Source organism: Phocoena sinus, chromosome 18 (genome assembly GCF_008692025.1).
Source record: "Phocoena sinus isolate mPhoSin1 chromosome 18, mPhoSin1.pri, whole genome shotgun sequence".
Classification (NCBI taxonomy): Eukaryota; Metazoa; Chordata; class Mammalia; order Artiodactyla; family Phocoenidae; genus Phocoena; species Phocoena sinus.
In genome coordinates, this window is record NC_045780.1 from 21,843,790 (window position 1) to 21,987,968 (window position 144,179).

Sequence of the window (144,179 nt, forward strand, 5' to 3'; positions counted from 1 at the left end):
GACTGTTATTAGTGAGGATTCATACAGGTTTTCAGAGCAAGGCCCTAAGGTATGAATTCAGATATGTTTAGGAAATTCTGCAAGGCCAGTAAGGTAGATCTTTGATGTTAGGATGCATCAGGCCAACTCCTGTGCGATGTTTATGACTTGACCAAGAGCCACTCTCCTCTGGGAGGCTCCTTTTACCTTCTAAAACTGGGTTAATTGCAGTTACATGGGCTTCCTAGTATCTGCTGGCACAGGGACCAACCCTACGCGTATTTCTCACTGTACACCGCCGACACTGGTGCGATTCTTCAAACACCAAAGAACGAATGCTTCAGGGTTTTTGCATACGTGGTCTGCAAGCACCTTTTGGCAGGAAAGGGCTGGTTGCAGGAAAGGGGTCTCTGCAGGAGGCCCCTTTTGTCTTATCACTTACCTTAAACCCAGCAGCCCCGTGCTCTACTCAACTCGGGTCCCAGCACACCTTTCAATTTTTTGATCACACGATACCTTGCCTAACCTGTTCTTTCCATGGATCAAAGTAGAAATGAAGAAAACATAATTAACAGATGATCAGATCTCTTCCCTAGCTTCCCCTTCAGTAATCTCACGAACAAACCGTGTGAAGCCAACTGTGTGAACAAGACAGCACATATAAGCCTGCACAACGAGCCTGCACAGAGCGGGATGGGGACGACTCTGACCCCCCATCTCAATGATTGAGGTTACTTCCCTTTCTCCGTTTAAAAACTTTCCTGACTGAGCAGAATCTTTGGAGGCGGTTTCAGGGGGACACTGAGTCCACAATCTCGCCAGATCGCCAGCGTTCTGATTAAAAGAGCAGCTTTCCTTTCTCGCGACATTTGCCTCTCTCTCGAGTTATTGACTGAGCAGCGAGCAGCCAGACCTGATTTGCTAACAAGTCATTTTTCAAACTGCTAGCTTGTCACTTTTTTAGGTTTCAGCTTAAATAACATCTCTTCAGATAGATTTTCCTTATCACCTTACTCAGGTAGGATTTCCATCCTCAATTACCTGTTGGATTGTCCCATTACCCTGTTTTCTTTATAACACTAACCACAGTTTGTGGCGTCCCCCCCAGTTTTATGGAGAATTGACATATATCACTGTATGAGTTTACGGTGGACAGCACAACGGTTTGATTTACATATTGTTAAATGATACAACAGGTTGAGCTAACATCCATCTTTTTTTTTTTTTTCCATCTTCTCATATAGACACAATAAAAAGAAAAAAAAAAATTTCTCCTTGTGATGCGCATTCTTAGGATTTACTCTCTTAACTTCCCTATACACCATACAGCAGTATTAGCTATAGTCATCATGATATACACTTACTTGGTCTTTTTTACTGAGATCTTCTGCTCTCCCACGTCTCACGAGGCAGGGAATCTGCGTTACTTACCTGTGAACACTCTGTAGTGACTAGCACAGAACCTCCTCTCATGGACGAGGACTACGAATGTCTGGTTCACCACTGTGTTCTTAGCACCTAGGACACACCCGGGTATTTAACAAATGTTTACTGAATGAACAAACACATTATCTCCTTAAGAAATACTTATTATAGGGAACTGATCTGAAAACTCAAGGGCTTTCTTTCCTTGGATCCTGTATGTCCAGATTCCTATCATTTAATGCTCAGCTTTTGTATTGCAAAGTATCTCTTTGGTCACTTCCCCAGTTAAGGAAGAGAGAAATATTCTGTAATAACCTAAATGGGAAAAGAATTTGAAAAAGAACAGATATATGTATATGTATAACTGAATCACTTTGCTGTACACCTGAAACTAACACATTGTTACTCAACTATACTCTAATATAAAATAAAAATTTTTAAAAAATAGAAATCCCAAGTCCTGTCTCCTTAGTAATTCGGTTTCTAACTCTGATCCTATATAACACAAAATTGGGACTTAAAAAAAAAAAAGAGGTTCATTTTCCCTGGAATTATAAAAGAATACATGCTTCCTGAAAGAATTCGAGAAGTAGAAAAACGGAAAAAAAAAAAACAAACCCAAAACAAAAAAACGTAAAATCTCATAATCAACCAATCCAGAAAAAACCCACCAACTGTCAAATAAAAATGGAATATTGGTTACAAATCCAGTGCCAGCCCCTCTTGTGCCATGGTCCTCTTAAGAGCATTTCCAATTTGTCTGTCTTGTGTTTCTAAATAGTTTATATTTGTAGTTATACTGGGGTAATGAAAATCTGGCAAGTGAGTTGGAGTGAAAGACTTTTTTTTAACCCACAACAGCCCACAATGATCTGGTTGGTTAGAATAATAAATCTTTACAGGATATTCTCTTTATGCACATTGCCTGCTTCAGATAAGCTAATAATATTAAAAGAAACAAAACAAAAATAAAAGACGACAACTTCTCAGATACAGATGCAACTTTATTCATACATAGAAAAAAATCACACCTCAGGAATTCTTTTCTAAAAACAGTCTTTTAATTATAAAGTTCAAAATGAAAAGATTGAAAGGGGCAGTGTATAGCTTTTTAATTTTGTACATACTCTAGTCACGGTTAAATATTTAAGCTGCAAAAAAATATACCTCTCCTATAATAGGAAATGCACGACCTTTTGTAACTGCAGACTAAAATGACATGATGGTGTCAAAAGCCAAAGTAAAAAAATTTAACAGTCTGAAGTAGAAGCCTTGGTACTGATGTTACATGGGTACTATCCTAGCTACTTCCCCCATGTTGGCTATTCCTCTTAGGTACACAACTCAACAGACTTTTTTGTGAACAATACTTGTCATTGCCATGGAAAAAGTGAAGAGAAGTGATAAGGGCTCCTGTAAATAGTCTAAAAACTATCTCCCACGGTCATACGTTTCTAAGTAATATATAATGTTAACATTATCCACCCTATATAAGAAACAAAAAGTGCCAAGATGTTTCAGGATCAAATAATTTATATGATAACTGTTAATCTGTTCTGGAGCAGGTAGGCCTCAGTACCATCTAAAGCCCAACCTTACTTCTAAAAAAAATCATTAATTCAAAGAACCATAAAATGTTCAAGTGATAAATGTCAAGTAGCTGCTACATCTGAACAAGATAAAAAATTCTTAGAAAACTGTAGCTTTTCTTTTCTTTCTCTTTTTTGGCATAGGGCTTAGTTTATGATATTTTTCCCAATACAAAAAAATTTATTGGATGAGACAGCCTTATTATGGGTGTAGCTACCACCTCTCACCTTTTGTCTCCCCTCCCAATTCCCCCACTTGCTAAAGCCATTTATTTACCAGTAATGATGTTATTGTTTGAAGCATCAAAATCTACCTGAGATGACAATTTAGACAGCTGAACACAATAATTTCAGGGACAATGAACTTAAATGTCACCTTCACCAAACAGTAAAGAATGTTAAAATGTCTGCTCCCTTCTTTGAACTTAGTGTTGTTCTTTTTTCTTCTTCATTTTTAAGTTTCAAAAGAGGTCACAGCTCTACAAAATTTGGCCAAGAAGTACAGAAAATTAAAAAGTTCTTAGCAGAAAATGTCAACAATCCCAATTTTCTGCCAAACGGAGAGGAGAATTGATTTACCAGGCCTTTTGCGGCTTTGGAAGAGGGAAGGGAATAAAATGAAGACCACCTGTCCATCCTGTTCAGCTAGCTACTTTCTTCTTTTATTGTCAATGTTGTTATATTGGGTTTGGTCTCTCCATGGGGCAAAAACCTCTGGCTCGGCCTCACATTTCGTTAAAACTGTCCTCAGGGTGGCATGAGAGAGCATTAGACCTGAGGTACCATGTGAGGTGGTCACTCATGGAAAGTATTAATATTTTCTCCCTTTTGTTAAGGTCACAGACATTCCAAGGGTGATGGAAGAAATAGTAAATACATACTAGAGAAATATCCCTATCTACCTTCAGGTAAGGAAAGCAAAGCAAAAATAAGTATCCAAAGGTGACACTTTTACATTAAAGATACCAAAACTTCTCAAAAATATATATTAGGAATTTACATAAGGATGAGGAATTAGAAAACATTTATTCCTTTCGTCAGGGAAAAAAATCATAACAAAATTAATGAAAGTAATAGATGCTCCTGTACAAAGTTTTGTGTTCAGAAAATATCCACTAAAAATGACATCTTTGGTCAAAAGGTAGCTCTGTTCAATCTGCTTAGACTAGACTTTTTCAATTTGCTTAGGAGAAAAATTCATCTTACAAATAGTAACACTCTGAGTAGGTTACAGTTATGGAAGATCATTGTACTTCTATGATCAGGAGAAAAATCTGTCACATAATTTGATTGAACAGTTTATTCAGTTTTCATGAAGCCTAGATGAGCTAGGACTCAGAATCTTTTTTCATTAAAACCGTGTGCTTCATCAAAACTAGAGCACAGAACTAGCAGAACAATTGGGATTAATCTATAAGAAAATATAACTTCCAGAATTTGAATTTAAGCTTTAACTATTAAGAGTTTTGTTTAATATCTTAAGGGGCAGTGCTTAAAGCATCACAAACTTACAATACTACAATACTCCATCAGTGTTTTGTTTTTTTTTAACATCTTTATTGGAGTATAATTGCTTTACAGTGTTGTGTCAGTTTCTGCTGTATAACAAAGTGAATCAGCTATACATATACATATATCCCCATATCTCCTCCCTCTTGCATCTCCCTCCCACCCCCCCATCCCACCCCTCTGGGTGGTCACAAAGCATCGAGCTGATCTCCCTGTGCTATGCAGCTGCTTCCCACTAGCCATCTATTTTACATTTGGTAGTGTATATATGTCAATGCTACTCTCTCACTTCGTCCCAGCTTACATCAGGGTGGTTTTGATTAGTTTCCATTTCCATTTTTGTATTCAGGGATTATGAGTTTGATTTTTTTAAAAGTTACTTATGAGTGATATAAAAGATCTGTCCCCAGTAAATTAGCTAAAGCATGTTAAATATAAATGAATCAAGTCAGATCATCCCAAAGCAGGTTAAAGACTTAGAAAGCTTTGGTGGAGATCACAGAGACCAGGTCTCAGACTTCACACTGGGAACGGCTAATGGTGTTCTCTTGTCCCTCAGATTGCCTTCCCTAGAAATACTTACTGAAGTTGGAAAAATCAAAACAGTTTTTCCTTCGCACATGAAATAATGCAGAGGTCCCTCTTTCTGACTTAGAAACGAACAAACCAAAAAATCCAAACCACAAATAAAAAGCCCTGATTGCCGCAACAAGCAAATTGATAACAAAATGGACAAAACCTCCATACCCTCTATTTTCAAGTAAATGTTGTGTATTCACTGGCTGCAGTTTAGAGGGAAACCCAAACAATTTCAAATTCAGGGATTCACTGTGAGGACCTGACACACTCACTCAGGGCAAGTTCATAATATCTGATGAGGGGGTCTGAGCTGTGGGAGAGACTCAGTGGATGGTCCTGACCAGATCTTAACTGGGCACTTGTGAGACAGCACAAAAATTAGGGAGTGGCGGGGAGGGGGGGAATCCTCAAAAAAGTTATTTGAAGAAAAGCTCACATTTCCTCAGAAGCCAAAGACACATAAAATTCTACTCTACGTAAGACACACTGATTTCATATTTCTACGTGACTTTAAAGGACGTGTGGTTTGTAAGACTAAAGCAATCCTCTAATCTTAAGAAACTCAAAATAAAGGAAGAAAGATGGACAGACAGAAAAAAAGAGTATTCTTCAACTCTTCTTCATTGCACAGGGAAATCCCCCTGAAGTAAGAATAAGAAAATTCAGTAAGTTGGAAAATATTTCTCACTTTAACCGTATTTTCCCTGAAAGTCACATTTTAATATTGATGTAGGTTTCATACAATTAAAAATCACAAAGATTTTAAGAAGCAACCTTAGCTTTTATGTAATCACCATTATGAACCCTTGTCAGTTCGGGCTATGTATGAATGATGTAACGGTTTTGAACCTTAACTTACAGAGAACATTTCAAAAGCAATGAACATCTTTTGTGATCTTGTTTAACATAAAAAGACTGCTAGCAAACCTCATTCTTTAATAAAGCATGCATATTTACCCAAGCTTCACACCACACTTTCCTTTGCCATGTCTCACAAATGAGAAGCTTTTATTTCAGCATTTTGAATAGTAATGCCCTGTTAGGTTATTATGAGGACAAGTCTACTTTCCCAGTATACAACATTTTTTATTCCACAAGGCTGAATTTTCAAACCTCACAGTTTACTTAGAAAATTAAGATCTGCAGGTTTATAATCTACTTTATTATAAAAGGAAATAAATTTTTACACAGTTATATATAACAGTATTTAGAAAAGTTCAAATTTATCAGTACGAAAATATACCTCACTGAAATATACTTACTTATAAAAACATATTGCCTTTGCCATGTGAAAACCTGGTGTTTAGTTCCCTAGATTTCTTTATCAGGGCTTTTTTCTGAGCTTCATCAAACCGATGAACTTTGAGATCCGTATCACGGTTAAATGGTATTCTTTCTTGGGGCTTATTTTTATCTTCAGCAGCCTTATTCTTTAGTTTTTTCTGATGAATGTCCATAAGAGATTCTGGCCTTTTTGATTCCTGGGGAGAGCAAGACAGTAGAAAGAAAAATCTTATATAGATCATTGACAGAATATAATCATGAAACAAAAGAATGAAGTAGTAATGGTAAACATGAAGGAGGGCTATTTACAAACCCAATAGGTTTTTCCAAATCTAAGACAGCATCTCTGAAGAAAATGTGTTATCAGAGGCAAATTCAATTAGACCAAAATGACGGTATCTACCAACTATATGCCACAATAAAAAAAGAGCAAGACGGAGAGTAAACTGATGTTTAAATAACCATCATGAAAATCATTGTGTGATTAGTCAACATGAGTCTGAACCAAGAACACAGGTGAGAAAGAAGAGCAATTACTTTCTCACTTGGGAGCCCGGTTAAAGCTTCATGGACGGGCTGGTCCGTGAACCCTGAACGGGTGGAACTGAAGAGACGGGCACTGCCAGGCTGAAGCTAAAGCAAGTGCAAAGCAGAACAACCACGGCGCAGAGATGACAAGATCCAAGGCCGGTGCAGGAAAAGCTGGCATAGTCTGTGTGCCAAGAGAATTTTTGTCCTTTCAGCTTTATCTCCTTCATTTTCTTTCTTTTTAGCTGGGGTACGTGCTCACATTTTCTTTTTCTTTTCCTTTTTCTTAAATTGAAGTATAGCTGATTTACAACATATTAGTTTCACATTTTCAAATATATCTAGTAGGATGAGGCCTGAACAAAGTCAACTGGTTTCGTAAATTGGAGATTCTTTACAGACCTTTCGGTATTGGTTAAACTAAAAGACAGAACAGCCCTGGATTGGAGAAGCAGGGAGTGGGATGCAGGAGTAGATGCAGGTAGTACAGACCAGCAGCCATCAAACTGTGATATATGTATCCCTGGGGGCCACACGGAGTGGATTCCATGGGGTATGAAGGCATGGAGAATTTCAACGTTACCTACTCATGATTCTCAACTTCTTAGCCTCACTTAAAGCTGACTTGCCTGGTAATGCATCTCGTGAGGATGTCTCCCCTTTCATTATAGCCCTTTCCCATTTAACAAAGGAGAGGCCTTTCAGAATCTTATTACGGAATGTTGTCTTGGACAGCAAGTCTCCAGAGCAACAAATAAAAAACCTGAAATACTGTATGAATGAAACCTCTTCTAATCAAGGAACTGTAAACCCAGGAGGCTTTGTGTCCTTTTGTGTCTCAAACATATTTCTCTTAAGAGCGTAATGTCCTTTCGGAATGGGTAGTTGGGCTCTTGTTGGAATGTTCTGAATTCAGATATACTGCAGAATGGGGCAATGAAAGAAAAGACAATTTTTGCTTAACAACCACATCTCTTCCAGGCCCTGCCTCCTGTCAGAGAATATATTTGAGAGCAAAGACATGAGGAGAGCTCAGTAAAAGCAAAATAACTGGTAAGAAACGATGAAGGTGGCAGTTTCTTATTTTATCAGAAGACAAACTCATGGCACCTACCCACCTACGTTACAATTCAGAAGTGTCATAGGAATGATCATAATCACATCTATTTGAACAGAGAAATGGAGTCAGACTTTCTCACAGAAAGTCAGTCTCAATCACCTGTCTGATTTGACAATGAGATCTGACTTTATCAGTTAAGTTATGTGGTTGCTATTTCCTATACATTGAGCTCTATCTGGATGCTGAATTAGTAAATATTTATTTGAATTAGCACTATTTCCATGTTTTCAATCCCTCTCATTTCATAAATTGGTCATTTCATAAATCTTGGTGAAGTCTTTAGGAAACAAATTGATTTGCAAGTTAAGTGCTTTCGAATTTTTTATTTTTAATGAAAACTGGAGGTGAAAAAAAATCAAATGTTGCTAAGAAAAAATAACCTATCAATACACATAGCAGGGAGAAACAGTTTAGAACTAAATTTCTGCATTTGGAAGAATCTGGTTAGCAATGATGGTGCTGACATTTTCAACACTGGTGACATTAGGCAAGTTATTTAAGCCTCAATTTCTCAGCTGTAAGATAATAAATCATAATAGTAATAATGTCTAAATATTTGGATGAGGTAGGAGTTAAGTAATCTAATGAATACAAAGGATTTAGTAGTGTGGCGGGGTTCATAAGAACCAGTCAAGGGACTTCCCTGGTGGAGCAGTGGTTAAGAATCCGCCTGCCAATGCAGGGGACATGGGTTCGAGCCCTGGTCTGGGAAGATCCCACATGCCGTGGAGCAACTAAACACGTGAGCCACAACTATTGAGCCTGCGCTCCAGAGCCCGCGAGCCACAACTACTAAGCCTGTGCACCTAGAGCCCGTGCTCCGCAACAAGAGAAGCCACCTCAACGAGAAGCCTGCGCACCGCTTTGAAGAGTAGCCCCCGCTCACTGCAACTAGAGAAAGCCTGCGCGCAGCAACAAAGACCCAACGCAGCCAAAAAAAAAAAAAAAAAAAAAAAGAATCAGTCAAGACATGTTAAGTATTCAATTTACTCAGCACATACTATATTGTAATCTCCACAACATCTCTATAAATTAAATGTTATTATTCCCATTATACAGATTTGGAAAGTGAGAATGAGAAAATAAGCCCTGTTCAGGAGGGCTGGAGAGTCAGGGCACTATAGCCCCTCCTCACTCTCTTTACCCTGTCCCTCAGTATCCAGTAGGGTGGCAATGCTGCCAGCTTGTGACCTTTGGAGAAAAGATGGAAAACGGTCCTCAGCTGAGGAGTTATTAAATGTCTAGCCGTTCTGAATGCAAAAAAAAAAGACCAATGTGAAAAAAAATCAAAGTTGAGAGAGAGTTGACAGTTGAGAGATCATTAATAATAATTTTTTGTTAATAGATCATTATAAGGTTTAAGTAAGTAACAAAAATCACACCAAAAGCCAATTCATGTAGAGATCAATTTGCTAAATGACTGGTTTGCTGATTTACCAAATTTAATCATTTAACAAAAATGTGTAGGTTTTATATTAATTTGCAAAAAGCCAGGGCAATTTATTTTGAATGGGCGAGTTTTTCAGCAGTTTTTGAAAATTCATGCTAAGATTCTAGTTGTTTGCTTTTTATTTTGCCTTCATGGTAATATTTTAAAGAGTTCAATTTAGCAATACTAAGAGTTATACGGTGGTTTAGTCTTAAGACTATATTAATATTTTGAAAACTATATCTCATAAGTAACCAAAATTCCAGCATAAGATTAGAATGCTAAGTTTTTGGATGTGTTTTGAAATAAATTACAGACACTGTTACACGTATCCCTAGTATTTCAGCATGATTTCACTAACCAGAGTTCAATATTTGTTTACAATTTTTTCTTTTAAAGTAAATTTACATACAATGAAATGCACAAATCTTAATACTACATTCACTGAGTTTTACAATTCAAACTCCTAGCAATTTCTGGAACGTATTTCTATCACCTCAGAAAGCTCTGTATGCCCCTTCCTAGTCCGTCTCCACAATCCCACTCCAACAACAACTATTCTGTTTTTTTTCCAACCATAGATTCATTTTGCTTATTGTAGCGCTTCATATAAATGGAATCATACAGTAGTACTTGGGTAGGAAGTCTTGTGTAAGACTCCCTTCGCTCAGCATAATGACTTTGAGATTAATCCACGTTGTTGCATTTATTTGTAATTTGTTCCTTTTTATTGCCGAGTAGTATTTTACTATGAACACAGTTTGGCTTTTTCTTTCTCTTACTGATGGACAGCTGGGTTGCTTGAAGTATTTAGCTATTATGAATAAAGCTTCTATGAACATTCCTGTATAAGTCTTTTTGAAGCTATTATGAGTGAAGCATGCTCGAGTCTGCGAAAACATGTTTTCATCTGTCTTACATAAACACCCAGGGGTGGAGTTGCAGGGTCATAGGGTAGGTGTTCGTTTAGTTTTATAAGAAATGCCTGTTTGGAAAAAGGCCCAGCTCATTAATTTTCAGCTATTCTTCCTTTCTAACATAACTCATTACAGCTATAAATTTTGCCTCTAAGTGCCACTTTATATTACATCTCACACATTTTGATATGTTGTACTGAATATTTTTTTATCATTCAGGTTTAGGTATTCCATCATCATGTCTTCTTTGATGTAAAGTTTAAATTTTGAATTTTCTAATTTCCAGTTGTGTAGGGCTTTTAAGTTATTCTGAAGTTTAATTTAAATTCTTTGTGGTGCCTGAATGATGGTGATTCTTTCAATTTTGTTGAGACTTGACTTTGGGCTGGTCAGTTTTCAAAGATGTTCCATTTGGGTTGGATTTCTGGTCAGTTTCCAACTATGTTTCATGTATGCTTCACTGTTTGTGGTACTGGTCTATATACGCCCAATGAATCATGCTAACTATATTTTTAATGCTTATGGAAATTTTCATGAACTAATACGCTAGGAACAGAAGGTAATTTTCCTGAATACCTTTCAGGGACCAAAGGGTTCAATGGTTTACATTTATTCTTTGAGCTGGAACACTAGTGGTTTTTTTGTTTTTGTTTTTTTTATGAGTAAGAGACTATTACAAAATAATAATATGCCCAATGAATACTGACTGTTTAGTTTACAAATTTAAATTGAACCATATTTTAATTTTTATATTTATATAGATTTATATTTTTCTCCCATATTTAAATCATTACATCAAACATTCCAAATCAGCTTACAATTTAAAATGTATGAATTGGGCTCTCTAGGAGTTAGTAGGGCTCTTACTTTATAATCATGTGCTACCCATCTCTAGGAATTGAATTTCTGATATATGACTTAAGTAAAAAGTGAACTGAAAATGTTATGAGATGCATTAAAAAAACCTAAAGGACTACACACACACACACATATACACATACACACAAGAGTATTTTTCAGAACAGATGTATAGAAAAAGACTGAGATGAAAAGGAAGACTAAGAAAGAGAAACAAGAAAAAGAGAAAAAATGAGAAGAGCATTAAAAGATGGGAAAAAATGAAAGGCCATATATTTTATCCCGACTTACATTGTATGCGGATACCTGCTCGGCCAATCTCTTTTCCATTCCTGTCAATATATGTTCTTCATCCTTGTTATTGAATGACTTTCTTGCTTCTGGTGTCTCCTGAGGAACGAACACAGAAGACACATTACTAAACCATATAATTAAGAGAAAATAAAAAAGAAATACTATTATTTTAACTCAGATTGAATAATAGGAGACTAAACGAAGCCAGGACCGTTGAATCTCTTCCCACTAGAAATGTCAATATACTTGATAAGGGATCTGTTAGTGTCCTACTCTAACATTTGCCTGAAAACAAGAAAAAGCCCCAAAAAACCTCTAACCAATCAACTAAATGGATTTTATCAAACTCAGAGATGAGAATGACAAACAATAATGAAATGTTGAAGAGAAAATAAGGCTTAAAAAGAAATCTTATATTATCTGTTTTCAAAGCTAGAAAAAGCACTCTTGAGGGAAAAAAAATAAAAAGAAATAAATGGGGTACAGAAAAAATAAAACTATCTTTATTCACAGAGGACATGACTGGCAATGTAGAAAATGCCAAAGAATCTATTAAAAAACTCTTGGCATTAGTAAGCATAAATGTAGCAAAGCTGCAGGATGCTAGGTCAACATACAAAATATACCAGCAATGAACAATTGGAATTTGAAATTTAAAAAGAAATACCATTTGCTGGGAAAACTGGACAGGTACATGTAAAAGTATGAGATTAGATCACTCCCTAACACCATACACAAAAATAAGCTCAAAATGGATTAAAGACCTAAATGTAAGGCCAGAAACTATCAAACTCTTAGAAGAAAACATAGGAAGAACACTCTATGACATAAATCACAGCAAGATCCTTTCTGACCCACCTCCTAGAGTAATGGAAATAAAAACAAAAATAAACAAATGGGACCTAATGAAACTTCAAAGCTTTTGCACAGCAAAGGAAACCATAACCAAGACCAAAAGACAACCCTCAGAATGGGAGAAAACATTTGCAAATGAAGCAACTGACAAAGGATTAATCTCCAAAATTTACAAGCAGCTCATGCAGCTCAATAACAAAAAAACAAACAACCCCATCCAAAAATGGGCAGAAGACCTAAATAGACATTTCTCCAAAGAAGATATACAGAATGCCAACAAACACATGAAAGAATGCTCAACATCATTAATCATTAGAGAAATGCAAATCAAAACTACAATGAGATATCATCTCACACCAGTCAGAATGGCCATCATCAAAAAATCTAGAAACAATAAATGCTGGAGAGGGTGTGGAGAAAAGGGGACACTCTTGCACTGCTGGTGGGAATGTGAATTGGTTCAGCCACTGTGGAGAACAGTATGGAGGTTCCTTAAAAAACTACAAATAGAATTACCATATGACCCAGCAATCCCACTACTTGGCATATACCCTGAGAAAACCAAAATTCAAAAAGAGTCATGTGGGCTTCCCTGGTGGCGCGGTGGTTGAGAGTCCGCCTGCCGATGCAGGGGACACGGGTTCGTGCCCTGGTCTGGGAGGATCCCACGTGCCGCGGAGCGGCTGGGCCCGTGAGCCATGGCCGCTGAGCCTGCGCGTCTGGAGCCTGTGCTCTGCAACGGGAGAGGCCACAGCAGTGAGAGGCCCGCGCACCGCAAAAAAAAAAAAAAAAAAAAAAAAAAAAAAAGAGTCATGTACCAAAATGTTCATTGCAGCTCTATTTACAATAGCCAGGACATGGAAACAACCTAAGCGCCCATCATCGGATGAATGGATAAAGAAGATGTGGCACATATACACAATGGAATATTACTCAGCCTTAAAAAGAAATGAAATTGAGCTATTTGTAATGAGATGGATAGACCTAGAGTCTGTCATACAGAGTGAAGTAAGTCAGAAAGAAAAAGACAAATACCGTATGCTAACACATATATATGGAATTTAAGGGAAAAAAATGTCATGAAGAACCTAGGGGTAAGATAGGAATAAAGACGCAGACCTACTGGAGAACGGACTTGAGGGTATGGGGAGGGGGAGGGGTGAGTTTTGACAGGGCGAGAGAGAGTCATGGACATATACACACTAACAAACGTAGTAAGGTAGATAGCTGGGGGGAAGCAGCCGCAAGGCACAGGGATATTAGCTCGGTGCTTTGTGACAGCCTGGAAGGGTGGGATGGGGAGAGTGGGAGGGAGGGAGACGCAAGAGGGAAGACATATGGGAACATATGTATATGTATAGCTGATTCACTTTGTTATAAAGCAGAAACTAACACACCATTGTAAAGCAATTATACCCCAATAAAGATGTTTAAAAAAATAAATAAATAAAATAAAAAAAGAAATACCATTTACCATAGCACACACACACACAAATGAAATACTTAGGTAAATTTCTAATAAATTTTAGTTAGGAAAAAAAAAGTATTCTGGAGAATATAGTCCCAGCCAGGAAAGAAGACGGCCCATATAAAATCAACTGAAAACCACTTTCCACAAAGCATGTTTTTATACTGTTGCTGTTTGCTTAAGAAAGCCAAGGAGGTCCCCACACTATTTTTACCTTAATGATGGACTAAAACAACATTGTACTTAATAAATAAAGTATGTTAAAAAACATACGAGTAGCTCATTTCTTTTTTCATAAAAATTTCCCCAGAAAGATTCTTTTACTTGTAAATATTAAGAGAAAAAATGATGTTCTGGTAAGATGGAGGTGAAAACCTGACCAGTTAAAGAGTTAGTAAATCTAGTCAAGACTGGGAAAAGAGAACATAACAGATCTTATTCAATTAATTTATGCATAACACTGCCATTTCTTTCTAAAAAGCAATCTTACTTCATTTGGGCATGTTGGTTAAGTGAATGTGTAAACATTAGTGGTATGAGAGATGAAAGCTGGGTAATCAAATATAAAAAAGTAAGATGAAGTGGTGGAGAAAATCTACAAAAAGGTAATTTGGAGAGAGATAAAAAAGGAAACTTGACTAAGATCTGTTACAAAAATCAAAAATTAGTCATGACCTTTATATAGGACAGCTCTGTGACACTATATAATTTGTACCACAAATATAAGTCTGTGGTATTATATGCTGTAATACAGTGTCACATAAAATTTAAGGGGTATTAGTCATCCCTTTGGGAGCCTGTTGTAAACACAGAACAAAACACTTTCAGCCCTGAAAAGAATGACTAGATCTAAAGAACTCAGTCATAGGGTCTAAAATCACCTGAGTTCAAACTGGCTAGTTTCTGTTCTGTTTTTCTGTGGTATTTTTCTTTGAGGAAGACTCCCTGCATATCTGGCTGTAGGCTAGACATCTACTCACATACAATGAGGAACACAAGGACTGAAAAAAGCACAAATAAAAAGTCCATGTAAGCAAGGGGATTAAATGTCTTTTTGGAGACAATCTTAAAGGCTAAATTATAAAAGACGTCAGTATGTTATTTTTATAGAAGACCAGTTAAGAAAGAGCAGACAGGCGTTCCAACACTAGTCATTCACGGTGTGTGGCTCGCTTCTATACCGTATCTTCTGTTGTCTCTTCTGCCCTCAGGTGTGTTGGTTCACCTCACCTTTCTGTTACAACTCTCAGATTTCCTTGAATCCTCTGGGCAAAGGAGAACTTATGATTTTGCCACATATTCTGCTAAAATGTGGAGATTGCCACATATCATCCACATGTTAAGAATGACACTATTTCACAACCAATTCTCCACTAAAATGAAAGTGCCATAAGGAGCTTTTTCTATTACCTGTGACCAAACAGAATACCTGGCAGAGGAGATATTCAATTTACAGTTATAGAATGAAGACGGAAATCCTCATAATTCTAGGTACTGATGAACAAGATAAACAGAGTTAGGGGCGTGAATTTAAGTCAGAACTGATAAAGCTATAATCATAAGGTGCCAATTAGTGAAGCATTTAAGATTGGAATGGGACATCTCAAGGAAACTGAAACTTTGGGATGGAGTGAATTTAAGGAGTTAGTGCTGAGGACACTGGTCAGACCCCTAACTTACAATGGAATATTTCATAATAAATGGAGAGATCCAAGAAAAGAAAATCTGACAATAATATTTTATGCATACTTTTGTGGGTATTTTTAAATTAAATTATTCAATATATTAATGAAAGGGCTTTTTGCCTATCTTTACAGTAATATGAAGTTTACTGCACTTGAGCTACTGTTATTTTCAGAGGTAGTCCCTGTATATCACTTAACTTGCTAGGTTAATCTGTGCCTTGGCTTGTTCAAGACATTTTAAAAGAAATTTTCATGGATAGTATGATGTATAAAGACCAGGGGATTTGGAGTCAGAAAGGTCTAGAAGGGAATTACTGTTCATGACTTACCAGCATTTAATTCCAGAAAAGCTGACCTCATAGAGGATAGTGTCTCCCTTCATAAAATGAGGTCAGTAAACCTATGTCTCCAGGTTCTCTTGAGATTTAGATGAGACAATTTATCGGGAAATAGTAAGTAAATACACAGGAAGCAACTGGCCTCACTTTCTTTTCACTTTCCTTCAGGGGAAATCTTTTCCCTTTGGAATCATAATTTTAAAAACAGTACTCTTAAATAATTCTGCCTATTTTTTCAAAATAGAGTCAACAAGGACAAAAATACAGGAACAAACAAACCCTCTCACCTTAGCTTTCCTTTCCCTGTCAGCTGGCATATCTGTCCAGGCTGATCGATCTCCAGATTTGTCATCAGCTCTTCTCTTGAAAGTTCTAGGCCCAAGACCAAAGTTTTTCAGCTCCGGAGGAAGCTCAGTCATCCAAGAGTCTCTTGTAATTGTTTTAGATGAATCCTTTAAGAGAAATAAAAAGTAAAATAAAAAAAAGTAGCCTTGGAAAATGTGTATATGTGTGCGTGTGTGCACACGTATGTGTGTATATGTGTAGAATACTGTATAAGTGACTATGCTTCTCAACTGAGGCTTGAAAGTTATTTAACAGACTTTAAGAGAAAGGATTTAATAGACTATTTTTTTTGGTCATATATGTTATGAATACTTTTATCTAATTTATTGTTCCTTTGACTTAATGTTATCTTTTGTCATACAGAAATTTTTAAGTAGGCAAAATTTCTACTCTTTTCCTTTTATAGCTTCTGAATTACCTAGAGCCTAAATTTTTATACACTTACATATGTACATATACATTTTTTTAATGTCCATTTTTAAAATTGAGATTTTTTAATATATTTGGTCAATTTCTCAGAGAAAAGTGTACTATGTATTTAAAACTTACATCGTCTCCTTTAGTCAGTTTTTCTTTCATTCTCTGGGCCCTTTTTTCAAACTCTGTCGTAACACTAGAGTTAACTGGTCCTTTGGCAGGCATTGGCCCAATAATGTCCTCCTCTTCACTGCTACCTGTTTCCTTCTGAAATAAGAAAATGATCCTAAATTACTTAAAATTTAACTGTGACTGATAACCTAGAAACAGAACAAAAAGCAAACACTGTGTTGCTGGCTAATCACTGAGCACCTTTCCTGTGCCTTCCTCAAGTGCACCATACAAAAATGACAAATCCAGGGGCTGTGGACTGTCTCACCTCTTCCCTATGTCCACGGCAGAGCTCATTAACTCATCTCAGTCCTCTTCCTGATGGACATAGATGTGGCCTCACAATTTCTCTGTAATATTCCAGAGAATTATTAATGATTCATCAGAGATGACACAAGTTGAAACCATTTTCTTTCCTGGTACAGAAAGAGCTCTTTGGAATAAGATGCACACAAATAAGACATTCTTGGAAGCTGTATCAGCCTTCATGATTTAGTACAGTCCACTGAAACAGAAATGCTCTGCAAAGCCTTACAAAATACTGGCCCGAATGAGTGAATTTGGTTCCCAAAGAATTTCTCCCATTACCCCAAAGACACAATAGTAATCCAATAATTGAATTCAAGTAGTTCTTAGTAAATCATTTTTTTAAGTTAATTTTTTTAAAGAACAGTGATTTTAATTTTTTTTTTTGGCTGTGTTGGGTCTTCAATGCTGTGTGTGGGCTTTCTCTAGTTGTAGCTAGTGGGGGCTACTCCTCGTTGGGGTGCGTGGGCTTCTCATGGAGGTGGATTCTCCTGTTGCGGAGCACGGGCTCTAGGCGTGTGGGCTTCAGTAGTTGCAGCACATGGGCTCAGTAGTTGCGGTGCACACGGGTTCTAGAATGCAGGCGCAGTAGTTGTGGCATATGGGCTTAGCTGCTCTGTGGCATGTGGGATCTTCCTGGACCAGGGCTCGAACCCATGTCCCCTGCATTGGCAGGCGGATTCTTAACCACTGAGCCACCAGGGAAGTCCCATTAGTAAATCATTTTATTAAAGGGTTTTCATGTAAGACTGTGTTAGATGCTATATGCACTTGGGTTTAAAACAGGCCTTGTCAGACACAAAAGACCCCTAATAGCCAAAGCAGTCTTGAGGGAAAAAAACGGAGCTGGAGGAATCAGACTCCCTGACTTCAGACTATACTACAAAGCTACAGTAATCAAAACAATATAGTACTGGCACAAAAACAGAAACATAGAACAAGATAGAAAGCCCAGAGATAAACCCACACACCTATGGTCAACTAATCTATGACAAAGGAGGCAAGGATATACAATGGAGAAAAGACAGCCTCTTCAATAAGTGGTGCTGGGAACACTGGACAGCTACATGTAAAAGAATGAAATTAGAACACTCTCTAACACCATACACAAAAATAAACTCAAAATGGATTAGAGACCTAAATGAAAGACTGGACACTATAAAACTCATAGAGGAAAACACAGGAAGAACACTCTTTGACATAAATCACAGCAAGATCTTTTTTGAGCCACCTCCTAGAGTCATGGAAATAAAAACAAAAATAAACAAATGGGACCTAATGAAACTTAAAAGCTTTTGCGCAGCAAAGGAAACCATAAACAAGACAAAAAGGCAACCCTCAGAATGGGGGAAAATATTTGCAAATGAATCAACGGACAAAGGATTAATCTCCAAAATATATAAACAGCTCATGCAGCTCATATTTAAAAAACAAACAACCCAATCCAAAAATGGGGAGAAGACCTAAATAGAAGAAGACCTAAATAGCCCCTTCTTTCTCCAAAGAAGACATACAGATGGCCAAGAAGCACACGAAAAGCTGCTCAGCATCACTAATTATTAGAGAAATGCAAATCAAAACTACAATGACGGATCACCTCACACCAGTTAGAATGGGCATCATCAGAAAATCTACAAACAACAAATGCTGGAGAGGGTGTGGAGAAAAAGGAACCCTCTTGCACTGTTGGTGGGAATGTATATTGATACAGCCATTATGGAGAACAGTATGGAGGTTCCTTAAAAAACTAAAAATAGAATTACCATATGACCCAGCAATCCCACTACCAGGCATATACCCAGAGACGACCATAATTCAAAAAGACACATGCATCCCAATGTTCATTGCAGCTCTATTTACAATAGCCAGGTCATGGAAGCAACCTAAATGCCCATTGACAGACGAATGGATAAAGAAGATGTGGTACATATATACAGTGGAATATTACTCAGCCATAAAAAGGAACGAAATTGGGTCATTTGTAGAGACGTGGCTGGATCTAAAGACTGTCATACAGAGTGAAGTAAGTCAGAAAGAGAAAAACAAATACCGTATGCTAAAACATATATATGGAATCTTAAAAAAAAAAAAAAAAGGTTCTGAAGAACCTAGGGGCAGGACAGGAATAAAGACGGAGACGGAAAGAATGGACTTGAGGACACAGGGACGGGGAAGGGTAAGCTGGGATGAAGTGAGAGAGTGGCATGGACATATATACACTACCAACTGTAAAACAGATGGTGGGAAGCAGCCGCATAGCACAGGGAGACAAGCTCGGTGCTTTGTGACCACCTAGAGGGGTGGGATAGGGAGGGTGGGAGGGAGACACAAGACAGAGGAGATATGGGGATATATGTATATGTACAGCTGATTCACTTTGTTATAAAGCAGAAACTAACACACCATTGTAAAGCAATTATACTCCAATAAAGATGTTAAAAATACAAATAACTCAATTTCATTTCCTCACTACAAATAACTCAATTTCATTTCTTTTTATGGCTGAGTAATATTCCATTGTATATATGTGCCACACTCACTACAAATAACTCACTACACCTCACTACAAATAACTCAAATTCATTTCTTTTTATGGCTGAGTAATATTCCATTGTATATATGTGCCACATCTTCTTTATCCATTCATCTGTCGATGGACACGTAGGTTGCTTCCATATCCTGGCTATTGTAAATAGAGCTGCAATGAACATTGTGGTACGCGACTCTTTCTGAATTATGGTTTTCTCAGGGTATGTGCCCAGTAGTGGGATTGCTGGGTCATATGGTAATTCTATTTTTAGTTTTTTAAGGAACCTCCATACTGTTCTCCATAATGGCTGTATCAATTTACATTCCCACCAGCAGTGCAAGAAGGTTCCCTTTTCTCCACACCCTCTCCAGCGTTTATTGTTTCTAGATTTTTTGATGATGGCCATTCTGACTGTTGTGAGGTAATACCTCTTAGCAGTTTTGATTTGCATTTCTCAAATGATTAGTGATGTTGAACATTCTTTCATGTTTGCTGGCAATCTGTATATCTTCTTTGGAGAAATGTCTATTTAGGTCTCCTGCTCATTTTTGGATTGGGTTGTTTGTTTTTTTTGATACTGAGCTGCATGCATGAGCTGCTTGTAAATTTTGGAGATTAATCCTTTGTCAGTTGCTTCGTTTGCAAATATTTTCTCCCATTCTGAGGGTTGTCTTTTTGTCTTCTTTATGGTTTCCTTTGCTGTGCGAAAGCTTTGAAGTTTCATTAGGTCCCATTTGTTTATTTTTGTCTTCATTTCCATTTCTCTAAGAGGTGGGTCAAAAAGGATCTTGCTGTGATTTATATCATAGAGTGTTCTGCCTATGTTTTCCTCTAAGAATTTTATACTGTCTGGCCTTACATTTAGGTCTTTAACCCATTTTGAGTTTGTTTTTGTGTATGGTGTTAGGGAGTGTTCTAATTTCATTCTTTTATATGTAGCTGTCCAGTTTTCCCAACAGCACTTATTGAAGAGGATGTCTTTTCTCCACTGTATATCCTTGCCTCCTGTATCAGAAATAAGGTGACCATATGTGTGTGGGTTTATCTCTGGGTTTTCTCTCCTGTTCCATTGATCTATATTTCTGTTTTTGTGCCAGTACCATACTGTCTTGATTACTGTAGCTTTGTAGTATAGTCTGAAGTCTGGAGCCTGATTCCTCCAGCTCTGTTTTTCTTTCTCAAGATTGTCAAGCATATTATTTAATCTTTCTAGGCCTTGGTTTGTCTTTCAGATAGGGATTGTAACAGCTCCAACCAATAACTACTCTATTGCTAAGAGAAGCCTGTGTTTTATTTGTTTTGTTCATTTTCTTTGGAACCATGTGCTTCTCAGGAAACTGGAACCTTCTCTAATTCCTGGGTAAAAATGCTGATAATTCTAAGCCAATCACTTTGGTCTCATTCCTCTTGGCCAACTGATTGGCTTGAGCATGGCATATGATTCAACTTTGGCCAAAGAAATGTGAGGAGAGGTCTACAGGACACCTGGAAAGGTTTTCCTCTCTCTAAAAAGGGGACACTGGATAGGGACCCTATGTCTGGACACTGCCATCTGCATGTTAATCTCAGCACTTGGTCAGCCTAAGAGGAATTAACATACTGTAAATGATAGAGAAGACATAAAAAACTGGGCCCTGGATGATCTCATTAGTCTGTTGAATTTACCAACCCTGGAATGACCCTTCCTCTAGACCTCTTCTTAGGTATGAAACACATTTTTCTTATTTGGGGAATACAGATTACAGACCACCCAGGAAATTATATAAACAACCAATTTGTTAACTAACAAGGTTAAGACTACGTTTCATTGTGAGTTGGATTTTTTGTTATTAGCAGCTAAAAGCACTCTAGCTGATGGTAAGCAAGCCAACTTAAGTATCTAGGGGAAAACCATTTTGGAGAAACTTGGATAGCAAGTATCAAGGCTCAGGAGTAGGAGCCTGTCTGTCATATTTAAGGAGCAAGGAGCTCAGTGTGGTCAGATCAAAATTAGAGAGAAAATCAGGGAGCTAATGGAGGCCAGATTATAGAGGGCCTTAAGGCTCTATAAGGCCTATAAGGGCCTTAAGGACTTTGGCTTGAATGCAGACAGAGGAGGAGCAAATTGATGGTTTTGAGCGTCAATGACATGATCTGACTTTGTTTTATCTGGGCCACTCCAGCTGCTGTGTTGAGAAGAGGTAGTGGAGGAACAAAGGCTAAGATACGAAGACCAATGAAAGAGGTGAAATATGATGCTGACTGGGATCAGGGTAGCAGCAGAAGTGGCTGGATTCTGGACATTTTTGAAGGTGGGAACAACAGAATTTGTTGTCAGACTGATTTCTCTAAGGGCCTGACACACTGTAGGTGTTTTATAAACATCTGCTGAAAGAATGAGTAAATGACTCTGGAGTTCATGAGCTTAACCACTGCATTATATATTTCCTTTAGTAACAACTTCAGTGGAATTGCTGAATTCTCAGTGGAGATGCACAGGAGTATTTGAATTTATTACCACCTGCTCAGTCTGCTAATCTTCAGCATGAATTAATCACTGTAGATTAGCAGACTGAACAGGTGATATAAAATCCTAAGAACTGGGTTTGAGCTTTGACTTTTGATAAGTAGAAATTGTGATTTGGAGTTAAGTTACCCAGTTTCTCTGGCTTTTATCATCTCTAAGATACAGATCATGATTATTTCATAAGGCTTTGGAGAAGCTGCAAATGCATATATGGGAAAAATGCATTACAAATTATAAAGTATTCTGCAAATCTCAGATTTTGTTAAGGACTGGCCCTCTGTAAGAATATAGGCTTCCTCCTTGACTCCAAAATTACTTGCTCTTTCTTTTCAAAACATCATGTATCCACTAGTGCCCTTGTTATACAATGGTATGAGAGCTGGGTAGGAGAAAGTTAATTTCAATATTTTATAATAATTATTTCACTATTAAAAATTTTCTTAGCTTGTTCTCTTCTGGATCAAATCACAGTGATTCTTTAAACTTTGCATCATGTTCTAGTTTCTAGTACTTTAAAGCTTCCCTTCAAGGATGAGAAGCATGAATAGGTAACACCCTGTCACATGTAATTTGCCTTGCTATTTTTCTAACAGAATCTCAGGTCTATGACAGCTTTTGATTTCATCTACCTAGCTACAATCCTAAATTAGTTTGAATATGACTGAGTCAAATGATTGTAGTTATTCCTATGTAAAGTCTTGAGTTTCTTACATCTTATTCTTTAATAGAAAAAGTTCCAAACCTCAGAGTTGAAATACGATGATACTTGTCTCGGATCATCTCTGCCTTTGTCACTTTTCTGTGCAGATTTAAGAAAACCAGGTGGTAATGCAGGACCTATTATAGGTCTGAAAAATAAAATATACCTTTATCATTCTCCCTGACTTTAAAAAGTAGCTTTCAGAATAAAAGCTCACACAAATAATAAAAAGCCAGATAATAACAAATGTTGAAAATGAGAATCTTATTCAACATATTATTTTTACTCTATAACCTAGTATTTTTTCACCGAGCATCATAAAAATAAAAATCTAATTTTTGGTATTTTAACTTTCTATTTGTTAGTCAACGATTAGATGCTAAACCAGTAATTCTCAATCTTTGTGGCAATGGTGTATACCCACTTCCTAAAAGAACTATGTTAAATAAAAATAATAACTTAAAAAAAAAGTCCTTATTATGTGGACTTTTATGTGGACTAAAGCCTGTGAAGATCTTTTTCATTTTGTGCCCTGGCTTTCAGTTTTGATATTCACCGTCCACTGAAAAATACCTTAGTGGCATTATATTTATAGTCAGAACTACTTAAGTATAAATTGGGTTCTAAGGACATACGTAGCAAATGCATACAACAGATGTTAGTAATTTATGGTTATGTGTGCCAAGGCAGTATAAAAACCTAAACACCATTCTAACAATCCAATAATGATGTGGAAGCATATAAGAAGGAAAATAGTTCATTTAAGACCTGTATATAAAGGAAAAGGTAGTATGCTAACCACATTTCAACCAGTACTTTTCTGTTTCCTTCAAAAAACCCTGGTTGGTATAAGTCACTCCATTTTCTATCTGAGCAAAATAACACCCAAGGACAACATGAACTAGTAGGTGGCAGAGCTGGAGTTTGAACCCTGGTCTATCTGATGCCAAAGTTCATTTTCTTTCTAGCTGCCCTACTGCCACATTCTGAGGGAACAGACATCCATTCAAAAGAGAAAACTGCCTAAATTCTAGGCCTTAAAAAGAAAAAGTCCTACTTTATGTATGGAAAAAACAAAAGAAGAACGATATTTTCTACTCTCTTTCATACTGTTAATTTACTCCATTCTTTGTTTTTTTCCAGAGATGTCCCTGTGCAAATGTTACCAACCAAGATGGCACTGATGCCCTAAGCTGAATTTTCCAGATTGCACTATGTTCAATTAGAGTCTTACAGACAGGTTTCCCGGTAGGACAAAAATAGTACTAGAGTCACAAGGTCTGGGGTCTGATCCTGGCCACTTAATTACCTCTTGCCTTGGTTCATAAAACTGCTATGAACCAAAACAATTTTGCAAATGAAAAATGCGGAAGTGTGGCATTGTTAGATCAAATTAGTTATCATTTATAAAGTATAAGGAAGTGCTGTATGGGTTTTTTTCTGAGTACAGTTTTTAGCAGATCTACAAATGCAATTACAGCTCAATTCTCTGGCTTCAGGGAATTTGTGAGGATAAAACCACTAACACATAAAATCTTAAAGTATAGTAAAGGAACATAACCACGGCACATGCTGTGGATGTGTATGAGGTTTTGCCTCCAATATATGCTTCCACCTGTTTATTTCAAACATATATTTTACTATTGTCAAAATAGAAAGAAATTGCTATGTATCTAAAAATCTATTTTCTAGAAAGGAATGTTATTTCCCAGCAGTCAGCAAATTTCCCATAAAAACCCAGACAGGAAATTTTAGGCTCTGAGGGCCACATTTGGTCTTTGTTGCATATTCATCTTTGTATTTTAATGACCCCTTAAAGATCATTCTTAGCTCGGGGCCATACAAAAACAGGCAGTGGACTGCCTATTCCTCTTCTTTCTTTTCTTCAATGAGCATCCCTTTACTTGCTGACGCCATTACAGAAACTGACTACATTCGCAACAAAAAGTGTTTTTTGAGTTGAAGTCAGAGGCAGTTACTCCCCAAAAGTTATATAAAACTTAGAAGCTGACAAGTGTGATTATAACTTCTGAATATAAAATGTACAACAGCCTTTTCTACTTGTTCTTGCATACTGGGATACAATGTTATGAATTATAAACAATATGGTGTGCAATTTCATATTCAGCAGTTAAATATTTTATAATTCCGAGAAGACAGGAATCAGTATTTACTATCTGTTTATTCTGTGCCAGGCACTATATAAGAATCACACATGTATATATATATATATATATAAATATGAAATCTCAATCACCACGACAATTCTGTAAGGTACGTGTTGCTATCTTATTCCACAGATGACAAATTTGAGGTTCAGTGAAGTTAACTGTGTAACTTGGTACTTAGGGATTTGTCTATTCTTTCAATAAATAATTAAGAAGACGTCTGAATTAGAAGTCAAACACCAGGATTCCAGCCCCAGGTGTACCACTGTGTGTGCAACCTTACTTGTTTAGAAAAAAATAGGGAAGAAGGGTCATGTTTCACCCAGCCTGCCACAGAACGCTCTTGTGAGTATCAAATAAGAGATGTGGAATTTTTTTATGAATTATAAAATATAGTGTCATAAACGTGTAAATAATTATTTTCCTTATATAAATTTTAAAATTAGTTATTTTTACTTCAAATTTATTTCAAATGTTATATAAACACATTAAGTTAAAAAACAATTTCAGACAACTCTTTAATGAATTAATGGACACTAGAAAAGACTGGCAGGAAGTAGTACACATTACCACCTTGGAGGAGAATCATCCTGCTTTTTAAATCCAGGAGGAAGGGCTGGTCCAAAAAACCCTTCATCATCATCATCGTCATCCTGATTTCTCCTCTGTTTTCTGAAAACACAGTAGTGTAATTTTATGCATGTATGTCAAAATTTTCTTCATAGAGAAATTTCCATTTTTAAAAGAACATTAACTTCAACTAGTTGTACAAACACTGAAACAATAAAATAATCTTGCCAAATAAGAAAAAAAATCTACCACAGATCTTATACTAATCTTTTCTTGAAATTCACTTATGGTCTAAAAATAGAGATTGGTTACTTCTTTACAGCAGTAATATATCAATTTTCTATATCTTCTGTGTTAAGAGTCCATTCAATGAAGTTTCAAATACTCTACTTGCTAGATATTTTTGAGCAAAAAGTTTATGGCACTGGTTTTCAAATTCACTTAAGTAAAGGCTTCAAGTTGCTACTTCTGTCTCTTACTCATTAAAATGCTTTAAAAAAGACCTTGCTATCCAATAATAAACAAAGATTTGACTTCTTATTTACATCGACCTGTGGTGAGTAAGGCTAGGTCAGAGGGAATCATTCATTTACTTAAACAAAAAGCACATACTGCATACATAATTTTTTTTTAAAGCATATTCTTTTTTTTGGTTGTGCGGCTTGTGGGATCTTAGTTGCCCAACCAGGGATCGAACCTGTGCCCCCTGCATTGGAAGCACGGAGTCCTAAGCACTGGACCACCAGGGAGTTCCCTGCATACATAATTTTAAAAAGAAGATGTATGGTTTATTTAGAATATTTAATCACTTCAATAATACCTTAAGGAAAATTCCTTTATATAAGACTTTTATTGAAATTCTAGATATCTCCAGAGCTATATACTACTAAAATAAATCTCTTTCTGAAAGGTAGTTCATGAGGAAATGCCATATGAAGTAATTTCTTCCTGTGCTATATAAATGCAGGTTATGATATCCCCTTACTAGCTCTCTGTTCTAGCCAGTGTACACCAGATTGGAAGATTGGTTTACCATTTAATGTAATAAGTGACTCACCTTGCAGTTGGACCAGTGTCATCTTCTTCAGATTCCTGATTTCCTTCTTCAGACAAAGAACTACTGTCCTCGTCGCTGTCTGATGATTTTGAACTACTGCTTTTATAATTAGGGGGCAGAGCTGGTCCTGCAACTAAAGAAGATGTCTTGTGTATGTCATAAGTAGCCACAACTGTTTCAATGAACTCCCTAGCTGACATTTCACACTTTCTTTTCTGAAATTCTTAGCACTGGCTGGCTATCATTTATTACGGACTTTAATCTCATTTGTTCCTGTTGTGTACAGTGGGCTTGTCTTTCCAACTCCAGGAAGGCAGAAATCATGTCTTACACAGTGTTAACTACGAGATTCACAAAAGCTTTAACACCCAAACTTATAAATATAGCAATAGAACATAATTTGCCTGACATCTTGCAATTTTTGCATTGGTTGCAATTTTGGTTGGTGCAACTGCCAAAATGGTTTCATAATTTTGTTTTTTCCTTATGGACAGCGTATGGTAGACAATATTTATATCACGGAGCTAACCAAACAACAAATTTGCCATTCCATGGTCTAACATGGTAAAAATCAAAATTATCCATTCTGGTTTCTGACTAAGAATCACCACTTAAAAATACCTTTATTGGTATTACCATACTTCTCAGTTAGCTTTCTGTTTGAGATGATTTTCCAAGCAGAAACAAAAGTAGAGGCACTCTAAATTCTCCTGCTTACGAGTAGAGATTCAGAGAAGAGAATGAGGTCACATTGGGATGCAGATGCCAAGGAAGAGGTAAGGGTGTTCTGTGCCCACTCACCATAGTGAACTGCTTTCACTTCATGACTTAGCAAAATTATAAATTATTGCATGATGTCATTGTATGATGTCACACAGACACAACTGTCTATGTCGATCCTCAGCAGTGATGCTAAAACTCTACTGACATACTTCCCAAGCCTGGGTGTTTATCAGACTTGCCAAAATATTTTTAAAAAAGAGATTCCTGGGCCCTTGCCCCAGAGTTTCTGACTTAGTTGGCCTGGAGTAGGGCCTGGAAATATGATTTTCCAAAGAGCTTCCCAGGTATGCTATTCCTTCAGTATTAATAACAACAAAAACTTAAAAGAGATTTACACACATTTCCCTATTTAATTCTGACAACAACGTTATTAGGAAAGCAGTATTACTTCTAGCTTACAGATGAGGAAACTGAGACAGAGAGACAGTAACTTGCCCAATTTTACACAACTAAATAGTGGAGCTAGGATATGAACCTCTTAACCGTTATATTAAACAACATTCAACAAAGTCAACATCCATCCATTCAACAAATATTTATTGAGTAAGTACTTCTAGAGAAACAACTTAAAAAAGAAACAAATAAAAAAAGGTGACTGTGAATACGTGGGAGGGTAATTTTAAAGACAGAGGTCAGGGAAGGTTCCCCTGAGAAGACATTTGTCGGGAGACTTAAATGATGACAGTGGTCAGGCAACAATCTGAGGGAAGAACATTCTAGATAGAGGAATCACTAGTGTGAAAGTCCTATGGAGAGAACAAGCTTGATGTGCTTGAGGGACAAAAAGGCCTGTGTGGCTAGAGCAAAGTAAGCAAAGTGACAAGACAAAACTGGATGGTTCAAAGGGGCCACACCATATGCTTTGGGGCCAGACTCCAGCTGTGAATTCCAGCTCAGCCACTTCCTAGCTGTGTGATCTGGATATTATTTAACCTTCCTGTGTTAATCTCTTAATCTGTAAAGTGAGGTTAACAGTAGTTCCAATCTCATAGGGCTGTTGTGAAGAATACACATTATACCTGAAAAGCATATAACACTATATCTGGCATACAGCAGGCACTCCATAAATGTGAGCATAGGCTGTGGTAATTGAGTTTGGATTTTAGTTATAACAGGCAGTCACTGCAAGGTTTTGAGTCTGGAGAGATATAATCTGAATTAGCTTTTTTATTAAAACAAAAACGAAAACAAAAAACTCAGCTTGTGGTCAACAGGGAATCAGGAGTAGGGGAGATGAGTTAGAAAGCTGATATGAAATGGTTTGATTTGCAACTGCTTTGAAGAAGCAGGATTTGCTAATGGTGTGGATGTGAGAAGTGAGAGCCAAAAAGGAATTGAGGATGTCGTAGGTTTCTGGCCTGATTAGCTAGCCAGGAGGATGGTAATGCTATTCTCTAATATGGAGAAGACTAGGAGGGAAGCATGTTTGGGGGAAGAGCTAAGAGCTTGTTTTTCACACCTTCAGTTTAACATGCCCATTAGAAATTTCAGTGGTATGATCAGTGGTACTTGGGTATATTAATATAAAACTCAGGGGAGAAAGCAGGCTCAGTGTTGGAACCACTGGTCTATTTCTGAAATTCTTTTCCTATTGCTCCTTGTTGTATTACCATAGAACAAGTACTCAATACACAACAAATTGACTTCAAAAATCCAAACTTTTACCTTAAAAAACTGGATGCATTTTTCTACATTCTCCCATGTATCATTAAATAAAGGAAGGAATTATAGAAAATAAATGCTAAACTGGGGCTTCCCTGGTGGCACAGTGGTTAAGAATCTGCCTGCCAATGTAGGGGACACGGGTTTGAGTCCTGGACTGGGAAGATCCCACATGCCGCGGAGCAACTAAGCCCATGTGCCACAACTACTGAACCTGCGCTCTAGAGCCCGTGCGTCACAACTGCTGAGCCTGTGCTCTGGAGCCCACATGCCTAGAGCCCGTGCTCCTCAACAAGAGAGGCCACAGCAATGAGAGGCCTGCGCACCGCAACGAAGAGCAGCCCCCGCTCGCTGCACTAGAGAAAGCCCACACCCAGCGACAAAGACCCGAAGCAGACAAAAATAAATAAATTTATATATTTTAAAAAAAGCTAAACTGGTAATACGGCATGCCTAGAAAAGAACAATCAATGAGCAAAAAGAGGAAAACAATAAGAATTAAAAGATAAAATTCATATCTCCAACTGCTGTTTAAGACTGAAGAACAGTTATGTCTTCGTTTGTAAAGGTTCCCCAACTATAAGTGGAGATTATACCTGACTTCTGACCGTAATGAATAATGCCTTTACTGATTTCTGGTTTATCTTTGTATGTACTACTAATTCCTAGAGAAAGCACCTTTTAGAATATAGCAAGGGAGCATACAACCTTCCATAAATATCCCTTTCTTCAAAATTCTAGGCGGTTATAGTTTAACATGAAAGAGCCTAGGGGATTACATTTCACTCTTGGCTCTCTCCATCTTCCTCTTGCTCCTAAGTATTAAAGAGAGAAGTATTTTTTCCTTTTTAGCTCCTTTCCTTTCTTTTTTTTTTTGCTGCGTTGGTGTCTTTGTTGCTGCGCGTGGGCTTTTCTCTAGTTGTGGCGAGCGGGGGCTACTCCTCGTTGCAGTGGCTTCTCTTGTTGCGGAGTACGGGCTCTAGGCATGCGGGCTTAAGCAGTTGTGGCACGTGGGCTCAGCAGTTGTGGCTCACGGGCTCTAGAGCGCAGGCTCAGTCATTGTGGCACACGGGCTTAGTTGCTCCGCGGCACGTGGGATCTTCCCGGACCAGGGCTTGAACCCGTGTCCCCTGCATTGGCAGGCGGACCCTCAACCACTGCACCAACACGGAAGCCCCCTAGCTTCACTTTTTTTTTTATAGGTATCACTCTTCAGAACTATATAAAATGTCTCAAAAAATTGTTTTAGGCATTTATAATGAACTATTCCATCTCTTTCCTAAAGCAGTGATGCGCATCATTAAGGTAGCTCTTCTACTGCAATGGTAATTTTACAAGTAGATTACAACTTCCATGAAAATAGAGATTATGTCATATATTCCATTATATTTCCCTTGTAATATCTATCACACAGAATTATGCATACAAAAAGAAGTACTAAGTAAAAAGCACATTAAATCTCATTATAGATCAGCAATTGATTATAATAGGAAACACTGACTCTGAACCCCAATTAAACAAAACGTTATTCCCTCCAAAGCAGTTCCATTCTTCTCATTAGTAGACTTAAACTGCAAAAAAATTATACTGTTATATTATATTTTGAATTTCAACAATAAAGATTTGTGGAAATTTGTTTTGCTCTCTTGTTATATACATATTTTTATAATAATCTTGATTTTGCCTGTTGACTGGCAAAGTCTAAAATATTTACTATCTGGTTCAGGAAAAGCTAGCTGATCCTGTGACAGGATTAAGTCATGGAAATGTCAATAAGGAGCATCCAACTGTCTTTTTTTGTGTGTGTGTGTGGTATATGGGCCTCTCACTGTTGTGGACTCTCCTGTTGCGGAGCACAGGCTCCAGACGCGCAGGCTCAGCGGCCATGGCTCACGGGCCCAGCTGCTCCATGGCATGTGGGATCTTCCCGGACCGGGGCACGAACCCGTGTTCCCTGCATCGGTAGGCGGACTCTCAACCACTGCGCCACCAGGGAAGCCCCAACCGTCTTTTGATGGGAGTAGGTAGTGACGTCAGTGGCGCAGTGGTTAAGAATCTGCCTGCCGATGCAGGGGACAAGGGTTTGAGCCTTGGTCCTGGAAGATCCCACATGCCGTGGAGCAACTAAGCCTGTGCGCCACAACTACTGAGTCTGTGCTCTAGAGCCTGTGCGCCACAACTACTGAGCCTGTGCTCTAGAGCCCGTGTGCCGCAAATACTAAACCCGTGTGCCACAACTACTGAAACCTGTGCGCCTAGAGACCATGCTCCGCAACAAGAGAAGTCACTGCAATGAGAAGCCCGCTCACCGCAACGAAGAGTAGCCCCGCCCCCCCGGCTCAGCAATGAAGACCCAACACAGCCAAAAATAAATAAATAAATAAATTAAAAACAAACAAACATGATGGTTGGGCTGAGGCTAAAAGATGAGATTGAGTTAGCTGGGCAAAGGGAGTGTGGATTGGAGGAAGAGTGGTCCAGGCAGAGGGAAAAGCATCTGCAAAGAATTGAAAGCCTAAGGGCCTGGCACATCTAGAAATGTGTTCAGAGTGGCTGGAACCAAGAGAAGAGAGAAGGAGGGATCACCAGGGGGAAATGTGGCTGTGAGGTCAAACGAGGTCAGGACTGAAAAGGGTGCCTTGAATTTAGCAAAAAGGTGCTGAGACGATTGGTGGGTGGTCTTCATTTATTTCCACAGTGAAATTGGTGAGAGTGGTCTCCGTGGATTGGCAAGAACAGAAGCCAGAATGCAGTGGGTTAAGGAGAAAATGGGGAGGATCCAGAGTTGGTCAGAGAGAAAGAAGAGTAGCTACTGGGGGATGTGGAGTAGTCTTCACGAAGATGGGAACGATTTGAATGTTCTGGTTAAATGCTAAGGGCAAGGAGCGCCCAGGACTAGTGAGGGAAGGGGTTCTGAGTAAAAATGGAAGGATTAGCCTTGGAAGGTGGTAGTTCCCCTCTTGCATTATAATCAAAGGGAAGACGAAAGAGTTGGGCAGAAGTTTGGAAAAGTTTCCAGGTACTGTGCCAGAAAAGTGAGGAAGTTCTCTTAAGATGGCATCTACTTTTTCTGTGAAGTAGATGGAGAGAGAGTGTAAAGAAGAAAGAGAAGGTTTTAAAAAGCCATGGTTGATCATGGGGGAGGAGACCTGCGTGGGGAAACGTCTGAGGATGGCTGGGCAGAACTGTGGACCCAGCCAGGGAGGAGACTATAGTTTTTAGCAGCATTAGCCTGTGGAGGGGTGAGGTTTCTTCTAGCAGCACTTGGAAGCCTGGGTGTGGGCTCATCAGGGGTGAACGACTGGACTGATCCAGGGCTGAGTTTTTGCTAGATGGGTTTAACAGAATGCCAAATGGGATAAGGCAGCTGAAAACACTGGCAAGAGAAGGCATGAATGGACGGACCATGGAGGCTAAGTTGAGCAGGGACAGAAGTAATTAAAGGAAATTTAAGGCCAAAACAGACTGAGGCAGAGATCACATGGCTCAATGAGACTAAAAACAAAAATAAAAAATAAAAAAAATGTAATGAGAGTAACTGAGTAAGAATGATGGATGAATAAGGGGTTCTGGCTGAGAATAAGATCTGAATTTAAATTTTCAGAGATGGGGGAATTCTCTGGCGGTCCAGTGGTTAGGACTCCATGATCTCACTGCCAAGGGCCCGGGTTCAATCCCTGGTCAGGGGACTAAGATCCTATAAGCTGCACAGTACGCCCCCCCCCCACCACAAAAAAAAAAGTTTTCAGAGGTGGAATAGGATCCAGTGTGTGACTGCAAATGTGGCTGGGATGAGTGGTGTGAAGGTTGCCGCAGATGAGGAGAATAAAGTCAGAGTCAAAAGAGCCCAGGCTCCACTCAGCTTACACAAAGCAGTGTCTGGAGTATGTAGACTGGTCTTGAGAAAACATCTGCACCCCCGAGTTTTTAACATGATCTCAGGGGACATTTCCCAGCACTCAGTTTTCCAGAGTATTCAAATAAAATTAATTTGGTCCATCTCAGACCTGTGTGCTAAATAAAAAGTTTGGTTAACCCCACTTTTCTTCAACCTTAGTTGAATGGAACCTTCCTTGCTAAAATAAAAGCCTAACTTTTTAACAGCTATAGCAGAAACAAGACCTGGAAAGAAACCTCTAGGTGGAAACACGGCCTCTGGGCAGTCAAAGAATGCAAATTAGATTCAGAAATGGAAGAGTTATTCTTCCAGCTTTGCTCTTTTCCAACTTCAGTCAGTCCCAGGCTACAAATTAGTACAAACGTGAAAGGAGATGGATACTCATCACGGAGGAGTCTGAGAAGAGAAGCATTTATTTGGCAAATACGAGGTGCCTGCTATGTGTTAAGGCTAGAAGACTATAGTGCAATGGTGGAGACAGATATGTCAGCAAGTTATTTGAAAACAGTGTATTAAATATGTGACGTTAAGTAAGTAGGCAAAAAACCCCTGGGTAAAGAGGAGGGCGTGACAATGCTTGGGAGAGTGTGGAAAGCCTTCCACACTGAGGTGACACTGAAGTTAGGGCTTGAAGGATGAGGTGGGAGTTTGTCAGGTACGTCAAGAAGAGCAGGGCGAGGGCCGAAGAAGCCTAGAGAATTGAAGAACTGCGCAGAAACTCGGATTGGTTTGAGCTCTGAGCCGTGTGTGTCAGGACAGGGCGAGAGGCTAGGAAGGCAGCTCGGGGGCTAGGGCGCAGAGCATCTTCTGCAAGAGCCAAGGGCATTCGTTGCACGTTAGAAGGCAAGAAGGCACAGAGGTTCGGAGTACGGGCTTCGCTCTAAGTCGGGCTCCACCACTTAACTAACTGTGTGGTATGCGCAACAGCCTGGGCCTCAGTGTCCCCATTTGCAACACGAAATAATAATCTTTACCTTATACAGTGGCCAAGAGTATTAAATCACTGAATGTGCATCGATTGTTTAGCACAGCGTCCAGCCCATCGAGAACTAAATGCGAATACTTCTTGGTGATAATGATTACCAGGCCAAAGCTCGTTTCTACAGCCCCCACGGCCACGCTTGGGAAGGAAAGTTAGCTCGGGTGGGGCCGCGCCCACTCGTCACTCCTCCGCCCTCCCGGGCCTCGGGACCAGTACTCTGAGAACTGGGCCGGGCCAGAGACGGGGTGGGAAGGCCTGGCGGGCAGGGGACATGCCGCCGCTTACCGGGGCTGGGGTCCCGCTCCTCGTCCTCCGCTGACCCGCTGGCCTTGAAGCCGGGAGGCAATGCCGGCCCGATAAGATCCCTCGCCATCCGCGGTGGCAGACACTGGTCCCGCACACAGGTGTATCCACGCCGAGTCAAATCCCCGTGAGGTAGCCCGCCATACGCAGAAAATGAGGGAAGCTTTTCCGGCCCCTACCAATGACGTAGCAGCCTGTGATTGGCTGACCTGTCTCATTAGCGATAACGGAAGTGACGCCTAAGGCTTGCTCCACATTCGCACGCTGGCTTCCCTGCTAGGCGGATGGCATGGGTGAACAGGCAAGGGGTTGCGTTCCTCGCACGGGGTGGTTTTCAGCTCCCGAGGTGACCCCCTCTTTGGAGCCTCTGAGGGACGGTGCCTCGCTGCCGGACAACTGGATGTTCTGGGCGATGCTGCCGGCGCCGCCACCACCGCCTTCGTCGCTTCCCGCAGGAGGGTCCGAACCTTCCTCAGACGCGCAGCCCCCCGCGGAGGCCCAGAGACTCCCCGAGGCGCCTCCCCCCTTTGACGCCCAGATTCTTCCCGGGGCACAGCCCCCTTTCGACGCTCAGTCCCCCCTTGATTCTCAGCGTCAACTCAATGGCCAGCCTTCCTGGAATTTCCAGGCTTCAACATCATGGTACTGGACACAGTCTCCTGGTGTTTTTCCTTGGCATCGGCAGTCCCACAACACTCCGGGTAGGTTGTTACTCCTCTCTGTACCACCCCTTACCTTTCCTTTTCCCTTCTTCCCTCTCCTTTTCCACCCTTGTTGCTCTCTCCCCTTCTGATACTGCCTTGCACTCTTGGAGTCTGGTCATTAATGTCTCAGTTCGTTCCAGTTATGTTTTTCCTGCCTGTTCATTCAGTTTAATTATTTATTGAATTCCAACTATGAATCAGGAAGGGAAGATATAGCAGTGAACAAAACATACAAATATCCTTATTTTGAGCTTAAATCTCCTGGTGTAGGAAGACAGACAATAAACAAAAGAAAGCAGGGTGTATTAGAAGGCAGTGAGTGCTATGGAGAGAGAGCAGAGTGACAGGCAGTGCAGTTTTAAATGTCAGTGTCAGTCGTACGTAAGGTGACATGGGAGCAAAGACTTCAGGGAGGTGAGGGATCAGAGCAGAGCATGTATCTGGGGGATAGCGGTACAGGCAGAGGGACCTGCAAGTGCAAAGACCTGGAGGCAGAAGCTATAGATCAGAATGGAACCCAGTGAGGCAAGAAAGGACTGAGCCTGGGGTGGAGTCGTAGGCAATAGAGGAAGAGGGCATTGTAGATCGTGGGACTTCTACTGTTATGATATGTTTAGTTCAGGAGAGTGGCATGCTTTGATTTATGTTTTCAAAGGGTTAATATGGCTACTGATTGGAAATGACGGAAAGGGAGATGAGTTAAGAAGGTATTGCAGTTAACCTGGTGAGAGATACTGGGGACTTGGACCAAGGTGGAGCTCAGGAGGTGATGAGAAGTAGTTGGATTCTAGATATATCTTGAAGGTAGGGTAGAGTCAGCATAATTTGTTGAGGAATTGGATGTGGGGTGGGATGTAAAGAGGAGACGAGAATAACTTAAAGTTTTTTGCCAAGCAAGTGGAAGGATGAGGGAGTAGATATAGAAAGGAGACCAGGAGTTGAGTTTGGAATATGATTTGTGTCAAGTAGAGATACTGAACTGGCTGTTAGCTATTAGTTTGTACTTTCAGGGGAGGTTTGTGGCTAGAGCTGTAAATCGGGGTGTCATTAGCAGAGATCATATTTAAAGCCATGCAATTGTTCGCTTAGAACAATTCAATTTACATTAAGTTGAATCCAAATCAGTGTTTACTCTATGCCTAATGCTGGGGATATGAATGTGCCTAAGACAGTCCCAAGCGAGGTGAGATGCGTTCATAAATATAAATCACAATGCAGTGTGACTGGTGATAGAGGCATATAAAAGGAGATTTCAGAGTATGGAGAAAGTTGGGGAAAACTTTTGGAAGAAGTGTATTGGGAGATGTTTAATATTCTGGAAGAGATACTTTTTAGGTGGAAGCAAAGAGGTGTCAGTGTAAGGTGAGTTCTGAAGGTTGCAGTGTTCTGGTGTGACTGAAGCAATAGTATGTGGAAGGTACAGGGAAGAGCAGGGTGAAAAAATAAAGTGGGATCTCATCGAAGGACTCTTCGATGAGTCCTGAGTAGCTACTTGCTTCCAGGGTCTTGAGCAGGGTTGTGATGACTGGAGGATTATTTTTGTGGTGTCAGTGTGCAGGGTCTGTTGGAAGAGAGGACTTAGGAACTGGAAGCCAGTCTGGAAGGCTGTCACAGTGATCTGGGTGAAAGATCGAGGTTTCAGAGTTGGGTCATGGCAATAAGAAAGGAAAAATATTTGAGAAGAAATGTATTTCACAAGGGTCTGTTTTCCTGATGTAAAATTGATGCTGAAAGAGCTCCATTTGGCTCCAGCACCGTTTACATTTCTTTTTTCTTTTTAAAAATATTTTTATTTATTTATTTATTTGGCTGCGCTGGGCCTTAGTTGCGGCACATGGGATCTTCATTGCGGCCTGTGGGATCTTTAGTTGCAGCATGTGGGCTCTTAGTTGCGGCACATGGGATCTAGTTCCTTGACCAGGGATTGAACCCAGGCCCCCTGCATTGGGAGCACAGAGTCAACTATTAGACCATCAGGGAAGTCCCTGGTTTACATTTCTAATGTTTGAAATAACTACAAGGAATTTTACCAGGTTAGCTTGTCCATTCCGTTACTTAGAGGAAAAAGCACCTATGGACATGTAATCTTACCAATATGTATTAATTTGAAAAATGTTTATTTGGTAAACTAGTCTTAATCTTTGTTAATTTGTTTGGATTACTTTTCTGCCTAGAAGTAGTTTACCACTGTTTTTCTCAAGTATTTATGACATTCTGTAGCAAAATTTTAAATAATTGTATAGTTGCAAACATTTCTGGGTCTCATTTTGTTTTTCAGTTAAACATTCTTATCTTCCACGAAAACATGATGCAAAGGTCAATGACTTCAACATGTCTCCCAGGAGAAAACAGAAAAAAAGGGTATTTTTTAAGATGTTCTTGAATGTGACACTTTGGTCCCTATGTCACTGTTTCATATCTTGTGTTTCAATCATAACTGTCTCAGTGTTTTGCATTCATTATTGACACAGCAGAGCCTTGCATACAAGGATCTTTAAGGGTCTTGGCTGTAAGTAAAAACTTCAAGCAAAATCTTTTTGAGAAATAAATGGAGAAATTGTAGAAAAAGAAAACATTTAATCCATTTCACTATAGTATCAGGAGTAAATATAATGGGGAATTATGATTACAGATAAATGTAAATGTTATTAAACTTCAATGAAGTAAACAAAAGTATAATATATATGTTATACATAATATATATTATATATTTAATTTATTTATTTTACTAGCATATTGGGAGGAGAAGGATGAAATTAAAAGTTTTTGTTTTTTTAATGAGGAACAACCCTTCATTATGTTCAGAAACTGAGTCTTAAAATAGGCTTTTTTTATTGTGATGTAGCTTATAATCTGGTTTTTCAACTTTTAAGATGTGTAAATAATTTTATTAGTTTAGAATAAATTGAGTAAATCTACAGCATGAGATTAGTACCCTTCATTTTGGCATCAAAACTATGTAACTAATATTAACAAAATATTGTGAAAGTATGTTTATTAACATAATCTCAACATTGAACAATTGGGGCCCTATATAGCCTATCATTGTAATAATCATTTTAATTTTATGTTTAAACATAAAAATAGTAAATTGGGAATTTAAAAAAACTAATATTTACCTAAATAGTTCTTTTTTTCTCATTCTGTAGTTAAAATATACACACACGCACGCACGCACTTGTTTTTCCTAAAAGAAGAAATACTGTTTTTACCCTGAATATTTATTTTTAGGTCATTTTGACATATGCTCTATTAAGTTTTAATTAGATTACCAATTTTAAATCTACTCACAATTTATATTAGCTTTACTCAGATTTAAAGTTTTTTAACAAGACTGGCTTTTCCTAATGTATTTGTTAAAAATAAAAACAGAATCATCCCTTCATTAAAAATGTATTCAGAAGTTTTTGCCACCTGTAAGGGTTGTGTGAAAAATCAAAATATGTACTGTATTTTTACTGATGATTAGCGTTCTCACCAATAGCCTAATGCCTCTTCATTTTTGTTTGCAGAAAAGAAAGGAACCAGTTTTTCACTATTTTTGTGATACCTGTGATCGTGGTTTTAAAAATCAAGAGAAGTATGATAAACACATGTCCGAACATATGAAAGTAGGTTTTCTTAGTTGTCCTGATATTTATTTAGCAAAATGGGTGTATTTGGTAGAAATTCTGAGCTTCCTTCCCTTAAAAGTTTATAGTTTCCATAGAAATGTTGTTAGATGACTTGCCAAATTGGGACAGTGACTCTGGGATTTGCAGTTTGAGGGTGGGAAGCCCACTGCTTCAGGAAGTGTGAGATGACAGTAAAAGAGAAGGGAGGTCTGGCAGCTGTTTGTATGTATGCGCCTCGTCTGCTCTGTGAGAGGCTGGGCCTCTCCTCCGGTTGCTCCGTGCGCCTTTGTGAGTTCTTTCTCCTTTAAGGCTGCCCTTGACTAACCACACAGTGTAATTTGCCTTGGCCCAGCACCGTCTATGGATGGTTTACACCTTATTAAGTACTTTTAACCAGGATATTTGAGAAGTAAAAAAGTTAAAAAGAAAGTTCTTAGTTTGGAAAGGTTCTCTTTCAGTTTGTAGGCGTGCCCCTTAACTTTAGGAATTAAGAACATTTTACAACATTGCTGATGTCATGCATTCACTCAAATGGAGAAGTAAATGATATGCATTACTGTACTGTATACTTAGAGAGTGCAACTCTGTTTGGAGTGATTTTTGTTTTAGGTATTCAGTGATAACAGCACATAGACGGGATACTATGTAATATGACCAGAATATGTCTGTATATATAGTAGTAAGATAAATTTTTTATGGAAAACATTGAGTAGCCTTTCTTAAAAATTCTTACAGTGCCCTGAGGTAGATTGCTCTTTTAGTGCACATGAGAAGATTGTCCAATTCCATTGGAGAAATGTAAGTTCTTTTTTTGTTTGTTTGTTACATGCTCTTTTTATTTCATTGATTTATTATCTTCATAGCTCTCTATGTACATAGCCTACTAATGAGTAACATTCACAGAACACTGTACACAGAACACCGTAAGGCATTTTTACATCTACTATTCAATTTTATCCTTGTAAGCCACTGTGTAAAGTAAATAAATCTTGGCCCTATTTAACAGATTGGTAAAATGATTTGCCCAGGGTCTCAGAACTGACCCCTGCACTTGAATTTCATGATGGCAAATTCTGTTTTACTATACCATGTTGTTTCAAATTGTTTTGTATATTATTATTTCTCTAGCTAACTTTCTTAACTTTGGTTGGCAGGTAATTCATTTGGGTATTTAATATCAATCAAGTGTTCGGTGACATTTACTTTGTAACCAAAATGATATTATGACTTTTTTCTTATCAGTAGTACTAATCTAAAGACAAGAGAAAATTTCTCTTTCCTTTAAAGGAAAAGTCATAATAAGGATAGATAAAGCTTGCTTACTTAGTTTTAAAATTGTCTCTGCTAGTAAATTTACTTTTGGGTACACAGTCTCCATTATCCCCCATAATACTTGAGATTTAGTCAAAAGCATACAATACGCTTCTTGATATTCAGCAGACATTTTCCCCATAGACGCATGCTCCTGGTATGAAGAAAATCAAGTTAGACACTCCAGAGGAGATTGCAAGATGGAGGGAAGAAAGAAGAAAGTGAGTAAAGAGTTAAGAACTAGTGAAACAATTTTCTTTTACTGTGGCAAGGCTGAGGACTTGAAAATAATGACCGTTCTGGCCCTACGGAACAATTTGAAAAAGGAAATTTCGTCTTTTATTTAAATTTTTGAATTTTATTTTATTTTATTTATTTATTTTTAAAAATATTTAATTTATTTTTTTATACAGCAGGTTCTTATTAGTCCTCAATGAATTTTATTTATTTTTTTATACAGCAGGTTCTTATTAGTCATCAATTTTATGCACATCAGTGTATACATGTCAATCCCAATCACCCAATTCATCACACCACCACCACCACCACCCCCCGTGGCTTTCCTCCCTGGTGTCTATATGTTTGTTCTCTACATCTGTGTCTCAGCTTCTGCCCTGCAAACCAGTTCATCTGTACCACTTTTCTAGGTTCCACATACATGCGTTAACATACGGTATTTGTTTTTCTCTTTCTGACTGACTTCACTCTGTATGACAGTCTCTAGATCCATCCACGTCTCAACAAATGACCCAGTTTCGTTCCTTTTTATGGCTGAGTAATATTCCATTGTATATATGTACCACATCTTCTTTATCCATTCATCTGTCAATGGGCATTTAGGTTGCTTCCATGACCTGGCTATTGTAAATAGTGCTGCAGTAAACATTGGGGTACATGTGTCTTTTTGAATTATGGTTTTCTCTGGGTATATGCCCAGTAGTGGGATTGCTGGATCATATGGTAATTCTATTTTTAGTTTTTTAAAGAGCCTCCATACTGTTCTCCATAGTGGCTGTATCAATTTACATTCCCACCAACAATGCAAGAGGGTTCCCTTTTCTTCACACCCTCTCCAGCATTTGTTGTTTGTGGGTTTTCTGATGATGCCCATTCTAACTGCTGTGAGGTGATACCTCATTGTAGTTTTGATTTGCATTTCTCTAATAATTAGTGATGTTGAGCAACTTTTCATGTGCTTCTTTGCCATCTGTATTATCTTCTTTGGAGAAATGTCTATTTAGGTCTACTCCCCATTTTTGAATTGGGTTGTTTGTTTTTTTAATATTGAGCTGCATGAGCTGTTTATATATTTTGGAGATTAATCCATTGTCTGTTGATTCGTTTGCAGATATTTTCTCCCATTCTGAGGGTTGTCTTTTCGTCTTGTTTATGGTTTCCTTTGCTGTGCAAAAGCTTTTAAGTTTCATTAGGTCCCATTTGTTTATTTTTGTTTTTATTTCCATGACTCTAGGAGGTGGCTCAAAAAAGATCTTGCTGTGATTTGTGTCAAAGAGTGTTCTTCCTGTGTTTTCCTCAAAGAGTTTTATAGTGTCTGGTCTTGCATTTAGGTCTCTAATCCATTTTGAGTTTATTTTTGTGTATGGTGTTAGGGAGTGTTCTAATTTCATTCTTTTACATGTAGCTGTCCAGTTTTCCCAGCACCACTTATTGAAGAGACTGTCTTTTCTCCATTGTATATCCTTGCCTCCTTTGTCATAGATTAGTTGACCATAGGTGCGTGGGTTTATCTCTGGGCTTTCTATCTTGTTCTATGTTTCTGTTTTTCTGCCAGTACCATATTGTCTTGATTACTGTAGCTTTATAGTATAGTCTGAAGTCAGGGAGTCTGATTCCTCCAGCTCCATTTTTTCCCCTCAACACTTTGGCTATTTGGGGTCTTTTGTGTCTCCATACAAATTTTAAGATTTTTTGTTCTAGTTTTATAAAAAATACCATTGGTAATTTGATACGGATTGCATTGAATCTGTAGATTGCTTTGGGTAGTACAGTCATTTTCACAATATTGATTCTTCCAATCCAAGAACATGGTACATCTCTCCATCTGTTGGTATAATCTTTAATTTCTTTCATCAGTGTCTTATAGTTTTCTGCATACAGGTCTTTTGTCTCCCTAGGTAGGTTTATTCCTAGGTATTTTATCCATTTTGTTGCAGTGGTAAATGGGAGTGTTTCCTTAATTTCTCTTTCAGATTTTTCATCATTAGTGTATAGGAATGGAAGACATTTCTGTGCATTAATTTTGTATCCTGCAACTTTACCAAATTCATTGATTAGCTCTAGTAGTTTTCTGGTGGCATATTTACGATTCTCTATGTATAGTATCATGACATCTGCAAACAGTGAGTTTTACTTCTTCTTTTCCAATTTGTATTCCTTTTATTTCTTTTTCTTCTCTGATTGCCATGGCTAGGACTTCCAAAACTATGTTGAATAATAGTGGTGAGAGTGGACATCCTTGTCTTGTTCCTGATCTTGTTCCTGAGGAAATGCTTTCGGTTTTTCACCATTGAGAATGATGTTTGCTGTGGGTTTGTCACATATGGCCTTTATTATGTTGAGGTAGGTTCCCTCTATGCCCACTTTCTGGAGAGTTTTTATCATAAATGGGTGTTGAATTTTTTCAAAAGCTTTTTCTGCATCTATTGAGATGATCATATGGTTTTTCTTCTTCAATTTTGTTAATATGGTGTAACACATGGATTGATTTGCGTATATTGAAGAATCCTTGCATCCCTGGGGTAAATCCCACTTGATGATGGTGTATGATCCTTTTAATGTGTTGTTGGATTCTGTTTGCTAGTATTTTGTTGAGGATTTTTGCATCTATATTCATCAGTGATATTGGTCTGTAATTTTCTTTTTTTGGAGTATCTTTGTCTGGTTTTTGTATCAGGGTGATGGTGGCCTCAAATTATAAGTTTGGGAGTGTTCCTCCCTCTGCTATATTTTGGAAGAGTTTGAGAAGGGTGGGGGATAGCTCTTCTCTAAATGTCTGATAGAATTTGCCTGTGAAGCCATCTGGTCCTGGACTTTTGTTTGTTGGAAGATTTTTTTTTTTTTTTTTTTGTTTGAAGATTTTTAATCACAGTTTCAATTTCATTACTTGTGATTGTTCTGTTCATATTTTCTATTTCTTCCTGGTTCAGTCTTGGAAGGTTATACCTTTCTAAGAATTTGTCCATTTCTTCCAGGTTGTCCATTTATTGGCATAGAGTTGCTTGTAGTGGTCTCTTAGGATGCTTTGTATTTCTGCAGTGTCTGTTGTAACTTCTCCTTTTTCATTTCTAATTTTAATGAGTCCTCTCTTTTTCTTGATGAGTCTGGCTAATAGTTTATCAATTTTGTTTATCTTCTCAAAGAACCAACTTTTAGTTTTATTGATCTTTGCTAGTGTTTTCTTTGTTTCTATTTCATTTATTTCTACTCTGATCTTTATGATTTCTTTCCTTCTGCTAACTTTGGGTTTTGTTTGTTCTTCTTTCTCTAGTTCATTTAGGTGTAAGGTTAGATTGTTTATTTGAGATTTTTCTTGTTTCTGGAGGTAGGCTTGTATTGCTATAAACTTTCCTCTTAGAACTGCTTTTGCTGCATCCCATAGGTTTTGGATTGTCGTGTTTTCATTGTCATTTGTCTCTAGGTATTTTTTGATTTCCTCTTTGATTTCTTCAGTGATCTCTTGGTTATTAAGTAATGTATTGTTTAGCCTCCATGTGTTTGTAATTTTTACGTTTTTTTCACTAATTGATTTCTAATCTCATAGCGTTGTGGTCTGAAAAGATGCTTGATATGATTTCAATTTTCTTAAATTTACTGAGGCTTGATTTGTGACCCAAGATGTGATCTATCCTGGAGAATGTTCCGTGTGCACTTGAGAAGAAAGTGTAATCTGCTGTTTTTGGAAGACATGTCCTATAAATATCAATTAAATCTCTCTGGTCTATTGTGTCATCTAACGCTTGTGTTTCCTTATTAATTTTCTGACTGGATGATCTGTCCATTCGTGTAAGTGAGGTGTTAAAGTCCCCCACTATTACTGTGTTACTGTCGATTTCCTCTTTTATAGCTGTTAGCAGTTGCCTTACGTATTGAGATGCTCCTATGTTGGGTGCATGTATATTTATAATTGTTATATCTTCTTGGAATGATCCCTTGATCGTTATGTAGTGTCCTTCCTTGTTTCTTGTAACATTCTTTATTTTAAAATCTATTTTATGTGGTATGAGTATTGCTACTCCAGCTTTCTTTTGATTTCCATTTGCATGGAATATCTTTTTCCATCCCCTCACTTTCAGTCTGTGTGTCCCTAGGTCTTGAAGTGGGTCTCTTGTAGACAGCATATATATGGGTCTTATTTTTGTATCCAGCCTGTGTCTTTTGGTTGGAGCCTGTGTCTTTTTGTTGGAGCATTTAGTCCATTCACGCTTAAGGTAATTATCCATATGTATGTTCCTATGACCATTTTCTTAATTGTTTTGGGTTTGTTTTTGTAGGTTCGTTTTCTTCTCTTGTGTTTCCTGCCTAGAGAAGTTCTTTAGCATTTGTTTTAAAGTTGGTTTGGTGGTTCTGAATTCTCTGAGCTTTTGCTTATCTGTAACGGTTTTAATATCTCTGCTGAATCTGAATGAGATCCTTGCTGGGTAGAGTAATCTTGGTTGTAGGTTCTTCCCTTTCATCACTTTAAGTATATCATGCCACTCCCTTCTGGCTTGTAGAGCTTCTGCTAAGTCAGCTGTTAACGTTATGCAAGTTCCCTTGTATGTTATTTGTTGTTTTTCCCTTGCTGCTTTCAATAATTTTTCTTTGTCTTTAATTTTTGCCAATTTGATTACTTTGTGTCTTGGCATGTTTCTCCTTTGGTTTATCCTGTATGGGACTCACTGTGCTTCCTGGTCTTGGGTGGCTATTTCCTTTCCCATGTTAGGGAGGTTTTCGACTCTAATTTCTTCAAATATTTCCTCTGGTCCTTTCTCTCTCTCTTCTCCTTCTGGGACCCGTATAATTCGAATGTTGTTGCGTTTAATGTTGTCCCAGTGGTCTCTTAGGCTGTCTTCATTTCTTTTCATTCTTTTTTCTTTATTCTGTTCCACAACAGTGAATTACACCATTCTGTCTTCCAGGTCATTTATCTGTTCTTCTGCCTCAGTTATTCTGCTATTGATTCCTTCTAGTGTACTCTTCATTTCAGTTATTGTAATGTTCATCTCTGTTTGTTTCTTCTTTAATTCTTGGTCTTTGTTAAACATTTCTTGCATCTTCTCAATCTTTGCCTCCATTCTTTTTCCAAGGTCCTGGATCATCTTCACTATGATTATTCTGAATTCTTTTTCTGAAAGGTTGCCTATCTCCACTTCACTTAGTTGTTTTTCTGGGATTTTATCTTGTTCCTTCATCTGGTACAGAGCCCTCTGCCTTTTCATCTTGTCTATCTTTCTGTGAATGTGGTTTTTGTTCCACAGGCTGCAGGATTGTAGTTCTTCTTGCTTCTGCTGTCTGCCCTCTGGTGGATTAGGCTATCTAGGAGGCTTATGTAAGTTTCCTGATGGGAGAGACTGGTGGTGGGCAGAACTGGCTGTTTCTCTGGTGGGCAGAGCTCAGTAAAACTTTAATCTGCTGTCTGCTGATGCGTGGGGCTGGGTTCTCTCCCTGTTGGTTGTTTGGCCTGAGGCAACCCAACACTGGAGCCTACCTGGGCTCTTTGGTGGGGCTAATGACAGACTCTGGGAGGGCTCTCGCCAAGGAGTGCTTCCCAGAACTTCTGCTGCCAGTGTCCTTGTCCTCACGGTGAGACACAGCCAACCCCTGCCTCTGCAGGAGACCCTCCAACACTAGCAGGTAGGTCTGGTTCAGTCTCCTATGGGGTCACTGCTCCTTCCCCTGGGTCCCAATGTGCACACTACTTTGTGTGTGCCCTCCAAGAGCGGAGTCTCTGTTTCCCCCAGTCCTGTTGAAGTCCTGCAATCAAATCCCTCTAGCCTTCAAAGTCTGATTCTCTAGGAATTCCTCCTCCTGTTGCTGGACCCCCAGGTTGGGAAGCCTCACGTGGGGCTCAGAACCTTCACTGCAGTGGGTGGACTTCTGTGGTATAAGTGTTCTACAGTTTGTGAGTCACCACCCAGCAGTTATGGGATTTGATTTTACTGTGATTGCGCCCCCCTACCGTCTCATTGCGGCTTCTCCTTTGTCTTTGGATGTGGGGTATCTTTTTTGGTGAGTTCCAGTGTCCTCCTGTCAATGATTGTCCAGCAGCTAGTTGTGATTCTGGTGTTCTCGCAAGAAGGAGTGAGAGCACATCCTTTCTGCTCCACCATCTTGGTTCAGGCCCACCCATGGAAATTTGGTCTTTTATAATGTTGCAAATATTCGATGGAAAATGACCAGTCCTAATTTTGTCATTCTTCAGAATTGGTATATAGTAACTTAGGGAGTATCATTACTTGACGTTTAATAAACACACAGTATTTATTATTGCAGTTTTGATTCATTGCATTCCCTTATAACGTTGGTAGTAGGGAATAGGACTGTAAACTATATTATATGAGGCTATTTGAATGTAGCTTTTGGTAGACCTAACAGGAACTCTTCATAAATAACTGATGTCATAGTGGGACCTTGCTCTTTGAGGGGAGCCACTACATGCCCCCTCTGTTAAATATTCAATACTGAGGCAGTGATGGGTGAGTGCTATTTTTTAAAAAAATGTATAATACTTTGTTATGTTTATTGTTTTGATTACTTTAGAAAAGTTGTTGAATGATTGGAGTGTGCTAGGCAGAGGGAGTACAGCAGTGACAAGATACACACGTGCCTATCCTTATCCATAAAAAGACGAGAAATGTTTTCCTTTAATTAAAGTCTAAGAAATTTGAGTCTTACCATGTGACTTGTAGCTTTATACTTATAAGGGAAGAAAGCTTAAAAGATGTCTAGCTAGAATCTACCAATGAAAAATCCCATGAGGATGCTGTTGCCTCAGGCTAGGACCAGGATACCTCATCCTGAAACAGAAGACCAAGTCAGAGCTGTTACGATGGTCAGCAGCACTTTTAAGTCAATAGCTGTTTTTCTGGAATTGAAACATGAGGAGAGCCTCAGATAGGAAGAGTTACTTTCAAAGGTCAAGAAGGATACTTAAAAACTTTTAACCAGCAGGTTAAAGTTGTACTTCGTTCAACTTAAAGTTTTCAGGTTAAAGCCCCTGTATGTGTGTATATGAAGAGCTGTGTGAAATGATGCAGTGTTACGTGAGAGAGTTAGCTACTGCCCTTTAAAGCTTGAAAGGTAATTCTGAGGAAAACCAGCATAAACGTAAAGATTTAGAAGCAACCGAGAACAAATAGAATTCAGCAAATGTGTATGCAGCTATCCATTATTAATACTGTGTAAAGAGTTAGATGAGGGTGAAAGACAATCAGAGGAAATTAATTCTTAAGAAAGTAAACCTGGGTCCAGCCAGTCAGCAGTCAACATGGACTCAATGGATTTAACAGAATTTTAAGAGCATCCTTGGCTAACAAATGTAATAATCTAGGGTAAGAATCTAGGCCACCAGGAGGATTAGGGTATACTAGAATGCCTTTTCCTCTTTATCTCCCGGCAGAATCTTATTTATCTTGTAAGACCTGTTGGGTTTTGTTTGTTTTGCGGTATGCGGGCCTCTCACTGTTGTGGCCTCTCCCGTTGCAGAGCACAGGCTCAGGACGCACAGGCTCAGCGGTCATGGCTCACAGGCCCAGCTGCTCCGTGGCATGTGAGATCTTCCCGGAACGGGGCACGAACCCGTGTCCCCTGCATCGGCAGGCGGACTCTCAACCACTGCGCCACCAGGGAAGCCCCCTGTTTTGTTTTGTTTTGTTTAACATGTATTTATTTATTTATTTTGGCTGCGCTGGATCTTAGTCACGGCATGCGGACTTCTTCTTACTTGCTGCATGCATGCGGGATCTAGTTCCCCAACCAGGGATTGAACCCAGGTCCCCAGCATTGGGAATGCAGAGTCTTACCCACTGGACCACCAGGGAAGTCCTAAGACCTGTCTTAAGTGTCACCTGATTTGTCATTTTCTTCTTCGTTTCCTCTATCTCAATGCTGTCAGAATGCTAGTCTGTAACAAGGTAAGGAACTTGTACCAGAATATAAATCTATACCTTACTTTCTTCATTGAGAAAGTCTTGGTGAGAAGAAAATGTCAGCTGAACTAAATATATTTTGTTTAGGGACATAGCTGATTTATACCCTGACATAAGTGTGTGGATTGGCTGCCAGTCCATGGACCAACCTCCCCTAAAGCATTATTCACTACTTCCTGTGTGAATACATAGCTTATTAATACAAACACAGTAGCGTTTGTTGCATTATATTATAGGTGGCCCTAGTCTTAGACATCTTTGATTCTGCTGCACTTTGCATAGTACCTGGGATTTAGTATGTGGAGAACAAATATTTGTGGACTGAATTACCGTTAAATGGTGCAGTATGGGAAGAACCAGTCTTGGCATTGATAAGAAGCCTTAGCCAATTGCATGGTCAAACTTAGAAGTCAAAGGAGTTGGGACCATGACGTGATTTGGCTTAGTGAAGAATTCGAAGAAGTTCATATAAAGCTCCTTGCCTCCTCTAGGTGGCTTCTTTACAGGTACAATTTTTTTCTTCTCATGATTCCACTTCACTCTAGTTTTTTGTTTTCTGTTTGTTTTGCTTATTTGTTTTTTATCTGTTGGGTGTATCTTTTTCTTACTATTTTGCACAGAGGAATAATGAAACAAGAAGAGTTAGCTCCCCTTCCTGATACTTAGTTTTTAAAGAGCTGGTGATGACAGTATTGAAGATTATATCCTGCTAGATGGACTGGAAATTGTCTACCTGCAAAGGTTTTTCCCTGGTACTTTGCCCTGACTTTGGTCAGTTGGAAGTTGTTGCAGCTCAGTGGTGCCAGCCCCTGTTGTATATGTTTAATTCTTTTGAGGAGAATGATGATGGCTATTAGTCAGCAATGATTATAAAGCAACTGAGAAGTTAACTAAGTAAGGTGTTTAATCTCTCAAGTTTTGAGTTCACTTAAGGCAATAGGGAAGTTCTGAAATGAGTTCCTGATTAACCAACTTTGGTTCTTTTATATCTAACGAGTGTTTAAATTAAGTCATTATATAAACTGGGAAAGTAGGACCCACTATTAAATTAATGGTAGCCAGCTTCAGTGATTCTGTTCTACTATGTCTCTAGCTGTTTTACTCTCCCGCAGTCCTCCACTCTACCCTCCTTCTCAGCATATAAGAGGAAGGACCTCATCTAGTCTGGAGGAGTGGGGTGTTCCTTGACAAAGGGCAGTTGAGCTGAACTTAGACCTAATAGGAAGAAATAAGGGGAGGTAGGGGCTAGTGCACAGACAGATTGGCATGAGTATAGGAACGTGAATATAGGTAAGAGATGATAGAAGCTTTTGAAAGATGGCAGTTGTGGGGACAGAACTAGGTGGATATAGAACATAAAAATGGGCACTGTTTGGTAGTTGGACAGTTGTGAGGTTGAGGAGGAAAGAGGTTTTGAGGAGATGTCCTAGTTCCTCTGTGAAAGCACCTTTGTGAAAGGTGGTGCCTGTTCCTCAGACAGGGAATCCTGGAAGAGAATCACACTTGGAGGTGTTGATTTAGGACATCGTTGAGTATGAGGAGATTCTGAGATGTCTATTTGAAGATGTTGTGTAAGCATTGGGACTCAGACCAGACTGGCTGGAGATAGATATTTTAAAATCATGAAACCATGAATGCAGAAGATACACCCCACAGAGAGAGGGTAGAGCGGAAAGGGAAGATAGCCTAAAAGGGAGTTAAAACCAACAAGCCTGCTGAGCAAGAGCCAGAGAAGTAGAAGAAAACTCAGAATATGACCTGTCGTGGAAGCCAGTAGAAGGGAGGATTTCAAGAAGAAGATGTGATTATCAGTGCAGATTGCTGTGGAAAGGTCAAATAAAACAAGAACAAAAAGTGACTGGTTTTGTGACTTGTAGGGCCCCCTTGACGTGGATTCCAGATGATTGCTCCTTGGCCCTTCTTCTTGGAGTTTCCTGCCATCTGTCTCCACAGCCCTCTGCAGCTCTGACAGCCTCCCCCATCATGCTTTTTTTTTAAAAAAAATATTTATTTGGCTGCGTTGGGTCTTAGTTGCGGCAGTGGGATCTTCGTTGCGGCACATGGGATCTTTTGTTGTGGAGTGTGCAGGCTCTTTGTTGCTGCATGCGGGCTTCTCTCTAGTTGTGGTGCACGGGCTTTAGAGCGCACAGCCTCAGTAGTTGCGGCATGTGGGCTCTCTAGTTGTGGCGTGTGGGCTCTAAAGTGCTCAGGCTCAGTAGTTGCCGTGTGCAGGCTTAGTTGCCCCGTGGCATGCGGGATCTTAGTTCCCCAACCAGGAATCGAACCCACATCCCCTGCATTGGAAGGTGGACTCTTAACCCCTGGACCACCAGGGAAGTCCCTCCTCCGTGATTCTTAACAAGGCGGATTGCAGTTGCCTTTACCACCCTGCCCTTGGCATATATATAGATGGTCCAACAGAAGTGTGTATCCTTTGAATTCCGCTGACTTTTTGAGACTCACAGCTTACAGTAAAGAGTTTCATCTGGCACCTTTTTACCTTCCAATTTCCAGTGCCCTTTACCTCCATGCAGTTTCTGCCACTTACTTTCACGGTCACCCTGTGGATCTCCTGGACTTTCTGCCCCAGAAATCTTGAAGTTGGGCTTACTCCTCTTTGGTCATGCCTTGCACTTCATCCAACTGTCTCACTGTCCCCTGTACCTGGTCCCGGACTAGTTGAAGCCTCCCACCTCTTACCCCCTTTACCTTCTTTTTCTCTCATCCCCCTTCTGTCTTTGCTTCTCTGCCAAGTTTAAGTCACTTCCACCACTCTCAGAAGCTCAGGTCCCTCATTCCGTTGCCCTTCGTTACACCCACCTGGCAAAATCTCAGCCCTGGCTCAGTTGCTAAGTCAAGAAAACCACACAGCTGAAGTACACTCTGCAGAGGAGCACTCAGCAGTGTTGATCACACTGAAGGAATTGACTTTGACCAACGAGGTTAGGCTATTCTCTTTGTGTTTGTTCTTTTTTCATGCAAATTGAGATGCTAGTATGCATGTATTTCTTAGTTACATAGATGACTATGTAGAATAAAATTTAAAAATAAATTTGTTAAACTGATTTTATTTTAGCCAGGTAAAATGCCAGTGAAAACAACACCTTAGAACTGACAGTCAGGGTACTGTAATGTGGGTTTAACACATCTTTCCTGATTAATCCCACATTACTTATAGGAGTTCTTTGTCCCAGCCAGACTTGGTTTTCTTCTTTTTCATATCCCAAACAAGTTTTTTGAACTTTTAACCTCTGTTTTCATCATGCTGCTTCCAGAAAATCCTCCCTTCTCTATCCTTGAAGTTCTGCTCACTGCTTTTAGTTCAACTGAAATCCTGCCAGACTAAAATTTTGGGAGTATTTTTCCTTATCTGCCTAGAGGGGTATCTTGTTCCTCTTTGAATGTGGTATCCCCTCTGCCTCCTTAGTGTATGTGCCCCTCATTATGGTACTATTGATGAACTTTTTTGCTTATGTGTCTTTTTTAAAAAAATAAATTACAAGCTTTAGAAATGTAAGAACCATGGTTTGTGTGAATGTTTATATCCCATGGTGCCATAGGTAGAAGGGATGTTTATAAATGTTGATATATGTAAATGGGGCTTGAAAATATTTTTATTATGGGTGTTATTCTATTTTGGTATATACAAGTAAGTGGTTGGAGAAATCTTGCTGAGATTCATATTTTTAATTTATGTTTTAAACTATACTTTTGTCATTGTTAAAGAAATTGGGCAGTGTTGATCAGATTAATAACTGTAGTTGGAATTCAGTAATATAACTAATGGTACTTAAACTGCTGTGGTTTTGAACAATAAATTCTCACCACATAGGACAGATCATCACCAAGACAAACCAAATTGATCTGTATTTGAATGCATTACTTTCTACAGTAGCTTTCCCCATTTGAACGTGAACTCTGCCACCTTGTGGTTTTGTGCAACAAGTGCTTTAAAGGAAAAAATTCCACTGGCTAGAGAAACTTAAGGAATATTAACATTTGAAGATGCAAACTAGCTTAGGTAGCACGTGTTTCTATAAAGTCCCTGGTAGAAGACTAGTTTGGTTTTGTAATGTAATCGAGAACTCTCAGCCACCTTTGAATTTATGTTGATGTACATTATAGCTTTGAATAACTTCCTGACAAGAGTTTAGCTTGAAATTAGAGGTAAACATTCAGTATTTGAAAAGGCAAAGATTGTTTTATATATGGCCAAGCTTACTGAAAAGAGATAGGAGTAGACTCTTGCCTTTAAGACCCTCACTCTAATGGGAGATGTGGGAAGAATATCCGTAGGTGGCCGTGAGAGCACAGGCAACTGAAGCATTAAATTTTGCTGTGTGGGGATAACAGTGTCTGGTCAAGGGATAGCTGGCGTCTTTGGAAGGCAGGGCAATCAGTTTGTTTTGCAGGACTTCTTGTGAGAGGGGTCGTGCCACCCCTTCCCTCCCCCTCCAATTTATTTGAAGGTGAAGTTTATTCTTTTTTAATGCATAGTTCTGACAAACATCCATAGTTGTGTTTAATTAAAAACTTTAAGGCTTTCCACTAATAACCTGCAAAAAAAGAAATCCTAGCCAAAAAAAAAACGGTAGTTATTTTTTCTTAATTCCTGTCGGGTACAAATGCTGTATGATTTGGCATTAGGAAAAATGAGTGGTAGAGGTTCGTTTCCCAAACCTCTTATTTTAGAGATGTTGAAACATACTTCACGGCAGATTTGGAGTCCACTAGGTGGAGTAGTTGTGTTATTTATTTTAATACTGCAGTTACTGTGGCTCTGAGCAAACGCTTTACAGCTGTGTCCCCAGTTCTTTCAGAATTCAGCAGAGGGGCTGTGCTCCTAAAGAATGCTACATCTTTTTGAAGTTTGGAAAGACTTTGAAATAAAAATGCAGTAGTGTTGAAGTAGCCGTGATTCAGGGAGAATAAAGAGGGATTGTGTTTTTCTACAGAAGAGGCTTAAGGGAAAAGCCAAGGAGTGGGTGGTGATTTGAGTATAAGGAAAGAGAAGGGTAACCAGAATGAGATGTGCTAAGATAATGGTTGGTTCCATGTTGCTAATTTATTGACTCTGGGGCTTAAGGATTGTCACTGGAGGCTTAAAGGCTTAGGCAAGGGGAAGACAAAGAGGGGGTAAGAAATGAAAGAGGGAGAAGAGAGCAAGATAGAGAGCATACGGTTTCAGGGCCACTTCCTTTTGGGGTGTTGGGAAAAGATGGAAGTAGGGAGAAAAGTGATTTTAGCAGATAAAAATAGAGAAACCAACTGTGAAAATACCACTTGTCACAGTCTTTATAGCTTTATAACATCCATTCTCTACCAGGAGATATTGGACTAAATTTTATTGGTATGCAATTGTACACAATGTAACACAATTTGTGATTTTTCTCAACAGTTTTCTCTGGATTTGTGTAATTTAGAAACCTGAGCTGTGTCCTTTATCAAAGATCCAGACTTTTCCTTATTCTTGTGTCTCACTAGTATGTTGCTGGAAGGGCCTTCTGATCATTGTTGTATGTATAACTAGGTCTTGTGTTTCTGGTTTCCCATTTGGGGGGATAATTTGCTCTCTGGTACCCTTGTTTTCCCTAGTTTTTAGTCTCTAGGTTCTATGTAAATAAGAATGGTATAACTTTTGCAAGAAAATTTTAATAATTTAAGCACTGAAAAATAGAATCTTATAACTTTGGAAGGGATATAAAAATCCTCTACCTTTAGGAAAGTGACACTTTAGTCAGCCAGAAAGAAGAAGTGAGCTGTTTTAAAAGACTTCCACCAAAGGAGTTTCCACAACATTCTTGATGTCTCATTCAAGGAATTCTTTATTATATCTCACCTAAAATCCACTTCCTGTAACAAACTGTTTATATTCCTTACCACTGAGAAGCATTTACATAGCTCCTTGCTTATACATGAAACACTGTAGGACCAAGTCTTTATGTTTAGCATATGACCCAACATGTTAAGGGTTGCTCTGTAACACTCAGAAGAAAAACGTTAAAGAAACACATTTTGTGTTTCTTTAACATTTTTAAGAATAAGAATAAGTGAATTTCAGAGGTGTGAAGAGTGTTGATTAGCTGTGAGTTAACACGTCTAGACACTGTGGTGCCTGTGAAAGTCATCACCTTTTCCTCATCATTTCTGCTTCCGTGTAGTTTGTCTTCAGGTTGAGAACAGCTGGCTGCCATCTTCTCTGTAAGATCATTTTTTGTCACTTCTCTCCCTCTTTTAAAGGCTGCAAACAGTTCTAGTTCCTTTCATCTTTCTTCAGAGGTTTTATTTTTTCATCCTGTTAATCATCTTTGAGTCTCTTTTGAATCCCCTCCAAGTTTTATTTTTCCTTAACATTCCTTTTCAGTTTAGAAGTACAAAGCTGAGAGTTTCTGATCACCTTTGAGTGTCATGAGAGGATGATTTCACACTTGTACCTGTGCCAGAGTCCATTTCATATCGCCTTAGATTATGTTTGCTTTCCAAAACTGTACTCATGTGGTGCTGACTGCCTGTCAGATTTTTATCTCCTGTGACCTTGATCTTTTCCTCTTATGTTTATTTATAACTTGTACATTAATCATCTTTTATTTGTGGAGTTTATTTTTCTTGGCTGGATGGATTGCTTTGCACTGTCCTCACTGAAATTCATTGCCTTTCTTTTTCTGATTACTTCACCACTTACTCAATGTCATTTCTATTCTTATCTTCCAGTGTGCCCAGCCCATGGGCTTCTATTGTCTGTGCTATCCCAGTCAGTGATGCAGATGTTAAAAAAAGAAGGGGGTAGAGACAGTGTCCTCGAAATGATGGCAGAACATGATGTGTTGATGTTTCTCAAAATTTACTCTAATGAGCAGCCAGGCTAGGTGGCAGAGGGCTGTCTGTGTTCCCCTCCTTTCGTGCTTTTTATGCTCCTAGTATCTGTTCCTCTCACCCCCAAAGTTTGGTGCCTCCATCACCACACAACTGTGCTAAGGAACAAAGAAAGCTTTGTCAGAGCAATTCATCTTGCACGCTGCTGTCAGATTTAATTTTTTTCACTGCCTTGTTCATATCTTTCCCTGTTCATAACTTTCAGTGGCTCCCCAACACCACTGAATTAAAAATAGCTTTCTCGTCTGGCATTCGAGGCACATTTTGGCCCCAGCCTCCCTTTCTGGTCTGATTGCCTGTAACTGTTTCTTTAAGAATGAACCACTTGCCATTCTCTCACACTTTCTGAGGCCTTGGTTTGTCTGCATTGTTTGCTTAGAACACTCTGACCAAAAAAGAGAAAAAAAAGGTCCCTGGCAGTCCAGTGGTTAAGACTCTGTGCTTCCACTGCATGGGGCATGGGTTCGATCCCTGGTTGATCCCACAGGCCATGTGGTGCGGCCAAAAAAAAAAAAAAAAAAGCACATGCTGACGCTTTTCCATCAGATTTTTGTCTCTTAACACCATTTAAGACCGGTGTCTTTCATGTTCCTTTGTGGATTTCTCCCTCTAGATAGGATCTTTCCTTCCCAACCTCCCTTATACTCCTTAGGATGCTTACTATTTTGTCTTTTGTTATAACTAGTCTTTAGAAATAACCATGCTTTTCTTAACCTTCCTGGTAGACTGTAGCTTTTTTTTTTAAGAACTGTCTCTTCCTCATCTTGGTAACTTTGGATATACCTCCTAGTATGTATTTGCATAGGTAGATGCATGAGAAAATACATTTTTGTTTATAGTATTTATGGGTATGTGCCAAATAAATGAACTCTATATGAGTTTCAGCGCGTTATATGATATATTTGATTTAAATTCTGTTGTAAGCTTCTTACTTGGTAACAGACTGGTAGCAGAGTTTGGACTGGCAGCTGGTATACACTTTGAGTAGCATTGTTATAGTCTACTTTTTCACCCTTAAAATATTTCCAGAAGGAATTAAAAGTTTATATCAATTTACTGCATCAGTCGTTAAACAAAAGTTGTTAAATGCAACAATTGCTTGATTGCATAATTAAAATTTACTCTAAAAGCCCTTTCATAATGGACTTTTATTGTTCTCTAGAAATTACCCAACTCTGGCTAATATCGAAAGGAAGAAAAAGTTAAAAATTGAAAAGGAAAAGAGAGGAGCAGTGTTGACAACGACACAGTATGGGTAAGTTCCTTAAAATTGCTTGCACCCTCAATGCTTATTTTAAATGAATGTATGTACTTATAAATAATAAAAAATGCATACACCCAGATCCTAAAACCTCTATACTTTCAATTCTGAAATATTTGCTTTTGTAACTTTTTTATTTAAAAATTTTTAAATTATATTTAAAAATAAGTAGTACCCTACATTTATGTGGTTTTCAAAACGATTTACAGTAACAAGCCTCTTCTGTCTTTGTATCCTAGCTAAACAGTTCTCCTTCCCAGAGGCAACCCATTTTATCTTTCTAGAGATATTTCATCTTTATATAGCACATAGATAATAGTCTTTTTTTTCCTTTTTTTTTTTTTTTTTTTTTTGCGGTATCGGTACACGGGCCTCTCACTGCTGTGGCCTCTCCCGTTGCGGAGCACAGGCTCCAGACGCGCAGGCTCAGCAGCCATGGCTCACGGGCCCAGCCGCTCCACGGCACGTGGGATCCTCCCGGACCAGGGCATGAACCCACGTCCCCTGCATTGGCAGGTGGACTCTCAACCACTGTGCCACCAGGGAAGCCCTTCCTTTTTTGATACTATTGTACATCTTGCTTTTTTTAGCCAAATAATATAGTTGGAGATTGTCCTATGTTGACATATAAACAAGACTCCTCATTCTCTGAGGGTGTGTAAGAAGCATAAGAATATCCCAAAGGGTCTTTTTTTTTTCTTAAAAAAAAAGTTCTCTGTTGACAAGACATTTAAGTTTTCACCAATCTTTTACTAATAAAAAGTTGCCATTATTGCCGTGTACATATATTTCACACATGTGCAGATATTTCTGAGCATGGATTCCTAGAAGTGGTTTTGCTGAGTCAAAAGACGTGTGTTTTTATAATATTGATAGGTGACTGCCAAATAGCTATCCTAGAAGCTGTTGTAGTTTACTCTCCCACCAGCAGTATATGAGACATCCCATTTTCCCCAATGCCTCACATTCATAGCATTTTTTCCATTTTGTTTTGTATTGAGTGTACAACTGAATGCATTTATATACGTTCACATACCTACATACCCATGTAACTTCCACACATTAATAATACATAGAACGTCTTACCTCACAAAGGTTTCTCTCTTAGGCCCTCCTTAGTTCCATGCCTCCCCACAAAAGTCACCTCTTTTCTGATTTCTATCATCATAAATTTATTTTACCTGTTCTTAGAACCTTGTATAAGTGGAATCATATAGTATTGATGTGTCTTCTTTAGCGTATAGTTTCTGTGGCTCAAAATTATCTTGTGAGATTCATCCATATTGTTGTGTATAGCTGTAAATCCATTCTTGTTGCTATATAGAACTTAATTGTGAGAATATTTATTCATTCTACTATTGGTCATTTGGGTTGTTTCCAATTTGGGCTATTATGAATAAAGCTACTATGAACATTCTTTTAAGTGTCTTTTGTGGACATAAGTACTTGTTTCTTGTTTACATTGGCCATACACACACACACACACACACACACACACACACACACACACTAGGTCATACTAGATATTTAGTTATAATAGATGTAGTCAAACAGTTTTCCAAAACACTTGTACTAATTTGTACTCCTACTGACTCTGCATCTAATTGCTGTGTGTCCTGGTCAATGCATAGTATTGTTATACGTTTTCTTCATGTTATACCATTTCCCTCGTGACTAACGATGTTGGACATCTTTTTATATGCTTATCCGTCATGTCGATATTCTCTTGTGAAGTGCCAGTTCAAGTCTTTGACCATTTTTTTAAAAGCGTTTTTTTAAATTATGTGTAACATAGACAAAATTATTTGTCAATAAATTTTTAAGGAATTTCACGTGTTCTGATTCTTTCCACTGCCAATCACCTTAGTTCCTCCAAACTCATAATCTTCAAGATAAAATAGCCCTTTCAAAAAGGAGTTGTTATGTTAGCCCACAATTCTTTTAGTTGGGCTTCTTTGATCTTCAGGGGTGTAAGGACACGCTTCAAAATTCCACACCTGTAATCTTTGGGATCCAATTTCCTCAAGCGATTTACTTTAGGACCATGTTTAGGGTCAGGAGATGGATCTGCTTGTTTCTGAATTTGACATCCTCTAAAAATGTGTTAGGTTCAAATCGTATTCACTCCTAAGCCATCACACCCTAGAACAGTACAGATCATTGGGATATGCCAATACCTTTTTAAACTCCAGACACTGTGTTCAAGATACAAGCTTAAAAAAAGAAGCCATCTTTGTTTCATGTCAACATTAAAATTAGAGTACTAAATCAATACAGCTGATAATTTAAAAGCTTAAGATATGAGGGAAATTATCAGCTCTATAGTCCTGGAAGCAATCTTTATGTTTATCAGTACACCCCTATCACCTGATTCTCTTTTAGGTATCATGTTCCTTCTTACCTGTATCAAAACTCATACTGAACAGTGAGTTCTGCGTTGCAAAAGAGGATTTATTTTTGGCCCTGTCTAGAAGTCTTTGTCGAGAAATCAAACAAACACAAGTGCTATTGACCACCTTTTAATTGGGTTGCTTTTCTTGATGAGTAGCGGTTATTTATTTAGATACAAATCCTTTTTTGCGTAGAGTATAGGTAGTGCAGATATATATAGTCTTGCAATTTGTGGCTTGCCTTTTTACCCTTAATAGGTGTCTTTTTTTTTTTTTTTCTCCATATGATAGTCTTAACTGCTCAGATATCTGGGGTCAGCTGGGGGTTATCTGGTGATCTTGACAAGCCTTAGTCACAGCTGGTGGTTTGTTAGCTGATGGTTGGGGTGCCTATATAGTTACTATTTGTGGTACTCCTCATTCTTTTTTTTTTTTTTTTGTGGTACGCGGGCCTCTCACTGCTGTGGCCTCTCCCGTTGCGGAGCACAGGCTCTGGACGCGCAGGCTCAGCGGCCATGGCTCAAGGGCCCAGCCGCCCCGCAGCATGTGGGATCCTCCCAGACTGGGGCACGAACCCGTGTCCCCTGCATCGGCAGGCGGACTCTCAACCACTGCGCCACCAGGGAAGCCCTATCCTTAATACTTTTGACGTACACAAGCCAGTTATTTTTATTTTATTTTATTTTATTATTATTATTATTATTTTTTGTGGTACGCGGGCCTCTCACTGCTGTGGCCTCTCCCGTTGCGGAGCACGGGCTCCGGACGCGCAGGCTCAGCGGCCATGGCTCAAGGGCCCAGCCGCCCCGCAGCATGTGGGATCCTCCCAGACTGGGGCACGAACCCGTGTCCCCTGCATCGGCAGGCAGACTCTCAACCACTGCGCCACCAGGGAAGCCTGGTACTCCTCATTCTTTAGCATAGATCCATATTTCCATCTGATACCATTTTCCTTTTGCCTGAAAGACTTACTATAACATTTCTCGTAGTGAGGGTCTGCTGGAGATGACTTCTTTCAGCTCTGTGTGTCTGAAAAGATCTTTATTTTACCTTCCTATTGGAAAGATATTTTTGCTAGATAAGTAATTCTAGGTTAACAGTTTTCTAAAAATTTTATAGTATTTTAAAGATGTTGCCCCATTGTTTTCTTATTTGCATTGTTTCCAAGAGAAATCTGCTGTCATTTTGTTCCTCTATATAAAATACCTTTTATCTCTGACTGCTTTTAAGATTTTCTCTTTTTCACTAGCTTTGAGCAATTTGATCATTATGTGCCTTGGTATTATTTTCTTACTTTGTTTTATTGTCCATTGAGAGTATATGTAATGAACCTTTTTTTTAAAATGGTCTTTGTTTTCCTATGCATACTTTACATAAGTATGTGCTCACATAAGTATTTGTTTTCCTCCTAAGAGTAGTAATTGCTGTGGTTTGAGAGGGCGCTTGATTTGAGCTAGCCGTGAAATTGTGCTTGGTCTATGATCTTTAAGTTTATCCTCCTGTAATGTGAAGAGAATAATACCTGTCTAATCTATTTTAAGGAGTTACCATGAAGTTTAAATAAGAACCATGAAGTTTAAACAAGAAACAAGGTAGCATATTTGTAAAAGTGTCAGAAACTTTAAGGCTACTTACAATTAAGGAGATAAGAGTTAATGCACTTTGTAAAGTCTAAGGAGCATTTTATCTTAATGTATAATAGGAATGAAAGAATGCTGCCAATTAAATTCACATACTCTTGATTGTACAACATAGCCCAATTTCAGAGGGATTACGTTATGGGAGGAAATGTGCAATTTGGAATTGATAAAGTATGGTATATTGTGGTATGTTATCCTTTTAAAGTTCTACTTTGGAAGCCATTGAATTTATTTTATTCTGGTCTCTTTAATGTACTAGGTGACAGGTGATTGACAGCTAAATTTCTTTTGCATTCAGTAATCTTTTTCAAATTTTTCTTGAAAGGTCAGTGCCTTTTATATTAAGAATTGCATTTTTCTTACTCCAGCAAGATGAAGGGGATGGCCAGACATTCACAGATGGCAAAAATCAGAAGTCCTGGCAAACGTCACAAATGGAAAAATGGTCATGCTGGACAGAGAGCAACCATTGGGTCAGGCAATCCCTTGTGTGGTTCGAAGCCTGAAAGTACACCCGAGGCAAATTCAGACCCTCTGGGTGTTTTGGTAAACACCGATTCCGGTAAGCTAAATAAGAAAACCCCGTGTTTTTAAGAGTACAGCCAGTGATGCAGAAATTGATTCTTCACATCCTTGTTTGGGGAGAGTTTAATGGCAAAAAATGTAAAAAGGTAGAATGATGCTTTTGTTCTTAGTAGGAGTGTTTTGTCAAAAATCTTGTTTAAGACATTTTTTCTAAATCTTGGGAATGAATGCATGAGGCAGGCAGAATGTGGGAGAAAGATTATATTTATTGGATAATTTCCTTAGTATCATATAATCTTGGAAATTTTCTTAAGATTGTTTTGAATGTATAGATGTTGTGGATTCAGATTTGCACCATTATGTGAATTTTCCCACCTAGAAAGCGGGAATTCCAATGGAAGCCAGTATTTATGCTGCTCAGCATGAACATGGTCTCTTTGGGTAAATAATATGAATTCCATATATTTAAATAATACTGTTCTTCCTCAGAGCATAGAATATATTTATGTGTGTTTATTGTTTTTTCTTAAATTCCTTCTAGAATTTAGGAGATAAGTTTACTCTTGCTTATAAGTTGAGAAATTAAAGGACCAAAATGTTGCTGTCACAGAAAGATACCGCTAAGGCTTCATTTCTCTCCTGAAAAATAAAAATGTTTATGTAAATATTTTACCACCTTTCCTTCTAGTAACGATGTGAGGCTTTATCCAGTTGCTAGTGCTTCTTCTTTTGCAAAGGGGTGTTGCTGATGTTACATTGCAGGTTTGCTAGCAGGCTTGGGGGAAAGCGGCTTCTACGACAATCACAGATTATGTTATAAATTTATTTATTTTTGGCTGTGTTGAGTCTTCGTTGCTGCCTGCAGGCTTTCTCTAGTTGCAGCGAGTGGGAGCTACTCTTCATTGCGGTGTGCGGGCTTCTCATTACAGTGGCTTCTCTTTGTTGCAGAGCACGGGCTCTAGGTGTGCGGGCTTCAGTAGTTGTGGCTTGTGGGCTCTAGAGCGCAGGCTCAGTAGTTGTGGCGCACGGGCTTAGTTGCTCCGCGGCATGTGGAATCTTCCCAGACCAGGGATCAAACCCACGTCCCCTGCACTGGCAGGCGATTCTTAACCACTGCCACCAGGGAAGTCCCGTGGCAGATTACTGAATTTATGGATGGGAAGAAACAGGGGTATAACTACTTCATCGACTAAATCAGGATGGAAAAAGATCTTGGCATAAGGGAATGTTGGGCTAAGAGTGACAAGATAAAATTTAGTAGGAATAATAATAATAAATTATTTTAGCACCAACTAACACTTACTGAGTAAGGTATTGGGTTGGCCAAAAAGTTCGTTTGGGTTTTTCCGTAACGTCTTGCAGAAAAACCCAAACAAACTTTTTGGCCAACCCAATACTTACTGTGCTCTAAATGCTTTGTATATATTAGCTCTTTTCCTCCTGACAACGTTTTACGTATGTACAGATGCTACTTCCATTTTCGAACCAAGGAACTTAGAGTGAGTAATTTACCTTAGTCATGCTGCTAATTAATGGCAGAGTCAGAATTAGAATTTAGGTGTCTGGCTCCTAGTATACTATACTACCTCTACACGTGAAGTCTGAATTTGGCCAAAAAAAATATTGTAGGAGTCTAGGATAGTTGAGATGTGGGAGAGAGGTTTAAAAAGGCATCTTATCCTTGCTGCTAGCAAGGCAAAGACGGAAGACATTGGGCCAGGGCTGAATTTACTCTTGGGCACTGATATTTTTTTCCTTCAAAAAATGTTGGAGAGAGCCCACATACTTCTTCAGACTTACAGTTTGTGACCTTGATGATGAAATACAATCTATACCTAAATATAAACTTCCATGTCATTAAAATACTTGAAACACAAATGTGAAGACTACTGTTACAAGCAGTGTTACTAATTTGAAAATCACATAATTCTTCCCTTTATGCAATTTTCTAAATGAACATTTGAAGGATTCTGTAGCACTGAATACTCTGTTTTTGCATTGTTAGCTTTGGTTGGGTGATTCTGTTTTCTCATTTTTAAAGAAGTGTTTCAGTGTATCAATCTGGTGAAACACTAACAAAAAGATGAGTATATCTTGCCTCTATTATGTAGGTCTTCAAGAGACACCTTAGACCTGAGAAACAATAGTTAAATGCCTTTCATCATGGTAGAAAGCATTCGGGCAGATCTACGAGCAGTTGAATGAGAGATAGCAAGTAATTTTGTTTTGGCTTAATGTTGAAACTCTTAGCTATTCTGAGGGTCAGAGATGAAAATGTAAGTTTTGAATATAAAAATCCTAAAAGTAAGCTGTAAATTTATAATATTGTTCTTTGAGGAAATCAGAATACCAACAATCAAATTATGGTAGCTTAATTTTGTAGGAAAGATTCCATTTAAATTTATGTTATTCTTTACCTGGGATTTCTTCTGGACTTTCACATTTTCCAAATCAATGTTTCAGAGTGTTCCACTCCAGGTATAGCTACAGAAAACCGTATGTACCATTTTTTCACATGCCCTAGGTATATATCTCAGATTCTCGACTTTCCAATTTATCAGTTTTACCTCGTTTGGAAGCAGCTTCTTCACATGGGCCAGAGCCAGTCAGCCTTCATTAAGATCCAGTTGTGCTTGTTATTCAGGTTGTCGGCAGGGCAGCATTGTGACAGCGTGGCCCTATTCGTGCTCAAATGTCGCCGTTGACACTTTTCAGCACTAAGCTCACTTTAAAAATGAAGATCCCAATTTCTTTTATTTTTTGCCTTTTTTGGGCTTAGAACCTTATCTAGACAGCAGCATTCACATTTAGACAAGATAGTAGCTCTTGAGAATCTCTATAAACCTCATGTCACGTTTAGAAAATCACTGCCTGAGCCCACCTTTTTTTGATGGTAGTTGGTAGTATGTGAACCCTCATTAATTGTGCAGATGCTTTGTTTATTTATTTTTAAAGATGGAGAATTTTTAAATTAAATTTAATTAATTAATTTATTTTTGGCTGCATTGGGTCCCCGCTGCTGCGTGTGGGCTTTCTCTAGTTGTGGTGAGCAGAGGCTACTCTTCGTTGCGGTGCGCAGGCTTCTCATTGCGGTGGCTTCTCTTGTTGCGGAGCACAGGCTCCAGGCGCACGGGCTCAGTAGTTGTGGCTAACGGGCTCTAGAGCACAGGCTCAGTAGTTGTGGCACACGGGCCCAGCTGCTCCACGGCATGTGGGATCCTCCCGGACCAGGGATTGAACCCATGTCCCTTGCATTGGCAGGTGGCCTCTTAACCACTGTGCCACCAGGGAAGTCCCTGTGCAGATGCTTTAAATTGGGAATTGACATTGTTTCAAAAGGAGAGCCTGTCATTTGGAGTCTCTCAGCTTATGAGTTTTGAGTATGGCCTGTTGTCACTAGATTTCCTTGGTGGTGCTCTGCTCTTGTTTAAATACAGCATGTTCTATGGCTTTCCTGGCCCATGGTTTTAACAAGTATTGTCTGGGCTAGAAGGACAGGAGCTGGTCAGTAATGTGTCCTGAGCATCACTGACTAAAGTGCCTCAGTGTCCACAAAACAGGAAGGATCCAGTTTGTTAGTCATTCATTATAACAAATATAGCTATTGTCATAGAACACTGGGACATCAGTCTAATAACTATGCCTCGAGGTAAGCTAGATGGCTTCTGTTGTTAAAAAGGTAGACATTCAAGTAAGAAAGTAAGCTGGCCTAGCACATCAGAAATCATGAATGCCCATTGTTAAATACCTGGTTTTGAGGTTTGGAAACTATAAACCAAAGTTCCTATTTTTTTAGAGTGACTTTTTCAATATATAGCTTTTTCTTTGTGAGAATTTTTAAATCTTCTTGGGGTTACAGCATATAATTGTGCTTTGTTCCATAAAGGCAATAGGAATTATTGGGGGGAGAGGAGGGTGGCACAAATAGAGAAATAAGTTGTAGAAAGAAGCCAGATGAGAAGCTTTTTCTAATGTTTAGAGTTGGGTAAGACATTCAAAGGGCAGTTTGTTTTTTGTTATTTTCATTTCAATAGGGATTTACTGAGGTCCTACATTTTGCTTGCCCAGCCCTATAATTCAGTGAAGTCTTTCCCTGCCTTCAAGAAACTCATAGTCTAGTGATAATTTTTAGATTAAAAAAATTTTTTTTGGTCATTGGGAACATGATGTGTATGTATGTGAGAGAGAGAGGTTAGATTTCCCCTAAGAAAAGTGTCACTATTTTCTTTTTTTAACAGTAAAAGAAACTATTGGAGTTGGTATTTATAATGCTTTTAAAGTTTGATTTTATAATCTTCATTTCTATTATTTTTGTACTGCTGTTTTAATTATTTTAAGTTTTAAAATTTTTTCTTAATTTTTATTCAATTATAGAAACATTATCCTAAATTAGGCCCATCAAAATTTTTAACACACGTTAATATTAAATTGTATAAGACCTTAAAATATTACTCAGGGATCTTTTTCGTTATTTTATTTTTTATGGTTTCTGTTTTTTTTTTTAATTTTTATTGGAATATAGTTGACTTACAGTGTTGTGTTAGTTTCAAGTAGACAGCAAAGTGAATCAGTTATACATATACATACGTCCACTCTTTTTTAGATTCTTTTCCTATATAGATCATTACAGAGTATTGAGTAGACTTCCCTGTGCTCTACAGTAGGTCCTTATTAGTTATCTATTTTATATATAGTAGTGTGTATATGTCAATCCCAATCTCCCAATTTATCCCTCCCCCCTTTACCCCCCTGTAACCATAAGTTTGTTTTCTACATCTGAAACTCTATTTCTGTTTTGTAAATAAGCTCATTTGTACTCTTTAAAAATTCCACATATAAGCGATACCATATGATATTTGTCTTTCTCTGTCTGACTTACTTCACTCAGTATGACAATCTCTAGGTCCATCCATGTTGCTGCAAATATACTGGTATTTTTAGTTTAGACAGATGTTTTGGCTGCTTTTATTAAAATGTGGGTGAAGTTTCTTGAGTATTATTTTATCAGCTCTGCCTATGGTATAGTCATTCCAAGATGGCTGCTAGAAATGCCTACATTAGAACTGCCAAGTAGATCTGAGCGTCTGTGTGAACAGCCTTCTGTTTTTGAGATGAAGAGTCGCCATAGAGGATGTTTTGATAGTGCCAAAAGTGTCATTACATGTGGTGGGTCCCCAAAACATAACTGAGGGGAACGAAATAGGAAAAGAGCTGTTCATTTGTATGAACTCCTTGCTCTTACCCTTGGGAAGGCAGTTAAGTGTAGTGAGCTTTGTGACACTCCTCGTAATGAGTACACCAACTACTCATGTTGTGGTTTTAATGTATGTCTAAAATTCTTCGCTTCAAGAGGTGGAGATTAATTTCCCTCCCCTTGAATGTGGGCTGGACTTAGTGACTTGTTTCTAGGAATAGAATAATTAAAGAGCAGAATAGTAACGTGGTGGAGACTACTGAGTGATCATGGTTAATATCGCCAGTGATAGGTTGAGATGTACCCCCTGATATATGATGAGAAGGTCACTACCTAAAATCCACAACCTCAGTCTAATCATTAGAAAACATCAGACAGACCCAGCTGAAGGGTATTCTACAATAACTGACCTGTAGTCTTTAAAACAGTCAAGTTCATGAAAGGCAAGGAAATACTGAGAAATTGTCACAGGTTTGGAGAAGACACAGATCAAGGTGTCATGGTGATTGAACGTGTTGTGATATGGTGGATTGAATCCTAGAACAGAAAAAGGACATTAGTGGAAAAACTGATGAAATTACATTACAGTCTGTAGTTTAGGTAGTAGTACTATTCCAATGTTAATTTGTTAGCTATGGTAAATGTACTGTGGTTTGTAAGATGTTAATATTAGGGGAAGCTAGGTGAAGGGTATATGGAAATTCTTGGTACTATCTTTGCAACATTTGTGTAAATCTAAAATTGTTGCAAAATATAAAGTTTAGAAAAAAAGGGAGGCAGGAAAGGGGTGATATGTAGGCCAGTTAAAGCTGTGTGGTCCACTTCTTGAATTGAATTGTGAGGAAACACTTTCTTCCAGGTTTTATTTTCCTATGTTTTCTTCTTCTATTCATTTCTGATTACAAAAATAATGCAGAAAATGTGAGGAAAAAACTGAAAAGCATAAAATAAAAAACAACCTACTTTCTTAACTTACAGACAGCCACTGCTCACATTTTGTTTTATATCCATCAGTATTTTTCTTATACACATGTATGTGATTTTTTAAGAAAAATGGAATCATTTTATTGAAAAGAAAAAAGAATAAGCTCTGAATCCAGACAAAATCAGGTTTCTTTTGTGGTACCACCTCGGCATAGCTCTGTCATTCTGTACCAGTTAGCCTTTTTGAACTTGTCCTTAACTCATTCATGCAAGAGTTTGTTCTTCAAATATTTCTTGAGCACTTATGTACTGTTCTAGGCTCTGAGGATACAGTACTGAACAAAGCCAAACCCCTTCTCTCCTGTACCTTACGTTCTGCTTGGGGCAGCTGCAGTAAGTAGGAGTTGATATCCTTCATAACGATGAGTAAAGCTAAGGAAAAGGATGGAGAATGGCAATTGGAGAAAGGGGTGTGCTATTTTATATAATCAGCAATGGCATCTGTATGATAAGGCGACATTAAGAAATCTGAGTAAAATTAGGGGCTGAGACCTGAGGGGAGAGTTTTCCAAGCAGAGAAAGCAACAAGTGCGAACACCCCATGGTGAGAGCATGCTTTGTGTATTCAGGGAACAGCAAGATTGGAGTGGAGTAAGCCAGGAAGAAAGTGGTGAAGGATCAGATCAAGTAGGGTCTTGTAGGCAGCAGAGGACTTGGGACTTTACTCCGAGGCTGAGCAGAGAGGTGATGTGATGTGTTAAGATGGAGAATGGACTGCAGAGGTGGGCGGGTCATATCAGGGTGTCCTTTTAGGAGGCTGCTAGAACTGTCCAGGTAGGAAATGTTGACTGGGACTGGGGTTATAGAAGTGAAGTAATGAGGAGGAGTATGATTCTGGATATATCTTCAAAATAGAGCTGACCGTATTTGTGGCTAGATTGGATATGGTATGTGAAAAAGAGGAGAGTCAAGGGTGATTGCTAGGTTTTGGCATAACCATGAAGAAGAGCTGGCGTTTACTGAGATGGAGACTACTGGCAGGCATGTTTGGAGGAGAAATCAAGTGCTTGTTTTTGGACATGTTAACCTTTGAGGTGCCTGGTTGATACCCAAGTAGAGATGTTGAATAGCAGTTAGGTTATTCTGGAGTTTAGGGGATAATTGAAGGCTGGAGGTATACATTTGTGATTTATCAGGATCTAGATAGTATTTTGAGATAAAATGAGATCATAAGAGGAGGAGGAGGCATAAAGAGAAAAGGTTGCTGAGGATTGGACCCAGGGACATTCAAGAATTTTGAAGTCGGTCGATGAAGAGAATTTAGTAGGGAGACTGGGAAAGGAGAGCCAAGTGAAAGGGTTCTGGAAGCCAAGTGAAGGAAATGTTTTTAAAAGTAAAACATGACTACAGTTGGCCCTTGAACAATTTGGGAGGTTAGGGGCACCAGCCCTCCACATGGTCGAAAATTCAAGCGTAACCTGTAGTCTGCCTTCCATGTAATGCAGTTCTTCTGTATCCACAGTTCCGAACCCATGGATTCAACCAACTGCAGATCAGTTTCGGTAGTATTTACTATCGAAAGATATCTGTGCATACGTGGACCCATGAGCTTCAAGCCCGTGTTGTTCAAGGGTCACTTGGACTGTCAGATGTCATCACTAAGTTAAATAAGATGAGCACCAACAAGTATTCCTCTTTGGCAACACAGAGGAATCCAGTGAACTTGGAAGAAAAAGGTTCACTGGTGTGGTGGGCCTGAAAGGCAGATTGGAGTAGATTCTGGAGCGTGTCAGATAGCTGTAGGAAATTTCAGGCCCAGGTGTTCCCTGGTGAATTATATAAATAGTTATTTGGGGTTTTGCTCTGAAAGGGAACAGAGAAATGGGCTATAGCTGGAAGACATTTATTAACATTCTAGACCAGAGAGACATTCTGGTAGGATGACTAAATTTTAAGAAGAGGACTTTATATATCTATAGGAGATACTCTAGCCCACTAGTTAAGAAGTGGGATTTGGAATCAGATAGTTAGAATTTAAATTTGACCCATGTGTTCTATAGATTTGTTACCTAAAGGATCATCCAGTTCAGATTCTCTGAATTTTGGTTTCATCACCGGTAATTAATAATGAAGGCAGGGCTTCCCTGGTGGCGTACTGGTTAAAAATATGCCTGCCAAGGCAGGGGACACGGGTTCGAGCCCTGGTCCGGGAAGATCCCACATGCCGCGGAGCAACTAAGCCCGTGCACCACAACTACTGAGCCTACGCTCTGGAGCCTACAAGCCACAACTACTGAAGCTCACGCTCCGAGAGCCCATGCTCTGCAACAAGAGAAGCCACCGTGATGAGAAGCCCACGCACTGCAACAAAGAGTAGCCCCAGCTCGCCACAGCTAAAGAAAGCTCACGTGCACCAACAAAGATCCAATGCAACCAAAAAAAAAAAAAATATATAGTGAATGTGATACTTCATAGGGATTAAATGAGCTCATGCTTTTAAAGAGCATTATATAGTCAACTGTATTGTACTTTTTGGTGCCTCTCTTTGGGTCTTAGAAGGAAATACTACACTTTGGTACATCATCATTCAAACAATGAGATGACCAGTGTCTGTACTAATATTGTTGCAGATTCTGTTTTATCCACTAGTAACTTATTTATATATATATATATATATATATATACACATATATATATAACTGCATATTTTCCTTTCCCTTTATTAATTCAGGAGAAAAGGCAATAAGTTAGCTAAAAATCGACAAGGGGCAGTGTTTGGAGGGGCTGCTGCTGGGAAGTGTGGATTGGGGGAGGAGAGAGGATTTAACTTCATCCACCAGAAGGTGGTAATTCCATACTCACATAAAAGTTTCCTCCTGTTTCCTACTGGCATGTTTTGGTTTCCCTTAGACTAACTTGGTAAACGTTAAGTACTGTCTTGAAACATTTCATATTGGTTGTGGGTTGAGTTGGTTCACTACACAGACAGGTTACTTACTGTCTTCATTCTTCAGTCAGGCATTACTGACTTGTTTAGAATAGACGTAATACATTTTGAGAGCTGCCAAAAATAAATGTAATAGGTTGTGTCCGGGGGCTATAGCTAGGCTTACTGGGCTTTGATCAAACACTTTACCTTTGGCAGGCTCTTAGTACTTGGTAATTCTCATAGTTGGCTTGTTTACTTAAGTTCTTAGAAGTTCTAAATAATAAAAATTTGGGGCAGATTCAGTTCAGCGGAACTCTTTGTGCCTTCAGCTATAGAATGGTTGAAATGTTATATGTGCCCTCTGACCCAGTCTTAAAAGCAACAAAGAGTGGATATTTTATATTTTATTTATTATAAATCTAATTTTCAGAGTCTGTGATCCTAATCCAGTGAAGTCAAGTAAGTTTATGGCCTTCCTGCTACCTTAATAAAATTAATTAATAGCCTAAATAAAATAAAATAATAACAAAGACTGTCTGGTTAATTTAGAGAAGGCCCAAGTTCCATAACCTGTGAAGCATGGTAAGAAACTGAGTCGTGTATAACTTCCATTTGCCCCTCTGTTTTCTCTTTGGGGTAGATAGCTTATCTGACCATAAAGATTTAAACCAAGGGGAAATTTTTCGAGTCTCCTGGATTTCATTTTTGGGAAGATTGAGGAAATGATCAGAAATTACTTTCTTTTCACTAACACATGAGGGAGTGGGGGGCTTTCCTTCTTATGGTTGTAGATATTTTTGGTATACAGTTTTACTCTTAGGTCTTTCTATTCCAGAGTCCGATAAAGAGGAGAAACCACAAAGTGCTGTCATACCTAAGGAAGTGACACCAGCCCTGTGCTCCCTAATGAGCAGCTATGGCAGCCTCTCGGGGTCGGAGAGTGAGCCAGAAGGTAAGTTATGGCCTCAGTTGTTACAGTTAGGTTTGTTTCGTTGCTTTTTGCCTTTGATGTACGCTACGCGTCAGTAGCATCCTTTCATGTGTACGTATCTGAGGACAAGATGTGTCATGCACATTCTTTGATCCTCAAGTTCCTTCGTCATTTGATTCAGAAGTTAACATGGGATGAAATGAAGTGGGAGAAATGGGGAAATGTATTGCTCCTCTAGGAGAAAAGGGCAAACAATAATAAAAGGATAGGAAGGGGAAGAGATAATATCCATAGTGAAATCAAAGAATATTCTAAAAGATATAGTGAAGAAGGTTAATTACTTCTCTCTACACTCAAGAACCCTTGTCTTAACATGTTTTGCACCTTTAGTAGGTGGAGCGAGGTCCTTTGTGACAAAGAGGATAATAACATTCCTTACATGTATATGGGGCATTGCTCTTTATAGAGCTCATTTACCTAAATTATCTCATTTGGAGAACACAGTAACCCTATACTTGCGTTGCATTTGCCTGTGTATGTACTTTAAAGGTTGAGAGACAGGGAATCCTTTAGATAGTCTTTCTGAGAAGTTAACGTTGTTCAGGATACATGTCTTAACCTTTAAAGATGATAATAAACCAGCTCAATCACTAGCGTCTCTTTTAGGGCCACCTAAAAGAGCTGCAAGTAGGCTTGGCAGTATGGCAGTTCTTAACCCAAGGTTCATATCAGTAATCCAGCATTTGTTTAGTGAATAAGCATGTGTCCTATTGTGCCTGTGTACCTGGCTCTGCATGGTCATTTTATCTAGGCTTCACCAGCCAACCATGAGAGAATTCATGAGTGTGTGTCTCAGATATGTAATCACAGTAGGGGCTGTACTCAAGAATAGAGGGTCTTAAAAGTGAATATGTAGGATGAAGGGAAGGTTTGAATGTAATTGGATGAAGATGGCAGGACTTTTAATGTTGGCTAGGCTAGAGAAAATCAATGTTTGTGTAGTTGAGATGTTGAAGGAAGAGTTGGGCTTTAATATGAAAGTTAAGGTTTAGATCTATCTATAACAGGAATTTTTTTCCCCTTTTTTCCTTTTACTATGGTAGCTGGCTAAAAGCTAGTTGAATTTTGAAATATAAACTACTTTGGCTTTATCAGAGTATTCCTTAGCAGATGGTTGCCTCTTCTTATTTTTTTTTTTAATCTTAAGAAAAACAGTATTTATTTCTTTACTCTTGTTTCCATTATACTGATATGAAGATGAAGTTATTCTTTAAACACGTATTACATTTCCTGCTTATCATTTGTATTTATGACAGGTGATAGCAAAGAAAGCTATTACCAGATTACTGAATCCCATAAAAACAAGCTGTACTAATGCTTTCTTCTCTCATTCCTAAGATAAAACATTTTATACTCATGTCTTCATTTTGAGGCTGCCACTATTTTTTAAATTAGAAGGAAGGAAACTGGAAGGGATCTTTGAGGTTTCAACCCTCCATTTTATAGACCCTTAAGCTTCGAGAGGGTAGGTTTGCAAAGCTAGTATATGGCAAAGCTGATGTAAAGCTTAGGTTTAGGGACTTAAATGTCTAAAGAAGCCAACTATATTGCCTTCCATTACAGTCTTTCTTTGTGTGGCATTTGTTATCTTCCTGCACAGTAATGCATAGCTTTACTTTTCTAGTACATAACAGAAGATGTTCTCTATTAAAAGATATATTTGATTTTGTATGAATTCATTTTGACTAATTATTTAAAATGTCCTGCCTTAAGGAAAAAGTCTTTGCTTCACATTCCTAAGCCTTAAGAATTATTTTATGTAATTTGAATTCAGCTTTATTAAGCCATCCAGGTCACTAGCAAATTTCTAGCTTTCAGTGTTAATTCTGGGCTATAGGATAGGATAGGATATTGACACAGAGGGACTTCAGAGTAAATAAACCAAGGGAATAAAGTGAGCCTTCTCTGAACCATGAAATAGCGTCTAGAAGCCTTCTTATTTAAGTGGGTTCTAAATGGAGAGAAGCAGTCTGATTCTCACAGATTTTAACGACCGTATTTTCATATTTAAGACCTGTCTTAACTTAGGAATTAACATAGAAGTGTGTAGAGGATCTTAAACATGAATAGTGCTTTTCCAGAATGAATTTTAAACAAGGAAAGGGTCCTTCCAGAAAGACTGAGCAAAAGAAGAGGCTATGTTCTGGGGCTTTCAGAATCATTAAGATATAGATAGGAAAGAAAATTTCAGTGAGCAGTATTTCCAAACGTTTTATCTGTCCTGGGTCTTGCATGTTAGTTTTTTGTTTTTGTTTGTGCCATATGAGAAGTTAAGCACAGTTTTGCAACTCCCCAAAATCGTTATGTTTCTTCAAACAGGTTTGGCTATGATTGAGGGACTTAAGAGAAAATAGTGCCCTAGTTTTTCTTTTTTGCCTTTAATTATTATTCCCATAGTTTTGAACTCTGCAAACCACTTGTGAATTCTTAGCTCCGTTGTTTTATGGTTATATTTCTCTTCTTTTCCTCTTTTCCCCATTAGTTTGAAGGCACATTAAAATCACTATCAGGGCAAATTCTTATATAGTGCTTACTCTGTTTCGGGCACTGTTTAATGTGCTTTACTCATTTAATTATTGCAGTAACCTCATGAAGTAGGTGTCATTACTTATGAGGAAATTTAGGCAGAGATAAGTAGCTGCTCCAAGGTCACACAGCTAGGAAGTCTTGGATCTAGAATTTGAACCTAACAGTTTGTAACAGAGTCTGTGCTTCTAACACTTACCCTGTACTTCCTTTCAAATGTAATTTCCACATTCAGTCCTATGTAATGCTTGAATATTGAGGGTTTTGAGGCATATGATTAGCCTGTTACACTCTTGTCCAGGCAATTGAACTCAGTTCCCGACGTCTAGGATAGAACTATTTATATCACATTAGCCTATAATTCATGGTAATCAAAAATATAGAAAAACCATTTGGGGCTGAGAGAAGGGAATTCCTATCTTAATACTTGTGAATTTTCAACTGATTATATGGTGGTGGTTGTTTTTTTCCTCAATATTGTGAAATACACCGATTGATTTTCAAATGTCAAACCAACCCTGTATTCCTGGGATAAAGTCTACTCGGAATTGGTGTATTACCTGTTTAATACATTACTGGATTTGATTTGCCAATATTTTATTAAGGATTTTTGCATCTGTGTTCTTGAGGAATATTAGTCTGTGTTTTTCTTCTCTTATAGGCTTTGTCTGGATTTGGGATGAGTTGGGATCTGTTTCCTCCTCCTCTTTTAAGGGTTTGTGTAGAATTGCAGCAATTTTTTCTTGTTTGTAGGATTCAGTAGTGAAGCCATCTGTACCTGGCATTTTCTCTGGGGGAAGATTCTAAATTAATCAAATTTCCTTAATAGGTACAGCACTATTCAGATTTTCTACTTTCTCCTTGAGCCAATTTTGGTAATTTATATTTTTCAAAAGAATTTGTTTCAATTTGACCAATTGTCAAGTTTATTGGCATAAAGTTGTTTGTGATATTTTCTTGTGCTATATGTAGGATTTATAGTGATGTTCCTTCTTTGATTCCTTATACTATTAATTGGGGTTTTTTTCCCCCTTTTTTTCTTGATCAGATCATCTTGCTAGGTGTTTATTAATTTTATAAATCTTTTCAAGGAACTGCCTTCTGGCTTTGTTGATTTTTTTCTGTTGTCTATTTCTAATTGATTTTCACACTTTCACTCTTTCTTTCCTCCTCACTTTCTACCTCGTTACAGTAGAAACTTAGATAAGTGATTTAAAATTTTTTTCATTTCTAATGTAAGCATTCAGAGCTATACATTTGCCTCCATGCATTGCTTTAGCTGCATCCCGCAAATTTGACACATTTTGTTTTCATTTTTATTTATATCAAAATATTTTTTAATTTCTCTTGTGATATGTCCTTTAACTCTGGTTATTTAGAAGTCTGTTGTTCAGCTCCAATTTTTTGGAGGGTTTTTAAAGATAGTTTTCTGTTATTGATTTTATTTACTTCTGTTATGGTCAGAGAACATATTCTATATGCTTTCAGTTTTTCAATTTATTGAGATTCGTTTTATACCCCAACACATATATACCCCAAAACATGTTTATGTGAACTTGACAAGACTGTGTGTTGTGTTAGCAGGCATGAAAACAACATGAATCTCCTGGTACATCTCCATCAGAGCTCCTAGGTGACCAGGAGTGAGCAGTCATATTTTGAAAGGAATCTCTTTCTGAGCAGTAGGTCTCATCAATAGGCTTGATATAGTCGGTAAACCATGTCATAAACATGTGCTGTGTCATCCAGGCTTCGTTGTTGCATTTATAGAGCACAGGCAGAGTAGATTTAGCGTAATTCTTAAGGACCCTAGGATATTCAGAATGGTAAAGGAGCATTGGCTTCAACTTTAAGTCACCAGCTGCATTAGCCCCTTACAAGAGAGTCAGTTTGTCCTTTGAAGCTTTAAAGGCAAGCATTGTCTTCTCCTCTCTAGCTATGAAAATTCTAGATGGCATCTTCTTCCAATACAAGGCTGTTTCGTCTACATAGAAACTCTGTTGTTTAGTGTAGTCACCTTTGTTAATTGTCTTAGCTAGGTCTTCTGGATAATTTGCTGCAGCTTTACATCAGCACTTGCTGCTTCACCTCACACTTTTATGTCATGATGACGGCTTCTTTTAAATCTCTGTTAGTTTCAGACGTTTCTTCTGCAGCTTCCTCACTTCTCTCAGCCTTCATAGAATTGAAGAGAGTTAGGGCCTTGCTCTGGATTATAGGCTTTTGCCTTAAGGGAATGTTGTGGCTGGTTTGATCTTCTGTCCAGACCACTACAGCTTTCTGCATATCAGCAGTAAGGCTGTTTCCCTTCCTTATCATTTGTGTGTTCACTGGAGTAGCACTTTTAATTTCCTTCAAAAACTTTTCCTTTGCTTTCACAACTTGGCTAACTGGTACAAGAGGCCTAGCTTCTGGCCTGTCTCAGCTTTTGACTTAAAGTGAAAAACGTGAGACACTTCCTTTCACTTGAACACTCAGAGGCCATTGTAGCACGGTTATTAACTGGCATAATTTCAGTATCGTGTCTCAGGGAATAGGGAGGCCTGCGGAGAAGGAGAGAGATGAGAGAATGGCAGGTAGGTAAAGCAGTCAGAACATACATATTTATGAATTAAGTTTATTGTCTTTTATGGGCATGGTTTGTGGTGACCCAAAACAATTACAATAGTAACATCAAAGATAACTGATTACAGATGACTATAACAAATTTAATAACAGTGAAAGTTTGAAATATTGAATCACCACAATGTGACAGAGACATGAAGTTTGAAATATTGAATCACCAAAATGTGACAGAGAGACATGAAGTGAGCAATTGATGTTGAAAAAATGGTGCTGATAGACTTGCTCAGTGTTGCCACAAACCTGCAATTTGTACAGAACGCTCTATCTGTGAAGAGCATTAAATCGAAGCACAGTAAAGTGAAGTATTCCTGTAATTCAAGAATCTTACAGCAATATACTTAGATTTTCCTCTTCCCTTCCTTTGTGCTATTGTTATCTTAGATTTTAATTCTATAGATGTTATAAACCCTACATACATTGTTATTATTATTTTTGTTTTAAATAGTCAATTATCTTTAAAATTTTTTTCAAATGAGAAAAAAGGTCTTTTGTATTTATCCACATATTGACTTTCTGGCACTCTTCATTCCTTTGTGTAGATCCAAGTTTCCATCTGGTATTATTTCTTTCATAGGGATCATTTTCTGTAGTTCTTTGTGGTAATCTCAATTATTGGCAGTCATAGCTCACAATTTGAAAAATTTTGTATAATACATTGTACATGCTCAGTTTTAACTAATAAGTAGCCAGTATTATGGCTGGGGAAGGGGAATATTATGGGGTGTTTTTTTTTTGTTATCTGTGTAAGTTTTCCCTGTTTTTTAATTTGTTTTTTATTTTTGTGTTTATTTTTCATCACATTAGAAGCTCCCATCAAGACTGAAGCAGACATTCTGGCAGAAGACCAGGTTCTTCATAGCAGTACTCCTAAGAAACCAAGTCAAGATGTTAAAGCAACTGTTAGAAATTTCTCAGAAGCCAAGTATGAGAGCCAAAAGAAAAGTTTCAAAAACACAAATCCTAAGAGGAAAAAAAATTATTGCAATTATCAAACATTATTTGAACCAAGAACACACCATCCATATCTCCTGGAAATGGTAAGTGATTTTTCTTTATGTTCTGATCTTTGTGTTCTTCTTGTGTCTTGAAGATAGAGCTCCTGGGCTTGTGTGTGTGTATTTTAAGGTTTCCAGAGACATATGCTCCTTGAAGAGTTATCTGTGTATCTTAATTCTGAAGCTGCATTTGAAATATAGCTGATATTTGGTAAATGTAGAATAATTACAATTTTCAAAACTGCTTAAAATAAAGGCATCTAGGTTTAAGTGGTTGGTAAAGAAATAGGTATTGAAGTGTACTGACCTTTATAAAGTTTTCCTATTGAGAGCACAGCTAAATACAGTGCAGGCTGAAGGGAGAGAAAGGGTTTTATGTTTATTCTGTGCATTATTGGCTTTATTCTCAGCATGATGTGCTCAAAAATTTATGATCTTTCTTCAAATTGTAAAGAAGCAATGCCTCTTTTGATTCTAAGTGATGGACACGAAGCTGTTCAAAGATCCAAAACTTTCATTTCTAAGAGTGATAGAAATACTCTGAAATTTTCAGTGGAATTGTAAAACTATCTATTGGCATTCTGTGCAAAGTCTGATTTTGCCTGGTCAGATATATGCTTCTGCTGTAGCTGAAGTGTTCTGTGACTACACTCTATGACATGTTGTAATACATGTAGACACAGTTGCTTCTTAATAAAAATTGATCTGAAATGTACTCTGTTTTGTAAATTTTGGTGCTATATAAAGTAAATTGCATTTTTTTAATGTTTACCTTATAAGTGGTATATTAAATCATCTTTCCACTGAAAGGTCCTGTGTGGGTGTTTCTGAACTACATTAATGACATCAGAAGTAAAATGAGTAGTTACATTAAATCTTTTTGGCGAATCACATATAATTCCTTGGTTATGTATTCTAGATACCAGGGATTTTCAGCTTTCTTTCAATTACAGTAAACACAAAAATGGGAAGTTCTGAAAGACCAGCAGTGTTAGGATTTTTTACTGCTAGTTTCATCATTACTATATTTACCATATCTCCTTACCACTTTCTGTACTGTTTATATAGATTTGGGTTTAGGAGGATCCTGTTTGACATGATTTTTAGATTTAAAGAATTATAGACTTTTAAACCTATTTTTCCTGTCCTTTGCTTGATAGTCCTAGAGAGGATCTCAAATGTGAACATTTGAGCTTAAGCTAGATAGTTTTGGTTAAAAGGAAATATTCTTGCATTGTGTTTTAGGAAAATAATTAGTAAATATAATACACATCTTTATTGTTCTGTGTTCTTTATATAGAGAAGGCACACATGCTATTTTAGATGGTGTTTCTTGGATATATTTTATTTACCAGCTAATCTTTTTATTTATCATTTTTTAGCTTTTAGCTCCAGACATTCGACATGAAAGAAATGTGATTTTGCAGTGTGTTCGGTACATCATTAAAAAAGACTTTTTTGGACTTAATACTACTTCTGCAAAAACTAAAGATGAATAGGTGTCTGGTGTTTTAGTACACATATCTGAAGCATGTAAAATAGTAACATCTTCAAGTTTGTGGAGGAAAACCATTTCTTTTTTTAAACTGGATTAGTAATTAAATTGTAAGCCTCATGGGCTATTATGTAGGATTTTCAAGTCTTTCCTTTGACTCTATACAAATAAATACATAACTGATTTTTAAGACTGTGTCTGTATTGTTGGGATCATGCATAATATTTGCTGGCAGAATTCTACTTTTTATTTGTGCTTATTGCTGTCATGTAAGGAAGTCTGCCCTTGGGCCAGTTAAGAATTGAAGGTACTGGTTTAGGGGTAAAGAAAAAAATTAAAAAAAATTTTAATTCAGCTGAGCAGAGCTATAGGTTTGGGAGAGAAATACAGTCATTTTGTTTTTAATACGGGAGAGGAAGAGTCATTCTTTAACTTCAGCAAAGGGGGATGTTTTAGACATAAACAAAAAGAGCAAATTAATACAATGAGAAGGTCTTGCAATTTTAATTTTCACTGTTTATTTCAAAGGACATGTTGAAATTCACCTATTGGCATTTAAGTAGCACAAATATTGATCATTTGAAACATTACAGATCTGGCCTCTATGTGTGTTTCAATTCAGTTGAAGTGCTTCTTTTTGGTATGGTTCAGAATTGGACCTTTTAAAAAATTTTTCCTTTGAAAAAGTATGTAAAGTATAGTACTTGATGAGGTTCAATTAGTTTCTTATAGCATAAACAGTAGTTTGTGAAATCATGGTACCTGAGTTTTAAATAATTAAAATTTGTCCTGTAAAGATAGTAATTGAGCCTTCTAAAAATGTTTTTTTTTTTTTTTTTTTTTTTAATTTTTTTGCGGTACGCGGGCCTCTCTCACTGTCGTGGCCTCTCCCGTTGCGGAGCACAGGCTCCGGACGTGCAGGCGCAGCGGCCACGGCTCACGGGCCCAGCCGCTCCGCGGCATATGGGATCCTCCTGGACCGGGGCACGAACCCGTGTCCCCTGCATCGGCAGGCGGACTCTCAATCACTGTGCCACCAGGGAAGCCCTAAAAATGTTTTAAATAAATAGCTGCTAAGATCTTTTTATCTTTGGTTCTGGTCTTATGTTCTAGTCATTTGTGCTAGCTAGTGCTAGAGCTCTACTCTTTTGACGTACAGCCAAAGGAACTAGATTTTTATAAATTAGTCTCTTGTTGTAGTTGGCAAATTAATTTTATCTGACATTGTTATTATTGAAATCCATGAATCTTGCCTTCAAGAAATAAGGCAAGAAAGCTGGTAAGCAGGTCTCTGCCCTCTTGTTCCTCTGCATCTGTAAGATGCCATCCCAAATCCTGGAACACCAGGCACGAAACACCGTGACATCACAGACCTGAGATTAAGATTCATACTGAAGCCAGTGGTTCCCAACCTGGTAACCACCATACAGACCTTTTTATTCTGCTTTACTCTATTCCTCCAGTGAGCCCCATATTTTGGAAAATTATCTGTCCAGTTCATTAATTAATTCAGTTCTTATACTACTTCAATGGATTAAAGATAGAAAAATGAATAAGGCCTTGCATTATTCAAAGATGTGACTCTTAACCCAGTTCGTCTCATCAGGATGGATGAAGTAACCAATGTTACAAACTGACTTAATATTCAAATTTTGACTGGTCTGCAGTTTTATCACAGGTTAGCATGCAAATTCCATAGGCTTTTAAATATATAAAGGAATTCACAGACTCCTAGGCTACTTTCAGAGAACCACTCTATCTCCAGGGGTGCTGACAATCACTGCTTTAAGGTATATTGTGCAATGTTTTATTTTCAATCTTTCTTGTTTCCTAATAGATGTACTTAAAACTGAAAATGCTCCTCTGAGTGCTGCGTTGGCTGTGTCTGACAGTCTTAAGCTGTGGTGACTGTTGTTTATTTCTAGTGCGTAATTTCAGATTCAGTGGCCTTTATATTTAAACCAGGAATTACTTAATGTGTTTAAAATTTCCAAGCAGATAGAGTGTAACCTGTATGGTTTCTACTTTATGGAATGCATAATCAATATCTGTAAATATTCTATGAGTTATGGCGGGGGAGGGGTGACTTGCCTGTTCTTTTTTGGATTCAACTGGTTAATTGTCAGACCTTCTACATTCTTATTGTCCATTTAATGAATTGATTTCTGAGATGTGAAAGCATTATGTGACTGTTGGTGAGCTGTGCCTTTTATAACTGAGATATTCTCTTTTGTCCTTAATACTTTCTGCATTGGCTCCTATTTTCCCCAATTAATGTAGTCAAAACAGCTTTAGGGAAGTTCAGTCTAAGAGTTTCTGGGAAGTTTAATCCATTCATGTTAATTGAAATTGTTGAAATGTTTGGACTATTCCTACCATCGTATTTTGTATTTTCTGAATATCCTGCTTGTTTTTATTTTACCATTTTATTGGCTTGATTGATTGTTGGTTTTTTTTCTCCTTGTTTTTCCTCTTAGTGCTTTGGAAATAATTTAACCTATTGTTGTTCCTTTAAGGGTTACCTCTTTTCTCTATATTTACAGTTAATCAGTAGCCATATTTTTCACCCATCTCCCAATTAAGTCAGTTACCTTAGCATTCTGTCACTTCCCCACCTGGACCTCTTCTCCTGGTGTAATCATGTGAGATTTGTTTTAGATTAATCTCTATTATCTTGGTCTGTGTGTGTGTTTGTGTCTTGATATTATGCATCATTATTTAGACAGCTATAAGTTTCACTGTTTCCTTCTCACTGCTTTTTCTTTCATCCCAGGGTTAGTTTTTTGGTTTACTGCAGCATATCATCAAGTAATTAAATGTTGAATCCTCATTTCAATTTAAAAAAAAGTTTAGGGTGTTAGTTTCAAAATCATTTCCCTTCAGAATTTTGAAGCTATAACATGATTGCTAGCATCCAGTATTGCTTCTTAAAAGTCAGACACCAGTCTGATTCTCTCTCTTTATTTATTGGTAAAAACTTATTTTTCCCCCTCATGAAAAACTTTCAGGGTTTTCTTTTTATGCTTGGAGTCCTAAAATTTCACCAGTAATGCACCCAGGTATGTGGGATATAATATATGTCATTCATTCTGCTTACCTAATGGTCCTTTCACTCTGAAGAATTGTACCATTCTTAGACTAAGGGCAATTTCTAAAATGATTTCTTTATTTTCTTTCCATTTTGTCTTTTTTTTTTCTAGACTTCTTATCAAGTGAATATGGGACCTCCTGACTTGATCCTGTCACTGGATTTATATAATTTGTCTTGGTCTTTTTGCTCTATTCTGAAAGATTTCTTCAAATGTTATCCTCCAGATCACTAATTCCCTCTTCAAGCATGTCCATTACATCATTTAGCTTTTCTGTTTAGTTTTTAAGTTTAGTAATTTGTTTTTAAATAGTCAAGATTGCTTTCGTGTTCTAATTGCTTTTTTCAAAGGTGTAGTACCCTTACATTTCTAAAGATATCAATTAGAATTTTCATGTTATTTTCTATTCCTTGAATTTGTTTTCCCCATTGATTGTCAGTTGTTCTGTTTGTTCAATTTACTAATTATCTTTATCACTATTTGTTGTCCTTAAAAGATCACTCTTACATATGAAAGAGATTCACTTGATTAATGGGTTGGTAGTGGGTATGGATTTTTCCCACATTTGTAGAAGCCTTCTTTGCTCCCATAGATGTTTACCTTGACTGAGAAAAGGGAGCTTGTTCACGCAGAATTTTTAGAATACACGGATGGGGAGTGGGCAAAAGATCTAGGCTGTTGTCTGAGCCTCACTCCCATCTCTTTGCCAAAATACAAAGGGTTTTAATCTGAGGTTTAATCCCGGGCAGAACTATCTCCCACTCCCACCAACCACTTGGTTTTGGAGGTGGGCAAGGTTAGCACTTGACTATTGCAACTAGAGGCCTCCAGCTTTCTGTCACTTGTGGACTCAGCTTAGAGTATCCCTGTAATTGCTTTTACCTTTCTTATTGCTGTCTCTAGGGCTGGTTTGGGCTGAGGCCTTCCTCTCTTATTTCTTGTCAGCCTGATCAGTTTTACAGTGGTTCTCAAACTTTGGTTCATCAGAATCACTTGGAGGGCTTGTTAAAACCAGATTGCAGGGCTCTGCCCCCAAAGGTTATGAGTAAGGGGAGTGGGGATGTGTCCTGAGAATTTGCATTTCTAACAAGCTTGAGGTGATGCTGATGAGGTTTGTCTGGGGGGACCACATTTTGAAAACCATTTTATAGGAGTTTCTCAAAACCACTGGTTTCCTGATATCCTCCTTTATCTTGTATTTCTTCCCTGTTGTAAATCTTCAGTTGTTTTTACAAATATCATTTCAAGGAATTTGGAGCATATGGAGAGAGTAGTCAATCGTTTTTTTTTGTTTTTAATTAATTTATTTATTTTTGGCTGTGTTGGGTCTTTGTTGCTATGTGCGGCCGTTCTCTAGTTGCAACGAGGGGGAGTTACTCTTCGCTGTGGTGCGCGGACTTCTCATTGTGGTGGCTTCTCTTGTTGCGGAGCACGGGCTCTAGGTGCACGGGCTTCACTAGTTGTAGCATGCAGACTCAGTAGTTGTGGTGCACGGGCTTAGATGTGGGATCTTCCCAGACCAGGGCTCGAACCCACGTTCCCTGCATTGGCAGGCGGATTCTTAACCACTGTGCCACCAGGGAAGCCCCGATTGTTTTAATCCAGACTTTTAATTGAATCTCTTTATTCATTATAGTCCTCAGTTTTTTGGGTAAACATCTTTGTTTAATTTTTTTTTCTCCATTTTGTGGCTTTTTTAAAAAGCATTTTATTTTGGAGAATTTCAAGCACATGTAAGAGCATATGAAGTGTAAAAAGAGAATAATGTAATGATACCCTTCTTCCCAACCATCGTGCAGCTTCAACACTTTATCAGTTTGTTGCCAATCATGTTTTCATTTACACCTCACCCATTCCAACCCACCCTACCCTACCCCACTCCACCTGAGATTATTTTGAAGCAAATGCTAAGGCATCTTATTATTTTATCCCTATATATTTTAGCATACATCTCTAGAAGATAGGAACTTAAAAAAAGATACCTATCATTACAAATTAATTCCTTGAGATCATCAACTGTCCAATCAGAAAAATTAAGTTTTTATAACTTTTTATGGTAACATAGTTAAGATCATTCTTTATATTTCATGTTGTGCCTTGTTCTGTATATCAAAAGTGCCATGTTGGAAAACTATATTTTGGACATATCTAAAAGCTCAACCTATTTTTGTATTTACTATCACTAACACCTTCCTCTTTTCCATTAAAAAACAGACATTTAAATTCTCAAGTGGACAATATATCAATATTTTAATTTAAATGTGGAAATGGTGGTGCTCTGTGCAGTAGAGCTCTCCAGTGCTGCTGGGTGCTAGGTGGTCAGTGAGTCCTGAGGGAGAGGGGAGGAGAGAGCCCCACTGATGGAACAGCCCAGGGAGGTTTTTCTTCTGATGGTTTTCTAACCTCCACAGCCCACACCCTGAATTAGCATTTGAATGTTGCCTTATTCACTTCCTTTGTCCAGTGACTGTTTGCCTCTTTTACAAGGCTGGGAATAAGCCACTTCATCTGTGGTGGAAGCGGAGCTTTGGAGGGCAGGCTTGCTCCAGAGCAGTCTCCTGTTAGCATACCTGGAGGCAGCTTGGGAGTGGCTTAGGGAACAAATTATTATTTCTTCCTCAAAACTGGAAGATCAGCTAGGTGGTTTGTGACCACCTAGAGGGGAGGCATAGGGAGGGTGGGTGGGAGGGAGGGATACGCAAGAGGGAGGAGATATGGGAACATATATATATGTGTAACTGATTCACTTTGTTATAAAGCAGAAACTAACACACCATTGTAAAGCAATTATACTCCAATAAAGATGTTAAAAAAAAAAACTGGAAGAGGAGAACATCAGTAAGTGTGAATAAACGGAGTAATAAAGAAGACAGATACTCAGAATGTACAGAGAAAAGACCCCAAATTGAAATTCTGTTCTTACAGCTGTTGCCATAGACTGTGCCCTGCAGTGCAGTGCCTCCTGTGAAACACCAGTTGTGGCTCATGCTTGGAACACTTTCTGGGTCTTATAAGAGAGCAAGTGTCTTCTATCGATCTTCCGTACCCAGCCGACTTAAACAAGTCTTTGTACACACTCTGGAGAAACTATGATGTCTTCGCTTCAGGACCTCCCGCCCATTGTGTGAAGGTTTCCACATTCCAGTTTCTGGCAGCGTCATCTCTGGTTATTAGCAGCGAATGCCATCGTTTCCTGGGTCACGTATTTGCAGTTTAGTGTCTATATGTTGTTCTGATTCTTTTTATGTTTTTATTTAATTTGTGAAGCTGAACTATAGGCTTTATTTGGATTCTACTCGTTTTCCAAGAATGTCCTTTTTGATGGTTCAGTCCAGGATACCACGTTGCATTTAGTCGCTGAGTCTCTTAGTTATCTTGTTTTTAGTTGTTGTTTTTCAATGTCAAAAGTAATATGCTCATTGTAAAAATTCAAATAATCCAGTAGTATATAACTATTCCCTTCTCATATTCCCCAGAGAACCACTGTTAACTGTTTGGTGTGTATTTCCAGACATTTAAAACACATATAAGTATCTAAATATGCTTGTATAAACTTTGTGTTTAAATGGAAAAATCATAGATAATGCTTTGCAAATTTTTTCACTTGACAATATGTCACAAACATTTGTGCATGTGTATATAAATATATGCATATATATGCATGCATGTATACATATGCTTTCACTTTTTAAATCATTCCCCAATGGGGAAATTTGTTTCCAGTTTTTCTCTGAGGTTAATGATACTACCGTGAACACTACTGAGTTTACAGTGATACACACTCTGTGTGTATGGGTGTGTGTACGCACCTCTGGATACTTCTGTGGAAAAGAACGTTAGGATCAAAAATCAAATGACCTTTAAAAGGCTGTATCGAATTACATTCTTATTAAAAATATGTTTTAAAAAGGATTGAAACTTGAAATAAGAGAAGTGGATTACTTTATGCCCTTTCAGTGTCATACTAGAGCACTGGTTCTCAAAGTGTGGTCCAGGGACCTCTGGGGGTGTCTAAGACACTTTCGTGGAAGCTATGATATTGAAACTATTTTCCTAATCCTAAGACATTATTTGCCTTTTTCACTCTCATTTCTTTTATGAGAGTACAGTGGAGATCTCCTAAAGGCTACACAGTGTGTGATGCTGTCATCACTATGTGCTTGGCTATTCTTGTGTTTCCTAGAATTTTCTAAGGTGGTGGGTTGAGGATATGTATATGAGATTTTAGAGATTAACTCAGGTGGTTCTCAGGACTTTTACTGTATTTTTACTAGCTGTCTTTGGTTATCCCTGCTATATAGTCTCTGTAACCGCTGTAATTATTGTCATCAATAAGTTATTTTAAATCCCAGAGATTTGCAAAGCTTTAAAATGATGCCACTCAGCTCACTAATATATTTTGTATTGGAAAAATGTTATTTATGTTAATATGTAAATGGTTTATTGTTTTTAAGTGAATTAATAAGTTTAAATTTTGTTTTAATTTCTAATGCTATGAATATCAGTAGATACAACTCACATAAATAAAAGCTCTTGGATAATTTTTAGGCGTGTGACAGAGTCCTGAGACATGTTTGGGAAACCACTGTACTAGAGTATTGTCTAACAAACAATGCTAGATGCTGACGTTTAACTGCCACTTTTTTTTGGCTGCGTTGGGTTTTTGTTGCTGCACGTGGGCTTTCTCTAGTTGTGGTGAGCGGGGGCTACTCTTCGTTTTGGTGGCTTCTCTTGTTGCGGAGCATGGGCTCTAGGTGCGCGGGCTTCAGTAGTTGTAGCACATGGGCTCAGTAGTTGTGGTGCACGGGCTTAGTTGCTCCGCGGCATGTGGGATCTTCCTGGACCAGGGCTCGAACCCGTGTCCCCTGCATTGGCAGGTGGATTCCTAACCACTGCGCCACCAGGGAAGTCCTAACTGCCACTTTTTGTTTGTGATTGATTATGGCCCAGACTCCGTACAGCCGGATGTTAACTTGCACATTATTGATAAGCTGCAAGTGATCTCTATTTGGTTGGTGGAGTGACATGCTATTTTTCTCTAGCAGAAAGGACGTTACAGTTGTTTAGCCTTGTAGGACATTAACCACTTTAGCATCTAACTTTGTGACCTTATTCCCACATTCTTTTCTGGTATCCTCTTTTGTCACCCTTCAGGGTCCTTTGGTAATAAGTTAAACCTTTGTTTTTACCCGTGCTTTACTGTGTTATGTTTCCAACTTTTTGAAATTTTATTCTTTGACACGTACATGGGAATTTACCAGTGTATTACAGACCTTTTTACTAGTTTTGCTGATACGTGAAATGTGCCAGTATGTAAGACTTAAAGACTTCAAAGTTTAAAAAAAAAAGTAAACATTTCGTCCTAGTTCGGTTGAGGCTTACCGTTCAGGTGCGTGAGAAGGATGTGAGACTGTAAGAAGGACTGGGTGGTGTGCAGGCTTCTGTCTCCATACCCCTCATGGCACTGGTTGGGGAGGTACGTGTGCCTTTCCTTGGAACCCTCCTACCCCTAGAGGCGGTCCTCTCACTGCGGTAGTGGAGTGGTCCCCAGTGTTGGGCCTTTCAAATATAACATAGGTTATACCTCGATGACCTTTTTGAGGGACAAGAACATCCAACAAACAGCAGATACAGTAATTTTGTTAGTCTGTCAGGTGAGAGAATGGCTTTCTTTCCCCTGACATTAGTGAAGCTAAGCCTTTTTTTGGCCATTGTATTCTGTGAATTACCTGTTCTAGTACTTTATTTTCCTGTTGGTTGCTTGTACATTTTCGTTTTGATTTGTACAGACACTCCGTTATGGATCTCAATCTTTTGTTAATATTTCAATCTCTTGCTAGTATTTTAATTTGGGGAAGTTTGATCTATTGCTTTTTCTTTGATGGCTTTGGGGCTTCGTGTCATACAAAAATATATTTTTTTCTTGTAATATATGTTTGTGATATTATATTTTGGTCTTTATTTTGTGTGTAGTATGAGATAGGAATTTGTTACTTAAAAAAAATTCCCTATTCTATAGAACTACAGAGGAGGAACTTAAGACTTTTTTTTTTTTTTGCTCTCATCCCTTTATTCTTACAGTTAAAATGGTTTACCTTCTTGATACTGCCTTCTACATTTGGGGCTCTACAGAAGGGTTTCTGTTTTTCTTTTCTTTGAAGATGATACTGTATAATAGGAAACAATCTATTATTATTAACTTTACAGTTAGATATTTCTTTTTAATATCTTCAAAGGCAGAGTTATTTAATCAAGGCTACCTTTTTTCCTTCCTGTGCTCTTTTCTCCATTTTCTTAAAACTACTGAAATTTCTTCCTTTTTGTTTTTTGGCTGCATGGCAGGTGGGATCTTAGTTCCCTGACCAGAGATCAAACCCACGTCCCCTGCAGTGGAAGTGCAGAGTCTTAACCACTGGACTGCCAGGGAAGTCCCACTTCTTTGTTTTATTGGAATGGTAGCAGCAGCCAGTTCACAAATTCTGGTTTTACACAATCAAAGATTGCTGACCCTAACCACTAAACTATCTGAAGATAACCAGTACTTGGGGCCTTTTTTTATGTTACAGTAACCACTCATTTTTTTGTCCCTTCTCATGGGACTGTGACCTTCTTATATCTTGAGGGAAGTCAGTCATATATCATTGTCTTGCTTGAGTGTTTCTGAGACATATAAAATTACCTACAGTACACCAGTCAATATTATTTGCAGATGAACTGCATAAATCCCAGGATATGGAAGAATTTTAAGATTCTTGAAAATTCTGTTGCTTGAAAATAAATCCAGGATGACATTTATGGTTTCAGCTCTGGAAATACTTTCTGGTTTTTGTTTTTAGACAATATTGTCTCAATTCTTTCCATATTTATTTTTATGTTTATTTAAAACAATGCCAAATCACTATGATAGAAATCTATTTCCTTGCAGAAGCAGGAAAAAAAAAAAAAGCTCTGAATTAGATGCATATTTGTGTTACAAGGCTGGGCACTTTTCTTTTGAATATTTTGGAACTTGGGGACATATTCAAGAACAGGTATTTTGGCCACAACTAAAATAACAAGGTTTCAATTTGGTAAGCACTGATTGGATCTCATATGGTTTTTGGTGGATATGATATATGAGACTGTGACAAGGAGACATTCATCAAAATAAGAAATCTCTGAAAGGTACTGTTTTAAAATCAAAGAGCTGAGAAGATAGAAGATTATCAGTCAAATTATATACGGAGGGACTTCCCTCGTGGCACAGTGGTTAAGAATCCGCCTGCCAATGGAGGGGACACGGGTTCGAGCCCTGGTCCGGGAAGATCCCACATGCTGTGGAGCAACTAAGCCCGCGCGCCGCAACTACTGAGCCTGCGCTCAAGAGCCTGTGAGCCACAACTACTGATCCCATGGCCGCAACTACTTAAGCCCACGCGCCTAGAGCCTGTGCTCCTCAACAAGAGAAGCCACCGCAATGAGAAGCCGCTGCACTGCAATGAAGAATAGCCCCCGCTCGCCGCAACTAGAGAAAGCCTGCGCACAGCAACGAAGACCCAGCGCAGCCAAAAATAGATAAATAAAATAAATAAATTTATTAAAAAAAATATTATGTACTGAGTCTGGCTTGTAGAGCTTGTGGTGCTTATTGTCTTTAATTACCTAGCAAGGAAAAATGGCATTTGAAAATTAATTGCTCACCGTGTCAGATACTGTATTCCTTTGATGTAGACCAGTGGCTCCCACACCAGGCTGATCATCTGAATACAGGTTCCCACCCTGAAATTCTGATTTTTGTAGATATGGTGGTATAGCCCAGGAATGTTTTAACAAGTTCCTCAGGTGATTGGTATGGTCTGACAGGTTTGGAAACCTCTGATGTAGACCATTGTGTGTGCATTAGAAGCCCCTGCAGGATGTCTTGCTTGTTCAAATACAGATTGCTGGGTCTACCTCCCAAGTTTCTGACTCATAGGTCTTCGGTGGGTCCTAGGATTTGCAATTCTATTAAGTTCCCAGGAGCTGGTGCTGTTGCTGCTACTGGCCCAGGGACCACACTTTGGGTACTACTGACATGGACAATCCCCAAGGCTCCCCAGTCCCCGACTGGTCAAGCTCAACAAGGAACCAACAAACTGTATTCTATGGCAAGGTTCTCGGTTTCTGTGGCTCAAGTTTTGCATTTCTTTTTCATGTTCTACTTGGTCATTTTTACCCTTTGTAGTGAGCATTAACCGATGAGCCTTTGTCCCTAAGGAAAGTTTTGAGTGGGAAGAAGATGATGTTTGCTGGCTAGGGTGGCTTGGTATTGGAATGGAAATAGCCCAGGCATTGTGTAAAGCTGGGCTGAAGTCCCCATTCTTTGACCCTGGTTTTATTGTGACCTTGGGCAGGTCACCTGATCTCTCTGCTCTCCAGCCATAGAGCTCCAGCCATACTTCCTCCTGCCAGGAGGCCTTTACTCCTCTCCCTGCGTGGAAAGCTCTTCCCTTTCTTCTAACATTTTGTTATTGCTTGTTTCAGCTTGGACCTCTGCTCAGTCCTCACTTCCTCAGGAAAGCCTTCCCTGACCTCCCCAAGTAGGTGAGGTCCTCCCTTTTTACACACTCACACCATGTACCTGCCTTCCTCAGCATTGCCAAAGTTGCAGTTTTATATTTACTTGTGTGATCATTTGATTTGTCTCTCTTCAATAGACTGTAAGCTCTGGGACTTAAACTATAAAAAAAAATTATCAGTTTGTGTTTTCTATTGTGTTTGAGCTGCAAATACTGTGCCTGGCACATAAGGAGTTGAATGAATGGCAATGAATGGGGTCACGTTATACAGAAAGGCAAAGGCAGGGTAGGCATTCCAAAACTGGCTGCTTTCCTGCCTGTGGATTTCTAGAAGACACCCTGTTATTCTTATAATAAGTTCTTTATTTTGCACAAATGTACTCAGTTTTGGTTATTTGCCAGAGCCCTGACAGTACGACTACTGTTTATTGTTTACTTCCTATATAAGTCAGGCATCAGCTATGATCTCACATTTGACATTGATCTAGGAGGTCAAGAATCTTAGTCTACTAATACCTAGGGCATTACTTTCTCCTAAGATTCTAAGAACCAATGTGTACTGTAAAGATATTTATAGATAGAAGATAGATTTCCTTAGCACTATATTGAGGAAAAACAGCAGAAAGCAATTTTATGCTCAAACTAGATCTCTAAGGTGGTCTTTGAGATTGAGGATGGGTGGTACCAAGGGAGAGTAAGGTAATTTCCAGCTACAGTAGTCCCCTCTTTTCCACTGTTTCACTTTCTGCAGTTTCAGTTACCTGTGGTCAACCACAGTCCAAACATATTAAATGAAAAATTCCAGAAATAAATAATTCATAAGTTTTAAATTGTGCAGTGCTCTGAGTAGTGCGAAGAAATCTCATGCTGTCTCACTTTGTCCTGGCCTGGACAAGAATCTCACATCATCACAAGAAGAAGGGTAAGTACGGTACAGTAAGATACTTCGAGAGAAAGACCAAATTCACATAAGTTTTATTACAGTTATTGTTATAATTGTTATATTTTATTATTCGTTATTGTTGTTAATCCTCTTACTGTGCCTAATTCATAAATTAAACTTTATCATAGGTATGCATATAGAGGAAAAAACATAGTATTTATGGGGTTTCGTACTATCCACGGTTTCAGGTGTCCACTGGGGATCTTGGAACACATCCCCCCGTGGATAAGTGGGGACTACTTTACTTGCAAATATGACTGTCCTCTCTATATAGTTAAATCTCATAATGGGTAACATCCAGACAAGGCATTCACTTTACAGGGACAGGATGGTTTAGTTACTGGCCAGAAGAAGACTTGACTAACAATATTTATATATCCAACTTACTTCTGTGTCAATGAGAAAAGGGATCAGTATCCTGTAATTTAGAGAAATCTAGATTCAGAGAGACATAATGTCACTAAATAAGAAAGGGGGACCCTGGCCCAAAGACTCAACTCTTCTAGGTCCTGTAGATAGATCTCTGGTGTGGAAATGGAAGCAATTCAATTATCCAACTAACTGTCTTTGCTCTATGTTTATATGCAAGCTTCAGATAAATGTTGGGAGACAGTTCTCCTAGGGTCTCTTGTGTTTCCTTTTTTCTGGACTGTCTTTTCAAGAATCTTTCTATAGCAATCAGCCTTGAAAATAGATGTTGTCTCTCTAGAGCATAGGGCCGACATGCTCACTGCACATTATAAAAGATTCAGAGACTGATTTGATTTGATTTGATTTGCTGACATAGTCAATTCTGAATCTTTCAAACTGAGGACCAGTCCCTGCCCTTGGAGCATGAATTAATAGAGATAAAGACCTCTTGGAAAATAGCAACCAGTACCTGTGTTCTTTTTTCATAAATTTATTTATTTATTTTTGGCTGCGTTGGGTCTTCGTTGCTGCACGCGGGCTTTCTCTAGCTGCGGCGAGCGGGGGCTACTCTTTGTTACGGTGCGCGGGCTTCTCGTTGTGGTGGCCTCTCGTTGCGGGGCATGGGATCTAGGCACATGGGCTTCACTAGTTGTGGTTCGTTGGCTCAGTGGTTGTGGCTCAGGAACTTAGTTGCTCCCCGGCATGTGGGATCTTCCCAGGCCAGGGCTCAAACCCGTGTCCCCTGCATCGGCAGGTGGATTCTTAACCACTGAGCCACCAGGGAAGTCCGGCACCTGTGCTCTTAAAGAAGTGTTGATATGAAATCAGGCTGAATGAGTTCCTTTATTGGACTTGTATCAGAGTCCAATCAGGAGACAGAAACCATAGCAGGTGTTTTAATAGGGAACTTAATATAAAGAGTTGTTTATATTAGGGAAGAAAAACAGGTATTAGGGAAGAAAAAAGGCAAAGACGGGACACAGCTGTTGCAGAGGTGAGAATTATAGGAAATAGTGATCACCCCGAGGCTTGGGATAACACAAGTAAGAGGCTGGGATTTTCTGAAACTTAGAACCTTGGAGCAGGGCCCTGACTCAGACCTCTGGGCTGGAGGACATCCTACTTTGTTGGTACCGGTTCCTCAAAAGCTTAAAGGGGGTGCTTCCCTTCTGTGCTCCGCAGCAGGAGAGGCCACAGCAGTGAGAGGCCCGCGTACCGCAAAAAAAAAAAAAAAAAAAAAGCTTAAAGGGGAGACTGTGGAGCTGGCACTCACACCTCTGGTGAGGGGGTGCTGGTGTCCATGCTAGTGTCTCTGAGCAGGGAGCGGAGGAGCTGCTCATGCTGGTTCGGAAGGAACTGCTGCGCCTGGAACCAACAGCTAGGATGAGTTTTGGTGCGGTCATGGTCAGGCTCAGGAACTAAACAGCTTCATAGTCTCCCTCGAGTGCCCCCTATTGACAGAACCAAACGGGGAGCCAGCTGGTGAAGGGAGCGCAGCTACAGAGTGATGGCCCAGCATCATAGAGCACAGGAGAGAAATAACCAGCACAGGATTTTTTGAGGTACGCGGTCCCCTCGGACGCGCAGGCTCAGCGGCCATGGCTCACGGGCCCAGCCGCTCCGCGGCATGTGGGATCTTCCCAGACCGGGACACGTACCCATGTGTCTTGCATCGGCAGGCGGACTCTCAACCACTGCGCCACCAGGGAAGCCCCAGCGCAGGATTTTAAAAAGCCTGTTTGACTAGAGTTTAGGAGGCAGGAGGAGGGAATTCGTTTCCTGGGGGCAACTGGGCAATTGCCCGAGGAGTCTCCAGCATTATCTTGAACTTAATATCTTTCTTTCGGTCAGGGAAGGGAGTAGCCAAGGACAGCTGACTTGGAAATCCTGTATTATTACTTGGTAGCATGGGCAATTACCTGGCCTATTTTGTGGGCTGCATTAGGTGGAGGCAGGAAGAAACATATTCATATGATCCAGGGAGACAGGCTCATTGGCAACTTTATTAGATTACATATGATTTTATGGGCTTGTCATAGAGCTTGTGCAAATTCCCATGTCTGACCCACACCCTGATAATGACTCATATCTTTTAAGAGATAGAACACCCGCAGAGGTTCGATTATATCTCACCCATAACTTGTGGTCCACATGACTTCATTTTATATGAGCTGATTTATAAAACGGGAAGCGGGACTTCCCTGGTAGCCCAGTGGGTAAGACTCCACGCTCCCAGTGCAGGGGGCCCAGGTTCGATCCCTGGTTGGGGAACTAGATCCCACACACATGCTGCAACTAAGAGTCTGCATGCCGCACCTAAAGATCCCAGGGGCCATTTGTATCCTTTCTGGTCCTTAACTGAGTTCCAGGGAAGTGATGGGTTTCTGTATCCAAGGGAGGATTTCAGAGAAGATAAAGAGAACAGGGAGCAAAAGGTCAGAACTTACAAAATTAACAGAGTAGTTTTATACTTTTAAGATTTGGTGTTTACAAATAATGGCTCTCCTGACTGTTCTTTTAGAAGCCAGAATTTAAGTGAGAATTTAATCAGTATCTGGGTAAATAGGTATATGTAATAACTTTACTACTCAAACAGTGGGGAAACTTTTTTTTCCAAAAATAGAGGATGCACATGTTTCTGAAATGCCTTTACTATGTTTCTAAATTTAAAAAGAAGGAGGGCCGGGGAGAGAAAGACACCACCTGGGGTCAAGCAGGTTACCTGGAACTCTTCTGACCAGTTGACTGGAATTGCTCTCTGCTTTCCTAAAGCATAGCTTGGGTCACCAAGCATCAGAACCATTTACTAAGCACCTCTCTGCTGTGGCACTATTCTGGGCCCTGGACGGTCTTGGGAGACGAACAAGGTCACTGATATTTATGTTAATACCGTACAATAAGTATGCGTGCCTGTCAATAAATAAATGACATGTGAACACGGCAGAGAGAGAAGGGGAGCTGGTGCATTCTGGGGAGGCCCTTCATCAGAGACTGCCCTGCGGGTGATGGCAAAGTGGTTTGGAGTGCAAAGGAGAGCCTTGATCAAACAGGCAAGGTAGGAGAGATGTTTCAGAGAGGACGAAGGGAAGAGCCCCTGTTGCTGGGCCACGTGTGGGGAGCCCAGTCCGGCGAGAGGAAGGAAGGAGTGAGGAGAAGCTGGATTATGTGCCTTGGCCTGAAGAGAAGCTTCACAACTATGAGACACGGCTAACCCTCTTGGGAATGAGAGACTGAGTGTGTAAATGGACGGTGGCCAGGCCACAGATAAACACAGAACTCTGACCCGCAGCCTGAAGCAGCCTGCCCGGGAAACCCACCCGTGGTCTACACTTAAACTACCCAGGAAGCCAGCCAGGCTTGTAGGGAGTCCGTCTGCTATCTCTAGTAAGAACCCAGGAGGCTAAATAGCTTCTGAAGCAATCAGCCCACATGACCGGGACTTGATTAATAACTGACAGCTGCCCTATTTCGTCTCCACGCCCAACAAAGAACCAATCAGAGAAATCCAAATATTCACCCCTCCACAATCACATAGGATGCTCTGCCTCTAGTCAGCCTGACTCCAGCTTCCCCAGGCCAACAGCTTCAATCAGGGCAGACCTCCTGCAGCCGTCCGGTGCCTATGAAACTTTCCCACTTCCCTGCCTGCCTTTGAGTCTCTGCCCAAGTGCTCGTGACAGTGGCTGACTTCTTTGCTATAGCAAGCTCTGAACAAAGAGCTTTTGTTTTTCTCATTTGCTTGGTCTTCATTTATTCCACAGGAGAATTGCTGCTGCTGGTTCTGATTTGTCTGCTGTATAGCTTCCCCCATGCATTTCTGTTTCTACTTTAACGAGCACTGTTTGGCCTTTGCTCAGAATTTTGCCCAGAGAAATATCAGAAAAAGATAGATTCACAGCAATGCCAATGGGTATCTGCTTTTTGAGGGTCACTAGGAAATGGTGTTGAGAGTTTCCTTTTAGGTAGAGTGGAAAGAACAGGGGCTTCAGTGGAACAGGCAGTGGGTGGGAGAGAGTGCTGTCCTGATGTAGTCTGAATAGCTTTTTAATTTTTTTTTTTTTTTTTTTTTTTTTTTTTGCGGTACGCGGGCCTCTCACCGTTGTGGCCTCTCCCGTTGCGGAGCAACAGGCTCCGGACGCGCAGGCCCAGCGGCCATGGCCCACGGGCCCAGCCGCTCCGCGGCACGCGGGATCCTCCCACACCGGGGCACGAACCCGCGTCCCCTGCATCGGCAGGCGGACCCCCAACCACTGCGCCACCAGGGAAGCCCAGCTTTTTAATTTTAAGGGGACATTGCTAAGGGAATATTCAGCTCTTCTTGGATCAGTCATTAGTAGTTGACTTACCCTGCACTCAGGAAGTATTACAGCCTAGTCCTCTTTATAAAAGTTTTATTATCCTGAGAATGGCTCGGGAAGAAAGATATTATTATTGTTCAGCAGTATCTAATTGGGAACTGTCTATCAGCTGCTTGGAAGTTAATGTTCTACTGAATGCCCCCTCCAAAAATCACGTTTTCTTAAAGGTTTGGGACAATACTTAGTTCAGCTGCTTTCTAATTTGCTGAGTCTTGGCCATTACATCTAATGGGAAATCATAATATACTGACTGTAAGATAAATTCCCCAGTTTGTTTTTGATTTTTTTTTTTTTTACAACTCTAACATGTGCATTGCTAAAAGCTATGGTCCCAGCCTTCAGATGTTTGAGTCAAAGCTGCCTCTCTTCTTGGCAACAGTAAGTTAACTGGCAACACAGGTTCTGTGAACAGCGAGTGGTATTACTCTGAGGCTGATGAGAAATCTTTTTGCCTCCCTTATGCCCTATCATCACAGAAGTATTTTATATGCTGTGGTTGTGGAGCCAGCTATGATTACGGCCTGGACAAATGAAGTGGGAAATTAAAATTCGATGTGGAATCCTGATTTGCAACATCCAAGTTCCCCGGGTTGCATGCCAAGGCTTCTCTGTTGCCCCAGCCTAACTCTTCAGCATTACCTTCCTCTAGGAACCCCCATTCCAGGCATGCTGGTCTGTGCAGTACCCCTACCACATGTCTTGTATGTACCTGCTTCCGGAGTTTTGTTCCTGTTACCTCACAACTGGGCTCTCCCCACCACTACACTTACCAAAGGTTCCTCTTTTTTTTTTGTTTTTTTTTTTTTTTTTTGCGGTACGTAGGCCTCTCACTGTTGTGGCCTCTCCCGTCGCGGAGCACAGGCTTCGGATGCGCAGGCTCAGCGGCCATGGCTCACGGGCCCAGACGCTCCGCGGCATGTGGGATCCTCCGGGTCACGAACCCGTGTCCCCTGCATCGGCAGGCAGACTCTCAACCACTGCGCCACCAGGGAATCCCCCTCCTCATTTTTTTTTTTTTTTTTTTTTTTTTTTTTACGTGGGCCTCTCCGTGTTGTGGCCTCTCCCGTTGTGGAGCACAGGCTCCGGATGCGCAGCCTCAGCGGCCATGGCTCACGGGCCCAGCCGCTCCCCGGCATGTGGGATCTTCCCGGACTGGGGCACGAACCCCCTCCTCATTTTTAAAAGCCCAGCTCACACCCTACTTCCTCCTTGACATTTCTGTGATTGCCCTTATCAGAAGTGACCTTTTTCCTCTTAATTCTTACAGCGGTTGCTGTCCATATCGCTCAGAGTGCCCTTCAGTGCAGTCCTCTGTCTTCATTCGTTCATTTGGCCGACAGATATTTACTGAATGCCCACACTAAATTCCAAGTTTTGTTCAAGGCAGGGGAGACAGCCGTGAACAAAACAGCAGAAATGTTTTCTGGTAGGAAAGACAGATAACGAGCAAGGCAAATACGTAAAGTACATAGTAGATCAAGTGTCACTAAGTGCTGAGGAGAAAACGTAAATCCGGAAAAGGCAGGTTACTGAAATTTCAGCTGGGTGGACAGAGAAGGTGCCGTTGAGATGATAATTTCTAAAGAACCTGAAGGAGGTGAGGGAGCAAGACATGAACATGTTCCCTCCATCTGGAAAGCTCTTCCCTCCCCACTCAGTGCAGAGGCCCTGAGGTGGGAGCATATCTAGAGGATTTGAAGAATGGCAGGAGAGTAGTGTGGCTGGAGCCCAGTGCACGGGGGTAGGGGTACAATTAGTGGGATGGGGTAGGGCCTTGTAGATCATCGCTGGGACTTGTGATTCTATTCTGTGTGGTGAGACGGGTGGTGTTGAGGGTTTTGAAGAGTTAAGGGACGTGATCTGATTTGTTTTTAAAGAATCTCTCTAGCTGTAGTGTTGAGAATAAGCTCTGCGGGATGGGAGAGCTTGTCGGCATTTGAGTCATCCAGGTGAGAGATGATAGTGACCAGGGCCAGAGCAATGGGGAGAAGTGATCAAGTTCTTTATGTAGTTTCATGATAGAGCCAGTTGGGTTTCCTGAGGGATTGGGTGTAGAATGAGAGAGAAAATGGAATCAAGGGTGATTCCAGGATTTTTGGTGGGAGCAACCGGAGAATGTTTCGGCCATTAATGGAAATGGGAAGACTGCAGAAGTTGCTGGTTTGGGGGAACGGAAGTGGTGGACTCTCTGGGGCTCAGTTTTAAACACGTTAAGTTTGAGATGCTCAGTAGACATCCGTGTGTAGATGTCAAGTAGGCCGTAGCTTCAGAAGGGCAGAATGTCTTAAGCCTCATGAATCTTCATGCCTTGTTTGTTGATTCCGTGAACCAGGTAATCAACAGTGAGCAATAATTCTGAATAGAGGTTGGGGGGAAAGTTACGAGATTTCTAACCCTAGACTGTGACAGAGGGAAAACATTACTTTTGGATAACAATGAAGAAAGCGGTATTTCTGAAAATGGCTAGATGATGAGGAAGAAGGGACCAGGGGTGCATCTCCGTCAGCATCTATGAAGTCTTAAATCGCGAAATGTTTATTTTCATTGGTTTAGGAAGAGCCCCAAACATCTTCACTCTGTTGAATATTCCATCTGGCCTCAGAATGCATTGTTGCTGATGGCATTATCATTATTATTATTATCAGTGACCGTACCCTATTTTATGCAATATGTATAATAGTAGAGGCAGTTTGATATTAAGAGTTCAGATTCTGGGACAAAATGCCTGCATTTGAATCCTGCTTCTACTATTTATATGTTGTAAGATTTTTAGCAAAAAACTGAAACCTTCCTGTGTTTCAGTTTTCTAATCAGTAAAATGGTAATAATATTAGTACCTATCTCATTGGGTCATTGTGAGAATTGTTAATATATTCAAGTGTTTGGAATTGTATGGCATATAAGGGAATCCTATATGCGATATTATTTTTTTATACCAAGAACTGTCTTATATACTGGGTGCCATGATGAGCACTGAATTTGACATAATCCCTGGCCATGGAGCTATTGATGAAAATTGAGACAGATTATCTCCCAGGTATAGAAGAAAACAAGTTTTGAAAGCTCACTCAACTCAGAACTGCTGGTAGGAAATCCAGAAATGAATCACAAATAGTTTTAACCTTCCATACAAGGTCCAACTTGATTTGCACCTAGCACTTAAGTGGCAAAGCAAGCTAACTGAAAGTCTCAGAGGGCCATACTTTCAATATTTGGGCAACTGCCATGTGGAACAGGAAACTACAATGCTGGGCAAGTTTTCTAGGTGCCAGGCCACGGGGTACCTGGCCTTGCATAAGTCTAGAGTCTGGTCCTCCAGAAAAATGAGGAAAGCTCGTCTCTGCCCCAGGGCTGAGCAGACAGATAGGGGTGAGTTCGAATACAGTCTGACAAAGTTCTCCCTGTCTTGTGCCATCAGAGCAGAAGAAGGGAAGGTGTGGGGAGAAAGCAGTGTGTCTGTGAGGGGTGGGGGAGGACACTGGGAGACAGTGATGTGGTTCCATGTTCTATGTTGTAGTTGCTCAGAGACTGAAATTGTGGCCCACTGAGACTCTTAGTCAGTTGCTTTGCCACTTAGGTGCTGGCTGGAAACCAGGACTATTCCCCTGGGATCGACTGATTGATTGATTACTAAATGAATGAATGAATCAAGTAAGCAACCACTTAAACATTTACTGAGCATGGCTCATGTGTCAGGAAAGATACCACGCTGTGACGATATTTTTACCTGGCTGAGGAAGAGTTTCTTCTTGCCAAGAGCTGTGCCAGAAGCTGGGGAGACAACAGAATGAGACCCAGACTGTACCATCAGGGGCTTACAGTCAACCGTGGAGAGGGAAGCAGGGAAATTCATCCAGCCTGATGACTGATGGGATGGGCCCACAGAACAAGCACCTAACCCAGTTTCAGGAGTTCAAGGGTACTTGTCCTGAGTCATGGGACGAGAAGGCGATGCTAGGTTCGGGATAGAGGTGAAGGGCAGAGTTATGTAACCTAAAAAAGCCCCGAGGAAGCTCTGTTATCCCAGTGGCCTCCTGAGCTCAGATCCAATTTTAGAAATTGAACCTAGTGTTAGGCCATGAAGATTAACACACCCCAACTGGTCAGCAGGGCCAGATGCTGTTACCCAAAAGAACTTTGAGGTTAACTTTATGCCGTAGGCTGGGTCTGTGTTGGCCGGAGCTCTCCTTGGGAGAGTGGAATTTAATTGGCACTTATTTTCGATGCCCTTATAAAGGGTGACTCCTGGGCCCACTGAAATGGAAACCATTCGTGCTCCTAAATGACTGACAAGCAGGAGACCCGAATTGCACCCACCGCTTTGGCTAATGTAGATGCCCGGCAAGTAAAATGTATTTGGGGCTTTTTTCCAGGATCAAATGTATCAAATGGTGGATGAAATGGGAGAGCTGCCCAGTGAGAGTCAGCCTTAGATGCATGGGAACAGGAATAGCGGTTCCTTGTGTCAACAAGGAGGCTTTGTGTGTGTGTGTGTGTGTGTGTGTGTGTGTGTGTAACTAAAGAAATGCAGCTCACTTACTGGCTAAACCTCAAAAATTTGTGTTTTTTCCCCTCCTCCCAGGAACGTTTTGTTCATGCTGCTGGTTAAAAAGGGGGCAGCTTTCACACAGAAGTACAGCAGGAAGTATTTAAGTTAGATAAAAGGAAGGACTACTTGGCAGAATGAGTGAGTGCAGGACTGGGTTCCCAGGGGGATTATGGAATCTGATTTTTATTCATGCAGTTTCCTATTAAATAACTTAAATAATAAGGGTGGCAAGGCATAAGCCTGCCTCACCATTTTTTTAAAGGCCTGTGCTTTGGTACTCAGAGGAGATGAACCCATAGGGCTTTATGGGGCTGAGCTGGCCTTGGAGTCAGGGTCAGATGTGGGAAGAAGGGTGGGGAGGGTACAGAGAGAGGTGGAACAAAGGGATCAGGGCAGGAAAGCATGAGGGGCCAGTGGGACAGAGACAGTAGAGTGATTGGAATGTAGTCTCTGAAGAGGGAGCACGGGAGGATAATATTAACAGGCTCTCTGCAGGCTCAGGTTATGTGAGGGCTGGATTATGGAAAGCTGGGAGGGCTTGGCCAGGGAATTTAGATTTTACTCAACAGGCAATTAGGAGCCTTTTTTTTTTCTTTCAGGTTTTTGAGCAGGAAAGGGAAATGATGGAAATTTTGCTTCAGGGATCATGGTCTTTTAGAGGTTGAAGGGAACTTAGAGTCACGTAGTTCAGTGTTTCTCAGACTCTAGTGGCATCAGAATCATTTGGTGGTGGTGGGTGTGCTTGTCAAAGTTCAGACCCTGCTCCTAGAAGTCCTCATTCAGAAGCTCCAGGTGGGGCTGGGAATCTGCAGTTAAACAAAGGCACTGGTGATCTTGGTGTCACTGGTGTAAGACCTACACTGGGAGGTCACTGCTGGCCTCCTGGGAGACGCTGTCCAAGGGGTCCAAGCAGGGAGGCCTCGGGGGAACTCACAGAGAGCCACGGAGAAAACGAGTCAGCCCTAAAACACATTCAGGCCCAGAAAGCAGGACGCTGACTTTTTTTGTTGTCTTTTTGGCTGCTTTGGGTCTTCGTTGCTGCGTGTGTGTTTTCTCTAGTTGCGGCGAGCGGGGACTACTCTTCGCTGTGGTGCGCGGGCTTCTCATTGCAGTGGCTTTCCTTGTTGTGGAGCACGGGCTCTGGGAGCACGGGGTCTAGGCGCGCAGGCTTCAGTAGTTGCATCACGCAGGCTCAGTAGTCGCGGCACACCGGCCTAGAGCGCACAGGATTCGGTAGTTGTGGCACGTGGGCTCCGTAGTTCAGGTGTGTGGGCGCCAGGGTGCGCGGGCTTCAGTAGTTGGGCACACGGGCTTATTTGCTCCGCGGTATGTGGGATCTTCCCGGACCAGGGCTTGAACCCATGTCCCCTGCATTGGCAGGCAGATTCTCAACCACTGCGCCGCCACTGGGGAAGCCCCAGAAAGCTGACTTTGGCCAGTACCGATCCAGTAGCAAGTTTTGGTCCCCCTTTCCCTTGCCCTCCCTGCGCTCCAATCTTGGAGGGCCTTGGAGCCTGGAAGGGAGGAAGGCCAAAGGAAGAAGTGAGAAGTGGGTCACACCCTCATTCCTGGACAGCAGACCCTGGCCCCGGGTCTGTTGGTAAATACTGAACCAGCACACCGCTATTCTTTAAGCAGCACACATCTCTAAGGTAAAAAGCCCTGCCTTGGAGTATCTGCCTATTTCCGTGGTGTAAATACTCTCCAGCACGGCCATCTCAGGCTACCCATGTGATGCCACGGAATGCAGGGTTAGAAAGAGAAGCTAAAATTCGATCTGGTGAGCTGCTAGGAGCCTGACCCAGCTCCCCACCGTTCCTAGCCTGAAGTCATGCCCAAGATGGGTGGTGGGGGAGAACTATCTATCCAGAATGAAGATTGAGTTGCTGAATGGGATATTGTCCCGGACTGTGCTTTGTTATTTAAAGTGACCATAGAGCTCTGTGTTACCGCTCAAGTTCTCATCCAGTGGCAGGGGAAAAATGGAACCAATTTCAGTTCGGGGATAGTAAGAGACCAAGGAAAGCTGCATTCTGGTTATATCCTAAGGATGGTGCCTGTCCAATGTATGGGTTACATGGGGAACTTTTATCTTTAAAACTGGGAAGGTACTTTTAAAAGAGAATTATCACGTGGACATACAAAACTGAAAGGTATACGTGAAATCTCTGCCCTCAGATTGAGAAGCACAGATGTAGGACAGTCTGTAGTTGTTTTGAAGAGTTTTCTTTACTGTTCCAAAACAGATGCCCCCCCAGAAGGAAGGCAGCAGCTGTCTCACTGACTGAAAAACAAGTGAAACTGTTCGAGGATGCAAAGATCGTACAGGAAGGACCCCCCGCCCCCAAAGACGCGCATTAGACCTACCTCACAGGTATACTACTAAGATTAACTGTGCAAACATACTGGCACGTGTCTGACACACAGCAGGTTTTCAGTCGGTAGGTTGTGGTTTTCCTTCAGCGACTTCATGAAGTTCCAATGGTGCTGGATGATGTCGACTCCCTCTTCGGGAGCTTCATCCGTGTTCATATGTAAGAACCGTTTCTGTTTCCACTCTTGCTGATGAATGTCACAATGGAAGCCTTAGAGAGCCTCGGTTAGGGGAAGAGCGGGAACCTTCTAAGACCCTTTGGCGGGTGGGGAGAGAGGAGGGAGTAAACGGGAACCAGAACCAGCTTTTAAGCGGGCTCCCACGTGTTCGGCGCTCGCGAAAACAACTTCTGTGTAGTTTAAGCCGCCACGAGGCCACCGGGACCGCAGCTCTCCCACCCCGGCTGCCCGAATAACTGGCCCTTTGTGCTTCCTCATCCACGGGGCCGGTTGTAAGGCAGAAACTGTGCCCGGAGAGATGCTGCTTCCAGCCGAGACCGGGCTGGGAAACCGCGGGGACCTTCCCTCAATCACGCCTGCTGGCAATGAGGGACTTTCTCCGGTTTTTTAAAGTACGTTCACAGACCACCAACGCCTACTTTCAGTGACACGAATCCTGCCTTTTACCGTTCAGTCAACAGAACCTGGACTGTTCCGGGCTTCCAGGCAGCCCTGCCTCTTGTTTCTTGAGAGGAAAGGGAAAGTTTCTGGGGACTGGACGGGGGCTGCGTACGGCCCCGCACAGTGCGGAGGGGAGAGGGACACACCCCGGGCGCTGGGGACACCCGGGCTTGGCGGACCAGGGGACGCGGCCCGTACGTTTCCTCAGGCGTGCGGGTCTGCCCGGCTGCACCGAGGCGGGTCTGCTGCGCTGCGAGCGGCTACCCCGCGGCTGGTCAGCGGCCGCCAGGGACCCGGCGCCCAGCCCACTCCGGCCTCTGCGGAGGCGCTTTTACGTCCTTCCAAAGGAATGTCAGTCCTTTGGTGGTCTGCCCATTTCTTGTGAGAAATTATGAATAATGACTCATCAATCTAGAATCTACACCGGTGTATACGTGGTGTCTAAAAATCAGGAGACTGGATGAGGTCATAAAAGACGCGAACGTGGAAGAAGAGATTCGAGCGCCCTCCTCATAGCGCGGAAGAATAGAGGGCGGGCCGGAAGGCATCTCCGCATGCGCAGAAGCAGGTCTAACAAAGGTTGACGGAAGAGGCGGGGCGGGAGGAAGCTGAGGCTAAAGACATAATTTGTCTAGATTTGCACTGGTTATCGTCGTTTCCCACATGGTCTAGCGGTTAGGATTCCTGGTTTTCACCCAGGCGGCCCGGGTTCGACTCCCGGTGTGGGAACTTCTGACCTTTTAGGACAAAAGAAAAGCAATTCAAACCCCCCTTAACTAGAGCGTGGGGGGACTAGATTAGTGCTTTTAGAAAACGCTGTAACCCCATTTCAGAGCAGCCAGGAGAGAATGAAGCTGGAGGGAATCAAGGTCTGCTCTAGAGCGGGCTTCGGCACACAGCCGACGCAAACCTGGTCCGCTGGCAGAAGCAGGAGGAAAGGAAGTAACTCGGAACAGTGCCAAGTTAGCTTTTGAAATAAGTCTTTAAATCTGAGGAGCAGGGAGCCAGTCGGTTCCGTGCTAAGATATATGTTTCAGCTGGTTTTTCTGCGTAATTTCTCCTTGTACTGTGAATATGGAACTAATGACCAAAAAGTGCTCTTCTGTGAAAGAAAAAGAAAAGCCATAGTGTAGGACATTATAGGGCTTTTAAGTTGCCTAAAGCCATTCCTTTGAGAAGGACAGCAAGATTTCCGGAAAAGACATACTATTGAGGGCAGAGTAGTTCAGGGTACAATAGATTGTGTTTGTGATTCAAAAAGCTCACTAAACCAGTTATTGCGGGAGGAAGCGGGGGGCGGTGAGGGAGGAAAAAAGAAAATTAGGTTATTACAAATATTGAAGAGTGAGGCAATGGCAAAAACAGCACTTTCTTCTCATGCCCTAACATATTTATTTGACACATTCTGTTGAAAAAACTTCAAGAATTCATGATAGGCTCAATAAGCTCTCTAGAGTTAGAAATCTTAGTACTGATGTGTGACGAGACAGTTTCCAACTGTTACCCAAATAAGTGCATCCTCTGCTGTAATCGTTTAGCTTGCTTACCTCTCCAACCATTTGCCATTAGGAAAACTCTCCAGGCATTTAGAAGCCACACTTCTTTCCCACTGGTGTTGAACGCTTTGAAGCTTCCCCAATTTGTTCCCAGACTGCCTTTAACCCTGAGAAACGGCTGTGAAAAAGACTTGGCATCCACATGACTTCGTTTGAAATTTGCTCTCTTTTTAAAGTCCTTTGGGATTTTAAGGGACACAAAAATGCCATCCTTCATGAGAAAAATACTAGGCTAAATATATGCTTATTCAAAATTCCTAAATAAAGAGCTTGGAGAAGAAATTGATCATCAGCAGGTGATCTGCATTTATTGAATCGAGTAGGACAGAATTGATAGGAAAATAAAAAACATAATAATAAGAAGTAATATTTATTGAGCATGTACTATGAACTAGGATAAATGTTTTACACGCCTTTCTCAATTTAATCCTTATTTTGTTATCAGATATTATTATTATGTCTGTATCAGCCAGGGGCCCAGTAGGAAACTGTGACATTCTTAACGGAGTTTAATAAAGGGACTATTTAGAGTTTATTTAGGGTCTAGGAAAACAACAAGGAACAATGCAGTCCTCAGGGCTCCTGGGCCTAAAATGAGTAAGGGGGGAAGTTGGCTGATGGAGAGGGCTGCCACTGAGGGGCTGTGGTTTTGGTTTTGGTTTGTCTTAAAACTTGCTTTCATATGGCAGGTGAGTTCCATTCACATGAAGGCTGTTAAATCTACTCATCCTATGAATCGTTCATTTCCATAAAATAGACTTGTGGCCTCACGGATTTGACAAAAGCTTCCTTTGGATGCATAGAATAATTAAGAGATGCAGAGCATAGTAGATACTTCTATAGACATATACTTAACTAAATGAAAAGAGCTTAAGTTTGTGGGGAGATGGTTGCTAGAGTTATAGTTGGCATTTTACAGCCTTGTACTTTTGCAGAACATTTCGCAGTAATTTTCATTAATCACCTTCCTAATCAGTCTTTAGATTCACAGACTATTTGAGCTGCAAATGCCCTCTGCAGTCATTTAATGGAGCTCCTCATTTTACCCAGGAAGCATTGGGTCCCGGATTTTATGCCTCTGATTCCCTAGGACTGGATTTTAGATTGTGTTCTAGATTGTTAGATTGTGTTTTAGATTGTCCCCCCAAATTGAATCTTTCATGGTGTCCTGGCTGAAACCACTCCCTCCTGCACCACCGGGTGCTGAGAAGATGAATTTTTAAAATTCTGCCATATCTTGATTTTGGTCAGTGTTCACGGTCGTAACAGTTTTCCTGTTTGAAGTTTTGAGTTAAAAAAAATTTTTTTTTAATTCCCCATACAGACATTTCTAGAAAGTGATGATCTTTATTTGGGATATTTGAACTAGTCATAGGTTCTCAGTATGCTTTTATTTTTATATATGGTCATAAACTTTGGGGGAGTCTGCATAGATATCGCTTTATGCCCACCCACATGGGTATATAGAGTCACATAGACTTGTATGTATGCTCCCTGAGAGATACATGTTGCATGCAAAAAATTTCCTAAATAATTGCAACATTAACACTTCATATTAATACAGGAAAGGGAAGGCAAATATGAATTTTTTAACTGACCCACGTTGTAGAGCTGAACAACTTGGCAAAACACTTAATACTTGGAAAATCACTGGAACAAATAATCAAAAAATCAATCTGCAAACACGTAGAAGACCACAGAGTACTGGGTAATCATCCCACATAGCTTTGTGAAAAACAAAGCTGATCAGATGAATTTAATTTCCTTTTGTCACAGAGTGACAGGCATGGTGTATGGGGTAGCAGTCAAGACTTAAGAAACCTTGGGATTTTGTACTTTGTTGGGTACTCATGAAGAAAATGTAGGTAAGACTATTGCTGTCTGGCAGGGATGCATTCAAACCGAAGTTTGGGCTCAGCTTCACGCAGATAGGCAGCTTACCCTCATTCTACGCAGCAATGACTTTGTCCTCCTTCTTGAGTCTCTTCTGCCTGGATTCCTTTTTTTAAAAACGTGTTATTCAGAATCTCTGTGCAAATTACATCATCTCTCTGTTCCTCAGTTTCCTAGACTATAAAATAGGGGTAATAATTGGACCTACCTTATAAGGTTGTGAAGATTAGATAAGGTAATGCATATAAAGTGCTTGGCCCAGTTTGGGGCCGATGACAATTTGTTGCCATCACCACCATTATCATCACTGTCATCGTTATCATGTTTAGTTCCTCTTTCTCTACTTCTAATCACAGTGTTAAGTCTGATCATTTCTACCTCTTCAGCGATGCGAGGTACGTTCTTATCTATTTCCCCTGCCACTGTGCTGGGCAGATCATCTGTTCCCTGGACTATTGCAGTAGATACCGAACTGGTTTCTCTGACCCCCATCTCACCCATCTTTTCTATCTCACATCCTACTGCCCGTCACAGCATGGAGCTGAGCGTGCCGCTCCCCTGCACCTTCAGGGCTTTGGCCTGCCATGTGCTCCCAACTTACCTTTACAACCTGATTCTACCGCTTCCCTCTGTGCACCCCAGGTTTCAGTTAATTTCTCACTTTGCCCTGTATCTGGCCTTTGCTCAATTTTTCCTCTACTGAAATGCTCCTGTGTCCTTTCTCTAAATATCTGCATCTTATCCATCCTTTAAGGCTTAATTCAAATGTCCAGTCCTTCACAGAGCATCCCTTACCTCTCCTGCTGGGAGACTCCTGTTACCTCTCCTGCTGGGAGACTCCTGATGGGAATATCTTCTGATTCCCCTTAGCATCTTGTATACCTCTCTTCTGATACCAATTCCTCTCTAACTTCAGGTCTTAACTTAGATGTCATTTCCTCCAGAAGGCTCTCCTGCTTCTCTGACAGTGGGGGAGATGCTTTGGTCTGCGTGTTTCTTTCTCACTGCATTTACCACACTTGCGATGGCCCCCCGCTAGAGCGTGTGCTCCCAGGCCAGTGCCCTGCATGAAGTAAATACTTAATAAACCTGTGCTGAGGGAATGTGTGAGCCGGACAAGGACTGTATTGTCTCAAGGAACATCTTAGGTTCCAAGTTACAGAAAGCCACTGGAACTAGTTCAGGCCTGAGGGAGAATGATTGGCTTATATAACCAAACTGTGGAAAGTGGAGTGATGTGGCTGGCCTCAGGGACAACCAGAACCAGTGTCCGTCTCTCTGTCTCTCCGGGTGTCAGATTTATTCTCATCTATTATGGACCAGCTGTTTCCACATGGCAGGGATCTGAGCACAACCGGCTCCATACTTATTTCCCACAGCTCCTTCAACTAAGAGGGAAGGTCTTTCTTTTCTTAGTTTTTTTTGGAAAGTGCTGGGGAGGAATGTGGCCTTGCCTGGGCCCTGTACCCTCTTGATGGTCAGTGCACGTGGGGTATTGTGATTGGCAGCCCTCATTAGAACCGCATGGTGGGGAGGAAGGGGGAACAGACATTAAAATTAAGCCAGAGAAATTAAATAGTGGTGATGGTTGCATAACTTTGTGAGTATACTAAGACCCCCGAATGTAAAAGCCTGGATTTTATGGTATATGAATTATATCTCAATTAAAAAAAAAAAGAAAAAAACTAAGCCAGAGATAAAACCTTGCTGGCAAAATAAGCATTTTTATATTCCTTTTATTTGAGCTACTCATTCAGCAAACATTTTTAGGCACCGATTATGGGCCAGCACCCATCTAGATTTACATTTTAGTTGGGGAATCTTCCGCACACACAAAAACACATGAATAAGGTAAGAAGTCTGGATTTCATTCTAAATGTTATGGGAAAGCTCTGGAGGTTTAAGCATAGAGAGGGTTCCACCGCCAGGGTGAGACTCCCTGGATTCGAGGGGCTTTGAGTATCTTGCGGCCAGTTTCTCTGTTTGTGGTCAGCGCGAACCACGCTTTTATGGGAAGATGAGAATGTTTAACAGGTCTTTGAAATGGCTTCCATAACCTCATTTTCAGAATTTGGCAACTTTGTCATAAAAAAGTTTCCTTGTGGACCAACCTAGATCACACTACACTTTGTTTTCAGCCTATTTGCCTGGAGTTAGCCAAACTGCAAAGTTTGGAGGCACAGCCCTCAAGACTGCCCTCACTTTGGACACCGTCCTCACGTTTGGGGCATTGCCAAAACCACCCCCAGGTTTGATGATGCGCTGGAAGGACCCACAAAGCTCAGTGAAAGCTGTAGCGCTCACAGTTACGGTTTATTATGGGGAAAGGATACAGGCTGAAATCAGCCAAAGGGAGAGACACACCGGGCAGAGTCTGGGACAACTTTCTGTCATCCTCTCCTCTCTCCCCATGGAGTCAGGATGCATTACCCCACCCCCAGCCTGTATTGATGTGTGACAATAGGCATGGAGTATTGCCGACTAGGGACGCTCACCTGAGTTTTTATTGGGGCTTCATTATGTAGGCATGATTGATTGCTGGATCACCCACGTGGCTGAGCTCATCCTCTAGGCTGCCTGATAACACGTGACCCAAAGCTCCCATCCTAAATCACATAGTTGGTCTTTCTGGATACCCTAAAGCTATCCGGTAGGGCCAGACCCCGCCCTAAACAAAGACACTCCTTTCAGGTAGGAGTGTCTTTGATAGATTACTTCCCAGAAGCCAAGGGCAAATGCCAGACCTCTCTTTGGCCAAGGCCAAATTCTTTACTATGAACCATTTTTTCCCCCCAGTTTTCTTCTCAATGGAAATGAAGGAGACAGGACTGGTTATGGCTGCAAACTGTTTGACAAAACATAGGAAAGTGTTCAGGGCCGCAGCTTATGATGGCTCTGACTTCTCTCCCACCTTTTTTCCAGACTTCCTAAGGAGAAGTTTAAAAAAAGAGGGGCGAGAAGGGGCTATGGGGATTAGCAGTTTTCTCTGAGACCTACATATTTTTGGCTGGCCGTCCCACGGCATGCTCTCATCTTAAAATGGAAACAGCGGACCCTAGAGGAGTGTTTGATGCTAGAGATATCTGTCTCATCAGAACCTTAGTGAATCTGAGGCGTGTCACCTGCGTTAGGATTTCCACAGGGAGCTCAAAAGCAAAACTGCCGAATCGCATGCAGAAAATGGAGGCCTGTCAGGATTTTGTCTGGATCTTGCAGCGTCTGATAGTGGACCTGGGGAGTTCACCTTGTTATTATCAGGGAACCTCATGCCCCACCCTCAGTGAGTTTTAGCTCTGTTGATCCAACACCTGCAGCAGTCCGATTGCATCGCCTTTGACCCTGACTCCCTCGTGTATAAACCTAGCAAGTCTGTCTGCCAAAGGCAGAGAACCCCATCATCTATTTCTTGCCTCTGGGTACCTCTGTTGAGTGCCGTTTTCCATTCTGAGCTCTAATACAGGAGATTGGGGAGGGAGGGGGAGGGTACAGAGGAAGACAGGACATTTTGTAAGCATCCAATATGTTCACTGAGTCTGCGGGAGCAGTGAACCTGCCAGTTACAGAAGCTGGAGTAATTTTCCATAACCTGTGCTCGTTAATGTCCTGATCGGGGTTAATGGATTCAAGGGAGGCAGAGAGAGTGCTGCACTAAGGGAAGTAAAGGAGGAATAATCAGAATTTGGCAACAGCTCAGCAGTGGGGTGTGAAGGGAAGGGATGATTTGTTGACAACCCCAAGATGATAAGCATCCCCAGAGAGACAGAGAAGTGGGGCAGAGAGAATGAGATTTGTCTCCTCTGACAACTTTGAGGCACTGCCGGGACATCTAAATGGAGCAAATGAAGAGCGCAGGCAATCCAGGCTGGAATACCTGTGAAAGCACACGTCTCTGGGGCAATTGTCATTTTCAGGCAGATAAGAGGGTTTCTAACTGAACGGTGCCTGGCTCTTGCAATCAGTGGTGTGGTCGAGAGAGAGTGTGTGCTTGGGAAGATGTGAGAGATTCTGTCGCGTATTGAGCCTGTAGTGACAGACACACGCTTTTGTACATATACCTCTAGCCCTGCAGTGACACATCTCAAGAGCACCGAATGTGCACTGCGCAGCTCCGAGGGCCTCCAGTTCCATTGCAGTCATCGTAGATTTTGATAATTTTCTGGCAGATGGCAGAAAATTACCTGCCATCTTGTAAAGGGTCTTGAGAAAGGCGTGACTTTTTCCAATTTGAGCAAAGATACTATATAAGCTTTCAGGGGCCCTGGGGTGCTTGTTAGTCTTTTTAAATTATTATTATTAATAAGTCTTGGTTAATAAAGCCTGCAAAATTTCTAGTCCCTGCTGATCTTGTTACATTATGTGAAGAATCAGTCGAAGACCCTGAGCTACTAATTATTTTATTTTATAAATTGGGCACTTTAATGTTGGCACATTGTTTCTTGCATGTGTTTTGTGTGTGATTGTGGGACACACTGGAAATCTGGGTTGGTACGAATTTCACGGAAAACGGTTTCGCATGTAATACACGTCAAGAACCGTAAGCATGTTTCTTCCTTTTATCTAGTTATTATCCTTTCAGAAATCTACAACAAGGGAAGAATCAGAGAAGAGCAAAGATATAGATTGATGAACAAGGATGCTTTTATCCTTACAGCGTCATCTATCATTAAAAAATACTTGAAATGATAAAAAGGTCCTGTAATAGGAGAATGAATGAACAAACGGTACATCCATATGGTGGAATATTGTAGAGTCGATTATTTACAGCCAAGATTATCTAATGACACAGAAAAAAGCAGAATCCCAAACTCTATGTATAGTTTGAGTCCAACTTTGTATAGAAGACAATACACACATACCTAAAAACGGGAAGGAAATATAACAAAAAGTTAACAGTGGCTGTTTCTGGGTGGTGCAGTTACATTTAATCTTTTTCCTTGTACTTATTTCAAGTTTCCAAATTATTTTTGACATGAGCACAGTCAGGAACTTCCCCCCCGCCCCCAAGTAAATCCATGTAGCTTGGGAGTTTGGGTTGAGTGCTATGAGATGCCCTATAGTGTGCTCTCAGCTACTCCCAGCACAAGGGCATTTCAGAGCCATCCAACCTTTTGTGAGCCTCTACGTGGTGCTCTCACCCTTTAGACATGGGCTCTGGGCTGACCCCTGCAGTGGGCAGGGTTGACACTGAAGGGACAAGGCCCCAGGCCCACTAACCTCCCATTCATGCCCTCATCCAGGGTGATGTGGCTGGTCCATCTTCTCATCGGAAAACAAAACCTGGATGCCCTGGGTCTTGCACGGGAAATGCCATTTTAGCCGTAAGTGACATTTCTTTTAGTGAACCAAGACTGTCTGTGAACCATTCACTGAAAGCTCGTCTGTAGCATTTAAAGACTTTTTAAGCGCACAACCTAGGTCCCATTAGTCTTCTCCATCTGGTAACTTCCCTCTTGTCAGAGTGCTTCCTTTCCTTATTGCTGTTTTGCAAATGAAAATCAGAGTGGCTTAAAAAAAATTTTTTTTTAGTTGGAGTTTTGATCTGCTGGGTGTGGAAATCCCTGATCGATTTCTCACAGTGAGATTCTATATCAAGAATCACAATAATTTGAATTCTTATTTGCGGGTTAGCAGAAACAACAGGTACTTTAACAAGCTGGGAAGAGGCCAGTGTCAGATATGACAAATAAAATAGTAAAAAGAGAAAACAGAATTCATTTCTATTAGGCTCAGCAATAACAAAAGCATAGTAACTTGGATATTTAGAGAGAGCTCTCTATCTTTTAAACATGATCTTCTGAAGATGTGGTATAAATATACATAGACATATGTATGTAGAAAGTCATTCTGCTTCCAAGAAAGTTAGACCCCCCCCCGCAAGACTTCATAAATCTCCAGTCTCCAATGACTTTTTTTAAAATAAATTTATTTTATTTATTTTTATTTTTGGCTGCATTGGGTCTTCGTTGCTGCATGCGGGCTTCCTCCAGTTGCGGCGAGCGGAGGTTCCTCTTCGTTGCGGTGCACAGACTTCTCATCGCAGTGGCTTCTCTTGTTGCGGAGCACGGGCTCTAGGTGCGCCGGCTTCAGTAGTTGTGGCACACGGGCTTATTTGTTCGGTGGCATGTGGGATCTTCCCGGACCAGGGCTCGAACCCGTGTCCCCTGCATTGGGCGGCAGATTCTTAACCACTGCACCACCAGGGAAGCCCTCCAATGACTCTTGTCCTCAGGTTGAGTTCCCCAAAGGGCAGAGACCTGTAGGAAGGGGGACATAGCAAGTGTGACTACAGCTCTTGGATAAACGACCATTAAAATTTAAATGTTTTGCAGCTTTTTGTGAGTGGACAATTATTTCAAAATAGAAAGTTAAAAGAAATTAAGTGAGAATGAGAAACATTAGGAGCCTAAGCACTGTAGCTTCATTATAATAACTTTTGCCACCATCCCTAGGAACACGACGTAAAGGTGAAGTTAGATGCTGGTGAGTGGAGGGTAACTGGCTTGGGAGTAGCGGGTACAGGGGATACAGAGAGACTAGAAGAGACAATCTAGGGTTCCCCTGTTCCACCACCGCTACTGGACAGAGAAAGAAGCAGTTGTATTTCGGTGACTATTTTGGGAGGCGGTGTGATGGGAGAGAGAGGCAAGGCTAAAGTTGGTTGTGCGGGGGTTTTTTGTTTTGCTTTATTTTGGTTGGGTTGTTTAATTTTAGATGACTAGGTGTAGATATGCGCCCCTGGCATTGCTGTTGAATTCCAGTGTGGACACCCGAGGTCCTCTGTCCTTTCCTTCACCACCAACTGCTTGCCTGGTCTGCCCAGGGCTGAGTTAGGTCAAACAAGTTCAACAATTTCTGGAGATGTTCTGAGGGATGAAGTGTGCAGCCAATGTAAGATTCTTTTTTAAGGTGGTATCATGGATTCATTCTCCAACTTCTGCTTAGGCCACAAGCCACTGGTGAATAAAATGATCTCAGTGATCAGATGCAATGCACATGGGGCAACATTCCTTCACTGGTTCTGTTTGCCCTGGACGCTAAGGCTAGAGCCAACCTTTTCTGGCGAGATTCCCAACTGGCCCCCCACCCAGTTTTTTTGCCCCCAATTTTAAAAAGCCAGTAGGTCTGGTCAAAGAACCTTGGCTGCTTCCATGAGCCTTTTTGAGCACAAAAACTGATTCCATGCAGTTAGCGGTTGCCCCGCGCACAGCTCTGAATGGAGTCCTTCCCAAATCCTTCCCACTTCGCCTCATAGCCCAAGCTCATGCTCCCTTTCTGGCAAGGACACTGCACAATTCCCTGTATATAGAGAGCTGGCTCCATTTCCTAGCAATTCTATGAGGTTCTCTCTTCTTTGATGGTAAAAATGGAGCAGTCTAAACATCTCCAAAGTACTGGGATCTAAAACAAAAAGCACCAGGGGCACTGGTGACAAGAAACAGAGTCCCCCTTTTCAGCAGAGAGCTTTTAGAATAAATCTGGCACCGAAGGTTTGGTCACAGTGATTGCTTCAATTTGGGGCCTGCGAGGACACAAATATTTCGAATTTCTTGTCAAAACTTGGCTGACAGCGTAAGCTTTCTTTATTTTGTTATCTGTAATCGTATGTAAACAGCTACTAGTTTTATAGAGGAATAAAGCTGGGGGTGAATCAAACAGCCCTGGGGCGAAGCTTCAACTTGACATAGACTTGGAATCGATTTTACTGCCAACGTGTGACGTGGGGCGGGGGGCGGGGGGGGGGAATTCTGTATTTTCTTCAAATCCTAGTTCTTCATCTAAAAACCAATAGCAAATGCAATGCCTATGTGATAAGGTCAATGAAAGAATGACCAAATAAACTAACATAAAGGTGTTCAATAAGCATTACAAAACCCTTCCCCTACCCTCTCTCATCCTACTGCTCTCCATCCCCTTTTCTTGTCTCTAGAGCTGTGACTTTCAAACTGTTTTAACATCTGGAACTTTTAAAACATTCAAATAAACATGTATGTAGAAGTCAGGCATAGAAAACAGATAAAACCCCCAGGCTGCTACGAAGGAAGCGCCAGGTTCCTCCTGTCTTTCTCTCCTCGGAAGAAGTTTTCTGCAATTTAAGTGCGTGGGGATGGCCTTTCTCCTTTACTAGGAGACCCTGCGGGGGGCGGGGGGGGAGCACAGGAAGAGGATTGGATCGCTGGGCCCTGCGATGCTTCTCCCCTTCCACTGCCCCTCCCCCCCCAGGTCCGGGCACCTGAAATCTTCCCAGGGAGGGCTCCGGTGTGATTGGGGTTGAAATTAATGCATTCGGGGCTGGAGTTCTTTTCCCTTTGGTGGTTTCTCTGATGAACTCACTTTCTGGAAGGAAGGCATGGCTAGCTGCCTGAGGGTTCTTAGCAAGCCAGAGACTTGACTGATTCAGCCGCGGGATGGGAGCTGTGTGAGCTCCCGTTTGGTGTCCGTGTGTCAGAAAGCAGGGGAGGTGCTTGGTGTGCACAGTCCTTTACTTGGCTTTGTGTGTTTACCAGATGTGTGTTGGCGCCTGGAAAAGACTGATGGAATTAGCCCTGCTGGTGCAAGAAGCGGGGTTAAAGGGTAAATCACGAAACACTTGGCTGTGACCTGGGAATCCGGGCTCCAGTAGGGCCTTTTACTGCTGGTTGTGCCTCTGCCTCCGGAGGTGAGGTGGCCTCGGCATGCGGCTGGCCTTAGAGGGCCTGCAGCTAGGCAGGTCCCCTACCCGCCAAGGGCCATGAAGTTCCAGCGGGTGCAGCTGCACCCCACCCCACCCCACGTGACTGGCCCTGGCCCCGCCTCCTTCTCCTGCTGGCATGCGATTTCCTTTCCTACAGGCACATTCCGGGCCTTGAGAGAAGTGGCACATTCCTCCCTTCTAGGGAGGAGGAACACCCAAGGGCTGCGAAAAGGGCTTCTCTCCCTTTCTGTGGCTCTGATTATAGATTGCTGAGTCTGAAGGGTGAGGACAGCCTGGAGTCCTGCCCTGAGCCGGGAGTCGGAATGTACAGTGGTGCTTTCAAGATCTTAGTCATCAGTAAACAGAGCTATTATGCTCTGGGTCTGATGTGTTCTCCCTTCTGCTGGGCGGCCTGTGGTTGCCATGGATATGGCTTTGTCTTTGGAGGCCTATAACCAAGGAGGATTTAAGTAAATCCTCATGGGTCAATATTTCCATAAAACCAAAAAAAAAAGAAAAAGAAAAAAGGCGGGAGGGGGAAGAAAAAAGGAAAACTTTCTTAAAAGACTCTAAGATACCCTTAAACAGTTCTGAAATCATCACCAAAGCAACGATAATACCCTCAGCCTTGCCAGAACCCATGGGGGCACACATTCTTTTAAAAAGTACTCAGAATTACAAAGATGAAGTTCACTTAATGGCTCTAATTGCAGCATGTGAAAACGATGGTATTTCCCAGTTGAGTGTTTTGAACAATATAAAGTTACTTTTTTTTTTTTTTTGCTAGTGCTTATTTTTCAGAATGCCTCTTGATTTGCCGTTTCTAAGATGTGTCATATTCCAGCATATAAACGAACCTGTGTTTAAAGCAAACAGTAGTTATTTCCATCTGACACGGGAGATTCGGTGACATTTGGTGATGACTATGGAAGATGGGTAGATTGAATTAAGAAGGGTTTTAAAAAAAAAAAAAGAAAGAAAGAAGAAAGACTGAGTCCTGCACAGTATCCAAAGAGCTCTGGCGTCTTTGTTTGAAAACACATGCACACTCCCGGGATTCCTCATAAGTCACTCGGAAGAAAGCTACTGTCACCTGGTAAAGCAGAGGTCCGGGAGCTGGGGAGTGGCCACAGCCCCGCCATGCTTTGGTTCTTTGCTCCAAGAGCCTCATCCTTTTTAATGGGCTGCCCTTTGTGTGTGTTTCTTTGTGTTTCCAGAAACCACACTGCCTCAGTCAGGGAAGCAAGCTGTGGACTTTGGGCTGAGGACCCCGGCCAAGGTGCCCACAGCTTGGAAAGGGCTGCTGCCATAGCAGCGTCCTTGCTGGCACCACCGGTGGCTCCTCCCCTTATGGCAACAGCCCAGGGGCTTGTCATCCCTCCTACCTGCTTCCCTGTTTATTGTCATTGGCAGCAAGACACTTCCAATAAAGAAGCTGCATCTGAACTGCAATTACCCAGCTTCCTTTTCCACTGAAGTGGGGCAAAAAGTGATGTTAATTTCCTTTCTGTGTGCTTGAGTTTTCACGTGTTTGTACTTAGACACTGGATCAATCCACAGTCTCCTTGTTTGCCTGCCTCAGGAGTTCTCCCCAGTCCTCACCTGTGATGTCACCTGGCAACCGCTGGAACTTCCTGAGTGGAAGATTAGGACCCTCTTGTTCTGACTCCAAGTGCTTGAATGCATAGTCCTTGGTGATGGTTAGGAACAGAGAGGACAGTGACGCTGCTGGTGGATTGCCACCAGGGTCAGTGGCGGCTTGTCTGGACGAGGAAGGGAAGCTCGTGCCTGAGCTGCCTCTGGCGGGTCCTGGGAGGAACGACTTGCTCCCAGGCCAGCTTGTCCCCATCCTGCCAAGAACCGCCTGGGAGGCTGTGGTGGTGACCAGCGAACAGAGACCCTGCTCTTTGGTTTGATGAGGCCAGTTGTGGGGTGAGTCTGGGAGCCCTAAGAAAACTCTGGGGTATGAGGAGGAGTCCCTAGATAAACAGCTGCTAAGTTCTCTGAACCACCATATTAGACCCTCAAGGGAATTTTTTTTTTTTTTTTTTTTTGCGGTACGCGGGCCTCTCACTGTTGTGGCCTCTCCCGTTGCGGAGCACAGGCTCCGGACGCGCGGGCTCAGCGGCCATGGCTCACGGGCCCAGCCGCTCCGCGGCACGTGGGATCTTCCCGGACCGGGGCACGAACCCGCGTCCCCTGCATCGGTAGGCGGACTCTCAACCACTGCGCCACCAGGGAAGCCCCCTCAAGGGAATTTTGACCCCTATGCTTCCATACAGTTCCTCCAGGGCCACCACCAAACGGGAGAGATTTCATGGAGAAGCTGAGGCTACACTTGACATCAGGCTGAGAACGATCATTTTGATCTGGACTAAAAGGTTTCTGATTTTCCAAGTTGGTAAGCGAAATAGAGTGATGTCTGAGATTTGGATTTGAGGGTGAAAGGACCCAGGGAGGTTATGAAGCTTTAAATGACACCAGTTCCAAAATATCACGAGGAAAAAAAGGAAGAGGCAGCTAAAAGAACCAACATGGTGGTGAGGGAAGGCTGTTAGAGCTTTAATTTTAAATGAACACAAACAAAAGATGGAAGGAGGGGCATGTAATGAAGGGTGTCACAAAAGAATAGCAGGAATCTATATTAGCGTCAGGAAAGCTGAAGTCCAGAATATGCTAAGACTTGTGAAATAGCAGCTGACATGAGAATAATGCTCCATAGTATGCAAAGCATTTTCATGTAAATGATCGCATGGATCCTCACAATAATCCTTGGGGGGCGGGGTGGGTAGGAGTTATTATCCTCAGAGTGTGTGGGGACTTCTCAGAGGCAAAGCTGGGATCTGAGCCCAGATCATTTGAGGCCAAATGCCGCGTCTTTCCACTATCCCACATCACTTTCTGTTACCCTGTTCAAAAGTGTATATAGAGGAAGATGGGGTAGCGTACCTCAGGCAGGTGATAGAAAGCAAAACCAGATGGTCCTATATTCTCTCCAGTGCATCACAAAGCAAAACAGTCTTCAAAGGCTAGAAAAAATTTCTCAAGATGGATGCGACCCTCAAGGAGAGTTGAGTTCTCCAAGCCTTAGGCCTAGACATTGTAGATGGCTGTTTCCACAGGGACCTGAATTTCCCCTGCATGGCCCTTACTCCAGAAATTACTTGCTCAGTGTCTGTGTTCCCCAGTAGACTTAGGTTCTTGAAGGCAGGGACCATGGTCATCTTGTCTATCATGGTATGGCCATTGACTGCCCAGACAGTGAGGGAGTGACCGTAGACCTGTGAGCAGTCATTTCTGGGAAATTATGGGAGGTATGCTACAGAGAGAGGCAGAAGTCATCATGGTTTACAAAAATGAGAAAGGTAGATTCTAGAGTCTACTTACCAATTAGCTGACATTAGTCTCGAGGTATTTATATTCATTTCAAAGATAAAACTGAGGCCCAAAGGCATAAAGCAAGTCACGTGAACCCATCTCATTCATCCCAGAGACCTGATCAGAACCTTTGTTTTGGGTCACTCACTCAAGGCTGAGGTGCGGCTATCCGGTCCACAGTGTGTCATAAATGCAGAAAAGCAGGATTTCAAGGCAAGAATCTTCTTTTTTTAGGCTTTAGATCTTACTTTCATGGTGGGTTGTTCCATTAAGTATTTAGTCTTAGAAGAGGAAGTTTTACTTTCTGCTTGTGCTGGAAGGTACATATTTTGGAGAAGTTGGAAGCAGATACATTTAACACCAAGCTTTAGCAAAGCTTTCAATTGTCAATCCCCTCATCACAGCATAGTTACCACACGTCCAAGTGTAAACACAGGCAGAGTCCTCTCTAAAGGACATTGAGATAGTGAGGGACTGGGTACAATTGAAATAGATGTTCAGAGATTTCTTCAGCCCCTCTCTCCACGGGAAGGACATTGATTAAGGGTGAGCCTCCCATTTCCTCTTTTCCTGACCTCCAGGCCCACTTTCCAACTCCACGTGTGGACTTTGAGAGCTGGAAGGACCCTGAGCTAAACCCACGTCATGCTCTCCTCCTCACTCATGTCACTGTAGTCAAGAAGGGTCTTCTGTCTGCCCCTCAACAAACTTGGCATGTTCCCACCCCCAGGCATTGGCATCTGCTGTTCCCTCTTCCAGAATTCCTCCCCACATCATTATCCCCACGACTGGCTTGGTGTCATTCAAGCCTCAGCTCAATCAGTCTCCTCTGGGAGAGGCCTGCCTGACCCACTCCCCATCGTATTTTCTTTTTTTTTTTTTTTGCGGTACGCCGGCCTCTCACTGTTGTGGCCTCTCCCGTTGCGGAGCACAGGCTCCGGACGCGCAGGCTCAGCGGCCATGGCTCACGGGCCCAGCCGCTCCGCGGTATGTGGGATCTTCCCGGACCGGGGCACGAACCCGTGTCCCCTGCATCGGCAGGTGGACTCTCAACCACTGCACCACCAGGGAAGCCCCCGCATTGTATTTTCTTAATAGCACTTTCATCACAATATGAACCTACTTTTCCTTCTCCTTGTTCTAGCTCCCCTTTTCCTCTCTCTCCTTCTCGGTTCCTCCTGGTTTCCTTCCTCATCTGTCTCCCCTACTAAAATGGGAGCTCTCTGATGGATTCTCAGTGTCTAGGATGGCAGCTGAGCAGGTGCTCTACACATGTATGTTGCGTGAACAAGTTGATTCACTTACCTTCTTTCTTGGCTACTTCCGTTGAGAACACTTTAGGACACTAGGATCATCTATTTTCAACAAATGGTGAAAGGGGGAAGGTCAGTGGAGACCACTGGAAAGCACTTTGATATTGGCAAAGAGTATTCACGTTTCAGGGCTCTCTGATAACCTGAAAGCAATCCACAGTGGCAGGCTTAGATCACAAGTTCTGGAGGCATCCTTAAGTCAAAGGAACTGTGCTCTGTCTTTGTGCAGTAAATGGAACCTCCGGGAAAGCTGAGAAAAAGGAATGGGGTGAGTTCCCTCTGGGAATGTAAAAAGCACTGCCGACTGGAGATAAGCCTGCTCAGGGTCTCTCAAAATATCCTTTATTTAGATTGTGTCACACCACCTGATTGGTGCCCATGGGCGACATCAAGGTTGGAACGAGCTAAGACAAGGCCAGGGATAGGCAGCAGTGAGGAGCTTGAGTGGCAGAGAAAAACACGTCCCAGGAGGTACTGGCTCAAATCTGGCATTTCTGCCGATTTTATTGAACGGCGTGGGCGCACCGCCTCTTTATCTTGGTTTGGCAAAACGGGGATGGTGTTGCTGACTTTCTTAGTGGGGAAGGTAGGAAAGGTTGAGGCTATCAGGTCATCTTTTGGAGCAAGGCCCCAAATAACAGTCAGTTAAACAAGATAGAAAGTGTTCTCTCTCATGGAAACTTCTGAGCCTAAGCATGAATGGCTGGCGTGGCAGTGATGGAGTCATTGACCCAATTGCCTTCCATTTTCTTGTTCTGCCATCTTTGGAATACTGCCCTCATCTGCATGGTGGATACTACCTAATCCATATTTAAGCAAGAAAAGAGAGAGAAGGGGAAGGCACTCACCTTTCAAGCTCACACACACCTGCCATTCACATCCCGTTGGCCAGAGCTTTGTCTCATGGCTAAACCTCAGTGCAAAGGAATCTGGGACATGTGGGCTTTAACCAGGGTGGCAACACCCCAACTAACATTCTACAAACATGAGGAAAAGCAGTATCAGGAGATAGTTAGCACCTCTGCCATAGGTGACTGGAGGAAATGTGGCAAAATGCCTTGTAAGTGTAATGTTCGTTCTCCTTTGCAACTGCCCCAGGGGAGGAGAATCAAATGGGGATTGAGAAGTTCTCTGCCAGGTCTTTGCAGAGCAAGGAACCGCTCGGATTTTGATAAACAAATCAATGGAAATTTATTCCTAGAAAGAGTATGAAGCCCAGTGATAATAAGCAAGGCGTGTTAGTGCCATAGAACAGAACTGGAGCAATTTTGAAATGTTCATGAGAATGTAGTGGCTATCACGTAATTTGGCTAATCAGTCAGAATACTGCTTCCTGCATCCTCCATCAGCCACTTAGAATTAACTATAAAGCAGGTCCATTGCGGAGTCTACCTCTAGAACTACTGGGATGTAAGCTCTATAAGTATTAAATTTGTGGCAGGCACTTATTCATCCAGTGCACAATTACTAGAAACTTCCCCAAAGCGTCATGCTGTACTATGGGGGTGGGGCAACTCTGCTCTTGAGAATGAGAGAGATTCTCAAGAGTTCAATAACAAAACACCGGCCCAGGAGTTCATCCATTAAGTCAACAAATATTTACTGAACACGTATTATGAGTCAGACTCATTGTGAAAGGGCTGGGACATATTGCTGAAAAGCTAGTCAAGGTTCCTGCCCTCAAAGTGCACATCCTAGTGTGAAAAAAAAAAAAAGACAGGAAAGAAGTAAGCAAGGCTGTGAATAGGCAGGATACTACGTAGTGATAAATATCATGAAGGAACCAAACAGAGTGATGACAGAGAAATTGGGCAGTGAATAGGAAGCTCAGCGAGGGCCATTCTGATGTGACGACATTTAAGCTAAAACCTAAAGAATAAGAAGCCAGTCGTACAACCAGCCAGGTGAAGAGAGGGGGGAAAAAGAGCTTGGGGTATGAGTGGGCCAGCAAGGAGACCAGTGTGGCTGGAGTGTACTGAGTGAGGACAGAGGGACGAAAGATGAGACGGAGAGGAGAGGGCTGGTCCCAGCGAGTTTCTGGAAAGTGGGGGTCATGAGCTGGTCCTTGAATGACAGATGAGGTTTGAGTCTGACCGAGGGGGAAACATTTTCAAAGTAGGGTGAGCTATGAAGGGCTTGAGCAGTGTAAGTGCAGACTCAAGGTAGTAGATAAGAAGGGTTCATATTGGGAGTAGTGAGAGAAGGCTAGAAAGGGTACCGGGGTAAGTTCTAGAAGGTCTTAAAGGTCAAGGAGGTTGAATTCTCAAAGATAATGTTCAGCCATTTGAGCAGGAACCAAACATGATCAAAATAAGGTTTCGGAAAGACTTTCTTGGTGCTACACCAAGGCTTCTCGATCTTGGTACTGTTGATGTTTGGGGCTAGATTGTGCTTTGCGGTGAAGGGCCTTCCTGGGCATTGCAGGATGTTTAGCGGCATCCCTGGTCTCTAGAGGCCAGTAGAACCCCTCCAGGCATGACAACAAAAAAAGTCTCCAGATATTACCGAATGTCCCCTGGGGGGGGCAAAATTGCTCCTGGTTGAGAACCAATGCTTTAACAAAATTGGTTTAGGCTATTTTTATGTTTTTTTTTTAATCAGATTTTTGGTCTTGAAGTATCTTGGTTATTGACTTTGTTTCTTTCACTGTAATTGTGTGGACATAGGAACTGGAAATTTAAGTAGTAGGAAGGCCACCTTAGTTCTACTTCCTGAATTCTATTTGAAAATTTAAGAAAATCTCACACGATGTTTATACAAATAAGTTTTAATTCTAAAATGAGGCTTTGAAAGTCCTGAGGGGTATTTCTTCCACACCTCACGTTGATATGTTGGCTGTTCTTACAACGTGTACCTCTCTTTTCTGATAAGGAGGCACCCTAAAGCAGCCCCTGAATTTGGGACGCGAGAGAGGGAAAGGCCCTCTTCCAAAAAGGAGATGTGTATATTCATCTGAAAAAAGAGGAGATGTGTATATTCATCTGAAAAATAAACATTAAGGAGGATTGTTGTGAAATTTGCTCTTCTTGAGGCCCCGAAGTTTAAATTAGCTTTGTGAGAACTCTTTGGGATTAAAAAACCCCCCGAATTAAAATACTATATTGTTTCATTGCTTCCCTTCTCCCCTAGATGGTATTTGAAAGATGTGCAAGAGAATATGAAGAAATCCAGAAATGTTTTAAAAAATATATCTTCCTATGTCTTTAAAATCATGTACTGGGTTGAATAGTGTCCTCCCCAGATTCGTGTCCACTTGGAATCTCAGATTTGGAAATAGTCTTCGCAGGTGCGATTAGTTCAGATGAGAGCATACTGGATTAAAGTGGATCCTAACCCCAGTGAACGGTTGTCCTTTTAAAAAAAATTAGTTTATTTATTTTTGGCTGTGTTGGGTCCTCGTTGCTGCACGCGGGCTTTCTTTTAGTCGCAGTGAGCGAGGGCTGCTCTTCATTGCGGTGTGCGGGTTTCTCATTGCGGTGGCTTCTCTTGTTGCGGAGCACGGGCTCTAGGTGCGTGGGCTTCGGTAGTTGTGGCGCATGGACTCAGTAGTTGTGTCTCATGGGCTCCAGAGCGCAGGCTCAGTGGTTGTGGTGCATGGGCTTAGTTGCTCCGCAGCATGTGGGATCTTCCCGGACCAGGGAAGATTCTTAACCACTGCGCCCCAAGGGAAGAACCTGGACGGTGTCCTTAAAGGACGGGAGAGAACACAGAGACACACTGAGAAGAAGGCCACGTGGAGATGGAGGCAGGGATTGGAGTGATGCATCTACAAGACAACATGAAGGATGGCTGGTGTCTCCAGAAACTATGCGGAGGCAGGGAAGTATCCTCCCCAAAAGCTTTGGAAGAGAGTATGTTGATTTTGGACTTCTAGCCTCCAGAACTGTGAGAAAATAAATTTCTGTTGTTTTAAATTATCCAGTTTGTGGCAATTGGTAGTCATCGCAGCCCTAGGAGACTACTTCAAATGGTAATTTTATTATTGCTTTTAGTTTTTTAGTAACACTGGAGCTTGCTAGTTCCTGCCTGGAACTCCTTGTTCTTCAGAACTGGAATCAATTTGCAGCAAAAAGTTGGTCTCTGCCCCGTGCTTTGCCACCACCAGAGTGGCTTCAAACATGACCACTTAAACTTTAGTTCCCACTGCACCCAAAAACCACTGCCAAGAATTCTGTGCACCAAACAGTTTTCCTACTGGAAGCCCACACGTGGAAGCGATGCTTCCTTTGAACCAAATTCCAAGACTAGAGGGCTGGGCGGCGCTCTGCAGTGGTGGGTAATGGCTCCCAGTCTCCTAAATAAAGGTTAGCCAGAGATGTCACAACCTAAATTAAAAGGGAAAGGGGGAGGCTTCTGGTCAGATCCCAGAGGAAAACAGGGGGAGGTGAGTCAGTGGATAATGGGTGTGGGAATAGGAGGGAGGACAAAAGAGTGAGGGATGAGGGGAGCAGCTGGGGGAGGGGAGAGAAAGAGAAGCAGGACAGCTGAATCCTTTCAGAGGACAGGGAAATGATCTTAATTTACCATAGGCCAAAACAAAAAAGGAAGATTACACATCGTTAATGACAGTGTTTCTGTCACTCACCCTGATGGTAGCAATTACGTCTATTATGCAGATTTGGTGGTTAAGGTGCCGTCCTGCCAGCCTACTCCTGAGGGGATTAATGCGGGAGGTTCAGCATCATCAAAGAGAGACCATGAGGTCTGGAAGCTCTCATTTGTAATCTGACAAATACACAAAGTTTCTTATAAAATCATCTCCTCAAATTAACTAAAACAGGTAGCCATTTTCTCTTCCTCTAAGCCATGTCCTTACTATGTCCTGTGTTTATTTTTCTGCTGTTAGAGGAGGCTAGACATTTGCTGGGCTTGTTTTTAGCCAAAACAAAACAAAACAACAACAAAGAAAAAGAAAAAAGGTTTGCACACACATTTTTAGAGAAGAAGTGACTGTATTGCTTGTCTAGAGAACAACTCAGAAATTCATCTAAATTTTAGGTGAGGGATGGGTGGTGGTGGTGTGGAGGTGTTGTGTAAATGATTCCCAGGGCAGCCAGGGAGCAAACATTGCCTGCTGTTGGCATTGGAAACTTTCACTTTATTCAAAAACATTTATTTAGCACCTACTGTGTGTCAAGCACTGGTATAGGGGCTTTGGATATAGAAATGATTTTTTTAAAGGGGGTCTACTCTTTACTAGAAAGACTGCTGAGTAAATCATTCATTCATTTATCAAACAGTTACTGAGTGTCATCCATGTGCTAGAGACTGTTCTAGCACTTAGGGTACAAGGGTAAACCGAGCCGATGAAGTTCCTGCCCTCTCTGGGTGAGATAGCTGAGGCACGCTTCCAGTGGATGGAGGAGGCATGCATTCAGCCTGGAGTTGCCGAGGAAGATTTCTCGGCACAACTATCTGTAAAAGCTTGGGTGGTGCCGAGGAGGACTGCTGACTGTTCTTTTATTATTTTTTAAAATTTTATTTATTTTGGCTGCACCGGGTCTTAGTTGTGGCATGAGGGATCTTTATTTGTGGCATGCAGACTCTTAGTTGCGGCATGCACATGGGATCTAGTTCCCTAACCAGGGATCAAACCCAGGTCCCCCGTGTTGGGAGCTCGGCGTCTTACCCACTGAGAAGTCCTGTGACTGTTCTTTTAATTGTGACTTTAAAGTTATGTGAAGTTTATGTGTGGTGATCATCACCACTGCACTTTCTATTAATTAATTAATTAATTTTTGCTGTGTTGGGTCTTCATTTCTGTGCGAGGGCTTTCTCTAGTTGCGGCAAGCGGGGGCCACTCTTCATCGCGGTGTGCGGGCCTCTCACTATGGCGGCCTCTCTTGTTGCGGAGCACAGGCTCCAGACGCGCAGGCTCAGTAGTTGTGGTTCACGGGCCCAGTTGCTCTGCGGCATGTGGGATCCTCCCAGACCAGGGCTCGAACCTGTGTCCCCTGCACTGGCAGGCAGATTCTCAACCACTGCGCCACCAGGGAAGCCCACCCCTGCACTTTCTAATAACTCAAAAGTGACCTGGCTCAGGAAACCCAGCCTCTCCACAAAGGACATTTTAAAATGGTGTTTTTTGCTCAGTCTACGCATTTCTGCTCTCCATACTCATCCACCCTCCAAGTGTCAGCTCCTTCCTGCTCTCTGATGGCCCCAAATGCATGACCCCTGAGCTCCAAGTCTTCTATCTACCTCTGGCTGGATGTGTCTACTTCCCAACCTCGGTGACCAGGGTCTCCCAGACACACTGCCCAGCCTGCAGCCCAAGGACAAACTTCTCCCTCCCCTTATGCTAAATCCTTCTCTGAGCTGTGTCCTCATCTCCGCTGCTGTCCACAGGACCAGGGCAGAAGCCTGTCCTTACCTATTTGGCCTCTGTATCTGCCTAGGACTTGAGGGGCCAGGGGAGGCACTGGGTGTTTCCCCAGCATCCTCTGGGCCGTCCCCCCAACAGTAGTACACCTGGTACCTGGGACATGGCACCTGGCATGGGCAGAGAGAGAAAGGGGCTCCTTTCCCTGACCACTCCCTGGAGGTTTGCTTCTCAAGCTCTCATGCCACCTTTACTACGAAGCTCGGGTGGGTTCCCCCAGCTCAGTGGGTTTCTAATTCTTCAGCTGTGGGGATCCATTGGAGACTCCCTCTGAGGACTCAACAGAAAATAGTTTGCCGGCGGCTGAGCTCAGGATGGGAGAGCGGGGGGAAGGGAGGAAGGGGGCATCCACTGTACAAACTCCCTCCTGGCCTGAAAGGTCTATGGCTCCTGGCAGGGGTTCAGGCCACTCTGTCATCTCTGCAGGGTCCCCCTTCCTGCTCTGGGGCTCCCTGTTTTGACCACAGTGCCACTGTTTTCTGGACAGCCAGCAGCCTGGGAGACGGAAGGCTGGAGGCTTGGCCAGTGCACGCTCTGGTGGTGTGAGAGGCACCGTGCTTGCCCTGCTTCTCCTGCCAAATGAATCGTGTTCACCTAAAACTCGGAGGTGGCGCCTTCTGTGCCGTGGCTACACCCAGAACCAGGCTGGAGGGCTTCTGAGCTGGGCGCTCTGTTTACACCCATCCTCCGCTGGGCCTCACTCAGGGCCCCGCCTCCTGTCTCACCATCACCATGCAACGCAGACATCTGAGGGCCATCACTAATTCACTAGGTGTCCTCCTGCAGCCTGGGCATGCATTTTTAATGACCTTTTCTCTCGAGACTCAGGTGACACAGGCCTGCTGCCTTCTCTGTCCTCACGGAACACAGCTGAAGTGAGCTGCGAGCTGTTATTCCGCACGGTGGGACTCTCTCCGGCCACCTCCCAGAGAGACAGTTGCTACCTATCTGAAACCTATTCTAAATATTTCAGACTTTTTAAATGGCCGTGGAATTAATTTTAGATTTAGTGCCTTTATCAAATTGCTAGAAGAGTCCTTGTAGATGAATAAATCTAGACACCCAATTTGAGATTCAGAGAAACTGAATCAGTTTCCCAAGGTCACACAGCAAGTTTGTAGCAGGGTCAAAAGGAAAACCCAGGTCTTCTGAGTCTCAAACATAGGCCCCTTCATCATACTATGAGGTCTTTAAAATGATAAACTTAAATTCAGACAGAATTAAGTCATGAAACCAATCTCTAAAATGACCAAATATTCAAGAGAATAGTTAAGTACAGTCATTCACCTAAGGGTGAGCAATAGTTACTGTTATTCAGTTCCTTTGTTCCGTTAGACCTGTAGAGATGAAGCGATTAAACTCTCAGAGTGGAAACCCAGAGCGCAGGAAGAAGAATGAGACAAAATATAAAATAATGTCTCAAAGAAAAGAGAAACTGGAATAGAAATGGTAAGTCACGGGAGCTTGGCTGCAGAAAGCCATCAGGAATGTGAAACAGAGCAGGACCCTGTGGTCCTTGCCCCCCATGTCCTCAGCCTGCCTTTTGTCTGAGAAAAAGTTTAGCCAAAGAATAAGTTTAATCAGACAAGTGAGGAAGTGCAGAATCAAAGGAAAACAGTCAAACGAGACCAAATAATACTAGTTTAGTCGCGAAGCAAAGTCAAGGACCTTTAGTTCCTCCTCAAGGGCTGTAGATAATATTCTGAGCCGTATCCTGTGAGCTGTTGTAGATACTGAAACCCCCATCAGGTGGAAGAAGTTAACTACTTGATGACCAGACTGTAGCCATGACATAAGCTGCCACGATTCCGAAAACTGTCCTCAAGGAAATGGGAACAAACCGGCCCTGGAGCTGAAGGTTAATTGTACTTAAAACAATCAAGATGATGCTCGTCAGACCACCACATGACCAACATCAAGGTGACTGTCAGAGCTGGCTGTGCTGTTTCTGCATGGAGCCCCCTCCTTCCGTCTATAAAAGCTCTTGCCCCCGATTGTCAGTTGGGGGGAGTCGGCCTTTGGACAGGTGTCTGCCCCGCCCCCCATCCCCCCGTTTGTCAGCATCCGAAATAAAGCAAACTTTCCTTTATACCAACCTTGCCTCTTTATTGGCTTTTGAGTGGAGAGCAACCGGACCCCGTTTTTGGTAACAAGTGGACATGCAGGGAGGCCGCAAAGCGTATTAGAAAAGGTGGGGACTCTGGACTCTGCCAGACAGTTTTGCATCCCAGCTTTAGTGTTCACTAAGTGTGATTTGGGGGCAGCTAATTTCTCAGAGCTTCACTTTCCTCCTCTGTGATGTGAAGCTAACATCTGTATTGGAATGTTGATGTGGTGACAAAGTGAGAAAATGTATACATATAAGCACCCAGTGGTGCCTTGTATGCAGTAGGTGCTCAGTAAGGGGTAAGATTTATGACTACATGAAACTTGAACTAGAGGGGAGACCCTGGCCCCTCTGAGGCCAGCTCTGAGCAAAGTTTTGAAAGAGGACTGGAAAATCTCTGTCTCTGGCACCTAGTGTCCAGTAACCCAATTCTCCTGCCCAGAATTCCAACTGGGCAGGCCCCAGGGCTGCAGAGGGACCCAGCTGGACCAGATGACTTGGGTTTGTCCTTCCTGGTGAGTTTTGAAAACCCTTCTTTTCTGTCCTCATGCCTTCTAACATGGTGGCTTTTAACTGGGAGCCGATTTTGCCTCTCAGGAAGCATTTGGCAATGTCTGGAGACATTTTTAATTTCACAGCTGGGGGTGGGTCGGGGATAGGGTCTAGTGCGTAGAGACCAGGGATGCTGCTACACATCCTACAATGCCCATAACAGACCTCTTACAGCCAAGAATTATCCAGTCCCAGGTCAATAGTGAGGAAGTTGAGAAACCCTGTTCTACTACATCAAACTGTGTCTTAATTTTTTTAGATGAATGTTCAGGTCTGTATTGTGGATGAAACGCCAAGCTTCACAGAAGGTGGGAGACAAGCAATATTGTAACAAATTCAATAAAGACTTTAAAAAATGGCCCACGTCAAAAAAATCTTTAAAAAAGAAAAAGGGGGGGACTTCCCTGGCAGTCCAGTGGTTGACTTCGTCTTCTAGTGCGGGGGGTGTGGGTTCGATCCCTGGTCGGGGAGCTAAGATCCCACATGCCTCACAGCCAAAAATCCAAAACATAAAACAGAAGCAACATTGTAAAAAATGCAATAAAGACTTTAAAAAATAGTCCACATCAAAAAAAATCTTAAAAAAAAAAAAAGAAGATGGGAGACAGGGCTCTGAGTCTGGGGGCTTCTTTACTTAGTCTGTATCATATGATGACTTATTTTTAACCTCTGTTGCAACTGATGGGGGCCTAGGCTAGGCTGCGGATTTCACCCTTCAATAGACATCTCTTGTTTCCTTTCCACCTCCCTCTGGTAGGAAGTAGCATCCTGATTTTCCTTGAGAAACTCACTATCCTGCATTCACTGTCTTTGTGGTTTGGGTGGAGCTGACGGGGAATGTGACTGCTGTACTGTCCTCGGTGGTTGGTTCAGCAATGGACACAGGCCAGTCAGAGGCAGGGGAGACAACATTCCAGAACTTCTGGGAACTTTGGGGAAAGAGACTTTTTTTTCTGGGTGCCTGAGAGCAGAGGATACAAGCCTCAAGATGCAGAAAGGCATCTTTCTACCAGGATCACATATGAGAAGAAGTACTCAGTGAAGTACTCACCAAGAAACTCAAGAGATGTGAGACATTCTTGTTATCATCAAATGTGAGAATAAAGTGGACAGTCTAGGGCTTCCCTGGTGGCGCAGTGGTTGAGAGTCCACCTGCCGATGCAGGGGACACGGGTTCGTGCCCCAGTCTGGGAAGATCCCACATGCCGCGGAGCGGCTGGGCCCGTGAGCCATGGCCGCTGAGCCTGCGCGTCCGGAGCCTGTGCTCCGCAATGAGAGAGGCCACAGTAGTGGGAGGCCCGTGTACCGCAAAAGTGGACGGTCTATTTTGTGCCTTTGAAAACAAATTTGCCAGAAACCCTGACATGGAAACAGAATCTTTCCTCTCCTTCTACTGCTTATTCCTCAACTAGAGTTAGAATCCTTTGTGACGCCACAATTCGTCTCCACTGGAGAGAATTATAATGTTGCAAACAGAAGACTAGGATTTCAGGTGAGACGTAAATGGGAGCAAGTGACCATTTTAAAGTTTTTTTTGTTTCTTGCATTTGTTAATGATATTTCCCCTTGATCCGGTCAGTTAGCTATCCTAGGCATATTTTTCTTTGTATTCCTAGCTCCTGACCCAGTGTCTGACACCAGTTGATGTTTAAGAGGTCTTTGGTGTGAATTATTTTATCTGAGCCCTAGATGGCCATCGGGTGCCAGGGCAAGTGTGACGGTATGGCACGTGAGAAAGTAGATGACAAATCCCAGATGCGGCCCTTGGAGTGGGCACAGAAGGCGGAGCAGAGATGGAGTTTGGGCTGATTTTGAAGGGAAGAGCTTGTTTGTGGAGATAGCAGCTTGTCCCAGTGTCCCAGTGAGATGGCTTTTCCGCTGCCCCCATCTCCTGGTGAAGCTCTCCGTCCTTGGCCACATGCTGGACAGAAGCATCCTTCTTTCAGAGCCCTCCGGGGGAAAGTGCAATTTAATGGCAGGTCTTTGAGACGTTTGAGGTGGGGAAAAGAGCATTTCAGTGCTCTGAGCTGCTTTTACTCGTGCACGAGGTAGGATCTTGACTGTGCCTTTGATGGAAACCATTGCTTTTTTTTTTTTTTTGTGGTACACGGCCTCTCACTGTTTTGGCCTCTCCTGTCGCGGAGCACAGGCTCTGGACGCGCAGGCTCAGCGGCCATGGCTCACAGGCACAGCCGCTCTGCGGCATGTGGGATCTTCCCGGACCCGGGCACGAACCCGTGTCCCCTGCATCGGCAGGCGGACTCTCAACCACTGCGCCACCAGGGAAGCCCCGAAACCATTGCTTTTTTAGGGAGATCCACCTGACTGGGCTGTTAACTTGAGAAGCCAGAGCAGTGACGTGCTGCTCTGTATAACGGTATATAAAGGCTGTCTTTGTGGTGGGCAGAGGTGTATCTCTGCAGCCCATGTTTCCTTTGGGACAGGGCTTCCTTTCCACCTGTGGACCCACCCTGTGCTGTGCATGCACAGGGTGCTGTGTGTGTTAGGTCTGGCTCAGTTGCCTGCAGGACACAAGGAGCTGAGACCCCAAGACCACGGGAAGGGCATGCTGACATCACCTTGGCCTTATGCTGGAGAAGGGGCCATAACAAAGAGTTGGACCGGGTTTGGCAAACATGCACTGGTCCTCCGAATCTAGAATAATCTAGACTTTAAAACATATTAAAATGGAAAACACAGCTGTTGACGTATGTAGTTGTCATGGGAGGGAGGGTATTCCTTTGAGATAATTCATCCAGATATGCCTTATGATTTGTGCAATTTTCTCTAGGTATATTGTATATCAACAAGAAGTTTATAAAATTAGGAAAAGAGCTGTCCGTTCCTTTGGTAATGTTTTGCTAATTTAGGGAGATAGGGACACACCCTTCGTTTCCACCACTGCATGAGTATTACTTAGACTGATATAGCCTTAGCGTGGAGTGGAGGTGTCCACTGAAGGGAGTGGGCTTTCCCACTGTCATCACCAGGGAAGAGGTAGTTTTGGGGCCGGAAATAGGAAATTTACTAGGCACGCCTTCTGTGAGGTGGAAGAAACTCACCCGCTTTTCTAGACCTTACGGTACTGGGCGCTGAGACATTTTGGTAATCCAGGTTGGTGGCTTTTAAGCTAGACAGGAAAGAATCTTGTAGAGGAATGCTTTTCAACCCTTAAAAAACTTATGCCCTATCTGATAAACATAAAAATGTCATTGAAGTGAGAGGAGTGGCTTGAAGGATACCCAGAGACAGGAAGATTGAGGGGTGTCTTGTAGTTGAGCGTAGGGCGGCTTCAATTGCAGTGCAGCTTGGTGTAGACCCCTGGAGTAATCTAGAAAGGGCACGTTGGTGTGTTCTCCCATTCACACTGTCAGTCTCCTTGTATGGTAACCGTCTGCTTTTTGTCAGTCTCCTTTTCCAGATGGCAAGCTTCTGGAGGTCAGGCATCAAGTCTATAGCTTTTAGCACATCACTTGGGCTTGATAAGTGCTCAGTAATATCTGATGAACAAATGCTTGAACCTCTGTGCTCACCTGTCCTGTGATGTGTTTCCCCGTCTAAGCAGTTTTCCCCTAGAGACTCACCTTTTTATCCCCAAGGCCAGCGCAGGGTCTGGCACAAATTTGAGACTCCACAGACATTTGGGGGACTAATAGAGTGCTAAAGTCTGATCAGCAATAGACCTTCAAGAAAAAAGCTGTAAGAAGAGTCTCAAGCAAAGTGAAGTGGGAGCATTTAGGGTAGAGTACATCTGCTTACGGAAACTTAAGCACACAGGACCTTTTTTTATAAGCCTAAGTAGTCATTCACAAGCATCCACCTCAAGGCTGAAACACTGAGTCTGAAAGAGAAGGATTAGTGGGGAAAGAATAACAAATTCTTTTAGGATGAATTCATTTCTCTTCTGCCAGAACTGACTCACTCTTGGGGGGCTAGGGAGAACTTGTGCCCTGGAGTGAAGATGGAATGGGATGCTAATTTTACTACTTGATTTTATTTCTCTTTTAGGCCATTTTGCTGTTGCCAAGTTTTCTCTTTGCTCCCATGGGTGTTAAAATAGCAACAGTTGTTGATATATTTAAGGCTTTAGGACCCTTTCAGAGTGTCATACCATCCTAATTTCCCCCAGAGAAACAGGATATTTCTGGAGGCACGCAGAGTTTGGTGGCCTTGTAACCACAGTAGCTTCTATTTATGCAGAATTTATCGTGCGCCAGGAACCAGCTAAACATGACATTGAATTGCTCTCATTTGATATCTCCATTTCCCCTTTGACAGGTGGAGAAACTGAGGCTGGGGGAGTTTAGGAATCTTGCAGAAGGTCCTAAAGCCAGTAGGTGGCAGACCTGGGACTTGAACATAAACTGCAAACTTGTAAGGCTTCCTTGTTGCTTGCCTCCCCTGGAAGAGAGGGGGCTGTGATTTTGCTGAGTTCCCAAACGGGGGAGGATGTGGATTATGAATCAGAGCATAGAATGTTTTTAGAAGATCCTGGCGGCCTGTGAAATCCCATTCACTTCCCTGACTTGGTATGTGCTTGCCGTCACTTCCGTGTCTTTAGGACAGTCCGGCCCTTTGACATTGCGCTGGCTGCCACTGAGACACAGAGCTCTAGAGGTCCCAATGTGGAGTTGCAGACAGTTGCTACAATCCCGTCCTTCTAACTCTTCCCGTGGCTGGAGTTTCAGATCCTTTTGGCCTTTCCTGTCTCTTGTCCCAGTGCCATGGCACATGGGCTCCTGTGGACTTCGGGTGGGTCCAGCAGTCCTTCGCCTATATGCACACCAGTCACCTCTCACGTCCCCACACAGGGCATCCCTGCTGATGCTTCCATGAGACCTGCCTGGTGCCCACACACAAGGGCAAGCTGGAAGCGTGGGAGAGTCAGTGCCCTTTGCGGCTCACCTTCGACCAGTGGGAGGCAAGAGCTGATAAATAAACTCTCCCCCCTCCCCACACTAACATGCGCGGACTTTAGATGCTGTTTGCATGATTTCTCTTTGAGGACAGGGACAAACTCTATAGCTTTTTGCATAATACCTGGGGTTTAATGAGTATTAAAGAAATATATTTGAATGAATGCCACATATATAGCCATCTTGTACTTAGTGACTGGTAGGCAACTCAGTGACTGATATCCTTAAATTGACTCTCCCCTCTTCTCCCTCGATCTTGCTTCCTATAATCCTTAGAAGATTATACTCCCTAACAGAGTTTTGAAGCATCTGAGCCCTCTGCCTCAGAATCTACTTTCTGGGGAATCCTAGCTGAGACAGGTGGCGAGGTCTGAATAATCTCATATTCATTCAGAGTCTTTTGGGACAGCCAGCACACCTGGTGTGCACATGTGCTTTGTGGTTTTGAGTTAAGGACAAGGCACACGGAGATGGAGTGGAAAGCTGTGGGTCTGTGACCTGAGGCTGGGAGGTAAGTTGTAGAGCGTTACCTACATCTTACTTCAAATAGCTTTCCATTTCCTATTCCCCACAACAAACTCACCTGTAAGTGGCCTCCCCACATGACTAAGAAGTATAGGAGTACCAAAGTTTAGCCCCACCCACTTGGCCTCTTCTTAGGGAGCTTTGTGCCACTTTAGGGAAGAAAGGTATGTGCCATTTGTCTTCATGCCTATCTGATTGAAACCTGACTCCTGGTCCCCGGGTGAACCAGGAGGGGCTTCCCTCTGCACGGGGAGCACAGACACACGACATACAAGTAAGACATGAGAAAGCTGCAGTGGTGTCTGCCGTCCTCCTGAGACCCAGTGGAAAGAAAGATGAGAACTTCCAGCCAAAGAGCAGATTTAGGGTTACAGTTTCCTACCACCCAAGGCCAAGCAGGTGGTCATCGGGCTGCAGAGAAGGGATCTGATATTATTCTAGCAGCCAGTGGGTTCTGGGAACACTGGGTCCTTGGCCATCCAGCCAGGGGAGAAATGGTACTTTTCCAGCAGTGTGTGTCCTGTTGCTGCTGGCTGCCCCAGAGAGACTGCCGGGAGACCCTCTCTAAAAATGGGGCCGTTTGAGGGTAACCCTGATTCTTATGGAGAGGCGAGAAACTCAGTACCAGTAACACCTACATCAGTACAGCTAAAAGCCATTCACGTGCTTACACACATAGCAATTGCGAAAGACATGGAAGTGAATGTAACTGGTGTGAGCTGCTGCACAAGCCTGGGGTGCAGGATCCAAGACCCCAGGGCCTTATTTATTTGTTTGTTTTTAATGGTTTATAACATGTTTTATGTGTACAGTGTTATATTTCAACTTCTGCATACATTAGAACGTGCTCATCATCAAAAGTTTAGTTTCCATCTGTCATCATACAATTGACCCCCTTTACCAATTCCCCCCCCCACTCCCCTTCCTCTATGTGTTTGTTTTTGTTTGGTATGATTTGGACATTTATTTTGTTTTTTTGCTTGTTTGTCTGTTTTGTTTTGTTTTCAATTCCACATATGAGTGAAGTCATACAGTATTTGTCTTTCTCTGTCTGACTTATTTCACTCAGCGTAATATTCTCAAGTTCCATCATGTTGTTGCAAATGGCAAGATTTAATTTTTTTTAGGGCTGAGTAGTATTCCAGTTTGAGGTAGTTTATTTTTGTGTCTGGTGTGAGATAGTGGTCTAGTTTCATTCTTTTGCATGTGGCTGTACAGTTTTCTCAACACCATTTATTGAAGAGATTATCCTTTCTCCATTATATTTTCTTTGCTCCTTTGTCATAAATCAGTTGTTCATGTATGTATGGGTTTATTTCTGGGCTCCCAATTCTGTTACATTGATTGTATGTCTGTTTTTCTGACAATGCCATGCTGTTTTGATTACTACAGCTTTATAACATAATTTGGATCAAGGAATGTGATACCTCCAGCTTTGTTCTTTTTCCTCAGGGTTGTTTTGGCTATTTGGGGTCTTTGGTGGTTCCATATATATTTTAGGATTTTGCTGTTGTTGTTGTTGTTCTATTTCTGTGAAAAATGTCATTGGTATTTTGATAGGGATTGTATTAAATCTGTAGATAGCTTTAGGTAATACGGACATTTTAACAATGTTAATTCTTCCAATACATGAGCAGAGAATACCTTTTCATTTCTTTGTGTCTTCAATTTATTTCAACAATGTTTTATAGTTTTCAGTGTATAGCTCTTTCACCTCCGTGGTTAAATTTATTCCTAGGTATTTTATTCTTTGTGTTGCATTTGCAAATGGGATTATTTTCTTAATTTCTTTCTCTGCTATTTCATTGTTAGTATACAAAAGTGCAACAGACTTTTGTATATTGATTTTGTACCCTGCAACCTACTATATTTGTTTACTATTTCTAATAGTTGTTTTGGTGAGGTCTTTAGGGTTTTCTACATATAAAATCATGTCATCAGCAAATAGTGACAGTTTGACTTCTTCCTTTCCAATTTGGTGCCTTATTTATTTTTCTTGCCTCATTGCTCTGGCCAGGACTTCCCAGGTCCTTATTAAAAAAGGCCAGAGGGATCCAGTCCTGCTTCTGCAGGCTGAGCAAGCAGGAAGCAAGCCTGATCAGACCACTCCCACAGTTGCTCATCGCTGCCACACAGTGTCACTGTTGGAGGCAGTTCTTGCTTAGTTTCACCCTCTGCTCAGATGGTCCCCCAGCTGGTCCTCACCCAGGCTTCAGTGGTTACTTGAAAGATGACAGTCCCGCTCCTCGTACAGAACTGTGCTCAGCCAAGGTGTGCCACAGGGGCTGTCTACCTTCTTCAGTGCTCACCCGTGGTCCCCAAGCAAGGTGGCTGTGCCGGAGTGGCTGGGTCCTGGGGGGTTTAGCTCTAGAGTCCTGCGATGCCAGCACCAGCCTGACTGCCACCTTTCCACCCTTAGGCTGAGTGAGCCTACGCCCTTTCCGAGGCTTCCTTGGCTTTCCTGCTGAGTGCCATCTTGAAGCATGCTGCTATACTTGCCATTTTGCATGCTGTTTTGAAACATGAATTTTGGCCTGTTGCGTCCTTAGAGAACTGCTGGCTATACACTCTGATATTTGTTGTTTAGAGCCCTGTGTCTGACTGGCCACAGATGGTTCTGCTGTCCCCTTCCCTCTGGGCAGCAGATGCTTTCTGGCTCTATATTATTTATGTGTAACTAAGAAGACACCCCAGATATGATTCTCGGGGGGGAATGATGATTCCCCTTAAGGTGACTCGGAGCTCTCCCCAGGGATGGGATGGCTGCCATAATTTATAAATACCCCTCTCAGCAGGTACCTCTGTAACCTCTGCCTCAAAAAGTACCAGGTTGCATTAAAAAGAACCATATTCAGCAGAAAAGTAGACAGAACACTTCTACAGAAATGACTTAAGTTGGAAAACAAAGTTCCTGTTTCTTATCACTTGTATCAAACATCTAAAACCATTGTGACAAAGGTCAGTGAAGTGTCTGTTCACAACATTTCTCTGGTGTTTGTGTTTGCAAAGAGCCCTTTGCTAGCCTACTTATAAGGAGCAAGGTCACTGTCCTGGGATTCTTGAAAATGTGCAGAAGAGAAGAAACTGCTCTTTCCATGCGGCAGGGAAAGTCTCAGGTCTCGTTTCTTCTTCTCCAGTTTATCTTACTAAGCTTTTCTACCTCGAAACCCTTTTTTCCTTAGCACTAGCAGTGTGACAGGGTGAGTTTAGTTTTCATTGGTAACATTCTTGTGGACTGAGGCTTTTTAGCGGTTATTTTCAAGACTGTGCTCAAGACCAACAAAACTGAAGATATCTGAGGATGCCAGTCCTGGTCTTCATTAGAGATTCTAGAGATTCCTGGCTAGCACATATTTATTCTTGAGGCCACAACTATCCAACTGGAACTGGAGAGAATCTCTCTTATTTTCAAGGCTGGATGGAATGAGACTTTGTACTGAGCCCCCAGTAGAAAGGGCATTGACCCTTCTCAAAGCCCCCTCTGCTCCTCTGTGTCCAAGAAATCCCCCTAAGGAAGTGGGACAAAAGCCAGGGTCAGTCTTAACTTGATTATGTGTTATATGGATATTTCAAGGCTGGCTTCTCTAACAAAATACCTCCACCCAGCTGGGCTCCACATGTAGAAAAGAAGGGCGCTTTTATAAAATACCCAATACAAGATGTTGACCTCTTGGAATCCTATGGCCAGACTATTTCAAAGAGTGGGTCTTCTCAAAGGTCATTTAAAAATAGAAAAAGGTAAATAGAAGTTAATCAAAAAGGGCTGAAAGGACATCCTCTAGCCAACTCCAGGTGATAGACAAGGCCAGGATTGTGGGAGGTGAAATGTCCCGCCTACACCTCTGACTCACCCCACCCTGAGAGGCAGCTGTTCATCTGAATCCTGAATCTGGGGGTTGGGGGTACCTTACGCTCACCCACTCTGCTCAAGCGCTGACATTTTGAGCACCAGCCCAGGCTCTTGTCAGCTGTTCCCCCCTATCCATGAACCACACACCATTGGTTTTGGGGATTTTCGCTGAAGTCAAGTTGCCCATAGGCTGCCCTTCAACACTTATTCCTGAGGCTGTTTTGCCAGCCCTCCTCCAGCACCCAGTCAACTTCAGAAGCAGGCATCCGGCTATGAGTTACAGGGTGCTTTGCAAATTACTTTAAATTCAATGCAACAATCATTTGTCAAACACCTATTACGTGTCAGAGACTAGAGTCTAAAAATACAGATATTCTGTAGACTGCGGAACCTCAGAGCGGTGTTGGAAACAAACAAAACAAAACAAACCACAGCAACAAAAGCCACAGTCCGGCCAACAAAAATGTAATTTCAAGCAAATATGTGTATGTGACTCACGAACATCCCTAAGTGGGATTCTGGCCCTTATCTTAAAACACCTGTGTTCTCTTCTTCTCCACGTTCTTCATACTCCACAGGTGTCCCATGCCTCTCCCAAGCTCCCTGAAAGCCTCTTCCCCTGACCAGCCTTCAGGCTGCTCCACTCAACCCTGTTCCTGCTCTCAGCTCTTTGTCACAAAACCCCAAAGGGCCAGCTGAGCAGAGGCAAAACTTAAGCATGAGAACCCGGAGCTCTCTTTAGCGGAGATGGGACAGGCTTGAGCTGAAACAGGATGTTCTGAGTTTTGGTCCTGCCCCACAAAAATGAAAGCCACCTAGCTCTTGTCTTAAAGATCACTGTAACTGGGGACATTAGCACCAAAACAAGAGATTCCGTTCGAGAAGTGAGTTGCTTCGGGATCCTGGAGAGATGGAAGATGGCCGAGGGAGGAGAGCTCTAGCTGAGGCTTAAAGGAGGAACCTCTGCGAATTTGGGGCAAATTGCTTAATTTCTCTATGCCTCAGTTTCCTCCTCGGCAACCTGGGGATCACACGTGAGACGGCTGCTGTAAGGCTTACGTGAAGTGAAGCCTTGGCTAGGGCTTGCTGTGGCGTGCAGCAGCATCCGATAAACATCTAATTAGCACACCGATATGTTGGATAAGCACATTCCTGGGGTGTCATCACAAAGCAGCTTTGTTTTCTCTCCCACTGCCCGGGGCATCTGGATGAAAAGTCTCAAGACTCTTCTGGTCACTCTGAGGAAATGCAAAGCTGTAGAGTCATTTCACACTCAGACATCAGAATGCACGCTCAGATATCGGCTCACATTTTAACCTTCCATCTCTGTGCAGAGGGGCGGGCGGGGCAGTGCTGAGGTCAGCTTTCTCTCTCTTTCTAGCTCACCTCCTTCCGTACTCACCAGGTTGTTCCTGACCTCGCTGGGACTGGGGTGCAGGAAGTGGGGAGGGACAGCGCCGACGTGTCTGGCACTCAGTGCCAGGAACTGGCTCTGGGCTGGCAGCAGCCTAGAGCTGACTTGTTCTCCCCCCGGTGACCCCTCCCCACATCCACGCATCACGAGGGACTTTTGCCTGCAGTGGCCTCGACTGGGGCAGAAGCAGCTCTAGTCTGTTCTTCCCGGGCCCTGGGATTCCAGCGGTTCACCTCTGGCAGCTCCAACCCGCCCACAGCTGCTTCTTGCCCAACCCAGAGCCGGTCCCTGGGAAGCTTTCAGGCGCCTTTACTGCGACGAAGTCTGGGAGGGCAGGCCTTTCCCAACGCGGGCACCTCGCCCCGGCTGTCGGCCCCTCCTCAGCTTCCTGCACCCTGGAGGGACGGTGTGTGGCCACTTAACGCTCGCTCACGGGGAGTCAGTCCTACTCCACTCCTGGCCTCAGACTGTAAGGGGTTCTCATCCTTCTCCGAGCGGGCTCCTGCCCTCTTGAACCGAGGCAAAGGTGGACCCGACCTCCATTCATCCTCCAGGCAGGGTGGGACTTGCCAACAAGCGGATTCTTCCGTGCCCTTTTCACAAGCCCTCTCTTTCCACAGCGCTCTCCTGCCCTCCTTTGTGTGCGTGTGTGTGGTGAGCAGTCTGGGTCTCCTGGTGGTTCTCTGCCACTCAGCCTTGCCAAGGGCTCCAGAATGATTCGCCTCACAACTCAGTTTGGTGTGTTTATCTGTTCTCTCCGTATTTCAGCTGGGGCTTTGGTGGTAACTTCCTCTGCAGCGGTTGGTGACCATGATGATCAAGGGGGTGGGGGGTTAGGAGTGGGCAGTCTGCCGGATGGTGGCACGTGTTGGGAAGGATGGAGATGAGATGGCAAAGGTGGGCAGGGGCTGCTTTGTCTGGATGGCTTAAGACTGTGACTCCCGTCTGCTCAGGTCCTGCATTGGGTGCAGGAAAAACGGTGCAGAAGGCGAGGCCCCCATCTCCTTCTGAGAATAACAAACCTGTGTTTACTGCTATACAATACAAAGCGTCCTTAATATGCGTCTTTTCTTTTAAAACTCACAACAACTCAGTGAGATCCTCGTATAGTCTTTCCATTTTCACAGATAGGACACACGTGCAGGAAGCTGAGTGCCCAGGGTCACACACCAGGAGGTTAACAGAGTCAAGCTTAGTGATTGGCCTTCTGTTGTGCTTTTTTCATTACACCACAACACCTGGAGTCAGCGAAGGGGTGGAGGGAAAGGGCATCGTTCTGAAAGTGGGTGCTGGACAGGTAGCCACCTGTGCCCTGCCCGGCTGGCTGTGCTCACAGCTGCAGTGGACATTCTGTCCTCCACACCCACCTGCCAAACAGAACTGGCCGACTTGGGCAAACACGGGCTATGACTTCTCTCTCCCTGCTTCACACTTGACACCTGAAAGATCCAGCTAGTCCTGGCCAGGCTCTCGGTCTCTCCACCCTGTGGTCAAATCTCCTGGGTCACCCAGACCCTGGTTAAGAACCTCTTCATCCGCCAAAGGGTCCTGGATGAGCGCCCTCTATCTTCCAAAGAGAGAAGAGCAGGTTCTCAGCAAAGTGGTGACCCACTCTGAGACCCTCCGGGTCCCCCAGCAACAGCAGCTGCGCTAACCCTTTGGTTACCAGTGTCCCTGGAAGTTCACCCAAGAATGATCATCTCTTCCTAAACAGTTTTGTTTTAATTCATTGGACCAGCGGTCCCCAACCTTTATGGCAGCAGGGACTGGTATCGTGGAAGACAATTTTTCCACGGACGGGGGTGGGAGGGGGCAGGATGGTTCAGGTGATAATGTGAGCGATGGGGAGCCATGCGGAGCGGCCGATGCAGCTTCGCTTGCCTGACCGCCGCTCACCTCCTGCTGTGCGGCCCGGTACGGTCCGCGGCCCTGGGGTTGGGGAACCCCTGGACTAGACGGTAGGATCATATGCCAAAGGAATGGGTGATAGAGGGAATTTCGACGGTTCTCTCTAGGAGGCTTATATGACATTAAAAAATATATATTTATTTATTTTGGCTGCACAGGGTCTTAGTTGCATCACGCGGGATCCTCGTCGCAGCATGCGGACTTCCCTTAGTTGCGGCATGTGAACTCTTAGTTGCGGCGTGCATGCGGGATCTAGTTCCCTGACCGGGATCAAACCTGGGCCCCCGGCACTGGACCACCAGGGAAGTCCTGACATTTTGTTTTAATTAAGTTTTGAAAATTAATTAATTTATTTGGTTGCGCCAGGTCATAGTTGCAGCTCACTGGCTCCTTAGTTGCGGCTCCAGGGCCCCTTGGTTGTGATATGCGAACTCTTAGTTGCGGCATGCATGTCGGATCTATTTCCCTGACCAGGGATCAAACCCGGGCCCCCTGCATTGGGAGCGCAGAGCCTTATCCACTGCGCCACCAGGGAAGTCCCTGTTTTAATTAATTTTTATTTTTAGGATAATAAAGGCAATATATGTTGATTGTAGAAAAATTGGAAAATATAAAAAAGTAGATGAAAACAAAAGATGACTCATGAGCCTAGCACACTGAGATTTTTGTATATATCCTCCTAACATCATACTCTCAAATATACAGTCTATCTACAGACAGGCATGTCACAAGATTAGAATGGTATAGTATAGACTGTTTTATAAGCTGTTTTTTTTCACTTATCAGTATGTCATGGGCTTATCCCCGCAGCATTAAGCTCAGTGAACATTTAAACAATCCTGTGTGACAGGTTCCACATTGCACTAGAAGGACACCAGATGAACCAAAATAGTGAAGGGATAAATCGTGAGTATCCTCCGGGGACCTGCCCTTGGCGAGACACAAGTCACATCTTAGCAACTCAGCCTGAAGAAGCTGACCCCACAAAGCTGTTAAGGCTTAGAAATCTCCTTTCTTTTCTTCCTTAAAAATAAAATTGAACTGAGGGTTCCCAAGTTCTCCCACACTCAATGGCTTGGGGTGTGCGACCCAACACGAATGGGTCCTCCAAAGGAAACCTTACATTCTTTCCCTTCCGTGTGCAACTTCAAGACTCCTCCTTTATTGTGTCTTTTCAGTAGAGACCGTAGGCCCAAGCTCCATCCCAGATCTCCCATAATTAAAACACGCACAACATTGTTGAAAGCCCTTTTACATAAGAAGATCACTTGGCCCACTGAATGATGGGACTTTGAATGGATTTTTAATAATAGACGAAACCGTGTTACCTCACAATGTCTCAAAGGAAAGCTCTCTTGCTTTTAAATTCAAGTACATAGTACATTCAGCCAAAGGAATTCAGAAACTTAATGATTTGGCAATGGGTTGTGTTGGGCGGGTTTTAGACAATTTCTAAGCGTCAGCAAGAGGCCTAATAGTTTCCAACCCTCTCTCAGGAACTGTTCTCACAGCGGTAACTAAAAGCGCCCCGTGCTTCACCGGCCCCACGTCTGTGGCCTATTGTGAGAGACACACGATGGACCACTCATAGAAAAGTTTCTCTTTTCAATTCAGGACTTTGCTAGAAACTGCTTTAACCACTTTTCAGACTGGGCTCTAGCTTAATCCTCCTTTTCCTACCTCGTCGGTTCACACGTATTTCTATATGAGGAAAATTGGAGTACTCTTTAGCAATAGTTTCAGCTGTTGCTTCCATAGCCTGTAAATCTGGTTACCCTGGGGGCGTGGCACCCAATGAAGTAGTGGGTTTGGGGGTTTCGGCTGGAGCGTGGACAGCCATTCGAACAACAAGACAGTTGGTCAGTTTTGGTTGTTCAAATGTATCAACAGTTTTGATTTTGTCCCCAGGGAATGCGGAGAGGAGAGCGTGTGGAACGGAGAATCTTCAAATTAATTTAGTATATCAAGAATTATGGGGACTTCTCTGGTGGCCCAGTGGTTAAGACTCCACGCTTCCACCGCAGGGGGCACGAGTTCGATCCCTGGTGGGGCAACTAAGATCCCCCATGCTTCGCGGTGCGGCAAAAAAAAAAAAAAAAGAAGAAGAAAAGAGAACCCACAAAAAACCAAAAGAACCTTGCCTGGAGACTTCAGTCATTAGGGTTTCTTCAGAAAATTACTGAGCAGCTTCCTCTGCCTCTGATGGTTTAGGCCTGAGGCTGTCTGTCACCAGCCCTGAGGGGGAGGGGACATGAGGAGAATGGCCCTGAGCCTTCTGTCGAGGGTGTCGGGGTACAAGTGAGGCAGAGGGGGACCAAAGGCACAGGAGGTCAGCTGGACTCCTTTCTTTCCTTGCTCCAGGATGAATCCGGGGGTTGGGATGGAAGAAGCCATTAGAAATACCAGAGAGTTAGGGAGCCTCAGGGTTCAGGGA

General features: G+C 41.6%; 2 protein-coding genes and 2 non-coding genes across 4 annotated transcripts; 2 read left to right on the forward strand and 2 right to left on the reverse strand.

Annotated features, from left to right (window-relative positions):
* Nucleotides 1-4,000: 4,000 nt before the first annotated feature.
* Nucleotides 4,001-34,423, reverse strand: GPALPP1 (GPALPP motifs containing 1). The gene is made up of 9 exons (XM_032611466.1): nucleotides 34,238-34,423; nucleotides 26,628-26,760; nucleotides 25,574-25,672; nucleotides 22,875-22,980; nucleotides 16,752-16,886; nucleotides 16,145-16,309; nucleotides 11,509-11,607; nucleotides 6,344-6,562; nucleotides 4,001-5,722 (listed from the first exon to the last, which is right to left on the reverse strand). The coding sequence occupies exons 1-8, from the start codon at nucleotides 34,323-34,325 to the stop codon at nucleotides 6,344-6,346; spliced, it is 1,044 nt and encodes a 347-aa protein (XP_032467357.1). The 5' UTR covers nucleotides 34,326-34,423; the 3' UTR covers nucleotides 4,001-5,722.
* Nucleotides 34,424-34,508: 85 nt separating this feature from the next.
* NUFIP1 (nuclear FMR1 interacting protein 1) lies at nucleotides 34,509-78,589 on the forward strand. The gene is made up of 10 exons (XM_032611465.1): nucleotides 34,509-34,956; nucleotides 37,238-37,320; nucleotides 38,472-38,570; nucleotides 39,309-39,371; nucleotides 40,029-40,105; nucleotides 56,067-56,159; nucleotides 60,564-60,757; nucleotides 70,603-70,719; nucleotides 76,714-76,946; nucleotides 78,287-78,589. Exons 1-10 carry the CDS (start codon nucleotides 34,545-34,547, stop codon nucleotides 78,401-78,403), a joined length of 1,488 nt encoding a protein of 495 aa, XP_032467356.1. The 5' UTR covers nucleotides 34,509-34,544; the 3' UTR covers nucleotides 78,404-78,589.
* Nucleotides 58,552-58,672, reverse strand: LOC116743389. Its single transcript, XR_004346772.1, has one exon. It is a non-coding gene; the product is annotated as a small nucleolar RNA SNORA40 (small nucleolar RNA).
* A 25,348-nt stretch (nucleotides 78,590-103,937) lies between the features above and the next one.
* Nucleotides 103,938-104,009, forward strand: TRNAE-UUC. Its single transcript has one exon. It is a non-coding gene; the product is annotated as a tRNA-Glu (tRNA).
* The last annotated feature ends 40,170 nt before the right edge of the window (nucleotides 104,010-144,179 follow it).

Bases quoted from the DNA above. Each gene is read 5' to 3' on its own strand.
- NUFIP1 (XM_032611465.1), top strand. From the start codon at position 34,545: ATGGGTGAACAGGCAAGGGGTTGCGTTCCTCGCACGGGGTGGTTTTCA. The intron at 37,321-38,471 runs GTATTTTTTAAG...TTTTGTTTGCAG, and splicing joins GGAGAAAACAGAAAAAAAGG to AAAAGAAAGGAACCAGTTTT. The intron at 56,160-60,563 runs GTAAGTTCCTTA...TTCTTACTCCAG, and splicing joins TTGACAACGACACAGTATGG to CAAGATGAAGGGGATGGCCA.
- GPALPP1 (XM_032611466.1), bottom strand. From the start codon at position 34,325: ATGGCGAGGGATCTTATCGGGCCGGCATTGCCTCCCGGCTTCAAGGCC. The intron at 16,887-22,874 runs GTTTGGAACTTT...TTCTTATTTCAG, and splicing joins CATCGTATTTCAACTCTGAG to AAGGAAACAGGTAGCAGTGA. The intron at 11,608-16,144 runs GTGAGAGGGTTT...TTCGTTCCTCAG, and splicing joins ACAGGGAAAGGAAAGCTAAG to GAGACACCAGAAGCAAGAAA.